Source organism: Osmia lignaria, chromosome 10 (genome assembly GCF_051020975.1).
Source record: "Osmia lignaria lignaria isolate PbOS001 chromosome 10, iyOsmLign1, whole genome shotgun sequence".
Lineage (NCBI taxonomy): Eukaryota > Metazoa > Arthropoda > Insecta > Hymenoptera > Megachilidae > Osmia > Osmia lignaria.
In genome coordinates this window covers 9,124,717-9,268,895 of record NC_135041.1, presented here as the reverse complement: position 1 = coordinate 9,268,895, position 144,179 = coordinate 9,124,717, and the positions used below count along the sequence as shown (strand labels likewise).

At 43.9% G+C, this 144,179-nt stretch overlaps 3 protein-coding genes across 11 annotated transcripts; 1 reads left to right on the top strand and 2 right to left on the bottom strand.

The window, feature by feature from the left end:
* Positions 1 to 45,948: 45,948 nt before the first annotated feature.
* LOC117610792 (ankyrin repeat and SAM domain-containing protein 1A) lies at positions 45,949 to 95,645 on the bottom strand. Of its 7 annotated transcripts, none has more exons than XM_034338611.2 (19): positions 95,506 to 95,645; positions 95,313 to 95,440; positions 87,078 to 87,158; positions 86,702 to 86,858; positions 86,164 to 86,309; positions 85,795 to 85,917; positions 81,364 to 81,590; positions 80,620 to 80,836; positions 78,485 to 78,703; positions 77,946 to 78,222; positions 76,533 to 77,216; positions 73,506 to 73,680; positions 57,868 to 58,185; positions 57,314 to 57,441; positions 56,859 to 57,236; positions 54,753 to 55,064; positions 54,029 to 54,187; positions 53,585 to 53,722; positions 45,949 to 53,421 (listed from the first exon to the last, which is right to left on the bottom strand). In XM_034338611.2, exons 2-19 carry the CDS (start codon positions 95,426 to 95,428, stop codon positions 52,813 to 52,815), a joined length of 4,464 nt encoding a protein of 1,487 aa, XP_034194502.1. In that variant the 5' UTR covers positions 95,429 to 95,440; positions 95,506 to 95,645; the 3' UTR covers positions 45,949 to 52,812. The 7 variants fall into 7 exon arrangements, with proteins under 7 accessions (XP_034194502.1, XP_034194511.1, XP_034194492.1 ...); XM_034338620.2 differs by having other exon boundaries at positions 95,325 to 95,440; XM_034338601.2 differs by having other exon boundaries at positions 95,313 to 95,579.
* Positions 95,646 to 95,663: 18 nt separating this feature from the next.
* Positions 95,664 to 101,914, top strand: LOC117610813 (transmembrane 7 superfamily member 3). Of its 2 annotated transcripts, none has more exons than XM_076690444.1 (9): positions 95,664 to 95,903; positions 96,672 to 96,995; positions 97,709 to 97,977; positions 98,162 to 98,333; positions 98,396 to 98,539; positions 98,795 to 98,935; positions 99,782 to 100,045; positions 100,131 to 100,365; positions 101,692 to 101,914. In XM_076690444.1, exons 1-9 carry the CDS (start codon positions 95,813 to 95,815, stop codon positions 101,777 to 101,779), a joined length of 1,728 nt encoding a protein of 575 aa, XP_076546559.1. In that variant the 5' UTR covers positions 95,664 to 95,812; the 3' UTR covers positions 101,780 to 101,914. The 2 variants fall into 2 exon arrangements, with proteins under 2 accessions (XP_076546559.1, XP_034194537.2); XM_034338646.2 differs by lacking the exon at positions 101,692 to 101,914 and adding an exon at positions 100,438 to 100,659 and having other exon boundaries at positions 95,665 to 95,903.
* On the bottom strand, positions 101,394 to 127,783 carry toy (paired box 6 protein twin of eyeless). Of its 2 annotated transcripts, none has more exons than XM_034338654.2 (9): positions 127,542 to 127,783; positions 119,841 to 120,093; positions 119,564 to 119,744; positions 115,808 to 116,084; positions 113,348 to 113,512; positions 112,684 to 112,766; positions 108,238 to 108,464; positions 107,455 to 107,711; positions 101,394 to 105,410 (listed from the first exon to the last, which is right to left on the bottom strand). In XM_034338654.2, the coding sequence occupies exons 1-9, from the start codon at positions 127,552 to 127,554 to the stop codon at positions 105,322 to 105,324; spliced, it is 1,545 nt and encodes a 514-aa protein (XP_034194545.1). In that variant the 5' UTR covers positions 127,555 to 127,783; the 3' UTR covers positions 101,394 to 105,321. The 2 variants fall into 2 exon arrangements, with proteins under 2 accessions (XP_034194545.1, XP_034194549.1); XM_034338658.2 differs by having other exon boundaries at positions 112,696 to 112,766.
* Between the last annotated feature and the right edge of the window lie 16,396 nt (positions 127,784 to 144,179).

The window sequence follows — 144,179 nt, the reverse complement described above, 5'->3', positions numbered from 1 at the left end:
TTTTTGAATTTCAAATCGATTGGCGCTTTTAAAATGATACTGCTAGCGTTATCTATCAATCAGCATGGGAGACGAATGAAACAGAAAATTGCTTTTCTAAAAAAAAAACAATTTATCTACAGCCCATAAACAACAGCATTTTCTTTATCACAAATTATTTAACATTGTTCATTACCAATTGTCAGTACAGTTCTTTTACTTACAGTAGGTAAAAGCACAGCAACAAAATACCTTTCAAAATGTAAACGAAACACTACTGATTATATCAAAATGATATTAAAAAAATTGTACGTTCTCTCATCATTATTTATTATGAATGAAATAATCAAGTATATTTTCAAATATCCATTGAACATCAGTTCGGTGCACAAACGCCAGATGGCAAAACGATTCAGATACGATCCTCCAATTCAAATAACATTAAATAAATCAAACAATAGTAATAATTATGTATTCATCAACCATTCGTCATTTCCTAGTATATATAAAACAATGCTATTTAAATTTCATACAAGAATAATTCACGAAAATAGCCACACTTAGCTTCTCCAATCACCGTTTCTTAGAATCGGTATTTTAAATTACATCTGATGGGATAACGTGATACGTCCAAAAACGTCGAACATTGTGTGTCCATAAATATAAATTTACGTAAATTCGTCAGTCTGTAAGTGGAGCGAGAGAAAGAGGGTCGGGTGATATTCCATATACACACACATATATATATATTATAATCATCGATATGGGGGGTTGCACGATACAGGGGGTTCGAGTTATCTATGATAATGACTTTCATTCAACGACCGGCTACGCCAACGCGTTATCATACACACACTATTATTAATACGACAGAGTGTATGATGTTTCTCCGGGGTTTGATTCACGCGCTTCCGCCTGATTTTTTTCCCCGTTATTACATTACATTAACGATTACCGCCGCGACAAGGGGAGAAAATCATCGAGCATACGATAATCGAGTCAGCCTGCCAATCTATGATAATTAAACGATCGCTCGACGATTCAATCGTGAATTTCATTGTGAACTGTCATCGACACGCCGAAAACCGATCATATAAATAATTTCATCGAGCTATTTCATTCTTTGGATATACTTTCTTTATTAATAGACTCGAAAAAAAAAAGTTTCATCTACCCCTTTTGCAAAGTTCCATGGCTGTTCGAGAACCCCCATAGATCATGGATGAACGAGTTTTTACACGCAGCTAGATTCCTAAAAATACATCGAACGACTAAAAATATTCCTCGATCGGTGCTAAATATTCATACGAAAGGAACGTGCGTTGACGCCTCTGATAACAGAATTACGCGGGTCGCGACTAATTAATTTGGAATTAAGCGGAGGTCGGTTCAAGCTCCGTTAAATTCGATTTGAATGTAACAGTAAATAATGTAATAATTGTTGTTGTTCTATTTTTTATTTTTGAATGAATTCATCTAAATTAATTACCATCTGTGCCACAAATTTTCTCACTGTACAATTATAATATGTTAATGAATTAATTCTCATTAACCGCCAAACAACATATGCGATCAATCAAATTCTCATCTCGATCAGCAGAATAGATCCTCATCGTCACCTCGGTGTCCTGTAAATATTATCATACTCTATTAAGTCCGACCACCCTTCGCCTTCATTACCGCAATCGAACGACACGATTTTTCGTCCGATCCCCCCCAGAAGTATGACTTCTTGTGATGAAACTTTCGAGGAAACGCGAAAGCAATCCCGTAAGGGACGCAGGAAGAAAAAGGACGAGCAGAAACACAGTCGATGAAACTAAGAGAACGTGGGGCGGGCAGAGGTTGAGGGGTGAGGGTAGACGCAATTAGGAGAGAACATAAATCCCGCAGTTTAGCACACTTCCTCGTCGTGCTGGCAGATCGGAGAATACAAATCAATCGACGTAACGGCCGACTGCGCATTTAATTTCCATTCGGCTTCTGATCCGCAGAAGCAGGCTGAGGGGGTGGCTGGCAGAGGGGACAAATAGGACAGACGAGAGGAAAGGAAAGATTGGTAGAGAGCATTGAACGAGAGAAAGAGGATACGTAGAAAGGATAGAGGGGTAAAAAAAGGAGGATGCGAGGCGGTGAATGGTGAAAGAGAAGCGGCAAGGGGTAGCATGAAAGTGGGTTAAGGGGAAAGGATGAGAGAGTAATTTGCGAACATCGAGGCAAAGGAGATTTAAGAGACGAAGAATGGATGATTGCACGTGAACGAGCGACGAGGAAAGAAGAAGGAAGAGCGGAATGAGAGAATGCAGAACGGACGCTGCTACTATTGGATTGAATGTGGAAAAGGAGAAATTGAGAGGAAAGAGGGTGTAAGGGTAAACGAGTAAGTGCATCGGGAGGATGATCCCAGAGATATGATGATAAAAAATTATCATGTACAAGAAAAGAGATCGAATGATAAAACGATAAACAAATTCAAGCGATCGTCGAGTGAAAATAGGATAACAAAAAAAAAGAAGATAAGAGAAATGGAGAAAGGAAGAGAATTCAATGGAACGTCGAACATTTTTCTCGACTATCTCTGCATAGCGTAGGCGTTCGATTCTCGTTGCAGATATCCCGGAATCGATGAATGACATTTTCGCAAAAAGGATTTACCGCGTTCCACGACGAATCGACGGTGATCCAATTCGCATTAAGCCCGCGACGTGCACGCTGGATCGAATTTGTACGCGTCGTTAGTCGTTCGCGTTGCTCCTCCTGCAAAATGAGCACATTCCGATAATTGCGCTTTCGGTGCATTGTTTACCAGCGCGATAACGATCGTTGCGCGATTCTTTCGATGCACGCGCTAATAAGCTTTGTAATTGTTAATACCGTTCGGAATAAGGAGAGGGTGAAGCTTGCGTTATAATTTTTATAATAATTTCAATTATATTTGTATCGTTCACCCTGTGTATTTTCGACACCGTATTCTTCGACAAGCGTTTTCAACAGCTCGTAACTACTTGATCGAGTAACGGGCAAGCAGGGCGAAGCAATTTTTGCCGGGAGAACAAGAATGTTCCGAGCGCCTGTTCCGAGTAATGGTGCTCGACAGGACTAAGGTTAGCGGTAGAGCAATAGATCGACGGCACTTTCGTCGCTAGCAACCTGGGGGACACGATTATTGCCTCCGCAGTATCCCCAACTACTTCCAACCCCGTGAGGTTCCTCCAGGCCACGGGATTTCCCTCCGACCACCCCCCCGTTCCTTCCCTTTCTCTTGCTTCTTGTCGTTGTAGTAGTCCCGGCTTCGGTCGAGCTTACCCAACTTGGTCGACGGCGACCCGCGTTCCCGTCATTGCCAACCAAGTTTATGGCCCAGACCGACGCCCATAAACTGTACAAATGGTAAATCTACCGTAAGATCATCCCAGCCGAAAATGATGTATCGTAGGTTCCGCGGGACGTACACACGAGAAATCGCTGGTCCTACCAGCTTGACCCTCTTCCTCCCTTTATGATACCTATCCTGGAAAAGAATCGACGAAAGGGCGTTTGCTAGGATACGTTGCATACTTTTCGCTCTTATTTTGTGTATAAATATTATCTTTTCTAGTCTTCTTCTTACAAAAATTGCATTCGCAATAAAGAAAAAAAAGAGGGCAGGTAGAGACATGAATGACAATAGAGAAAGGGATAGATTGTCCTAAATATTAATTAGATCCCTTTGGTATCTTTTTGTATCGAATTTTCAATGTACAAGAAATGGTTTGATAGACGAACGATGCGTACAAAAAGTGTCCGGGATTATACAGCGAAGGATTCGAAGCTGGAACACTCTTTTAGTCGAGGTGTCGTTGACAAAAATCCTTTGAAACGTGTACGAAACGCTTCGCGGAGCATGAAGCACAGAGAAGGGATCAATGTACACAACGATTGGTCGCGGGAATATAGACTGCAGCTTTTAGGAGCTTATCCTTGTTACACCGTGGTACCGTTGTGTAATACTGTCTTAACCGAGGAGAGCTATTGTGATCTTATTTCCGGCCAGTTCAGTCTAGCGAGCTAACATCTTCAACTTCGATCGCGCAACAACTCTTGCCATGCTTTACTTCTGCTTACAGTAAACACGTTTTACTGAATGCAAACTTTATGTATGGTAACATAAATTATCAAAAGTGATTGAAATCAAGACTCGAATCTGTCCACAATGAACACGTGCCTCTGAATCCTGCCGCGCTATTTAAAAAATCATTCTTCGCTTGATCGCGTTCAAATGTCAGCAAAACGCAAAACGAACCGAGGATATATTTATTCTGAACGCAACTCGATTCATTATTTCCTTGGGTCGGATTGTGAAAGCGAACGAACGCGTCCCGTTCTTGGAGGATTTAACTTCCCGATACCCACACCTGTACTTTACCTGCAGCTCGAGTGTGATCAACTGTAGGTAATGGGACAACCCTTACTAAATCCGGCATTGTAAGAAATCGGCCGGAGTTAATAATAGCGTTCGGCTTTCGGCTTTGTGCCGAGCCGGCGCATATTGTGCGCCACCGATCCCAACTCGTGTGGGATTCGAGCGGATTCATCGAACGGTGCCCTCTTCTGCACGTCGAGCCGAGAGGATATGCGAACAGGATGCTGCCTTCGCCTTTCACGCCCAACGAGACAGGATCCAAGGAAGTGGTGCAAGAGAAATTCCGGGGAAAAATACGAGGGCTTGTAGTTGAAAAGCTTCTAAGTAAGAAGTACGATACTTTGAAAATGAATTTCCTCTAATTTGTTAACAAAGTGAAAAGAAACGTGGACGCTACTTCAGATACGTCGAGTTTGCCTCTTTACGTTTATTGCTGAAATCTCGAACTGATTTCGCTAGTTGGAATATTATCATCATCCAATCCTTCAGCTGCATATCCCTGTCAGGGAGACGCGAAGACAGAAAAAGCCCTCGGAGCATCGACACGAAATGGAAGCGAAGGCACGAGCGGGAAACTGGTCGGTGGCGTAGAACGGCAGCATCTGGTGCCACCCTTCCCTTCCTTTCCTTTTTCCTTACTCCCTCTCTTTCTTCCGTATACTTTTCATCCTTGCTCGGTATCGTTTCGTCTCTCTTACACTTTTCCCGTCTCGTTTTCACCCTGTACACCTCTTTCTCTCGCATTCTCCCTGTCCTCACTCCCGTTCAGGCCGCTGCCGTTGTCCCGACGTTACTTCCGTGACGATGAGCTTCAATACGCGCCGATAGTCGCGGCGGGAAACCAACGAGCCTACCCAAAGTCGTCCATGGTTTCCACGCATCCAACCCAAGCCAAACCCAGCCTAGCTGAACCTGGGACGCGACCAATACGTACACCAACTCGAGCGAGCATCCCGGCCACATCCACTGGCCTATATGTACGTGTGTATAGGTATAAACACGCGGAACGGAGACAGAGAGGGGTTGAAAGGAGGGTTAGGGGGAGGGGGTTGAAGGGTGAGTTGCGCGGGCGCAACCATCCGCTCCTCGCTCCTCTGAAATAATAATAGAAGAATGAAAATGAAAGAAAAGGAAAAAGTAATAATCTCGGGGATCTTTTAAAATCCATCGAAGCAGACGAAGCCGCCGGATTGTGTTGTGTGTTAGGGCAATCTCACCGCCGCTGCACCGTGCCTCCTCGTATCCTTCCCGTTGCCGTAGTTCATCCTCTCTCTCCCGCCTCTTTTCCTCTTTTTCCTTCTATTCGTTCATTCTTCTCTTTGGGCTGACTCTCGTTTACTTCGTAGCAAAACGCACGCCCCTGTGAAAGAAGCTAACATCATCGACGTGCAACGGGATAACCAGAGATACGATGTATGTACCTCAATTCCGAGGCTGAAACGTATAACCACCTGACAATACCTACGTATCGAGCCGAGAGGGTAACCACGTTTATCTCTCCTCGTTGCTTTCCTCTCTATCCATCTGCCAGTAGTAGGTACCATTACCCGATTCGTCGATAGACTTTTGATATTTTCGACCGAGTGTTGTAGTATTTCATTCAGACCACGTTTTGAAGTAAGCTGTCGCTGCAATTAATATTTATATCATTATTGCCCGACGAATGTCCATGGTACTCGTTTCGAAGCAAACGCATTAAATCGTTCACTGATACAATTTTCCACCGTTCCGAGTATCTGGCGTCGCCCAGTACCCATGACGTGCGATAGATTTCGTCACCGAGAAACGCTGACCCGTTTCGGTGGCTTCTTCGACGAGCATCGAAGCAACCAGCTCAGCAAATTGGCTTGAATGGAGGCTTCCAGCTCTTTAGGACGCGAGCCACCGATTCGCGGATGCCACGCATTTGACGCATTAACACGGTCGGAACGGTGAAAAGGGGACTCGATGTTCAGCGGAAAACAGGGATGCCAGAGAATTCAGGGCCGGTTGACAGCAGCCAGATACGAGGGAATAAGACAGAGAGTTAGAGGAGGAGCGATAACGAGATAGAGAGAAACATAGCAGAAAACAGGATAGAGAAGACCGTTAGAGAGAGCAGGACGAAGAGAGGGAGAGAGTGACTGGGTTTCGTTTCGGGGTGAGCCGGGGGAGGCACAGGATTTCACGGGAGGCTGATCACGAATGGACGCGTCTCCCGCAGCTCTGCCGCTGACAGCCAGGAATTGGAATTGCATCGGCGTCGCTCGATAGCCAACCATCCCGCCAGTCAGCTAGTCAGGCAGCCAAACGGCCTAACATAGCGTGCCTGCCTGCCTGCCTACCTACCTTCCTTCCTCTATGCCTGCGTACCTGTTTGCATGTGTGTACGCCTGCTGCCGCCGCTACCTGCCTCTTCCCTGACACACGACAATGATCGCCCATACTGTGTCTGTCTACGTGCGAACCGAATCTACCGGCGCTACTGCCTCTCAGAATCCTCCAGTGATCCCCTTCTACGGATCTGCGACGCGAGAGATTCGCAGAACCATTCTAGACGGATAGATAGACGGACCAGGTGCCAATCCTATGTCCTATGAGAATACGTGTACGCTCTTAGATACGGACACGCGTGGACCACCTGTGTTTCGGCTATCGAAGATCTAACTATGAAGATAATACGTACTATAACCGTGAATGGAATTACCGGGCTTGTGCCGGGGACGTCTGCTACCGTTGATTATCTGGCTGACTCGAGAGAGATGTTAATTGAGAGTTTAGAAATTTGATTTTTTCAATCGATCAAGCTCCATTTATCAACGAGCGATATTAGCAGCCGCGATATTGCAGTCTCGCGTTTTCTGGCTGCCATAAAGGCGGCTCTATTTACCAACGGCAAATCGTCGAAAAGGATCATGGCCCGTTTGTCGCCGGTTCTCTGGGAGCTCGTTATTTGGGTTATCGAATAGTTGTAGATGTGTGTACGGGAACGGCGAACGAACGAATGGTAGGCAGATACGTTACGAGCACGTATAACCCGGATTGATGCCGGTTGCACGGTGGAGCTTCGCGGAAAAACCGGATGCCCGACTGCTCGTCAGTATTGTCAGACTCGTGATTTTGAGGGGATTGGATTTTTTGATTTAAAGGACGCGCCGATACCTATCCCACGATCCCCGATCGACTGCCGATTCCCGGCGCCTCGTTTCGCTATGCCATTCGGCTGCACGTTCGAATTTACCGCTTAAAAACAGACGTTATCTCGCGATTACGTTACCCGGCATGGAAAATCTGGAACAATTGGTACGACACGCGTTTTCGCCCCGTGTAAAACGAGAAATGGGTCTCTACTTATCTTCTACTACTCTATACCCGAAAACAAGTTAAATCACAATGATTAGCTATTTAACAGTTCTCCCTAATACGATCATTCAATACGTCGTTAAATCCCGGCAGACGAAACAGCCGAGAAGAAAAATTATTTCCGCCTCGATGTTGCGGAGGGTGTCCGCCGCAAACGTTACAAAGCTCGGATTCTTTCCGCAGGACCCCCGAAAGAGAGGATGCATTGATATTAAAAATATAGGCAACCTAGTGGAAAGGAAGGACGGGCGTTGAACGCCGCGGAGGGACAATAAATGCAAATGCGACAAAATAGAAAGGCAAGGAAGGTGGTAAATGCGGTAACGAGCGTGAGGTTATAGTCGCGGGCGAAGAAAAGGGACCCAAGGGACACAGGGTGCGTGTCGTCGTTGCTCGCCCTAACAAGGACCCCCGTAGCGCGTGGAAGCGGCCACGTTTCAGCCGCGCTAAACTGAAACCCCCGGCCCCGATCCAGGACCTCCCATGTACACCCTCTCCTTCGCCGCAACCCCTTTTACGAGGAGCCCCCTTTTTCTCTTGGCCATATCCAAGCTAGAAAACGCTCCTTTCGCCTCCATACTAATAACGCGGTGATAGCACGCGGCCGCTCCCACGCGATAGAACGCGAATAGGGTGAACGGGCTCTTTCCATGCTTCTCTATCCCATTGTCGATATTTTCAACAGTGGGGTTAATTCTACTTATTCCTTGATATTTTCTCATTGGCTTATAACACGAAGTTATTAAATTTAATTTGATTAAGAAGGGTTATAATTTAGGCAAAATTTTCAATTTTTGCCTTCATGTTTTTAGCGTAAAACGTTTCGATATTTTATAAAAAATTATTTTATATCATATTTATCATAAAGTTATGCTCGGAGTTGGAGGTTCAAGACGATGGCACGTGCGGCTAAACACCCGTGACCATTCGCATAGAAGCCAACTTCCTTTCTCACCCCTTTTTACGACACCTCTTGATGACTTATGTTCATAGACAGCGTCGTTCCGCGACATAATCGTGCCTCGCTAAAATGATCGTCCCTTTTTCGCGTAATAGCCACGGACGGCGACGAACTACCGACGATCATCGAGGACGAGGGGTTGCCTCACAAAAGGGACCACTTAATTTTCGCGAGCACAATGCGGATGTGACCCTTTTCCGCAAACGATGTTCTACTTGGGGTGAGCCCGATCGTTACGAAGCAATAAAGTTCGGTAATGAGCGTGTTTTGAAACTAAAAACGAGAAGACTACGCGAAGGAGGGTGGCTTTAGGGGAGAATCACTTTGGCTACTTGACCCGGAAGAGATCAAGTCTGAAGATGAATTAGCCAACGAACTAATTTCACTGAAGATACCGTGTAAACGAAGTTAAGTATCGAAATAGTATCTTGTATCATGCAAATCGAGGGGAATGAAAGTATCTCGTAGGTATTTAAAGGACGATCCTTTGAATCGATCGTGTGTCGTCGAAAATCAGCCAAAGAAATTGGCTAGAAACTGTATCTGCCTCGGTGCAGATAAAATATCGTATTGCCTGGCTCGGAAATAATCTCCGTGAAGCAGGATAGCGACGGAGTTAGACGATTCACGCGGAAGATAGTGATCTTTACTGGAACCTGCCATCACGTAAATGGCGTAATGCGCACCATGCTCAGACATTTGCAGTTCTATAAAGAGCCCCGGGCCATCTATAGATACCCGCACACCTACGAACGTTATATGTATACACACGTTCTCTCTGTTTCCGAAGAGATCGCGGCTTCGCCTCTTGCAGAGAAAAACGTGCACACACGTATAGACGTGCAGACTTGCCTTACAAAGTTGCACGGAAAGGAAAGAAAGGTGGATAGAACGGGCCAAAGGGCGGAGATTAAGGGTCGCCGAGGAGATGAGTTTGTTAAAAAGGCAGAAGCGGGCCAGCAGCACGCATCACGGACATCAAAGAGACAAGACGAAATGAAATCCAACCGCTGCCCCTCGCCACCCCTTCTCGAGACTCTCTTTTCTACCCTTCTCTTCTCTTTTCCGCCACCCCTTACTCCTCTTCCTTCTTTTTATCCACTCTCCTTTCTTAGCCCCGACTTCCTGCTACGCCGTCTGCGCCATTTTTTTTTTTTTTTGTTTTTTTACCTCTTCTTTGCCTTTTCTCTACAGTCTTCGGTACTCCACATCCGTTTCACCCTCGCCTCTCTCTCGGTCCTCATACTTTGACTTTTTATCTGTTTCTCTGTCGCGTTCGTTTCTCATTCCGTCGTCGAAAGAGCAAGCCGAAGGAAAATTGAGGAACAAAGAGCGGGAAAGAGAGACATAATCGCGGAAGAGGACACGAAAAACCTCTTTTTACGCGGTGCACAAGAGCATCACTGTTTCTCTCACTCGTAATTTCTGGATCGTCCCGTGCTTTGCCTTCGCAGCGTTAAACGCAATTTTTAAGAACGCGTGCAGACCGACTCGTGTAATTGCCTTGTGACTGCCTCGACCCGAGGTGTGCGCAATTTTCTCCTGAATGCTAGACGTGTCAACGGTTTTTATAATCCAACGAAAGAGCACCGGGTTTTCTGTTTTTATCTACTACATCTCCTTCTGTCGCATTTTCTACGAAAAATATTGCTTGAATCATTTGCACCGTCTTTATCTCTTTGAGTATCGGTGCTCCGTTTGGCTGTTCGAGTGATATTTAAGTAGCTGTTGAATTAATTACAATTTTCCGACGTTGCAGTAGTAAAACCTATAATAAGTCAGACTACGGAAAGAGACGAAATTGTAATTGCAACTTCTAAAGAATTTTGACAGTGTCGTTACAAAGGTAGCTACTGTATATTTTTTAATTCTGTTAGCTAACTGTAAAAGAACTTTGGAAACTTTCTTTATTCTACGCTCGTACCAATAAAACTCGAGAACAGGAACTCGAAGGAGCAAGTTGGTTTCGAATTTTCAGCGCGAGAATGATCAGATCATAAATATGTATCCGCTTGGTAGCCGTCCCCGGGATTCATGGAAATTCTTTAATTGAGTTATTTTGCTTTTCCGCCGTGCAAACCGTCGAAAGGGATCCGCAGCTTCTCTGGAAAATCCTTGTGGGAAGCGCGCAAACCTCGAAAATCTTCTTGGACGAGCGGTGGCAAGCAAAATTCTCCTGCTAACCGTACGATTACCTCGTTGAACGCGTGCGAACACTGTCTTCCGGTGTGATTCGCGGATGCCAACAGGCCATCCGGGCCGGAAGCTAAATAGCATTCTGTGAAATAAAACTGTCGTTTTGATGAGAAACCGGCTAATATGCTCGCCTTGCAAACAGACGTACTGCTTCAAGATTATGCCATAATTAAAACGCTTGCTCCTTCTTTGTGCACACGTGTGATGAAAATGTATTAGAGGCTTTGAAAAATTATCTTTGATCATGAAAGTTTTTGAATCTTCATATTTAATTGGAAATTTTCACAGTTGATATTTTTCATTAATTTTCATTTCGATATAAAAGAAATAATAGAAATAAAAGTCAGTGTTAATATCAGACGAAGTTCACTTGTACACGTGTTAAGGGTTGCGTGGTAAGTTAGGTGTATTGGTACAAGTGAAATGGTGGAATAGAGGAGGGAAGGGTGTAAAGCGAAAGGAGAGAGAGCAAGTCGGACCAGTCAGCTGTCTAATGACTCGTTACCGGGAGAGAGGACGTAACGAGGCCACCGATAAGTGACAGCAGGTATTCCGTTCCCCACGTGACCAAGCTTGAAGAGGGTTGCTCGAGGTGGCCGAGGTTACTCGTAGGGAGGATACGGGCAGAGGTTGCTTACCTACGGTTCTGCATGTCACTGGCACTTGCCCGATCTCGGTCGATGCCGTGTCGCCGTGGGGACAGGATCAAAGCTGTAATTAACGTTTCAATCTCAAGCAATTCGACGTTGAAACGACGCTTTTAAGAAACGGATACGATAATTGGACGGCAAGCGGAATTTTCGCCGGTGCAAATTGCGTGGAAAGTAGGATTTGAACGCGAACCAAGAAAGAAATAAGAAAACATTAGTCAGATGTTTTATCAAATCGAAAATTAATTCATATAGGAGGTTGATGGAAAATATTAAAAGAGATTTCCTTAGTTGTAAAAATATTAATTTTTAAATTATAATTAGTATTCGATAGATTGAATTAAAATATAACATCCGGTTGAAATTTTAAATTATTACAATTAGGTCTTTTGTAAAAGACTATAAGAAGATTATAACTATGATGGAAAGTTTAATTTGTTCCCTCAGGCAGCTTTCCATAAATACAACTCGATATATCCTGCCAGTAAGAAAGTTTACCCACCCGCGATTTTATAGGTTGCCACGCGTTAATGTATTTATATAAACCACCTTTTAAACCCTTCGATCGCTAATTGCGCGTGATAATTCAAACAGGATTTAAGTCCCTGTTATAATTAATCGGCCAGTTTGCGGACTGCACGCGTTTCATTAAATTTATACTTGCTGCACGTTGCGGCTATTTTGATCCCGTATAAAGGTATTTTTTGTAACAAATCGTGTATGAATAAAATAGATCCGAACGTCATTCGATATTAAAGAAATCAGGAGAGAACAGAGCGTAGTCAATTACATAACATCTATCAATCAATAAACATAATAAATATTTCGATTTTTAACAAACTCAGAGTAAAATTTTAGAAAAGTGATCGGTATATGTAGAAATTTATCAAGAGATGCCGATGTTGGCGTCGGCTCTAATCCCATTTGCCGGTTCTTTCACCCTCCCGTTACGTCCAACAGAGAATATCCCTCTTTCTTACCACCGAAACTCAGCCACCCCCTTCTACCTCGATTCGTCTGTTCCTCTTTCACCCTCTTCTCCTCTCACCGCCATTATGTTCCCTTTGCTGGATGGTTACGCGTCTCTATAGCAACCCGCCACCGAGGGCAGACAAGAGAACGTTGGCTATCTACGCACATATCCACCCCCAACCGCGGGGGTAGGAGCATGCGTGTACCCACGTGCTGGGCATATTGCGTGCGGAGTGACCCATTAAAAAAAAATTAAAAAAAAAAAAAATCTCAGAAAAACTCGCGAAACAGGATTTTCTCGTCGTTGTCGCGAGGAAAGAACGTCGAGAAACTCGGTTAATTGGGTTGAGTACTTAGCGGGCAGGAAGTAAGTGGATTAGCTACGAAGTGTCGCAGGAAATGCTTGATTTTTTCTCCTGTTTTTCGTAACTTCGTGCGGACACGGGAGTAGAAGGAACGAGTTTAAAAAACCGTGTCCCAGAAGTGTATATAGCGAACGGTCGCGGTAGCTCGTAATTGAATTTCGCGCGCGCGGGAAAGAAGACTCGGGGAAAAAGTAGAGCAGAACCGGGAAAGTACAATGGAAGTTGACGAATCGCGATTACTTCTATTCCTCCTTTGAGATGAATTCGTTTTTTAATGGTTATGACTTTCGTTTCAACTTTGCAATCTTGTTTATGCCAACGAATTCGGAATAAAAATTGTTTCAAATTAAGAACAGAGGTTTACCTTTTTGACATAAAGAACGGATAAAAATAAAAAGTTGCAAACGAACCCTCTAGAATAAGCACGAGGGTGAAACGTTTATATAATACTTCCTGCAGTTGGGCTATTTAAGGATACACCGGGACAAAACTAATACGCTGTCAATTGCGAAATCGGCGTGGTAATACCAGCAAGTTGGAGAAAATGCCTTGCACCCCCGTAACACCCGTAAATGACGTGGTGCGGATCGGAGCACGTTCAGGGGCAAGGCCCCTTGATGAATTGTCCGCACGTGCCTGCCCACGTACCGCACCTAATTACATGCTGATCACAACGAGTGCCTATATTGTCCTTTGAAATGCGAAATTGCCTATTGTCAACGTTTTCGCGGTCGAAACAACCGGCAGCCTATAATCGAAATTTACCTCTTGATACATTTTCAATGGATTCATTGTTGTTCGTTTTGTGACAGTCCGAACGGTTATTATACTTTCGTTCGTTAGCGATGTTCAAGGAATACATAAGATATCGGGTGAAGAAACATTTTTTCTCTTTTCTTTGATTAATTACATCGTCATTCATTCCATAATAATTCTGTTGTGTTAAATTTGTGTCACCGATTATTCCTACTGGGTTGGGGAGCGTTAAAATTGATTGCAACGTAGAAAGTTTGTTCTGCATTTGATGGCGTCGCGATTCGCGAAAGAAAACGTGGCGTTGATCGGCATTTATTTTTTTTTTTCTCACCCTTAAAATTGTCCATCGTGGCGTGAGTCGTGGATTGATGTGTTTGCTGGAGCCGTTGATAGATGGAGGCGCCCGTGTTGTCGGCGCCCTTTCTACCCCCTTAACATAGACAAATGCTTCCTACCCTCCCTAACAAATATCTCTCAGATTTATTATGCGAAACCGCTCCGACCTCGCAACGCGGCGACTACGTTCCTGAAAGTTTCGAGAGCAAAAAATTGGTGTTCTTTCATGGGCAGTCGTGCATGGCCTCTGCCGAAGGAAGACACGACGAAGAAAAGCACTCCGATTCCTTGAAACCGGGACGAGCCCTTTTTTAATAAGTTTTATTTCAAGATCAACGTCTTATGGTGTATTAAGTAGAATGAAAACGAAAGGCGGCTAAGAAACTTCTGCCCCTCTAGTTGATTTTTCAATTTCCCATTCATTACGACCTTGCCTCTTCATTTGACCACTCGTAGCTAATTATATCCGCGACTCTAATTAAAATGCCTCTTCAACGGCAACATTCAGCCGAATTACGTGAAAGATGATCACAATTTTACTTAACAATCGTAGTTCTTAAAAAGTTTATAAATAGAAGCGTTTGGAATTGACAAGTATGGCGTAGGCGACGCAACGCAAACAGAATATAATTCTTCTACAAAAATAAATATAAATAAATAAGTGTATACTTCACGATCGATTTGACAATGTATCTCTACCGATCATGCATGAAAGCTCGTAGCAGAATATGCACACTTTTTCCCACATTTTGCAAAAAACGATTAATTCAATTCGCATTAATCAACGAGCTTTCCCTTCCGCTAGAAAAAACATTGCCCCAATAAAAGCAAAACAGAGCCACAGGATAAAAAAAAAAAAGGGAACGCAGACCAAAACAACAAAGATGGAAAGAGACAGGTGTGTATAAATCACCTATCGCCGGTGGGTCGCGGTTCATTATCATTACTCGCGGTTCACGTGACACGCCATGCTGCACTCGGTGGATGACTTCGCTCCGCTGACACCCTCTGCCCTCCACCCTGCGAATTATTGTGGATATAAAAGTGCCGCAAAATCACGCTGCCAAACGGACAAACCGTCGCGTCGCGTCGGGACAGTCTGGCCAGGTTGTGTTCGCATAAGTGCAAACGTACGCGCGACCGACAAACAAAACGCGCCCGCCTATCTCGTCGCATATTTGTGGCTCCGCTATCCGGTCGTAAATAAAGTCCCTCTAAAAACAAAAACACAACGAAATAACGAACAAATGTACCCATCACTTCTGGTACATAAACCGCTGTTCTGGTGTGCGCCAAACCCCCGACACCGGCGACGCCGATCACCCTGATAGTGGTTGTGTACCCACCGACATACATTGCCGATTGCAAGTTGGGGGGGTGAGAGGAAAATTCGTAAACTGCAGTTGAATCGATCGCGGGATCGCGGCTTTGGCGATCGATTTTATTCGTCGATGATCATCGACAATTGCTTCTTCGTTATCGTGGTAGAAATGATAGGGTACTGTGAGAGGGACGAGGAATCTTTTTACTCGGCAGGAAAGAACTATGAAAATTGTTGACTCGAAAGATTTGAAATGATGGTTAGGTATATTTGAGATGAAATAGAAGAGTGATTCTTCTTCTGTTCTCTTCACGTAGCTGCTTTCTGTCAATAAAGAAACAGTGACCGTGGTGATTGTTTCGAAACAGACATACTATTTCGAAAAGTGTTCATAAACAGCCCTATACCTGTCGTGTTTAGCTCGTTTTCGAGGGAATCGGAACACAGGCTGCACAGTCGGCCAATAAAACGTGATGGTTGGGGATCGACGTAGGAAAAGATAAATTGCGGTATTCTTGGATACCGCGGACGCAATATCGGTGTATATTTACGAGGCCATAGGGTGGTACGGAGGGACGGGAAGGAGGAGGAGATGGGGTGTGGGGTAGGGAAGACGGGAATCGAGGGTGGCAGTGGGTAGTCCGGGGTGGAGGTTTCTGGCGTTTCTTGCGAGACGGAGACCCCCGGGCTGTACCGCTCAAAAAACATTCAAATTAATTCCAGCCGGGTTGCTCCAATGATGGCGGCCAATGTTGTGCAACATAAGATGAGACCTCCGGCCCCGCGTACTCTTCCACGAATACATGATATACTCTCGCGTACGTGTACACTCACACAATTTCCCGTAGATACATCGTACATCCATAAATATGTGACAAAGTGTTCCATAACGCTTCAGCGGTACACGAAGAATATGAAAACAATGAAGAAAGTTCCGATAACAATATGACGTATTAAATTTTACATATACAGTTGTCGTCATTTTCATATTTTAACGATGCACTTGCATTTTGAACAAATCTGAATATCTTAGCTGTTTAAATCATAGAAAATTAATTAAAAATTGAAATTTTTAGAATATCAGCAATGAATATAAGTAGTTCTATTCGTTGAGGACTATAGCCTACATAGTCTTAGATCCTTTTCTTTTTGAACATCCTGTACATGCATCTATATGCATGTATGTATACGTGCACGCTTATGCAGCCGCGTTTTTCCGTACATACATCGTTCGTGTGCATGTTCATGTACCTGTCGGTCTACATATCCATGGTACATGCCGAAGACCGGCCACCCTCTCCCCCCATCACGGTTTTCACGATGGCATCTCCCTTTTCTCCGTTTTTCTCCTTTTTCCTCGTATCCGTCGAGCCATCTCCCGGTATCTCGTGCGCGAGCAGAAAACTCGAGCGTGTTGGTAACAACGCTCGGAAAGAGGAAAAGAGCTTCGGAAAAAGGAACATTTCGCGGATATTCTCTGCGAGCTCTTTTCTCTCCCTCGATCCGTCTCTTTCTTTCTCTTTTTTTCGCGTTGGCCCTCTCAAACCTACCGTCGTCCATCCTGCTTTGCATGTCTTTGCAGGCTGGAAGGACGAAGAACCGTGAGGGGGGTGAGCTTTCTTACAGGATATAGCGGGAGGAAGCAGAGGGAGGGTTGAAGGAAGAAAGACAGATAATCGAAGATAAAAGAAGATGATACGAAGAAGGGTGGACAAGAGGGAGAGAGAAAGAGAGAGAGAGAGAGAGAAATGATAATCCATTCGACGGTCATAACGTAGCGCGGTACCGTAAAGCTCACCAGACAAGAAATACAGCCAACCGACCACCCTCTCCGTTTCGTCCTCCGCATCGTCTCTCTATCTGTTTTCATCTTTCTCCATCTGCCGAAAACTCGCGGCGAACTTACCCCTGGTTATATGCAAACCGCCACCGTTCCCTCAGGCTAGTCATAAACTTACTGAATTATATTACGCGGACCCACTGTCCCTCTGTCCACCTCCTTTCTCTCTTTCTACTATTCCCAACGTACCAACACTGCCACCTCTTTTTCCCCTTGTTTCTCTATCGTTGGAACGCTTTCGAGCAGATTTTTTTGAAATTATGTAACTAGAAGAATTCCCGTATTTATAGGAGCTCAGAGGCACTCGGCTTTATAAACGACAAAAAGAAGTAAGCTAGTTTATCATTTTACGAGATTCTAAGGTCGTCGTTGTTTTTTAAAGACTTGAGTTTTATTCACACGACTATTAATAACGGAGATATTTAACTTTTCTTATTTAAATAACTCATCAAAAAGATTGACAAACGTTATTTGATCCTCGCGATTCGAGCAACTGCTCGAAACATCGATCGGTTCATTTTCAATATCATCGGCGACCACGGCCGGTCACCAGCATGTCGGATCATTACTAAATGCAAATCGTAACGAATCTGGGTTCGATGAGTTTGCACGACGTCCCACGCGAGCGGCGTTTAACCGTTTAGGGGTTCGAGCCACGTTAACAGGGTGAGAATCGGTCGTCACTCGGCTCGACACGCGCCTCGTCGGCCGGCGATCAGCTTTTTTTCCTCCTCGTCGCATTTTAATAAACGAGTCGCTCCCTTTTTCGCGTGGGCGTTGCCGAGGCTTATCAAGCTCGTTACGTATCGAAAAAGTCACGCGACCCCGTTGATTTCTCAATCGCAATCCACAATGGCCACCCGATCGAAGGAGGAACGAAACGAATAGATTGACTCGTGAGAATGAGATAATTATAACTTTAGCAAAGTTGATTCAACAGATACGTATATATTGTAGAAACTGTGAATGTTATTTCATATTTTCTTCTGGACATAAATTTATGTCAGAATTATTTATTAATAGGTTGACCGACCTAAAGGAGGGTGGCTGGAAAATCTGAGCGAATTGAGTCGTCATCGCAGCAACGCGTATCAAATCGCGCATTATAATTGGAACGTCGACGTATACATACGTCCAGCACGTGCCGGCATTGAGTCGACGGCCGATCACAGTAAGACCTGCTCGTATATTATTCCTACGGAATCATAACTCTAATTCTCGATATCGAATCGAATTACACAGCGATTGTTATGGGAGACGCTCGATGAACGAGTGCACAATCTGGAAGGGTGACTGCATTCGAGAAAGGATCCATGTTATTAAAGCAGTTAGGCTTTATGTCTGACACTTGTTCTCTCTTAGATAACATTATCGAGTGTAATATTTAACGTTGCAAAATGATTTTATGTATCTAATTTGTACAATACAAGTATTGATATCAGATATACATGTATGAACAGCAGAAGGAAGGTACTTGAAAGTTTCTATCCCTCTGGATACATATGCACCCTCTTGGGTACACAGCTTAAGCAAACACCAAGTCCAAGGTCCGAAAAGGGACTTTAAAATCATATTCACCCCCTGCTTACAACTGAATCTATTAGTTTCGAGCACCGCTTATTGACGCTCATAGCTCGACAATGTATTTGGTGTACAAATTCGTAAACGGCAAACATTTCTTCTTATTATAGGGTGAAAAAATATCAAACGTTCGCATTTCAATAAAATATTACCAAGAACATAAGAGTTCGGTAAGCTGATCGTGATCCTATAAAGCGTATCATAATCACACAGCCATTGAAACTATGAAGCTCCTTTCACACCTATTGTACCCCATTGAAGGGACATATTCCGCTGTGTTAAAAGTAGTATATCTTGGATCATAATACAGGGTGAGCGCAATCAGAATTTACACTCGTCTAAATCGCGTATCAATCACCCCTCGTAGAGCGGAGCCCACCCTCAGGCTGGTGAACGTAAAGGGATGCACGCGACGTGTAGCCCCGAACGATAATGCATTTCGCGCGGACGAGCGTCGATCCTCCGGACTATCATCCGACAAGCGTCCATACGTACGTTCGTTCGCTTCTGCGTGTACGTATAAGCTCGTTCTTTTTATGGGTTGCCCTCCTGCAGCGGCACGAGCAGTCACGTGCCTGAGGCGCCCCCCTCGTGCAGCCTCCCTCGACCCTCAACCCGCCCCTCTGTCACCAAGCCGCCCACTTTAGACGCCCCTGAGAGAGAAACGGTCCCGCTACGACCTACCCTCGTCACCTCCGCAACGAGCTCGCCAGCTTTCATTTCCTCTCCGCTTTCAGACTCTCTCCCGACACCACTTTCCATCCCTTACTCGCGTGCGATCTACGATCGCGCGTTCCTCGCCGCCGCCACCACCGTCGCCGTCGCTTTAATAAAAAGCTACTTACTTTTTGGACGCCGTCAACAAGAACGCCGACGCCGACGTCGACGCCTCTCGTGCCACCCGTACCGCCCCAACAAGCTATTATTGCCGGTTGATAAGGGACGATTAACGCCACTTCACAGGCACCAGAATAGATACTTCGACGACTAGATGACTGATCGGAATTCCAGATAGGATCTCGCATTCTTAGGTTTAAATTCTTCGGCGTCAGGAATTGATATTAGCTGTACTCGCACTCACCCCGTATTTAACATTTTGATTTGGCGCGATGAGTATGAGTTTCTACAGAGATTCATGGTAACAATAAAATTCCTTGTAAAATCGTACAAATCACTCGCAATCTCGTAGACCAAAGTCGGCCAAAGTGTACTCAACGGTATCCTGTAAACTCATCCTTCAGCTCGTCTTCCGAGGCAAAAGAAGAAAAACGATCGGTCGTTTCGCGCTCGTTCGTCGACGGCATCCCAATAATTTCGTCGTTCCCTGTTGCGTAAACAACAACGAGACAACGTTTATGGAGGTGGGGCGGGTTGTACGGGAAAATATGTACAACGACAGCCGGACACGTAGAACGGCGTTGAACTTTAATATTACGAAAAGCTGTAATCCGACGGGGCGAGTTAGCTGAAGCGTTAACCCTGGCCACCCAATTTATAAAAATAACGATGAAATTACTGTTGCGTGAAGTGTAGCGTCACGCAGGACACCGATGCAACGATGCGCCGTGCCGCGCGGTGCGAAAGGACGAGCAGCGTGCAACGAACGATGGGATGGGCCACAGTCACATGGAGACCGCTGGACGAGAGTGGACCCAGCACTCGTTGGGGTTGCCAGGGTGGCACGGCTGGCACTGGGTGGACTGAATATAGGTGGACGGTACGAAGGGAGGAAGCGTGATGCGCATTTTGTCCGTCATCAGCTAGCAGACCATCGGGGGTGTTGATGTTTTAGTCTCTACTCGCGTTTTACGTTCGAAAAAATATGCGCACTGGTACGTAAGCTAATCGGTGGTAATAACGAAATCTCGGATCCGATTAATTAAAACGATGTACGAGCCCGCTCGGCGGGGCTCGAGAAAACAAGCTCTTCCAGTTCTTTCGGATACGCTCGTCGAATACCGTATCGTCTGTTGCACGTTCGTTTCCGTTCCGTTTCGCGATGCCTCGATGCCTACGCTTTTCTCTCCTTTCTTCTCACTACGGTGTTGCGTATCAAATGGTCGATTTTTAAATCTACAAACTCGCACGTGATTCGACGACAAAAGCGCACACTGCGAAATAAACCTTACGGCATATCAATTCGAAGCTTAAAATTTAACGAAAATATCTCTGCATTGATTCTAGCAAAATTTGGCAGTCTAGTTTCGTCCGAATTTTCACGAGCGAAATGAGCATGCCGAGCTTGTTCGTCCTGATATTATTAAATCACGGTAAATCACCGGGAGGATAGTGGTTCCAGCGATCCTGGAAAGATCGGAAGGGACTGTCCCTTAGTGTCCCACCTAGCCTTCCTCCTCTCGAAACTCTTCCTCCCCCTTAACCCCCACGAATCCTCATCGAGCCGATGCTAACAATGTTTGTAGATATATTGTATCTCACGCATCACTTGGCTCGCAAATTGTTTTATAAACAGATTATAGCGACAGCGGGGTCGCTACCAGCGTAACGTTGGTAATATACTTTGGCCATCCCCTCGCGACCCTCTACCCCACCGTATACAAGAACTATTCTATTGCCGGGAATGGCGACCGCGTCGTTACTCGTCCTCGAATTTTCAACGTAATAAAACGGCAGAGATCTTAACTCTTGATCCCGACGATTCGCAATGATAAAGCAATGATTTAAATTTCAACGTTCCATGCTTGAAGGGTTAATATTTTAATAACTTTTGCTGCTATTGCTCACTCGATATTTTGCACGATGAACACAGCTAAGAGTGCATCGAATTTATGTATCCGGGAATGGGAAAGATCTGGTTGAATCAGTGTCCGTGGGTCATTGGTTCGATAATAGCGGTAACCCACCGACCAGGGCAGAATAGTGTGCTTATTGTGGTAAACCTGGGACTTAATGGTCTGTGACCCAAGCACGCTGCGGGACAACTAGTCTACGTCGATGTTGGATGTTCGGAAGAAGAATCGAAAACTTAGTTATTCCTGGCAAAGCGGAAGAGCTAACGTTCCCGGTGCTTCGATGGTGCCTGCTAGACGTCTCCGGTCGCGTGGCTTTACGATTCCGTATAATCTTCTCCCTTAAATTTCAAACGATCCCACCCCCTTACCATGTCTTCCTTGAACTCTTCATTTTCGTTTCGAGCGCCAACGATTATTCACGTTGTCGCGTGTAATAATTTGTATTCCTCGAAGATTCTAATTAAGGTCATTTTCTATAATTGATCACAACGAGCCGGTATATCAAACGCTTTCAACCGTAACGTCATCCTCCAAGTTAGTCCACGTCCAATCAAGTTTCAGGAGAGTCGATCTCTCTCTCTCTCTCTTCCTCTCTCGTCTCTCACCCCGCACTTCCCGTTTCCTTTATTTACTTCAAAGCCATTTTAAAAGTGGTACTCTCCGTTCGTGCGGAGGGCTGGTGAAGTAACCAGCGCGAAAAGTTCGCGCTTGATCATCGAACACCTCCGTCGAAGGGTTAAATCGGTTGTAGAAGGGTGAGCAGAGAGGCTGTTTTCTTGCGTAGGATATTTTCGAGCCTGGCAATCGGCACTTCCACGTACAACCCTCCAGAGAATATCGAGTAATCTTCACCAGTAATCGCCTTGACGAGTTATTTCTGTAACGTTTCCCGCACAAGGGGTAAAACCTGCCGGTAAGTGGCGAGCGCGATAGAGAGGAGGGTGTACAAAAAAAGAGAAGCAACCGTGTTTGCAAGTGTGCGACCCGTGAGATGACTCGCACGATTACCTACCCAATCTTGAATATAATTTTCTTGTTAGCTGTGAAATCCAATCAACGTTGACGTTGCCTGCCCGTGCAACCTCGGGTCGACCAACCCCGTTCCGTTTTCTTCTCACCCCTTCTCTATCTTTCGCTCTCTTTCATCCCTCTACTTCTCCTTTTGCCGTCCCCTTTTGCATGTTCCGGGATACGGGGTCAGAAATATGCAGGAAAACACAACCAGGAGGTACTAGAAGAGAATGGAAGCATAGAAAAAGGGAGGAATCAAGTTACCAGAATGAGTTACTTCTCACTTATTTCGTGGGCCAAGGCTAATACGATTCTCCTGACCGTTTCTAACGTCGTTCCATAAAATTAGACCATCGAATTATACTCGTCGTCCAACAAGATAGACGAGGGCAACCACGAACTGGCCCGCCCTTTGTTTTCTCCACGGTCCTTTCAATTATTTGCAAATAAAAGGGCGAACAGAGGGGTTAGACCCTCTCCTCGTTCGTCCCTTCCTCCCTCTTCCAGTTCTTGTTCCGTTACTTTCGTACCGCGAACTTTCACCCCTTCGCCTCTGCCTTCTGAAAGATTAAAAACGCTGTACTTGGATGGGATGTCCCAGGGGCGGAGCTTGGTGGGACAAGTTACGTTTAATCGGGACCTGTATTCAGAATGGGATTGTCGATTTAAAATAGAAACAACGAAGACAGAAGAATGCGCAATAATCAAGAAACGTAAGCAAATGTATAAAAATGAAAAAGAGATAGCGGAAACGAGAAAGGGATCGAAACAAAAGGAAAGGAGATGAAACGAAAAAAAATGGGGTGAGTGTAGAAGAGAAGAAGAGCGAAAGAAGAGGAAAGGTTGACGAAGGAGCTGTGCTTCTCTCGATCTTGCTTCCGGATTAAACTTTAATTGATTCAACTCCGTGGTCTGTAGTCAGCGAGGCGCATAGAAGAAGAGGGCACTCGCTCCCTTACCAGCGAACCTGGCCAAGGTAGAAAGCACTTCTCTTTTTCCTTTCAATCTCCTGCACCAGGATGCGCCTATTATTCTGTTCCGTGATAGGCCGATAAGTCGAGACGAATCGACTTGGACTCGGGGAGGAAGAATATATAATAATTGCCAAGAAAAGAAAAGAAACGATCGAATTTATCGTCGCCGTGATTGTCGTGTTTTCATCTTCGCCGACGACAAGGGGGTAATTATTTTTAATGACGTAAATTCGGTCAGAAGGAAATCTCGTTGTATCGAGATCAATTAGTCGTGGATATCGTCATTGTTTCTACTCAGAGCTTCACTGTTCCTGAAATTCATTTGTGGTTTTTCGAATTAAAATTTCTAATTGGCCATTGCAACACTTAGCACGGTAACGATTAATACTTAAATATTGCCGGTAGCGATCATTTAGATCAAAGACGAAGAGAATCAGTAGCGAAGGAAGAAAATTAAAGAAACAGAGGCAAGGAAAAGGAAGAGCAGAAAGGGGAGAGAGTTGCTTCTATAAAACGAAGAGGGGGAAGAAAATTGGGGATCCCCAAACTGTATCGCTTACGCGAGGGGCTCCCCTCACAATAGGGACTCGCAACGAGCGGAAAGAATAGTTATCCGTAATATGGGGTGACGCGTGCTGATGAGTCGGGCCGGAAGTTTCGATCACTTTTATCCCCCTACCTTCCTCAACCCCTGTCTTCGTTAAAAACGACCAACGACTCTTCTTTGGTTACACTTTTGCTTTGCGATCTTTTGACAGCGTGACAAAACGAATTGTATAAATTTAATTTTAACTCGGCAAAGAATTGCTTCGAAATATCTCGAAGGAAATTCACCTTCAAGCTTGAAATCGCTTGCTGAAAATACTGCTGAAGCAGAAAAAAATTGTGCCGTCCACTTTCTTCCGCGTTACTGACATGTTCAATCGCAGCGGTCTGGAAAATCGCCAAGCTTTGTTGAAACGAATCTTGACCTTATCGAAACGTCAAGGATCTACTGGCAAACTTGAATCGTACAAAGGGTTGATAACAGTTGTCACCACGGATGATCCTTTATTCTTGCCATGATTTCGCGCTCGATACCCTCGAACAGGTTTTCAACGTAACGGCATAGTTGATCTGTCGAACGAGAATCGAAACGACGTAATAATTATCATGGAACGTTTTAATAGAGCACATTAATCTATTTCAGCTAATCGGCGCGTCGATGATTAAATGACGGATGTAATTAAATGATGGATTTTTACCGTACGCGATACTGGATGGTATTCAAAGTTACCAACACCGGAAAATCTAATTTAACGTATCGATTTTCGGTCATTGTCAGTATTTAATTGTCCATCGTTCGATTGGTGAACGAAAATCTGTCTACTTCTAAATGGAATTAAAATTAACACTTTGTCGATAACATTTAATAAGTTAAATAACACAAAATGAATACAATAAATTTATTAAAAATAAAATCTGGTGGCACGAGAATTCATTGTACAGATTGAAATAAATGCAAAATAAAGGAACAAGGAGGAGGAGGAGCAAAAGATTTTGTTACGGGATGAACACGGTCGAGAGTTTCGTTACAATTGCAATTAACGTGCTGGCACAGGGGCAGATCCTGTTTTTTTCCCCGTTAATCCCTCCGATGTCCCGTTGAGCGTAAACAGGATTGCGGAATAACACGGTCAGAAATTTCTCAAGAATCTTATTTATTATCCCCACAGGGATGGACGGACCGAGCGGTAGAAGAACAATCGCGAACTAATTCAGCCACCTTAATTACCGGCGTAAGAACAATAAGATTTAGCGCTCTTTTGTCCCGACAAAAATGAGAGATTACCGCTCGGGTCAGCGGCTGCGAGCAGCGCATTTGCAGGTAAACGGGCCGTGGATGCATCCTCGGAAGCCAGCCTCCATTGTTTCGGCCGATGTGCGCGAGCAAAAAATCCAAAGAGTGGATGCACTTTTCTATTTTTTTTTCTTTTTTTTTTTTTTTTCATTCAACAACCGAGACTGGAGTTTCTTCCAACGCTGTTCTTCCTCTGAATCGCGAAAACTGAATGCTAGTCTGAATAACTACTTGAAAAGATGAATTTTTAGTAACATTTTGCTAGAGAACGACAAAAAGCACTACTTCTAATTTTATCCTTGTTAAACGTTTATTCTTGTTCTTGGGCTAATTGTGAGTTTAAAACATTGAAGCGATTGTAATGTTATTAAATTGTTAAGATTATGGAACAACTCATCTTCCCAGGAAATGGTTTAAACTATAAATTATGGATCGTGTCAAACGTTGCTGCGTTCCAGGAACGCAAATGAATCATAATAAATCCAGATGAATTAACCCCGGCGGGTATAAATCAGAGGCAAGTGCCAGAGCGTTTGCCATTGCTTAATATTCGCATACTAAAACGTTATAGGTTGAACATTACATCGCGATGTCTCGGCTACGGAACCGCAGTATTTCACTTTTCTCAGGAAACGTCGTCGTTCGGTGTCTCGTTTCGCGAGTCGAGCTTGGAAAACTTGCAATTGCAAAAACTTGTCTGCTCCTCGAGACAAAAGGACGAACTTTCCTGTTCCGTAAGAGTTGCCGGCGACTTCTCCGTCCTTCTTCGAATCCGACTTTTTCAATTTGTATTCCTCCTATTCTGTCCTGTTTCTTCGTTGCACGAACTTTCGGTGACAAGGACTCCCAGTGTACTCCTTACGCCCCGCAAAAACACATTTCCGAGTAACTCGACGCAAACTTCGTTCGAGCACCCCTCGATCCGGGGATAATCACGTCTTTTTTCATTTTTTTCTTTTTGTTTAAAAAAATTCATAAATTTCACGGATCATTCAAATCGAAACGAATAGGTATCGAGTTCGACAAAGTGTTGCGTTAACAGCGCAAATATCGCTACTAGTCCCTCTCGTTTTTTTTATTTTATTTTTTTTTAATTATTCGTGCGTGTCGCTTGGACGAAAATACGCGTCAGTCATCTGCGACGCTTACATTACATTTGTTGTACATTTCCGCACAAACGCGGCAACACGACGCTTGACTTCGTTTCCCCGATGCGTTTTGTTCGAATTTAATTTCGTTTTGCTATTTCATGCGCAACAAAGGGTATTAAATTCCATTGCGTCGCGTTAAGTGAAGCATGACGAACAATTTCTGCCTCTCATTTCGCACGCACCCGCGATACTATTTACGAGCGGAACTTTTTATTCCTCTGTCGAGAGCCACGGACAATCGAATATCGTTTCGACTATTCGTAATATGTATACTTCGAAAACAAACGTATCACTGGAACGATCGAATTGCTGTTTGAAAAGCGTCACTTGTGTGTACGCAAACCATTTCTCTTTTTTTTTATTATTCTTGATTTTATAGAAACATCTATGCTGTTTTAATTGAATCCGGGTAAAAAAATATGTACCCATTCTTCTATCAACAATTATTTTTATCTTTCTTGTTGCTTTGTGATCTAAATTTATTATTCCTCGTACGCTATAAAAATTGACAATTCATATTAGAAAGATACAATATATATTTTTAGTATATAAAAATCGAAGAAGGGTTTAAATTAAAATTTCGATCACACTTTTCCAGTTTGCACGGGTTAGCAAAAATTGGCGGGTACATGCCGAGGAAAAGCAAGCACCTTTTACGAGTGTCCACGAAACAGAGGCCCCCTGTCGAAGACCATCGGCCGTTTATCAAATATCCGCAGTTAATCCAGTTACGGGCAATCCGGCAGCACGACGCTCGGAGATTGTGAAGAGGACGAGGAAAAGGGAGGCGGTGTGGCGCGGGTAGGGGCGTCCGCGCGGATAGCTAGCTGCTGATTGCAGCGGGTAATGACGGGGCCCAGGGGTGAGCAGCAGCCTGGAAGTAAGTAAAAATTTAAAATTTAGTTACTGCTAGCGTGTGTCCGACGGTTTGCGAATGCCGCGGATGTGGGACAAAGATGAGTCAGCACGCGTGCAACTAGAAACGTTGGATCGCGGTGATACGAGCACAGCGTTTCTCAAACTTTTAGGCGACACCGGTGCTCGACGCGCGACAGATTTTCCTCCGCTCGAGTTGAATCGCGACGTTGAACTTGTTACAGGAAAATTCAGAGGAATATGAAATAGAAATTTGGAAAAAATTTTGAAAAAATTAACCTGGTACTACTATATGCACGTGATAAAATTTCTCTATTCTCTTCAATCATAGTACCAGTTAATTAGATCAAGCATCACGGATCGCGAACAATGACCGCGTAAGTAGAATTAGTCCGAGTAGTCAGACTCATTTATCGTCAGACCACGGTTCGCGTGCAGCGTACACCACCGTAAACGTAGAACAGTAGGAAATCCTCATATTTGAATTATCCTACTTGGCATTCATTTTATATGGCAATTTTGAGACCATTATTAAATAATATTGTAGATTAATAACTGTGTACCCGGACTTTGAAATAATGGCAATTGAAATTTACACAAGGTAAGGTTCTTTAACATTTCCATTTTCTAATATCGGATTGAAATGAAAGAAGAAGTTGAATGTTTATCGAATTTGAGAAACGCTGGGACGAAAGCGTCTGCGGACGATCGTGACGCGGAAAGAACGGATACATCGCAAGGGTGTAAGCTTTAATAAGGGCTGCCGAATTTCACACTGACTTGGCTCGCCACGGAGCTGGGAAGGGAGGTTGGGGTCGCGGAAGGGGTGAGGATGTTGCAGAATAGAGAAGGGAGAAGAATCGGGGGACAACGAAATGGGAAGGGAGGCGTGCGGCTGATCGTCCAGAATAAAGTCTCGCGTCCTAAGCACGGCTCTAAGCACTTCTCCACGCACACGTTCGCTCGCCTAGCCGGCTACGCGATCAACAGCCAGATTATTAGAGTATTAGAACTTGTCTCATAACTCACGAACCTAATGGCCTTTGACCCGGCCGGCACGACGATATCCCGAGTTAAGTTCTGTATTGCCTTTGACGCGGCCGAGGATATATGTGCGTTCCCTTGCGAACGGGGATAGATCGTTCCTTTTCTCTTCTTTCCTTTATTTTTTATTTTTGACGTGGTAGTAAGCGTTTTCGTAATTACTTACAAAATTGTTATGATCTGGCAAATTATTTACTTTTTAAAAATGATCGACGAATTAAAGAAGTTACGTCGACCCAAATATCTCCTGAAAAATACCATCAGCTTCGACCACAAAAACGAAGAAAGCAGAATCTCCGCGATGGAAAGCGAACAGCTGCGATCGCGCGCGTGGCAGCGATGCGTTTGCGAGAGGATCTGAGGCGGTGCCGAGCCGCATTGCACGCACTCGCAACAGGATTGTTTTAATGCCATTTAAACTAATCGAATTAGAGAATGAATCAATGTGACGATACGGAACGATAAAGGGGGGGGATTGAAGAGGTGGAAAGCGGGGTGTAGAGGGTGGCGGAGGCGGAAGGTTGGATACGAGGGGGGTGGGTGGTCGGATGGATACGCAAAAGGGGGCGCATGGCTGTGCAACAACAACCCCCGTCCTGCAAACTCCGCAGCTGCCAGGCACAGCGACCGCTCGACCGGAAGTAACACGACTACTGCCTACTGTGCATCTCCTCTCTCTCTCTGATCCACCATTTCTCTCTCTTTCTCACCCTCTCTGTCTCAGTTTCTCTCTTTGTTTTTCTCCTCTCCCTCTCATCTATCATCCGTTCGGTTCTCCATCTTCATCCAACACCCGTTATCCGTGCACGCGTCTTCCTCCTATCGCTCCACTTCGTTTTACCACCCCCTTCGTCGCCGCAATTCGCACACCCTACCCTGTCATTTACATGCGTACACGTGGTGTACGCGAGCCTAGACGCGTTGCACCGCGGCATCAATCCGCGCGAGCCAAAAGCTTCCTTCCCGAACAGAAAGCCTTTCTCTTTCACCCCTTAACGCGGTCGCGAGATTCCGTGAGAATGGACAGCGACAGACGGCTCGTAGAAGGGGTTGAACAGAGGCGGAGGATATTTTTCAGCAACAACCGAGAGAACGATAATGGAAGCTCGTACTTAAGATATTGATGCGAGGGCTGATTAGGGAGGGTGGAGCAGTTGCTTGTAAGATAGCTCGTTCTAAAGGAGGAAGGGTATATAAGAGGGTGAAATGTGACTCGGTTTAAGGGAACAAGACGAAGACGCATTAAGGAATCGATGTTAAGTATGAATATTTTTGTATATTGGTATTTAATCGTTTCTTCCTTAATCATGTCTGACTATATACGTTTAATACCACTGTGGTAACATGTTAATCTCATTTGAAGGTACCAACTTCAATTGGAAAAGCTTTCAATTATGCGACACTCATACGCAATTCTATTTCCTTTGCCTATAATAAAAACAGAAAGCTTTATCGCGATTCGAACGAAATCGTTGAATTGAAATCTGCGATGAACGTGTCCCATCGACGCAACTTGTCCAGTAATGAATCAGATTGAAAGCGTACCAGAATATTCATCTCGAAGAAAGATTTTTCGCAAAAATTACATAACGCAACGTTCACGTGTAATTCAAGAGCCCAGTGTAATTTAAACATGAAAGCACTTTAACGTATTACGAATAATTGCATAGTAGGCGATCGAGTAAAGACCGCGATAAAATGTAGCCGAGGGAAGCAATCAGAAAATGAATCACCAGATGAAAGAAATTCCCTTTGGCCATTGTATTTTCTCGCGGTGTTTCGCAAGTGAACGATATTGACGATCGCGGACGAACCGTTGTCATTTACACGGCCACGTTCGGCACGCGAATTTACGCAACCATTCGGAAAGGCGTCGCGTCGTCGTGATTTGACACGCGTGGCAATGTCAGATGTTTAAAATTACGACTTTCGCCTGCTATCGACTAATCCAAAAAAACGTACTTGCGTCGAATCGCATTTTTTCTAGCTCGATAGAGTCGCACGTGTCCGCGTTACGACTCCACTGCTTCGTGTACCGTTTAAAATTGAAACATGATTTAACGTGTCGAGGGTCACCGGTGGCTGGTATCTCAAATTTTGTATAATCGAGTAATTAACGCGCGTCAAATTCAAGAAAAATATTGCCCTCTCTCGTCGAACGAAATATGAAAATAAAAAATACAGACGTGGCGCGTCACTTTCGACCCCTCTCGGAAACGTAGCTTTCTTGAGTCTCGAAAATCTCGCACTCGCTGCGCGGAATAATAATAATTACTATGGGTTCATAATGTCACTACACGCACTTAAACGTCGAATTAACCCACGCCAAGTAACCCTAGGCCATATTGAGAGTAATATCCCTATTACACGTCTTTCCTCTGTCCTCCCTCTTCGGCTGTTCTCCTCGCCAGTAAATTACGCGCGCCCCGTTTTCTCATTAACGTGTGCGTGCACCTATAACTCTGTTTGCGTGTACGAAACCTGTGAAAAAAAGTAAACGGTGACGAGCGTCCTTTCGTCGAGCGACCAGCCAGTCTCGCTCTGAACGGCGACGTAATTAAATTCCTTTGCACGATTATTTCGTCGATCACTGGAACATCGACCGTGGTACGAATTTGCATTTTCAATGAACTCCGCGTCGGTCGTTTACGGGCTGTGACTAAAAATCTTTAAAAAATTCATTTTCTTCGTTATGAAATTGATTCCAACAAATCATACCGATGTTTCCATCATGCAAATTACTTTCTAAATGGTAAATTTTCCAATTTAACTTTTCAGTTTGATATCTTATGATGTTAGCATAATTCCTAATCTTATGATATTCAGAACCATTTCTTAATTTCTTAATTATTTATTTGTATATTTAATTCATGGTGCCAGTCATTGATAAAAATTCATTTATATGTATAAAATAAACAGCCATTTGGGAAGTAAGTGAAAAGGTTTGATATAATATCAGAACGATGAAGGATCGAGAAACGATCTGGGGATGAAGAGCGCCCGTATCGCGCGGCAAGCTCGAGCTGCGCTCGACAATTCGACGCGTGCCGTCGCTCGCTCGGCGACAGCGTCTCGGCGCGCATCGAGCATCGCGCTGATCCAACCCTCCGAAAAAGCACCCCGCGAGAGGCCGGTTGCAACCCTCCTATCGGCATCGCTCCGCCCCGTGCCACCACTCTGGCTGCACCCCAATAGTGGTGCGCCGCTATAGGGTTGCACCAAGCTACGCTGCAACGCTAACGTGCGTCCCTTTTCGCTCGCAACCCTTCGCCGGTCCATCCGTCCATCTGCATCCCTCCCAACGATCTGCATTCCGCACCATCCATCTCATCTATGATACTAGCCAGCTGCGGGCTCGCCTCGAATATCGCGTTGCTGTTAACTTCTCGCGGGTATTTCTCTTCTTTCAACCAGCCCTCTTCGAGCCACCCCTTCTGTGGTTCACCCTCTCAGCTCGTCTCCTTTCCTGCCGATGTATTACGCGCGGTTCTTTTTTTTTTCTTTCTCTCTTCTTTGCTTTCTGTTTGCTACACCCTTTTCGCGTGATGTGTGGGTCTCTATTAGGAACTTCCATTTTTCTGCCACAATGGCGTTACTCGCTGCCTTGCAACCACCTCGTATCCTATTTTTGAGTATGGATAGTCGCGACGATGGGAAAGAAATCCAAGGGTCAAACGACGACGATGGGACAAGATTCCTCTGGATAGTCCTTCGTCATTACACGAGAAGCCATCACCGGGTCACGCTTACCGTGATTAAAAGTCACGCTTCTTCTGAGAATCTTTAATCAGCGACCATATCTCCCTTTGAGCTATCAAGAGGTTTTCGCTGTTGCACCTAGGAGGAACGGTTTTTAATTTGATGCGTTTCATTGATTACATTCTTCAACGCCACAGTCCTATTCTTTCATTGCAGTCTTGTAGAGTTTCATTTTTCTGGAGCACTGAATTAGGGCTGTGAAACTTGGAATTTATTCGAATGCGTCGAATATTCAGGTTTTCGTAAGAACCCTTCGAAAGTGAACATCATACCGCGCAATACATTAGGGAGTAAATAGGAATTCGTTTTGATAAGCTGAGTACGTGGCTTAACGGACGAAAATGCTGGCGAGCCATTAATTTGAATATTGCTGAAGCAAGTTTCTGCGCTCTGAGGTTTCACATTATATTCACGTTGTACCCAACGATGCAAGCAGTAGCTTTTACATCTGACATCTACTTCACCTACCAAACATACTTCTTTCCATTCAAATTTCTATGCAATCATAGTTGAAGATAAGGTTAAGCAACGTTAAGGATTCATTTCAATTGCTGCCCAGTACTCAAAATAATCTCGTCAGGGCATCAAAAGCTTGCCAACTCCAGAAGGATTATATTCAAGAATTTTCAAAGACAAGTAGCACGAGAAGGAGGAAAGTTGTCCAGGTGCCGGACATATCTTTAGAAAATTGGCATTGGGAGCGAAACAAACGGTAGCCTTAAAAGATATCTCTAGCCCGGATGAATGATCCAGAAGCATCCCCTCCATCCGGTTACCCTCGGCGGTGCTCTCGTCGTGATTCACGGTGAAGAGGACACATCGACTTTAAACCTCAGGCAGACGGGCAACCTCCAGACTCTGGCGTGCAGTCTCCTTTCATTAGTTGGAGTAGGAAACCAGCCAGTCAGCCAACCAACCAACCTACCTACCTACCAACTAACCATCCATCCAACCACCGCAACGACCTACCCACCACTACCACCGCTCCCATCATCACCGACGAGGCCAGACTTCCATGATCCACTCTCGTTTCTGGCGCCCGGTTCCTGATCTTGCGTGCGGTTGACTCGTTTTCAATGAATACAATACCGGGGCAGATCATATTGAATATGAAAACGGGAAATCAACGAGTGCCTCCCCATCTCTATTCGTCTCTGTCTCTGTTTCTTCGTCCATTCCTCTCTATCGTTCAGGAGTTTCTCTCCCAGTCTTTGACACTGCTCGTCTCTGTTCCTCCGTTGAGATCCCCATCGTCCGACACCGTCGTGCCGAGCTGGAATTTCCATGGCGCTTTGTCGAATCGAGTCAAAGAGACAGAGAACGAGGAACGGAACGAACGGGGAAAAAAATTATATCGAGCTCGTCCATCGGTATCTCGGTGAAAACCTTCGGGGATCATACCTGACTACGGATACGGCTTAATCGGTACACATTGGATTAGCAGGCGCGTCGGTTTCCGGCTAATTCAAGTGGTTAACGCTACCCTTCAACCCTTTCCATTTAGTTCGTATGTCCTTTTATCGTAGTTAAAGGTATATCGTTTGAAGTTTAATCTTGGTGAGATCTTCATTTTCGCAGCGGGTTATGGGTATCCTGTCTGATTTTGAAATATAAAAAATCTACCCTTCCTCCAGCAAACATACTTCGTTAGTCGATCCACTCTTCGTTGTTTCCGAGCGCGGGCAAACTATACACTTTACCCTCTAAACAATCACTACCTTTAACCCACTTACAACCCTAACGTGACGTAGACATATATTCATGGCCAACGTTGTTTCATTCGTGTGATGGCACCCCAGTTGTTCTATACTACCGTAAATTATCATTCTTTCTCCTTTGTTATATTTTCCAAACAAAGGAAAATCTATATCTATACAATTTTTATTATCTTTTGTCAACAATCAAAAAGTCACCCGCGCCCTGATTACATCGACCACCTAATCTGCCACATGGTGAAAGCTACCAAGTTCAGAATGAATCGAAACGAAGTTAGAGATTCGATCTACAAGATCAGATCCATCAGAAACGTTTTCGAAAGAGGGTAAACATCGGTTTGGAGGGAAAAGGGGCTTGCAAAGGCCGGCTAGCGCAACGTCATCTCCGGTAGAAGAGCGAGGAAACGTAAGATCGGCGGAGCAGAAGGGAGCGTAATTAGCTTGGCAGATTTTTCGACGGCACACGGGATCCGGGATGTTACAAGATGGGAAAGCGTTGGTAGCAAGGGTGGACTGGTTTCACGAGGAGATGCTCGATTCTTCGGGATGTTCGTCCGCGTGTATGGGCAAGCTCTCGCGATGCAAAAGCTTCTGTTGCTGCTCCTCAGCGTTGTCGCTACTGCTGCCGATGCCGCTTCTGCTTCTGCTACCTCTTCAACCCTCCATGAGAGGGATCCGACGTCGACAGTCGGCGCACAAAGCTTATTATGCCGGCTTGCCTCTCTTCAGCCCGAAGAGGATAGGCTCGTGCTCGCTGTGCCATGGTACAAGTTAAGTTGATGCCACTCGACGAACATCCTTCCTGTCTACATCCTCGATTCGGCTACGAGGCTTCTTCCCGTTCTACCTCCTTATTCCTCCCTCTCTCTCTCTCTCTTTCTCTCTCTCTCATCCCACGTACCATGGTTGCTCTATTGCTGTCTGTACGCTCCTCTCTCATTGCTAGCTTCCTTTTGCAGTTCACGTATATATGTACATCTTCGTCCCACGTGTCTTTCGGTATCTCTCGGGGCCTCGTTTCAGCGAAACCTGGCCTTTGAGCTTTTTGAATCTGAAGGTTTAGAAAGTTTCGAGTAATTTGAAAGGGTTGCAGTTTTGAAGAACCTTGTTCAGTTTCAGCGAGGATCGTTAGACAGGAAGAGATTCGCATAGAAGTACGTTAGTAAAGACCATTTGGTTTGTTGAGTTAGAAAAGTATTAGAAATTATACTGTTCGATTTATTTGTAAATTTTCAATTTTGAATTTCAGTATGAATCGGATGAAAATTGATTGCACAGAATTTTCTGTCGATCGACGATAAAGTTGAATCGGGAAATTGTATAATTTCATTTAAACAACTGTGTTAGTTGCGTTTTTGAAATAGTCACGTGTATTATTCGTGCGGAAGTTTGAAGCCGAAATTGAATGCAGCTTTTTGAAATTGGATAGAACATTGAACGTGCGACGAACAAAGTTATCCACGCTGCAAGCGTCGATCAACAAATGGGAAGTCAACAAACTTCCACCATTATTTACAAGCATTATCGCGTCGAGCGTGCGTAAACAGGGATATTTGATCTGGCCTAGGTAGAGCACGTTGAAAATCGTCCGGTGACAAATCAGCGAGGATGGCAAAACGCAAAAAAGCCTCAACTAAATTTGCTTGTCTTTTAGCGGGTAAATACTTTTACCAACGAGCTGCTCCGATGCTTTGTTTGCGCAGCACCCATACCAACCAAATGAATCACTACTCGATACACGATATCAAACACACGAAAATATGTTTACCAAATCGTACGCTTTGCAACAGAATTTCGATACGGTAATAACATATTTTTCAAGCTGAACGTACAAACATTGCTATTACTAAATAAAAATCTGTCCGTCGCTCCCTTTGATTTTTACACTTTTTAACGGGGAGAAAAAAATGCTTCGATCTAAAACTCAAATTTACTCGGAAATATGGTAGGAATTAAAAGGGTATAATGGAAATAATTTTTCATAAGTTTAAGGTGCCATCATTCTATCTTCGTTTTTTATTTAAACATACAAATGCTTCCATATAATTAATCATTCGATCTTTCAGAACAGTTCATTCAAAGTAGAATCACCTGTTGACTTTTTAAATATTATACCTTAATAATTTGAAATCCATTTAATAACAAAGTTCACTGAAACTAAAAAAAGTCCACACGATTTGTATAATCGACACCATCGGTTCTCCAATTAAATTCCCAGGAAAATCACTCTTCATGGAATCCATAGAAGCGTTGAAATGATAACGAGCAACGTTAAACGAGTTTCCTTCGGCCATGATGTCGCAGATAATTGTCCGAGTAGATGGTCGTCATGTATGAGTCACGAGGAAAAATTGAGAGGAGGGATAGGTGGATGAAAACGGGGAAACGAGAAACAATTCGTGCGCGGATGTTGTGCCGGAGAGCTCTGTGGCTCGACTGATCGCCTTCTACCTCGAAAAGCCTTATATAGGCTTCCCCGAATTTTGTGGTCCACTTAACTAGAAAACCTGGTGCTTATCCGACTCCGGAGCCGCTGCAAAATTACACGCTTCGGCTTATCAAGCCGTGAAACTGGTATTAAGCGTCAGACGAACGAACGCGCGGGCGCTCCTGCACGCGCGCGAGGAGCCTTAGCCGGAGAGCTCAGCTGAACCCGGAATGCACCAGTAAGCTCGTTTCCTAGGGTTCCTGTATAACTATATACACCGGATATCGTTCACCTGACCGACCACCCTGACTTTTCGATCGGAACGTCCCGTGCCGAATCGAACCACGTCGCGGACAACAGCCCCCAGCTTCCCCTCGGCCGCCACTCGTCCCTTCATCGAATAACTTTTTCTTTTTTTTGTTTTTTAATTCTGGTTGGATAGCAGGTTTGTTCGATAACGGGCGAACCTTGCGATGATCGATGATGTGTCTTGAAAAGGTAAAACCACTAATTTTTCCGATAAGAGTCTGGTGAAGGATTGCTCCAAGGCTGGAGAGAATTTTGGCTGTTGTAACGTTACAAGCAAGTGTAAGCGTTGCTTTTCGATCCTAACGATAAAGATGCCGAGCTGGCAAAGGGGGAGAATTTAATTGCTAGTCTACGAGCGAACAACGATTCATCGTCGAGCGAATTTTCTTAAAGCGACCCAAAGCGTGCATTTAGTTACACGCTCGGCACTCGCGTCGTTGCTTTGAAACGCCCACGCATTTCCTGGCGACGTACGCGTCGTTGAAATACCCGTGACGCGGTGTCACAGTAATTAATTTCTCTCAAATTACTCGAGAAACAGGCGGAGGAACTTCGCCGGGTGCACCGCACGCGCCACCTGCGAGTCAAATTACAATGCGAGAATGCCGGTTAAATGATGAAGCTTAATTGAATTGCACCCGCCGCGAACTAATTTGCACCCGCTAAGCTGACGAACGGAATCTATCGCGAATCGAATCCCTTTTATTCGTAAATAGGTACATGTTCCACGGATAAACAATAAGACTTCGGGCCGATATCGAACCGTGAAAGGAAAGTTTCAACCTCGTATCGAAAACAAAGGGACAAAGTGAAGAGAACGATCGAGAGGGAGGTGAGAAGGGACGGGTGGAACAGGACAGGAATGGCAATAAGGCGGATGAGAAAAACGGGAAATAGAAACAGATGCCAGAATTCTTCTTGCCTGGCTTCACCCCCTTAGACTCAAGCTCAACAATAGACTCTTCTATCGAAAGATTTTCCCTTCGCTGGTTAATCTTCTTTAGCCGACACACGATCGAGCCCCGCATCCACGCACGAAATACGTAAGAATGCAAAGGAATATAGACAGAATACTTTGGGAAATCAAATCCCGAATTGCAAGAAAATGTCGCGAGTAAATGAACGACATTTCGCCAGTTTCACGCGTCAACGATGACATATTTCTTCTCACGCGTGACGTTGCATCTCTCTGGCAACCCTCGCAGCAGGATTGTTCCGCGTTTGTCTGGCTTGCGAAATGACGCACGATATTCGCAGCGTGTGTCAAAAGCGGGGAAAACGCGGTGACTGTGGAACGTGTGAAACGACGGCTGCGAATTTCCACGAAAACAATTTGCCCCGCCTAAGACGAAGCCACCCCCTTCTTTTTACCGTGGAAATCGAACCTCGCGATGGAATCCCGTGGAAACGATTCGTTTCGGGAATATCTTTCAATTCGGTGACACCGAGAAGTCGTTGAAATGAAAAGGAAATTGTTTTCCAATTTCCTGCATTTTTATACAATATCAATCCCTTAATCATCCACGTTTTTTATCTTCGTTAAATATCGTACTGGTACACGTAGGAGTGAATACGATCCTCAAAAGATCTTTAGGCCGACACTCAGCCACAAATATAATTACTGCCGTTTAAGCTGCTTCTATTGTGCGTGGAACGCTTGACTTGACGAACACCGTGCACAACCGCCGTAGGACGTAGGAAAACCGGTGGAGAAATGGACCGGGGGTTGCGGAGGCTACGGGACGCGGCCGAAGGGGTTCCGGCCACTTCTGGTCACGTGCATCGTTTCGTCGAGTTGAAATCGATGCCAGGAGCTTGTTCTCACATCGGCCTTTCTTCTGATTCTCCAAGGATAGAGTGTTCCGTATTTGGAGCGTTAATCTACTTTTAACGGGCTAGTTATTGGAACGAGGGGGAAATGGATTAACGAGAAAAGTGATTTTTTGGAAGTCAAGTGTTTCTGCTGGTCCGTGTGAAAATCGAGGGGATATCCTAAAAACAATACACGGAATTGAGAAATACGCAGGAAAGAAAGAGTACGCGTATACCTTTTCAAGTCTCGTTACGTACACGCACGAGTAGCGACAATTCGCGCGTCCTGCCATAAGCACTCGTAACGTGGAACATTCGTCGGAAGTACGTCAAAGGTGCAGTGCGAAGCATCGTAGAACGTGGAGCATTACCTTACGACATGACGAAGCACAAGCGTGTACCGCAAACATAAGTGCCGCCTAGCAGGCGTACGTACACAGCTCGTACAACTTGTACATACACATTGTGAACAGCGTATCGTGAAGCAATTGCGAACGTAGGAGGGAACGTGGCGCACCCCCGCCTCGTTATTAATGGCAATACAAATCTCGAGAGTCATCGAGCGCTCTTCAATCTGAATGCCTTCTGCTCGTGACGTCACGCGAACTCTCTTTCTCTCTTTCTTCGTTACCTTTGCTAGCCGCCCTTCAGCGAGACGTCCTCTCTTCGTCAACCAGCGACCGAAAGCCCCGGCTCTCTCACTTTTCTCGCCAGAAGTTTGTTGTGTTTTTATTCCCGTTGAATGAGTCAATCGCTTCGGTTTTGCATCCGCGGCACAAGTACGCCCGCCGGCCCCAATGGGAACACTCGAGGCTCGCGTACCACCGCGCCGCGACGTACACACAGGGATAAGGGAAGAAGAGGGTGCAGGCAGCCAGGCAGGTCTTGCCTCTTCAATTAACTTTCCTGATTACATCTCGTGCCCACATGTGGTGGCACTTTTGAAGTCTCTTGCGTCGCGTGCGCCGTCGCTCGCCGCTGCCCCTCCAAATTGTTTAATTGCGTCGCATTACCCTTTTTTTTTTCTCTCCGACCTTCTTTCTTTTCCACCATTCGATTTCCCTCTTAACTACCCACCGTACCGGTTCGGATCTCCTCTTCGGTGGACAATGTCGACGAAGGAAGGGTGAAAAGTTCAGACGATCCGACGTGCTCCACTCTACCTCTGGTCCTCGTCGTTTTCAGCGCGGAGTAGGTCAGAACTTCTTTTTTACCATCCTCCTTCTCCAAGGGTTTCTAGGCAACGATTTAGTGGTTTACGTCGTTTACGACTCGTACAAGTTCTCCGTTGAAAATCATCCATCGCAGAACAATTCTCGACGAGAGACAATTTCATGGCCGAGTTGGACCGATGATTCGCGGCAATAAAGAGGAAACCGACATCCGATATATATATATAAGGGTTTCCCTTTGGTTCCCAGCAACCGTGTGCCTCTCTGTTACCCGTGAATCGAATGATAATGAGATTGTTTGACGGCGTCGCGTCGGTTGGTGGCCTGGTTGGTCACCGCTTGGGGCTATTCTCGACAGGCCAGCAAACGTACGTGCAGGCATTCACCGCGAACACCTCCGTCAGCGAGCACGTACACCCGCACACGTACGTTCGAAACTATGGTATCCAGTACGGACCATAATACGAGCCAGCAGTGCGTTGGGCGTTAGTAACGAGATGCAGGAAGTGCGGCTGAGCTTCTCCAGGGAGAGAGCTGCGCCGCTATCTGGACAAGGATAGAGCCTGACCAATGGAGGAGTATCGAAGGAGAATACAGAGGATCGGAACGAGAAATAGAGAGAATTAGGCGAGAGAGGATGATGCCAAGAGCAAGGCTGAGGAAGATGGATGGATGGATGGATGGATGGATGGATGGATGGACAGATGGATAGATGGATAGGCAGATAGACTGATGCGAACAGAGAAGGAGAGAAGGTGAGGGAGAGGAGTGGAATGCAGGTTGCAAGCAAGCAAGCCTGTACGCTAGGTACCCTCTTGCCCGAGGGCGAGGTCGAGGGTCGAGGGCACTGATATCCGCCCGAATGACTGCCACGTAATCACCGGCTAATTATCCGATAGATACCCGGCAGCTCTGCCGATGCCCGGCGTCAGCCACAGCCGTGCTCTCGTATGCCCGTACGGAAGAGGGTTGCCAAAGGGAGGCGAAGCGAGGAACGGGAGCAAAGCGGAGAGGAATACTGCCAATATGGCGAATATCGGCGGATTCCATGAAACGAGCAGCGTGCTTCTCTCTCTCCCTCTCTATCCGTATGCTTCCTACTTCTCTCTCCCTATTCTCTCTATCCTTCGACGACATCCCTCGTATCAATCCCAACGGCGAATGTCAATATCCAGGCTGGTATGTACGACGAGGACTCGGTTACGTCTAGCTTGCATCTCTTTAATACACTCGCTGCTTCTTTTTCCAAGGTATATGCAACATTTCTACACGATTTGAGAAGTTATTGGACCGTTTAATATGCAAAAGTTTCATTTTACTTTTAATTGTAGTCTTGATAAATTTTGAACTTTTTACTTTTATTTTTACTGGAAGGGAAGTTTTAAAACATTCGAAAAAGTTGTTTATCGAGTAGTAATCTAATAATGTTTAACGTGTGTCGGCTTCAGAGTTACAGCATCAGAAAGTAACATTCTGCAACGAGATTATTTGTCGATCGATGAGGGTGAAACGTGTGCACCGTCGACGCGAGCTAATTGAAATTCTCGTGTTTGGAATAAACAGTCCCGCGTGCGTTCCACGATGAATTTAGCATCGCTGCTGTTCAGTTTCCGCCACCAAAGTCCTCGGAAAGCGATTAATGACCTTGCCCCGGGTAATGAAGCGACATACGTAATTAGCTTCGCTATTTTCATCGATGTAAGAATCACTCTTGCCACCATTTTGATCCTTTGTATCAAACTTCGAGCTTCTCAAACTTTATAGTTTAACCTGATACACCACTAGCGCTATTTTAGGATAATTTTATGTCATCAAATAATTGAACGTCCACCCTCTTCGGGTTCCATTATCCCCTAACGCGATGAAACGGTAGTTTCTTTAGCCACCCACCACGCGTATGGAAATAAGGCATCCCATCGTGTCCCTAGTCCCATTTCGTGCACCTCTCTTCTCGACCTCGATTCAGGCCGGTTAAAAGTCAGAAGCAGTTCGACGGATGCGTCTGGCCATCGTCGAGAAGCGAGGGTCCGTGGAATAATTAGTTAACGGTATATAACAACGGAGCCGCATCGGTTGTGCCGTGTCCCATATCGAAGATAACATCTAGATCCTCCTCGTCCTAAGCCTGACTGACGTTTCTGTGCGTGCCTGACCCCGCTTCTCCTCGTCGTCGAGTGTCTCTACCAAAAACTGATCCCGTGTATCCAGCAGGGGTATTTTCTCCTCGAACGCCCCGAGCTCACCCTCCCGGGACTGTCCCCGCGCCGCGGTTCGACGAGGAAAAACACAATTCGCTCGTTTTTCGGGCCACGTGGCCCCGCGACAATGCGGAGACGCCGACACGTAACAGATCCGGCCACGCACCGTTTGTCCCGAGTTTGTACAAGCGTTTGTCACGGTTCGATGGGAGTGGACCCCGGGGGTCGCATCGGGCTGAAAACGATACACGAAAAGACCACCCCTGCACGAGCCAGAGACACTTCGGAAAAGGTAACGCGGCGTGATTTAACCCCCCGTCCCGACGGTTTCTACGATCTGTCAGAATTTTTGTATATTAATTAATCTGTCGATCAGCCCGATAGGTTATTATTTTTCCAAAAGTCAAAGCTTTATGTTATGAACAATAGAAATGCGCTTGTTCAATTTGTCGTGTTTCGAGTTCAACGAGGCCGACTTCCTGTAAACAAGAAACGTAATGGATATTTAAGGATCGTTGCCAGCGGCATACAGGATAGTCCTGGGCAAATACCGTCGCAACCATCATGCGGTAGCTCCTCCGGCGGTTTAATAGTGAGATAAACAGACGGTTCTATAGGAACACTTTGACCCAGTCGTAGGAATACAGGGCACGTATCGTTGTACGATGCCCTGGGCATATAAAGACAATTTAATGGGCCTATTTCGGTGGCAGTAGTCGGCCACCGTTCGTTCTGCAACATTAGAGGACTAAATACATAAAAGCTGTTTCGTAGGTATAGGGAAAACAAATCGAACGATTGTTACATATTTTATTTTAATTTTATCCTGTATTATGCATCTATCGTGGCCAATTTTCCTACCTATACCGTGTCTCTGTGTTCGTCCTCTTTCCACGGTTTTCTTCCCCGTCCTTCACCCATTTCTCTCACGTTCAGCGAACGGTATCTGTCCGTAGGATCGGCCACCTCGCGCACCCCTTATCGCGCGGCCGGATTCGCCGAAAGGAAGGAGAAACGAACGGGCTGAAGCAAGAGAGCGGAGCAAAGTCCTCGGCCCCGATAGAAAAATACGGCTGGTCGTTCGAGTGAAGTATTTCAATGAATATGAAAGTGACGGCCACGTAATCCAGGCCAAATTTATCTGACCTCCTGGATATATCCCCCTCGCGTTGACCTGGGTCCACGGAAACGCGCTCAGCCCCTCTCAGGGCAGATAACGTATCGGGGCTACCGGCATCGTCGAGGACCCCATTCGTTTTAACCTACGCCAGCGTATATTACGCCTTGCCACGCTTCCATGGCGATTGATATACAACCCATTCGTAATGACCGTTACGCTCGATTGAGAGAAAAGGGCCGCGACGGTGGGCGTTAATTAATTCCAAGCCCCGCACGCTTTTCCATTACCTTCACGGACCGTCTTTTCGCCGTCGCGCGACTTTCGATCACGGATAATGCAGGCTACACCGTGATTGCTAGTTTAGGCAACGCGGGATCTTAATTGCCGTTGACTCGATGCATGCTGACTCGAACGATTCGGGGAAAATTTTCGGGAAAGATTGATGGCTCGAGGGATTAAAAGGTGGAGTGATTTCTGAAATGGTAACTTTCCTCGTTTAATTAAAACTATGCTCTCGATGAATATCGTGATCCACCAGTGACCTACGCGACGTTAAATGTGCTAATAGCGGGATGATAAGATTATCAAGAAAGAGACAGAATAGGAAAAAGAGAAAAGTGGAGGACCATTCTTGCCGCGCATGTAAAACGTCGATATGATTGATGGAGCATCGTAGGAATGACGTTTCCAAGAACAAATTGGATCGGTTCGGCGCGAGATGGGGGGCGAAAGGACGACGACAGAAGGAAGCAAAGGGAGAACGTGGCACGATTTGTCGAAAGAATACGGCTGTCGACAGGGCGCAAGGAACAAATTCTCTCAACGTGGAAGTCGATGATTTTACTGTTGCCGGGCACGTCGTCGTCATCCCCCTTCTCCGTCTCGTTCGTAGCCAGGATTTTCGGGATTCTCTCGTCTTTTCCGCCTGTGGTCCCGGGAAAGCGACGCGTCATTGTTTACACGCACCTGTATGTACGTACATATATAACAATGTCACGCACACACCACGCCCTCGTTTATTTCTTTTGTTCCGCGTCGCAGCCAGGGGTGCGATACGTTCTCTCGTAGAACCAGCCTGCTCTCAACGATTGAGCAGATCAGTAGCGATCGGGCTTGCTACTGTCTCGAAAGAGGTCACTACGAAGTGTTCAGTTTTCATTTTAACAAGGCTCGATTAAATTATAAATTGAAACTTTAAGATTTCAGAGAGTCGAAGGTTTAATGAATCCAAGAAGGAAGATGACACAAAGTTCAATTTGAAAATTGCAAATTCACAAAGCGTTTTCGTATCGAATTAACGTTGTTAGCGGTCGAATCGATGGTACACGGTTGCTGTACTTTGTATAATACAATTTCTTGGCGGATGTTCCGGTTGGCGGCACGGTGGCCGCAAGGTAAGCAGCCGATACCGGTAAAGATGCTAATTAACCAAGTTTCAGTCTTAACAAAGTTTTTCGATTAGCCAGTAAATTGTTGTAGGATGCGGGCTTGGTTGTCGGGCCGAGCTCGTTATTATCTTCCCAAACAAGCCCTGAAATCGTACGGTGAAACGCGGCAAAATAATAGAAAGCTCGGCAAGTTTCGTCGTTAAAATTGCCGGCCGAGCGCCGATTGTTTCCCGTGCTCTCTGTACTTTCGGTAAACTTTCTTGAAACTCTTGGCAGGTGATAAGTCGAACGTTTTATTCGCTTTTCAATGTACCATCGTGAAATATTCGTTGACAAACAATCGGTATTGTTATAGAAATTATCGTCGCATTAATTATTAAAGTACAAGGTACAGGGTATATCATTAGGAAACTCATCAAATAAAAATCGAGAGATTTTAATAGATAAATATAGACGGGAACAGTGACGTATACAAATGAATTTATAATCAAGGAAACGATTTCTCTTTGTGTTTCTAAAGGAACTAAAATAACATACGAAAAGCGTTTATTTAAGTACCATTGTTGTTTGAAAACAAAACTTGGCTTTCAATGCGGTTGTCTCTACTTGTTGAATTTTGAACTTCTTCAATTGAAAAGCATTTAAATCGTTCTTTATATTATCGATTTTATGCACACCTACAGTGGGTGATCAAATTTTTTTGATTTTTTGATCAAGTAATTTTTTGTATATCAATAGTGGAGAATTATTGATTAAAAATTACACAATGTAAAAACCTTCAAATTGTGGCTCTATTTCTACACAAACATGAAAAACTCATTTTTCATACCTTGGCTTTAATAATTTGGTCACCCAGTGTATATTGTCTCATTGATCAGTATTCTGCTTTTTGTTTACTGTATTTTAAATTATTCAGAAAAAATTTAGTTATGAATAAAATTCAGCTCTTAAGGAGGATGATCATCCTCACCGTCTCTTTCTGGATCCTCCACTATCTACGTTGAATAAATAAGTAAATTATTTGGATAAGGGTTAAAATGATAGAACGACACCCCCATCTCCCGTAAATCATCCGTTTTATTCCTTTCAAGGCGTTTATAGATATCCAGGGAATAATCTCTTTCTCATATATATATCATTCTAATAAACATGAACAATAATAAATATCATGTGTCCAAGAACGTAGGAAGTCTGCGTCTAATCAGGCTGCTCGGTACAAAATAGCACGTTTATATACGGCATTCTCGGCAATAGCTTCGTTACGCATAATCTTTTGATTTCAAAAGACACTCATCATTCACCTCTACCCTTCTTCTCCATTTCAATTTGTACGTTCTTTTGCACAGTCTCCGTGCTTCACGAAATCCTATCCTCTCATCGTCGATGTATTCGAACTTCCGAGTAATAAATTTCCCCATTTATTTTTCATTCGAAGCGAATAACATCGACGACGATGAACAGTTTCGCGATGCCATGATTCATCAGCGAATACATTTGTATCATTTACTATCACTACCAGTCACCCTTCGAATTGCACGACGATTAAGCGCTCTTTCATATTTTTCTTATTTCTCTCTTTTTCTAGAACACAGTAACGCGAAGAAAGTTATAATGAACAATGGTTGTATTATTTTTAACCCATTAATACCCAAAGTCGCATATTCACAATATTTTGCTGTGCCATTTATTGCTACAAATTTTTCTTTTTTTTTTTATATATATATTATTTATTATTACATAATAAATACTTATTTGCCTTAACACATTCGCTGCTGGAACCAAGAAGCAATTGCTCGCTGTCTGCCGCTACGTTTAAGGGTTGAGGATGAAGCACGCGATATCGAGTGAGCAGCAGCAAATGTAGTATCATGGTTTCTAACAGAATGTATCATCTTGAAAATAATATATTTTCTACCTCTGGAAATTAATGGGTTAAAACAGCCATGGAGCGTGTGTACAGATAGAAAGAATCGATCGATTCGATAGATCAATAGATTCTTCCTCTCTGGGTTGAACAATCGGAAACGACTGTCGCGAAAAATACATGGGTCGATGATATTTAAATAGAATTGCCTGATGTACAACGTCGTGTGATTATATTATAGTATACGTTACACGGGAACAGATATCGATTAGCGAAATTCAGAGGTGTTAATCCGTTAACTGGGTCACGTTATTTTGGTCAAAAACGAATCGTCTGTGAATGTAATAAAACATTGCAATTATAAATAGAATTACGAGCAACGAAGGGTTCATTCGTTTTTCCCAGTTAACAGATCAAGAAATAGAGACTCTAGATTTGTCAGGATCGATAATTAGAGCAAAAGTTAGAGCACAGTTTACAAAGTAGCGAGGACAATCGTTTACAATCGATTCGTGAGGTAATAGGGAAACAGTGCCACGCGTATATCAATTCTTAATTCATGCTTATCCTTCTATTAAAATAAATTCGTTAGATATATACTCGTAGGAATATCTTTTCAACATAATATCACGAAAAAATGGAGTGACAGCTCGAGTTCCTATCTAAATTCGAACGAAAAGAAGTTTGAAAAAAAAAAAGGCTTCTACGTATCCTTTGGAGTTCGAAGTGTTTCTTTCACAATATCTACAATCTCTGCTCGATCAACAATTTATTGACAATCGTGTCGATTTGTGATTGGAAATTAAGTCCATTATAAACTATAATAGTTATCCTTTGGAATTTCATTTACGACGTCTACCACCTGTATCTCTAACAGCGTTTTTACGATTTCCAAATCGACAAGACGATCAATGTTTCGTTATTTTTTGCACAAGATGATAGTCGAACTTTTCGAGAACACTAACTACGATTAGAGAAATATTCGCAACGACTAGGAGAAACATCGAAAAGCCAAGTGCTCCAAAAGACAACCTTTCGTTTCCCATCTCTATTGATAGACGATCATCAAAATTATATTCACTAATCTATATTTTACACATCCGATAGCCAGCTATGTACACGTCTACATCAGCACGCGACAGAAAGTCTTTTTCTTTCGATGATTCGAATGATTGTTTCCAGGCATTCATTGCCTAGATCGCTGTTTTGAACATGCATAGTTCATGGATTTCATTCTTCATCTTTCGAGAGTTAATGATCATCGTTTGATGGTCCATCGATGGATAATCTACTTATTGTTACAATGTTACATTAAAGATCAAAGATATTTAGGAGATTATTGAAGCGTTTAGTGACAAATCTTGCGATTCGAACGAAGAGTGAATTGAAAAGGTTGCAAATATGAAACTTGAAGATTGAATATTTTCGTCTTTAGAAAATATTAAATAATAGTGCTTCAATTCACTATACGAGAATTACGCGAAGGATAGAAAACGCTGCCACCGGAATCAGTTCACAAATGCATTTTTGATCATTGAAATCAGTGTGAGGTAGACCCTAGACTGCATAATTAACTGCATTTAATTGCATTTAATGTTAAAAATTTCCAAAAAGAAATCTTGTAATATGGTAATAGCATAGTGGTGAACGATATCGGGAAGCACCTAATTACAAATTGCTAGTTAAACCGTATCGAAGTCTACGAACTAATAAAATATGTAACGTGGCGCACATAATTCCATGACACGACGTTCGCATAATTAATGCGAGGATGCTAACGAGACACGCGTTTTTCTCACGACGCGGTTCGAAACGTCGAAAGCCTCAGAGCGGAAGCGACGAAACGATCGCCCGAATTCACCTCGCAAATTGATGCGATTTGAGATAAGCGTCGCGTTAATGACATCGCGTTTCCCGGCGAAGCGGTCGCGTAATCAGAACGAACGCGATTTCACTGAATCGCGCGAATTTCCGTGCCAGGTGAACGAAAAACCTGAATATTACGTAGTATCAAGTTGTACGAACAAATTTATTATGATATTATTGTGGATCATTTTGTATACTGTTCGAAGTCTCAGGATGTAGATGAAAATCGGTGCTGTTAAAAATCGATGTTAAACACTTCGTTGTGATATTATCGTTCTTACAATTAACTAATAGCACAAATGTTGAATATACAAAGTCTGGTGAGGTTGAAAATGACCTGCTGAACACGTGGGCTAAGTTTGTTGAATATTTCACTGAAAACCTTGTATATTGCAATGACGAATATAAATAACAGTAAAAGTATAATTATTCTAGCTGTGCCTTGAGTATATTATCTGTGATGCAAAGTTAAAAATTGAAAAATTAATCGATCTTATCGTTAACCCTTCTGTTGTATAATAAAATCTCTCACAACTTAACCACCTAATATCTAAATGTACGTGTAGTATATTAATATCAATAGTAAACAGTATATTATGCATACCTAGAAAAAGGAACTCGAATCATTGTACAGCAAATTCCATCCAAGAACCTCGAACAGCATAAAAACCGCGAAGTAAATCGAGTTCACGATACCACGAAGGATCCCAAGGCGTAGGTGATTTATCAAATTTAATAAGAACAGAAAATCCACAGTAATATGATCAGCATATCAGTTTAATCACACATAGCCGTCTAATGTACAATTAGGAAGTTGCTTCGACTGCATCTTTGGTATCGTTGCACTGAACTGATTCACGGTGATTGCAGTAGAACAGCCTAAAATATTACCGTACACCTATGTACATCTACTATCGAAACTTGTATTCGATATATCGACACGACGAATCGTTAATCGGTGTTACCTCGTTTTTCACGCGAGGAACTAATCGCGTCGAGCGTTAATTCGCTCGACGACACACACCTGAACGTTTCTTTCATTTTCTCGTCGGAACTCTAATTATCTATTCGTCGCCTCCTTTTCCTTCTAGTTTCATGCTTCATCTTCTCTTGGTCCGTGAATGAGTTTCTTTTCGCGCGATAAAGCATCGCGATACCATTCGAATTGCGATCTATATCGTCTAACGTGTACAACTAACGTTTACTCGTTCTGCTGGATAATGTTTATATAAATTACTTAACTTTAACGCTATGCATATAGAGAGATATTCGTTTGTTTCGCTGGAGAACGGCGTGTTAGCGCGTAAATAAAATAAATAAATTTGTTCGTGCGAGACCAGTTGGTATAATCAGCAAAAGAGGAGAATAGATAACACGCCGAAACAGGATGTATAAGCTACCAAATAGTTGCATGTAGATTTCGATGTATGTACACCTACAGTCGGATTAATGCTTCGACGAGCTAACCTGCGGATCCTGAAATCGGATCGAACGAGCGTATCGTAGAGTATAAAACGGGGCTCCATTGTTGGCACATTTCAGATTGCATCGGCTGCAACTCTATTGTTCGTTGATGGACGAAATGCTTGTTGTTCCGAGTCGCGAGTCGTCTGCTCGAGCGAGCAACGAATTTTTAATCGATAAATACGAAAAAATACACCGAGTGATCCTATGCGAGGTTAAACGTCTAGAATTCGCACGATTTCTCCTCCTACCTTCTGTACCGTCTGTACACGAAAAATGCGCGTAATAAAATAATAACTCGATTGCATTTTGTCAGAGTATTGAAAATTTGAGCATTTCTCTTCTGAGATTTTATCTTTGACTTTGAAATTTCATTTACACGAATCACCCCGTATAATTTTCATTAAAAAAAAGGAAGAGAAACCTTATGGAAATACAATTCTATGAAAAAGCATTCGGTAAACTTTTGCTATCGTCTCTAAAACGAAGACGTTTTCTATAGAAAATCGCGAAACACGTAGTACTACGTTGTATCCGTAAGATATTGGTCAAACAAGATACGTTCTATCAATGGACAATGCAATTACGTACTACAGAGCGTCGAATAATCATTTTACTAATATTGCACTCGCGACACGTAGTACTACGTTTTCGTGGACTAACGATCAATCACGATTTCTCCCCGGCACTCTAGCAAATCCTTTCGTTCTGACTCTATCAAATCAATAGCTTCGCGTCGATACATTTTCCATCTAGTAAAATGATCTCGTTCGATCGTGTCACGTACGATAGAGCAAACGTTCGATCGACTCGTCTATTGATTTCTATCGAACAACGCGACCATTCAAGGCGTCAGTGCCATGGAGCCAGCACGTGCGACCTTTTCTAATCGGTTACACGTGTCCCCCTTCGACCATACCAACCGCCAACGAGCTTCTTTAATTTCCCTCGCTCGTATTTGCCGACACACATCGAGGAAGCATTCTACTTCGAACTATGATTTCTAAGATAGCTGCGCTATTGCGAGTATACGAAAATGCGAGGAAAGTACAGTCGCGGGCATAGATGCCTCCTTTCTATTCAGACGAATGAACGTAGCAGAGAATCACGATTTGTCCTCACGATACAAACTTCAAGCGTGAAGGAAAACATTGCTTTGATCTGAGTAAGTTAGCTCCGAAACTGAAGTGTTGGGAAGACTTGAATTAGCTCTGGATTACCTGTAAATTGCGTTCGAAACTTGGCCAAGGTCTGTGGTTAGGTCCTGAACTTGAGCATAACCCTATCCTCCCCACCACTCACGCTTCGATTATCGCTACTCTATTTATCACCCCCGCTACTTCCCCTAATCAAGAGAAGTCATCTGTACCCGCGATTGTACATATTCGATTACACACCGTGAAATCACATTGTCCTCCCGTCCTCTGTGGACCTCGTTCGCCTTCCGTTACACCTTAACACATAATCCTGCAATAGTGTATACCTATAGAACTATATACTATTGTAAACGTGATAAATATAAAGTGTGCGTATAGCCACGGTTTAATGATGGAGTGTTGTTTGGCAGTTTCTCGTGTTCCATTCGTCTGCATCTCTTCAGCTCCCCGTATCACCATGATGGATACTATCCACCTGACTCTCCTCTTTCTTCCGACATTCTTCATTAATATCGTGCTTATAACATACATACATACATACGTGCAATCTTTGGTTTCGACTATCGTGTTCGTATTCAGAATCTAGTGTACGAGGTTCTAGAGTCACGCTCTAATTTTTTTCTTCGTCGTTTTAAAGAGACGTGAATGGTGAACGGGGGCTATCAAGCGATCCCTGCTATATCTAAGTTTCGTTAACAATTAGAATCTAGTTATTAGACGATCGTTAGGCCTGCTCCATGATAGAACGGAGCTACGCGTTGTGTCAACGATACAATGGCTACTGTGACACAGCTTGAAATTCAATCGAAACAGCTGTGCTCGAAGGAAACTACCTTGGCTCGTTCTTACGTAGCAACTTGGAAATCGAATCGCGTTCTAATTTCGTGAAACATTCAAAATATACGTTAGATAGGTATTTGGTACCGTTTTCGTAGTATAACTTCGTTTTTCTAATCGCGAGGTTCGTCGAATTACCAGGCTCCACGAATACGCTAATTACACGGAGCATCCTTCGATATCTTCGTTCGTTATTTTTCTTCTTTTCTTTTTTTCTGACTATAATACGAGTGTGCGTGTGTACGCAAACGCTTAAACGTGAAATACAAAAGGAGATAAGGACTGTCAGTCTTGGGTGATGAGAACGTCGACAGAAACGATTGCGACTCGTAGATCATATCTTATTGAAAAGCGATCCACGAGTTCGAAGAGAAAATTTATTTCAGTCTCATCGGTCGTCATCGATTGATTGCACGGGATGAAAATTGAGCATTCGCGAATTCGTTAAACTCGCCTGCATCTTTGTTTTTTTGCCACGGGAATGTATATGCATGTTTCTAAATGCCATTTTTGTGCACGAAGATCTTGAATTCTTTTTTCGAAATTTTCCTTTTCTTTTTTAGTTACGTTACGTCGATGTTAGTCAGCGACGAAATGTCGTCGTGCGTTAAACCTAGAAAATATCTACATACGTGATGTCGAAGAACACTATGTTACTCGAATAATACTGTTCGCGATAGTCGCGCCTCGTACAATCGCTTAGTTTTTTAATCTCCCACGATTTGTCATTGGTGAAAGATACTCGTTGCACGAGCGCGTGAAATGTGTAAAAGATGAGCAGACGTTTGCCCTCCAGACGGGTCTTCTCGGTCTTTTTAATGCCCTCGACGTAGAAAATCACAGTGTCATCGTTTCAGGGTCGAACGCGGTTCCGGAGGTGCGTAGTTTGGCAAAGAAATACGAAATTCGCTGGTTCTTACTTACCCGAACGGTCGCCCAACTTCCTTCGGCGACACGGAAATAAGTAATCGTAAAAACGTGTAAGGCTACTAGAAAAATTCGAAAGATAAAAAAACACGGACGCCCAATCGATGTCCCCTGTGTCGTATAATTTTCACGGAGATTAATCCTGACCGAGAACCAACATCCAAGTTCGAGTCTTACTCGACACCCCAAGTCTATAGTGTCAATTTACAAAATATTCTTCCGGGTTAGTCGTACAAATTTCATGGAAATACGTTAACCATCTATCGCTGCATATTTCCAGACGTCGGTCATACGACAATTTATCCGAAAACAAAGTGTAATCGGGAGTTAAAACGATCGTCGACGACGATCGCGTATACGCGATGCGAAAAGTAGAGTCTTCAGGGGTTCCTGCAATCCAAAAAGTCCCAAATACCCGAACAAATGTCAGACAAGAACCCCAGACTCTAGAGTTCCTCGGATAGGGCGATGGGTGCTCTGGAACCGGGCTTCATGTCCTTCACGCCTATTCCGATATCGTCGATAGGTGTCGGCGCCAGTTTTAACTGGTTACCATTTATTTTGATGTCGTTCACCGAATGGGATCTACCATGGGTAACCAGAGGTTTGGCGGTTTGGTTGGTGCTGGTGTTGGAATTCGAGCTACTGACGGAATTAGTGCTAGGGCTGGTGGCGGGGTTCGAACTGGAGGTGCAGTTTGCGATGGCGCTCGATCCGGAACTCGAATTCGAGTTCATGTCATGGGCGAGACTAGGAACCACGGATTGAACGATCGGATTGGGAATGGACGACTTGGAGCGTGGTTTTAACTTTGGATTGGGACACGTCAAGTTTGCGTTCGTTACGGCCGCTGCAGGCTGATCGACCAAGTTGCCGTCCGGAGTTGAATCTGGTGAGATGGACATCTTGATGGACGCTGGAGACTTCGATAACGTTGTCAATTGGTTGGCGGACTGAGAACGAACCGTGTGACCACCTAGCTTGTCCCTTAATGCCATTTGGTAGGCCACTTCGAACGCCTGGCCTAGAGTTAGGATCACTTCCGTTGCTTGGTCCTGGAACAGGCAAACCTTCCTTCGTAGGCTTTTTGGGGTTTGATGATCAAACGAGAAGGAGTTAATGGACGATGGTGAATTCTGGATAATTTTTCAAGTAGCCACAGACAGCACATCTACCCTAATTCTAATGAAGAAGGATGGGAAGAAGAAACAGACTTACCATTGTTGGCACGCAAAAGACGTGGCAAAAATGCGTACGACTGGCGTGATCCTTGGTGATGTACGCGAAATGGGTGAGATCGTCGGCATCCTGACAGGCGCAGTGAATGTTGCGAATTTCGTGCTCGCAAATCGGCTCCTATCGATTCGCATCATCCGAAATGTACATAGGCAAATAGGATAAGCGTATTAAGGTCCAACATTAATCCTTTGGAACGTAACTCCACGTATTCCATAAACACAGGGAAATCCTGCTTTCTCTCCTTGTACCTCATTTACACCGTAGCGTGTTAATTATTTCGACGAATTAATAGATTTGGAATTAAAATAGCGATTTAGATATTTTAGAGTACAGAATTATTTGTTAAAATTCCAAATAATTTTTCGATGCGTTAGAAAGGATTAATATTGTTGAAAAGATTAGGCACATTGCGAATTCTCTTACGTTGGTCACTGTGTTGAGAAAACGAACACCGCGATAAGAAATCGCCAGGGTGATATCAGGAGTGACTCTCGGTTCACGGCACGTTTTCTTCAGCTTCTGTATAGACTTCTTGGTCGATTCGGTGCCACGCAACTCCTTCACAACAGTGGAGCCCAAATACTGTGTGATTTTAAAGCAAAAAGAACAACGCGTCCTCGTGATTAAAAGGAAAAGTAAGCGTTAAATGCTCGCTGTGAATATGTTTGAAATATTACAATGTAGAAAAGTGATGCTCGGAATGAGACGTGTTATTAGTTACACCCACGCGGTCATTATGGTAATGGGCCTTCACCTTGAGGCATTGTCAACCACTATCTGGCTGACATCACAGGACGCACTCATTATTTCAGAACGGTGTAATATTTCATACAGTACGACAGAGACAGACATCTGAATTACGGAGTACAATTACTAGGCTAATGCGACCTGTTCTTGATCGTAATTGTTTCCTCTCTAAGATTTTAAACACTGCGGTTAGACAGAATTGTTCGTTAAGAGTTGGAAGACCTGGAAAAGCTTATCAATTTTTCTACACCCAAAATCTGTAGTTTGTTATTCTATTTTTAAAAAAAGGTGGTCTATGATTACTGGTAGTAAACGCGTTAAGAATTCCCGTAAGCGTAAGTTAGGGAACACTTTCCAAAATGTCAATGAACAATAGGAAGAGGAAAGCAATTACACTTACGTTAGCAACGTATGTGACGCAGCCTGTGACTAGAGCTTTTGGCTGGTGCCTCCATTGCGTCTTGAGGGTGGATGGCACGCCGAGCAACAATTCCGACGGTGCCCTGATCTCGAGTTGTTCTGGTGCCGAGATCGCCCCATTATGCGAACTGGGTCGTTGGGGTGGCTGAGGGGCTGGCCTGTTTTTACGGTGCCTTAACGTACCCGTGGTAGTCGAATTCGTTCCGGCTATCGACGTACCGCCATTACCCTCCGTCGTTGTTTCCGGTAGTTTTTCCCGTATCTCCTCCTTCAGCTGCTGTATGTTCGTCTTCTGCGGAAACGAGATGCGACCGAGCTTGAGAATACGACCAGTGTCTTCTTCAGAAACTTTTCAACGCGTTTCGCTTTCTTCTTTTAACTTCGCGTTGCAGTTCTTTTTTTTCTCTTTTCAATTAGATCAGTGGAAACGTCAAGTTGTTGTTGTAAGTTTTTTATCAAATTTTTAGACAAATTAATTGGTGAACTCGAACCGAATTTCAATCAAGCAAACATTATCCTCCAATTAATTCAATCAACAGAATGAAAGTTTTATTCGCGAAATTGCAACCTGTTCTACTTTGTACCGTTTCCTCTGGACCATGTATTTTGCAACAAGTTCTACCGATAACGATTTAATACTCTAAACGATCCGAACATAAAGGGAGAAAAAAAAAAAATTGGTGAAGAGGAACAAGCTGCGCGGAATTTTTGCGTTCACAAAGCCAGACTCGAAAACCGAGTCGACGTTACACAACGTGCAATTACACCCGTAAAAGCGTCACGATTCAAATTGCCAGCAGCCCCGCCCCACAAAAAGGAGACTTTTTGCAATCTCTCCGGTAGAAACGCGTGATCGTTTCGCGCCGCTCCGGGAATTACGATCAAACCGGATTTAAACCACGCGAGCGTATCGCTCGCCGTTCGGATTACATCCCCGCGAATCGTTTGTTACATCTGGCTTGCCTGTATAATTTGCGTCAGTGCCATGGTCCCGGGCAGCGACGAGTCGCGGAAAAAAGTTCGCGAAAAAGGATCGTTGCTGATACATGAAGTACACGGACAGAGAAGTATCGAGTAGTGAGATACAATTAAAATTCTACTCGACGTCTATTTTATCCTCCAATCTCTTGCACCTAGAAATGTTGTTCGAAAAATAATCATAAAAATTGATCAGGCGAAGGGGTTGATCCGCAAGCGGATAGAAGGAAGGGATCGCGACGCGACTGATGAAATTCAATTAGGAGAAAAGAATGGACGTAAGGACCAGAGAAACGGAGAAGCAAAGAGAGCAATTTGGGCGTGTACGCGTCGACCGGCTGCCGTTAATCGAATTTAATTAGCTAATTAAGAGGGAGGCAGAGCCGAAAAGACGGGTGAGACAGGAGGTAACGGAGTAGCTCGTTAACGGATCCACGTATCGCGTTCGAGGCGAACGAACAAAAACTATTAACGTCCGCTCGAGCAAGCAGGCTGAAAGCGAGCAGGTTGCTCGAGTGTCGCCAGCTCGATGCGGCGCGGCGTGATACGCGGACAGGTAGCTGATGCGCGGGAGAGTGCGCCCGTTACAATAACGCCTCTCCAATTAGCCACGATATTTACATTATGACGCGATCGGCTGAAAGCCGTCGGAAGCGATCGAGCGCGAGTCGGTGTCGCAGCCACTCTCTCCAGCTCCGTTCCACCCTCTTCTGCCCAAGTGCTTGCTCCTTGTCAGACACCCTGCCTTCAACGCGATATCATCGAACCCTCCCTCTACATTTTTCGTCGCCTCCCTTAAAATCCCCTGCTTCTAGAACAGGTGACAGAATCGACGAAACAAGGAGTGTCACATGGTCCGTTCAGCGCGACGAACTTCGTTAACCCTTTCGAGTCGCTGTATCTTCATCAGATTCTTCTCGAATTTTTACATTTCATATAGCAACCGCATGAAAGACAACGTTCGAAGGAGCTTTTGAAATTTTTCGCAGACAACGGTCAATCAAGATGATTACGATTCAGGACGATACGTAGGCGTCGCGCAATAACGACTTCCACGCGACGCACGTCGAACGATTCGTATTCACCTGGAGCGAGCGATTTCACTTACCAAGGTGTTCAGATCCTTATTCAGGTCCTCCAGGTTAGGCCCGGAAGAATTTCGATTCTGCGCACGCGCACTAGATCCGCTGACCGACGCCAGGATCCTCTTACGGTGCGCTGGCTTTTGGATCTCCAACACAGCAGCTAATTCCACCTCCCACACCCGTCTCACTCGATCCATATCCGTGTACAGGTGCTTCTTGAACGTTTCCGCGTAATTCTCCAGGTGAATGATCTTCAACCATTCGTCCACCGACTGACTGTTACCGCCCGAACGTTTATCCACGCGTTTGTTCAACAAACCAGCCGCGTCCATTATCACCGCTCGCTCCTGATCGCTGCTGATCCCCATGTCTTTCAAGTCTGCCTCGTCCAGAACTCCATTCTGTGAACAAATCGGACACGATGGTTTTTCAATAAATTGCGAAGATTGATAGAAGTAGACATTCTGCTGGCACTCACTATAAAGTCGAGATCATCGAAACCGTAGTTGATGAACAGAGTCTCGTAATCAGCCAGGCCCAACGTTGACAGCCACTGACCAACGGAAGTAGAGACAATGGGGCTGCTGCTGGTGTCTGAACTCAGACCTGCGTATAAATCAAATTCGATTCTATTTCGCGACGTCTATTTTTTGTGGTTAATACAATTTAGGGTAAGAGTTCCTTTTAGCACCCTCCTCCAATTGACTCAAAAATTACCAGGCAAACTTCTCATGAGTTGTAAGTCAGAAAAACATTAATGTGGAGGCGAGGAAATTTTTTTTTTTTTGATTCCACTGATGTGATTGATTAGATGATCTCGTTGTTGTATAGAAGAGTAAGACGGTGATGATGAGAATAGCCGCAATTTTTCATGAACCAAGAATTTCCGCGCCACGTGACTCTATTATGCATAATAAGTTTGCCTGGTAATTTTGGGAGTCAATTTGAGGGGGGTGCTAAAAGGAACTTCACCCCAATTGAGAGTTGTTTAGAGGATAAAGTTTTGGAACGAGATGGAAATGTTCAATGTACCTAATCTCGTCTGGAACTCTTTCTCGAGTTCAGTGACGAACACGGATTCCCTGACGAGACCGGTGCCGAACGATGCCATGATCTCGGAGATCTTCGCCCATTCTTCTTGTTCGTCGAAGGGGCTCATTATGCTAAGGGATTTCTCGTCCCTTTCGCGGTCGCGATCCGACAGCCGGAACGGGACTTCACCGTCCTCGAGACGTTCTCCGCCTCCACCCTCGCCGCCGGATCCCATTCCGCATGCGGCTGGCCCGTAGACGTTCCGCAAGCGACGTAACGTGCGTGGCCGCTCCGCTGTCACGGATCCTTTCAACAAACCTGTTGAAAATAAATAAAAACAATTTTGAAGTGAAACGAATGGTGACGTATCGTCTGGTGACAATAGCGATTGAATTCGCAGTCACTCGTGCTTACTCCTCAACTTTTCAACACATCCTTCGACTAATTCTACATCGAAGGATCCAGGAAATGTAGCGTTCCCGAGACCCGAGCAGCTAGCAATTCCGAACGGCTTTAAACGCAAACAAGCTGAAAGGGTGTCTGGAATCAACCGGCGGATATCCATAATGGATATGCTGCACATACGAACGAATTTCACGGATACGTTGAATATTCATCACAGATTCGTCATTGTTCGATGCCTTCACGAGATTAGTTCCCAGAAGATAATCAAGACCGACTCTCGACACCGATGTCGTTCAACAATTAACGTGCTGGTGAACGTAAATTACACCGGTCGCGACCCATCGATGCGACCAATATAAATGGCGTACTACGTATAAATATTGTACGTCGACCTGGCGAGCATGATTTTGCAAATAAAAACAAGATAAAGAGAGATAGAGAAAAAAAGAGACGGAAGTACGTATGGTGGCCATGCGTTGGATATTCAAAATGCATCCGGTCGTGTACTGAACGCTGCCGCGGTAGCTGTATAACGATCGCTGGTAAATAAATTCAGGTTTCGTGTAAATAAAGAACGCGGATAAACGTTTGAGGGTCAAAGTACCATAAAAAAAAATCATTTGCGCGTGCACTTGTTGCGAACGTTACATTTACTCTGATGGAATAGAACGAACAAACAGGACCGCGTACAACGTCACGGTTGGAGGAAACGAATTTGCATCGGCAAAGACTATCGCGTAATACCTGCTTCCTGTCGCAATCAATTCGAAATATATATTGTACACTGCTAAAGAAACTGAACGATTGCTCGAAACGTTACATTAATCTGTCTCGTAACGTTGATTTTTACCTAAGGTATTTTGGAAAAAAAAATTTGATCACTAAAAGAGCGCTGTTTTAAATGGATTATTCGTAACAGATTATTCGCGATACGTCTGTACGTGGGTATTGAATATTTTCCTGAACAAAAAAAAGAGCAACGTTCCTTTCATTCAGGGTATTACAAGCAAAAAATCGAACATAGCCGACAAAACCTCGTAACGATATTAAATCTCTCAATGGGAGACGGTCGGCCACAGGCAATACCATTAAACGAAATGTGTAAACGTGGATACGACGTCGTTTGCGATACCTTTCGAGCACTTAAACGCTCGCACGGTCACGCTTCGACAGGTGCAAATAATTCCCCTATTCGTCCGGTTCTCTTCGTTCTTCGCACTTTTCACCCTGGCGGGAGCTTTCAGCCTCGTCTGAAGGGTGTTCCCGTCGTACACCAAAGACAATCGCGCGTCGTTTTCAGCGGCCGCCTCGCACAATCGACGCCTCGGAAATGGCCGTGTGGTCGCGCGTTCGCCATGGAAATTCTTTCATACGAATTTCACAAATGAGAATTCGCGTAGAAGCGGGCAACGGTCCTCGGCGAGAAAGAAGACGACGGGGTGAGACGGCTCGTCGAGGGTGAAGGGGAGAAAATGGAAGAAAAACGAAAGAAAGTAGAGAGAGAAAAAAAAGTACCACTTTAAGCAGCGGCTATGAACGCCTTTCAAAGACGCTGTGTGTATCCTCTCCGCGCAGGTACACTCGAGGAGCGTGTTGGCAAGCTTGTACGAGCGTGTACGTACGCGCGTACATCCTCGGCTCGTGAAAAGCTCATAAAAATATTAAACAGAAGAGCGAGAGGGAGGAAAGAAGGCGAAAAAGAAGACGGGCGGAAGGGTGGAGTGGTTGTTGCAAAAGAGAAAGAGAATCGAAGAGGGTAAGAGAGGGAAGAGAGGCTGGTACGCGCACGTTACAAGCAGCAAACGTACGTAATTTTAATTAAAGCTCCATGATGAAGGGCGTCGCCTGCTCGCGCGCACTCCAACCAGCAGCGTTATATTATGTAGGCAGTTATTCAAGTCATATACACAAATTACATAAATCCTCATCGTCGTCCTTTTCTCCCGTTACCATCTTCTATCTGCTTTTCCCTCTCCTACCACCTTTTCCTATGCCCTCTCTCTTCCATTTTTCATCTTTTCCTTTTTCTTTTTTTTTTAACCCTTCGTGTCTCCGTACCCGTCCATCCTACCGTTCCCTACGAAAGCTCCTCATCGTTGCCATTCTCTTCATCGTTGCACGAGCGACCGCTGGCTTTCACGGCGTAATAGTTTCCCTCACGAGGGAATCCGTTTAATCGCAGTAATTGGGAAGAGCTGCGACATTATGCGCCTTTTTCTTTCTCCTTTATTTCGTCGCCGGAGTTTGCCTGCTCCCGGCGTCACAACTGTGAGAAACTAACGTGTTTCCTTCGTGTATCTTCTTCTATTTTTTTTCCTCCGCCTTCCCCTTTGGCTTTTTCTCTTCTTTTCTTGCTACGCATTTGTTCGTTTTTCCTTCTCGTTGCTCTCGTTTGTAATGTTTTTGTGTCGCACTACTTTTGGATTGAAACTATGGCGCTCGACGGCAGCCAAGTGGAAAGAGGATTGCTATTTACGTTACTATCGGATCGCTTCTGCGTTGAACGTTTCAGCGTCGGGACGCCTCGTCTTTTAATTGATTTCAATGCGAAATACGTGGGATTTGTATAAAAGCATTTTCAAAATTTTTAAACAATAATCATGGAATTAATTGTATTATTCGGTCGGAAATGAAACAGCTTCCACGAAGAGTAGCTCACGATACAAGTAACAAACGAAACTTAAATCTGTGCTCAACGATCGTCGAGCCACAAATTAGCCAGCATTTGTCATTCAATCGTTGCTCAGCGGCTTGTTCAACTCGTTAGGCAACGGGTGCTCTTTCATGCGTGGACAATATGGGTACCGCCAATGGAATAATAATAAAAAACGATGGAAATCACGAGTTTCGAATATTATCGCGAACCGTTGGCTGAATTCGTCGCGAGTCACCAATTAAATTCAATTGATCGTAGGTGCTACTCATTCTTGGGCGAATTACCGAGAACGAGCGTGTCGTCCAATCGGTGCTCGCGATGCTCCTGCCAATTTACGGCTGATGTAATGACCCTCAATCATCGTGGAAATGGATAATTTGCTAATGACTAAGTAGGAAAAGGCACGAATTGTCTCTGCGCGAAATCACCTACTTCTCAAATGGACTGATCGAATCTATAATGTACACTTCCAAAGTATTGAATTATTCAAATTGATTCGTAATTAAGATTACTCGTTAATCAATGCGATTATGTACAAATGGCGCTGAATCGATCGATGCAAATATTTGAAACGATCAGTGGAAGTTCTTGTTACATAAGAGTCATCCTGTTCGATGTAACCGGATTCCATTAGTTTTGTAAATATTCAGATCATCTACCAAACGCAATTCTAGTGAAAATTCATTCGTTTATAACAATACAAGACAAACAAAGGTATAGTCTTCGGTTCACTAATTTCTAACAATAACTGTACAACACTGCGACGTACACGTATGTATTTGAATACGCTAATGACCCTACAGCTGACTCATAATGCCACTAATTGAACTTGATTGCAGCGCTTAACGGGTCAGAAAATAAGGTTCCATTTAGAATGTTTTCATCTGGACCGTTGAAAATGATTCAGGATAATCGAACCCCTAGTAATCAGCATTAGCAATTAATATCGCTTAGTTAAAAATCTAACGAAGACGTGGAAACTTTCGATTTTCTTTTTCAACGTGGACAGATAGCGTTTTGCGAAACAATCGTTCTCGTCGAATGAAAAGCATTTATTGTACAAAGGCATTAACGTTCCGTAAATTCACGGCCATTTACACGATAATGCGAGCAACGCGCACTTGGACCTCTCTGCGAATTGGTTGAACGCTCGCATAATTAAATACTGCCGGCATTCAAAAGCATAATCGCGAGAAATCGCTTCGACGAAGGCCACCGTCCAAGGAAACAGCAAATACGCGATTCCGCGCCGATTGCAACGGAACCTTGACCAACCTGCTTCGTCTATCACTGCTTGCATTTGTCATTTTCGTACTTGCTCGACGAAAACAATTCGTTTAGTACCTGGAATACTTCAGTGATCACGACAGACTCTTTTTCGAGACGTTAATTAGACGATATAAATATTCGCGTTAATTACAGAAATAATTTATTTAAAATTAGCAGAAAAACTTTCGCCCAGAAAAAAATACTCGATTCTAAATCATTGACCAAAGAAATATGGTTCGATGCTCGATTTCGAAAGCGAACTCTTCCCTTTTTTTCCAAGAATCCAAAATGAAACATGGCAAACGTGATCGAACGCTGATTGTTATTCATTCACACGGTCGTGAAAATCGAATTGTATATTTATCCAGATGCACGCTATATTTCGTGGCTGGATTATAACATAACACACGCGGGACAAGAGCTGTGCCGTGGCCAAACTTAGAACGGAGCCTAAAAATATCGGAATCGCGAGCCAGAAATAGCTTAGGCGGACAACACGAATTCAACGGGAAAGATGACCCCGGAGTATGTATAATGGGCATCGATTCGATCGTCGTACAGGAGAATCAATTAGTCAAGCGATTATTCGGATCGATTTGTTCGACTACTTTGAAATTATGCAGTTTCATGCAGTTCTTATCGAGATACATACACTGCCGTCCATAAGTCTCCGGGCACTGTTTAAAACAAAATACTCTTTTTAAAATTGGACCAAATGACTTGAGGTTTTTTCAGAAGCTATAAAAATTAATTTACTAAGACATATACTTTCGTGAAAAAAGATAGTGAAGGGTAATTTTTCAACTTTTTTATGCGAGTTTATTATTCAAATAAGTTATGTATATGCTGAAAATTTCATACAAAATTTCAAGTAGTCACGTTCTTAGGTGCAAGTCATTTCGTCCAATTTTAAAAAGAGTATTCTGTTTTAAAGAGTGTCCGGAGACTTATGGACGGCAGTGTACGTACACGTTTCTACGTAACTGGTGACGAATGAAATATATCTAACTTTCTTCGACGATGTTTTCTCTGAAGGAATGCGTTTCAACGAAAGAACGCAGTTCCACGAGCAAAAAAAAAGTTAATGTTACTCTCCTCGCATGAATTTAACCAATTTGCATAGAGAAAGGAGTATTCTTTTTGTACTCAACCGACCGACTATCTCTCCGATTGAAACTCACGTAAATTTGACGAGTTAGGAACGGAAAAGCGATATCTTGGCTGGTTTTCGGTGGTGACGCAACGAGAGGACGGACTATTATTGTACGCGATGCCACGCGACGAGCAACAAGTATAGAAAGCGTATCGCGGTTTTCGCCAGGCACGCGAGGAACTTTGAACACGCAGGATTCCCTTGGAGAATGCACGTGGCACTAATGCAGTCGCGCACTCGCTCGTACACGTTCGGAAACAGGACATGCAGCTCTAGGAGTAGCAGAGAAAAGTCCAACATTCCCCCCTAATGCGAACGTCTGTCATTTTTCTTCTCATTCCCGTAGCCGACCACCACCGAACAGATGTCCTTTTTCCTCGCGACAGGACACGGTGCACGCCTCTGACCTCTCTCACCTCCGTGTCCCTCCGGCAACTACGAACAATGGGGCACAGGCTGTCGCTGTTGGTCGTTACACGTTACATCGTCGGTTCGGTGACTTTTGGAAAAGCGGGCACCACGGCGCGAACACATGTGTCATTTTTGTAAAAATTTCTGCAGCTGTCGCGCGGCCCGGCCGCCTCGCTGCACTCGATTTCGCTCGCCGAAACGCGCTCGCTACCGAGATAACGCTCGCGTCAAGTGCAGCATTTAGCCAGCCGTAATTTCACCAGTGTTCCCGCATTTTATGAAATATTTCTCTCCCTTTTTTGTTTTCTATTTTTAGTTTTCGTGTACCAGCTAGAGGAATATTGTCGAGGAACCGGTGGACGTATACGATCCGTGTAATACACGTGAAAATAAAATCGACGAGCGTCAAGTGGATAGAAGTACAGTTTATCTGCAAAATTCCTGAATAATTTTGCTTGCCTTCGATTCTAAACCATGAAAATTGTATTATTTTATTTGCTCAAATTGTTACGTACGATCTAGATCTATGGTATCATTAGGTATCCTCTGTTCTTCGATCTTCTGTTCTACACTCGCTGTTACGTCAGTCAACAAAAACACGGTACGCATGAAATCTCTAATAAATAAACAGTGATAACACACGTCACTTCAGAATCGCGTAATAAACTGGAGGTTCGATATCAGATCGTCGGAGTCTAGACACTCGTGTACTCGACGCACTGCAATTTCTTTCTCGGTCTTCCCTCGACGTTTGCAGTCAGGAAAAGAGGATTGTATCGGTTTGTTGAACGCGAACGACACGCCCTGGAACGCACGAGCCGCGCGATGATCCACCTGCCTCGATCGATCCTCGTTCAACCGCGCACTGAGCCTCGATACACCTCGCTCCGATCGATCCTCCTTCGAGCACCGAACACGTGACCCACCGTTTCCTCCACCGGACAACCTGTGCGTGAGTCAACCGATGGTCTTTCGACGAATTTCCGTCGAATTTTTATTGATCGGAGATTCCCAACGAGCCTCGCGAAATGATTGCAAGTGCAACGACTTATCAGCTGTTCCAATTCAAGCGATAAGGTAATCTTTCGATCGGTACAAATGTACACTTGTACTGAATTCGTATTTTAATAGTCTTCAAAATAATGCTGATCGTGTTAACAAAGTGATCGATAGAGTTTCAATGATCAATAGCAATCGATTAGTCCCGCGATTGATCTGTTAGATCAATTCTAATAGCAAAGCCAAGTGCAGTCCAATGATCTCGAGTAAATTCTCAGCTGGTCTTACAATTAGAGTCTTCGACAAATTGTCAATCGCTTCACAACTGATTGCTCCAATATTTTTCAGCGACTTATCAACGACCTTGCGTCTTCGCATTGAAAATTCAAACTCCCGGTTCGAGTACACGTCCCGAAAAATAATCACCACTCGTATCCTTACTTCCTTTCTCCGTAACTTTCGATGGAGCTCGTAGAGGCTCGAATTCGACCCGGAGGCTCCTCCTCGTTCTCGTAACCGAACGAGATCGCGTCCAGGACTCTGGAACCGGTCTAACCGAGGTCCCCAATAAAGCAAGGTAAAGGAATCTCTCTGGTTCGGAAGATTCTTCCTCTGGTGTATCGATCTAAACGGACGAACAACCGATCGACCAGTCAACTACCGTTTGACCCGAGTGCGTTAACTTCTTATCGTCGGGTAAACGCGTAGCGGAGCTTACGCGGTCATCCGGGTAACGCGATGGACTCGTTCGTCGACGTGCCACGAGGCTGCTTAACGAGACGACTAATTCGAACGTGTTAGGTCCACGAGGAGTTAGTTGCTGCTGGTGGTGGTGGCAATGTAAGAGGAGTAGGAGGACAGATAGTGAGGAGAGGAGGAGGGAGCCGGGTCCTCGCCACCCGCACCTACCATCGGGACAATGAGACAGAAGGAGAGAGGCAAACGAGGGGAAAAGAGGAAGAGAGAAGCGTAGAAAGTCGCTCGACTCGTATAGTGGCAGGCCAGCATGTTGGGAGCAGGGAAAGATGACCCCAGAGATGGGACTAGCTAGCTGGGACCCCAGACCGAATTACACTGGCTTCTTCGTTGCTGAAGAGAGAAATGAATGTCTCGTTTCGTCATCAACGAATTGATTGTTTTTTTTTTTTCTTCCGACGTTTGAGGAGACCTAGTTTTCTGGCTAATTGTAAGAGGCGCCTAAGAGTTCGGGTGACCAAGATTTAGATCCGATCCACTCGTGGTCCATTTTCGATTAGATCAAATGTTACACTTACATTTGGGTATACTTATAAATGGGTGCACTTACATTTTATAAATTTTAAATAATATGGAAGTTTTAGGTTGAAAACCTCGAGTGTTTAAGATAATTCTTAGAGGAAGAGGCATGTCCTCCAGGTTTCGAAGCCACTGAAGTTTCAGGTACCTGGAAACACGCAGACGAGCCTGAGGAAGAATTGAATGGCAGAGGAACGGACAATGAATCCACACTCACGTGGATCGCGCTTGCATATGGTGAAGGTCCGTTCTTGCTGACCAGACACGGCCATTGTGATGTTAATGAGCAGAAGACACGTTTCCCTGAAACTTGCGTTTTGTTCACGAATTGCGTGCCCAGTGAAACCTTGCACAGAAACGGCTCCAAGTTGACGTAAAAATTATCACCCAGCTGAAGAAAATTAATTCTAATGCTCTCCTTGGATCTAAATTATAAAGATTTATATTTCAAAGCTTCCGATTATATCGACTCAATGGTTTCGTAACGAACGGGTGTCATTCTTGCAAATCGAACCGAATTATTGCCATTTCGATCGCTGAATAGGTCGCCGCGATATCGCGCGATGCCGGACGGTGCAGTAAACAGATCTTACAGAGAGCATGACTCGTCGTACACGTCAGTGTCGTTGCGAAGCCGTCGGCAAGTTCGTTAGTCTGGCATTCTGGGAAACTTCTTAGAGGTCATGACTAATCCATTCTGCAACGGAGGAAACGGTACGTGATCCATTAAAATGCAACCCGCGCGCGGCTGAACACGACGAAAGCTCCGTTGCTTCCGTTCAAGATCAGTAGACGCGAGTGAACAACCACGGGTAATTACGGCTAATAAAAAAAAGAAATAAACGAGCGCGAAACTGAGAAACCATCGTCGTGTTTCGTTTCAGTTTAATTCTTTCACCATTTCACAACCAGATTCGAGCGTAATCGCTGCGTCTCAGGCGTTGATGTCTCTGGAGGAAACGATCCTCCGACTTGGAATATTTTTTTCTTTTTTATCGGGTCACCAGTGACAAACGCGTTAAATCATCATCTCTAAAAGTTACGTATCACAGTGTGGATGTTCCACTTTTGACGATGTAAAAACAGTTCTTACTTCGGCAAGTGAATTCAAAGAACACGCACTGCTTCGTTTATTTGCAAAATCGAGACGAGATTAATGGAACGGAACAAACGCGAACAGAAAACGAGAAGGAACATTTTCCCGCGGCTGGAAGAAGCTCGACAACGAGATTATGACATCGAGGAAGAATGCATAAGCCACGGAACATGAGTCACGTTAAACTGTCGCGCTGTTCTTTCAGCGGCCGTTTCGTACGACCGTTTCCCTCAACTTTTTCTCGCGTTCGACGAAGCACCAGCTCATAGATAATTCAAGCATTCCTGTAATTGAGGCGATAAGTGGGCCGCCACGCGATTACCACTCGCTGGGAACACTGGCACGTTATCGTAGCTGCTCACAATTAATTTCGCAACAATGTTCATTCGTTAATTGAAGGGGAAAAAAAAGAATTTTCAACGCTGATCCATTTTTATCTTTTAGATATTTTCAATTTCCGAGGTCTCAGATCACTTTGAATCTTTCATCACTTACGCTTTTTCTTCAATTTTTTTATTAATTAGATATTTTAATTGCAAATTACATCGTTGGAGGATAAAAACATCTTGATAACCTTCGCACAATTAACACTTTACTGACCGGAAACGTAATTACGCTCCGGTCAAAATGGCAATCACGAGCACTTCGTTTAAATTTACATTCTCGGCTGAAGGAAATTGTCACTGACGGTTACAAAGTGCTAAGAATTCGGCTTTCGAATGGAACATATATCTAAGCTCGTTTAGTGGAAACAAAATGACTTTGGCCCTTAGTTACTATATTTAGATTTTGAAACACATCGTATATTATCTGTGGAGCAATCTGGTGATTCATATCGAACAGGCGACCGATCATCCGACGTTGTTTTCGAAATGGCAAAGTTGAATAAAAATAGGAAATATAATTATCGGAGGAATGTTGAAACTGAAAATTGCAAGTCAATGGAGATTGCAATTTAACGTAGATTTCGAGCATGAATTTCCGCGTTCTTCCGCTCAAGAACAAAGAGGCGTGCACTTTCCGTCACGGTCATAAACGAGGCACAATGAGAAGTTAACCAGTCCCTCTGAAAATAAATTCCGGTTCCCTTTCGTTGTTCGAGTTTATGTTGCTCTCTGAATAAGATCGTTGGATGTACACGACCACCCTTTTGTTGATTCTCAGTCAACAATGTTCGACTGATAACTTCGTTCTAACAGTTGTTACCGTGATATTATTCATCCAGACTTTCTATTTTAGACACCAGATTTTGTGAAACGATCAGTCTTCTATTAAGGAACCTTCAGACCATATAAATTGTCAGTTCAATAACGTCAATATTGTCGATATTTATTGACAAAGTGTATTTGCTTGGTGCGTTCAATATTCAATTGTAGTTGGCATTCAAGAATTGTCAATATTTTAAATAATTGCAATACGTCAATCTCTCCTTTTACATACAAAAATACTGAATTTTTTTTCGAGATGAAGAAACGAAGACTGAATTCTGATTTATTTGAAGATGGTGAGAGATTGCCGAGCGCTCGAACAGATAAACAGCGATAAGATATAGCATATCATTTGTCAGACGAGACATTGTACTGCTCCCTGCTTGTACGTTTTATTTTCTCTTGTGACAGCCTTCCATTGAAACGTGTTCCAATTCTTTACGTATCGAAGATGTTAATTTCCTTTTACTGGTGTACTTGTAACCATTAATCAGTTCTTGAATTGATGAGAAGAAACAATTTTCTTCTTTCAATTTAATTTTCTAAAATTGTATTCATTTTTTTTATCAAAAATCCTCATAAAACTATGTTCGCTATCCAACGTCAGTCACTTCAAACAGACCACCGAAAATTCTCCAGAGGGCAGAGATTCTGTGAGCAGAGCTGGGTTCAGATAAAGTCGGTGGGTCGTATTATCGAAAATTCACAACCTACGACAAGCAGGGCTTTCCAGAGTTTCGATAGCGCTGAGAAAAGCGTAGATGCTCGTTTATCAGTAAAAACGAGCGTCCGCGTAACTTACGACGAGCTTGATAAGACTGTTGATTTAACGAGACGCGTTGTTATCTACACAGATATCACGGTAATGTACAAAACCGGTAGTGTTGCGTAGTGCACGGACACAGAATAATCGGGATCCTTTTTTTTTTTTAATTTTCGATTCCATTTGTTGACATTGTGGCGAGGTTTTAGATTACGCAACCCGTGAACGGGTACACGGCGCGGATGAAAATAATTAAGCTGCTAATGATATAAAAGGACGCGTGTCGTTGCTCGAATCTCACCTTGCTCCACTTTTCACTCGCTCGGAAAGTCAAGCGTGCAATTGCAGCATTGTGCTAGCGATAGAACCGCGTTACGTAACTGCGGAAGGGAGCTGTTGAAAGGTTTAGCCGATTTTTTCCCTTCGCGTGGATACAGATTTCAAGAGTCACGAAATAGAGGATTTAAGAACCTTTCAAATATTCCATTATTCTAAAACACATTTAAAAGTATACGGGAAATAGATATGAAACGAACAAGTGATACGGTTTTCGATAAACCGAAACACGAGTCGAATGTAACAATTATCGTGGCGTATTAATGAATCAATGATAGAAACCGCATCAACGAGCATGCATGCAGTCAAGTGCAGCGATAAACCATTTTGCTGCTCGGATAAATCCAACGTTCCCAAACTCGTTAGCATGAATCTTTGCAGTGAAAAATCTCAATCTGAACATGTTGCAATATTTACAAAGTATGTACAATGATTACGAATACATAAGATGTGAGAGTGAAGATGATAAATCGAAGCGGTTGCATGTAATCAAAATGAAACGTGTATAATCGTATATGTACAAACAGGATGATAACTTACCGTGATGCGATAAAAAATGCAGTTAAGAATCATAATCCTGGCGATCATATTAGTTCATCCTTTATAAAACATATCTTATAATATAAAGAAAAACCAAGGGGCACAGTCGTAATATCGACGATTTGTTTCACTCGCATGCAATTTCACTCAAACAATATTGTATCAACAATATGTCACAGCAAAAGAACGCAGCATACTGGAAAATTTATTTATACAAGTCTCGAGAGGCTTGCGTTTAATTAAAACTAAAACTAGTCGCTATTCGTCTTCTAAAATCAGGAGAAAAATGGAGATTACTTATGCTCGTTTCTCTTTTTCGTTGGAAAATGAAAATTGGAAATCTTTTAATTGCAACATTGTTTTGAGATCCAATTAATATTAAGAATGAAATATTTTTGTTATGAAAGTCATAACGAATTGGAAAAACGAGTTCATTAACGAGATTGCAATTGAAACAAAAAAATAGAAAAATGTTTTAGAGGAGCAAGAAATAATGAGAAAAGCCCGATGGACGAACGAAAGCGACAAAATAATTCAAGACATTGCATACACAGCAGCAAATAACGTTTATTAGCACACCAACGATATAATCGCAGTTAACTGTAACGTCTAACTGTACTATCTAACGTTTATCCAGCTATATATGTATATATATATACTCTTTTAATACGTGTGGCTCGTCGAGCGATTACAATAACCAGACGAAGCGTTTAACATAAAATAAAATATAAAAATCAATCACAAAATAAACTATGTAAATACCAGGAAGGAATGGAGAATTCAATGTAACAAACCAAAATGCTTAATCTACTAAATGCTTAATCTAAATATCGTGGACAGGTTCCATTCTTGAAAATGTTACAATATTGATCAATTTTTTTATACACTGGCAGTATTTTAATACTGTATACCAAAAATATAATATTTAAATATATGAATATTGTAGATGGAGTTTAAAAAAGAAACTATTAATCCTTGGAAAATTTCCAAACGAAATGTTTATTTATTGCCAAAATAACAGCTAAAGAAATAGTAGAAAATTTAGAGAATTATTTTACGATTAAATTGAAGCAATTCAAGAATCTATCCACGACTTTTTGATAAAAGTGATGTTCCCACTGTTACAATAACCATTCGTCGAAGAATACTTTCACTTAGGTATAGTTTTCTTTACGATCTACAACGATGATATCTTTATCGTAATCTAAAGTTAAAATTCCTTTCAATACTAGATTCTCTTTTATCGTTATTGCACACTTGACAACTTCTCTAGCTCTACATCTTTCAAGATACGTAATACAATATGTAATCAGAAGAAAAAAAATTGACAAACAGCAACTACATAAAGAATATATGTATATGATTTTATATATAACAAACAATTAAACTATGTTTTAATGAATACGATTAAAAAATTATAGTATTTTACAGTACATCGAGGATTCGTTTAAACGGGACAGTATATTTACACAACAGAATCATCGATGTATCTGGTTATCGACAAATGTGTAGAAAATATAGCGTATACTCTATTCAAAAAGAAAATAAACATTTGATATAATAATCTTCGATAAACTTTTATACAGATATACATAATACGCATAACGAAGCACATACACAGGGTGTCGATGGAGAGGAAAATTTGGATAACTTGGAAAAATGAAATATTCACCGAAATAATCAGAAAATCATATTTTCATTTTAACGTAGTGCTACGTTTTCTACAATCTGGAGTACTGAAGCTGAAAATTAAATAAGCTTGATTAAAATAGCACTGTATTTCGAACAGTACTAACATCACGATTGATTTCTTCATTTTATTTTAACGTAATATTTCTTTAATAGAATGACGTAGTAATACGTTTTTATCCCTCTTGCTCACATTCTGACATGCAGTCACTGAGAACTAAGAGAAAATCTTTAATTTTTTCGACAAACTGCTAAATTTTCAATCTTTTCCTCTAATACCCTGTATATGCAAACATGATATGTACATCACAGTTAACTATACAGGGTGTATCTAATCAAGATAATCTCCATAAGGGAGATAAAATGGAGTAAAAAAATATCCTATCAATACAGGGTCGAAAATATATCTATTCCATTTTATCTTCCTTATGAAGTCCATCTTCTTCAAACATCCCTGTATAGGTGGTCGATAACCTAAGGAACCATTCGAACTCTAATTTTAACATATTGGCAAAGTATCTAGCTCTATAGTATCGTTTGCGCCACCCTTACCCCTAACGAGCGTCTGATGGTGTTTCTCGCCGGAAAGGGCGACAACTTCCGGTATTATTTCGTTCGACCCGCGAAAACCCTCGGCCGCACTGACCGCGTGCAATCACGACAGCGATAATCGGCGTTTAACGTGAAATAGAATGGTGTAACGAGCAACGATCGTTAGTTCTTTCCGCAAACAGGATTCCGCTTGCACCGCACGTCTTTCGTTTCGCGTGCGCAAAGATTGAAATCCAACGTCGACGGATTTTATCATCGACGTGTCGACGAGGCGGTTTTCTTCCACGCGTTTCGTCCTCGCCGAAAAATGAATAGGATACTCGCGAATCGAGTATCCACTCTTTCGGTTTTTTCCTTTTAGATTGAATTTTTGACGCGGTGTTAGTGACGGTCCAAATACGAGAAACAATGTATTCATGAATATACAAAAAAGAGCTAAACCCGTACAATGGTTGTCCCGCAGAAAAAAAATAGCAAAAATCAAATCTTCCCGATCATCGCGTAAAAATTACCGTGAAGCTCGAAAACTCCCGTTGTTACAATTCGCAGAAGATCGTAAATCGTGAAAAAAATATATATATATATAACGCGACGTAAATAAATAACCATCGGTGTGGAACAAAAAACTAAAACAGACTGATCTAATTCGTAGCGCGTGTAGAAAGAAGCTGTCGCCGGAAGTGAGATTTTTTCAATCATTAAGCAACATCCTTCGAAATTATCGAACGCAGTGTGCTGTCCACGGATGGGACCCCTTGCATGTTTCAGTCTCCCTAACGTAGACACCACTCATGGAGCACCCATGGGTCTCATTCGTAGATTTACGATTTGTGCGTATCAGCACGTATCCATAAATAACACCTTATCGACGCGCGACACTGTTTTATCCTCAAACTTAACATGTGTTAATTGCACGCAAAATGAATCATGCATATTCAACCTTGATTCGTCGATAAGGCGTTAGAAACGAGGAACGTACTGTTTCTCGTGAATGATTTTTATTCTTCGAAGATTTGTTATATTTTTCAAAGTAGATTTGTATTATCCGTTCCATGACCAAAAATTATTTTAACTTCCATTGTCAACGTGTGTATCCAAATACTGATTAAGTGTCCGGACGAATAATATAAATCAACGTTAATCCGTTCCACCGGGGACAAACGATCGTCACCGTCAGGCACACGACGAAAATAAGAAGAAACAAAGACGTAACACAACGATTATGCATGTACACGTGGGCAGAAAGAAGCGTCATGCGGTGCAGCCAAGCGTGCGTTGCTGTTTACCTGCGAACGGCACATCCCCGAAGTATTCCTCGACGTTGTCCGTCGACATGCTCTTGTCGGACAGAGACACGCTCGATAACGATCCGCTGGACGCGTCCAGAGAACCACCGGCCGGAAACTGCAATAAATCCTCGTCGGTTTCCGTTTCCATGTCGCGGGACCTCCGCTTGTATACCTGCCGACACGTAAACCCGGGTATATTTTTATTTTCCTAAAGGCTCATTCCTGATGAGCTGCATTGTGCACTCCGATTGGTTGCATTGTATCCTTTTATTTCTTGTTTTTCGTTTTATTTTTAATAATTATTCGAAACTAAAGATTATAAAGCCTCCCTCATCGAAATCATTAGAGTTGATATTGTTTATGGTTTTCAGTATTAATTTTTTTGTAGGAGGTTGATTGGACTAAATGATTTTGCGAGGCAACGATATGAAACGATATCGAACGATGAGAATACGATCGGAGAGGAAAAATAAAAGCGATTTCCATCCGTGGAAATCTATTCGAATAGATCACCAGATAGGATTATATCAAATAAACTTGGTGAAATATGGGTCGTACAAATGGTATTTCGCGAAAAAATATCTGTTCCAATGTTCGATTCGGTATTCGAAATGTATGACATGCAAAAATATTAAAATTTTTATTCGACAATCTGTATCCTCGTCGAATGCTGACTGAGAGGATAGATACAACCGCAAAGTGTTGAATCGTTCTTTTCAACTTCCAAATCTTACTTTACGCCTTTTGAAGAAAAACATTCGTCAGACCCTTAAAAAGACTGTCTACAATCCAAGCTGAAAAGCTGCTGAAGAAAAGAAGTGTTTCTTCCAAAGAGAGTGGTGCACATCACCGATACAGGTTTAAATGAAGAACCGCGACGTTTAAACGCGAGGAGAGACAAGATTTCGTCGCGGTGCAAATCGTCGTAACGCAATTAAAATTTGACGCCAGAGACTGGAGAGACGGACGCGGTTTCTCGCATCTCGTGTACCGTATAGCCGGAAAGCGTCTCTAGAAATTCGTAGATCCGTGTGTCGGCGCGCGAGGGAATGGTAAGGCAAGGTAAAAGCAAGACAAGGCAAAGGAAGGCAAGGCAAGGCAAGGCAAGGCAAGGTAAGGAGAAGGAGCGTTCACGAGGAGAAGTCAGACAGGCATAGAAGCCGAGGGCTTCATTATTCAAAGGGTGTCGGCGTCTTGCATTCTGCCGCTCTGCTGGATCCGCGGAAGTTGACGGGTGTGAAGCAACCATCCGTGAGCGGGTACCACCATCCTCCGCGTCCTCCCTCTCACGGCTTCTCGCTGCCGCGCTTTCCTCTTTTCCTCCTTCAAGCGCGATACCCGCTTGAATCCGTCCTCGAATCGCATCTGGCAGCTTCGTCTTTCGCGATTTGCGCACCGATGCCAGCTGAACGATCGCTGAAACGACGCCTCGTTTCGTTTATCGACCGACGCGCTTCCTCCATCGGTTCAACAGTCTACGATTTTTCATTCGAATTTCTTCGATTAATTTACCTTTGAATTTTTATATTCGCTCTCCTGTCAAACTAAATTTTCGAATCATCCGAAATTTCTACATCAAATCGTCGAATGTTCCTCTGGTTTAGGAATTAAAAACGCCTGCAAGTGTGAAGCGTTGCGGACGAGCAAATTGTGCCGAAACAGGCTCGGCTCTTGTGTCTCGTGCACGTTGACGAGATTTCCAAGCGTCAATCGAAATCGGGCTACACTCGTTATCCCCCAGTCGCGACCCCGTGCCACTTGCCAATTACCGTCCGGCTAGATTGCCACTTCTACACACATGCACGGGCATCCGGTCCAACGAAATTGCACGTTCCTTTCTCGATTAGCTGAAAACGTGTGTAGTAACATCTTCCTCTTACAACTTCCTTCCGTTTGCGCGTAACCATTTCGTTTCATCCTTCAATCGTCGATTCGTGTGCATCGATCCGCGGAAGGTTCGCCAGGATACACAGAGGTCTTTCGGCGTCTGCCAAAAAGCAAGCTTGAACCTCGTATCCGGCATCCGTGAATCTGTAGGCACTAACTACTCGACGCGATGTATCCTGCAAAGCGGAGCCACCCAACCACACGCACGCGTCTTCCAAAGCGTCTTGTCGTCATTCGTGTCTTCTCGTTCAATGATATACACACCGGCTGTACGATATTCCCCGAAGCGTGCATAACCGCTGAAAGACACGGATTGGGAACGCGTATTGCGGAGCGAACGGGAAAGGAAGTAGCAAGAGGAGAAGAGCAGAAGGACGCGCGAAAAGGGTAGGAGATTGAGAGGGTTAGGGAGTGGAATAGAAGGTAGCAAACGGTGTATGTTATGGATATCTATTCGGCAACGGATGAGAAGCGAGAGCGTAGTCGGTCTCACAGCAGAACGATCACAGGATGACGCCGGCAAACGGCGGGAAACGAGCGATACACGGCTCGCAGCCAGTAGCAACCGAGAGGTCGACCTCCTTGCAAATCGCATCACAGATCAAACATCGCTTGTATATTAAACGTAACCTGCTAAGACTGTCTGTCGACTGCTTATCTACTGTCCAAGCTTACAGCGTACAGCGGCCAGCTACGACGATGCCTTTTCCACGGTTCTTGCCGCGCGATTCTTTTACCAGAAGCGCACGTATATACCCGCGAACTCAACGCGTTTCGTCGATCTCCATTAACGATAAACCATCCACGGTGTAATATCCTCCTTTGATACGAACATTCCGGAGCGATACTTTCACAAGCGGATGCGTTAGCTACCGTTTGACGTCTCGACGCGTCACGCAACACGCACGCGTCGTGATTCGAAGAAGCAGCCGAGGGTGGAAGATTGAACGCCCGCGAATTTACGCTTCGACGAATAACGTGTGACGAATCACGTATGCTCTTAAGATCAACCGATGGGACTCTAATGGCATACTCGGAATGCGACTGACTGGTTAATCGTTGGTAGAATAATTAGAGCGAATCGTGAGATGAGTTTACCTTTTATTTGATATTTTCATAGCAATGGAATGAGCTTACCTGGCTCAACGGACGAATCCGTTCGTGGATAGACTTCTCCGCCTGCATCGCGGACGGCGGAGGGTGATCAGGCGTGGGTGGTTGAGCGTAATGCGTGGGACTGGTGGGTAACATCATTTGTACTCGTTTCAGGCGCTTGTCGGTCGCCTCGCGTCCCTCTGGGACCGATTGCTCGTCAACGGTGTCGCGTTTCTCGTCTAACAGACTCTCCTGGGAAGACTTGAGCGTAAGGAAGGCGTTCGAAACGAACGTCTGTTCTTGGGCGAACATATCCGTCTCGCTGCAGGGCGACTTGTCAGCGCAAGGGCTGCTCTCAGCCTCGTAGTTGTCGAACGCGTGCCTCCGTAACTTTCGTCTAGGATTCAACGTTTTGATCGGTCTGTTCTCGTAGATCGAGGTAATGGCAACAGGTTCCACGTTTGCGTCCCGTCTCTCTTCCCCATCCGGCACGCGCGACTTCATCTCCACGTATTGGTCCACGCTTCTCGTTACGTGACGCAATTGTTCCCGACGTTTTTGCAGCTGCTCCAGATCGATGTGACTGCGTGCTCCGCTCCGTGCCATGAACAAGTACTCGTAGTTGCTTGGACCCAGGGTGCAATCGGCCGACAAGGACATCTGGGTCTGCAAGTGCGTCGGCGAGACGGACAGGTTGCGTCTGGGCGGCTTTTTCGGCGGCGTTGGCTGAAACCCGCACCAACGATAGCCAATTTTATCAGTACAACATTGGGTGAAAACTGAAGCGATTCGTTTGTTTGACGAAAAATAATTGCATCTAAAACTATAAAGATCCAATGAAAAAGTTAAAAGAATCTTTTGCGCGAGAGGTAAACTAAAGTTCAACGAATAACATCGTCCGATCACTGTTATCTTTAGAACTTAATGCTGAACAACATCGCGCTAGTTTCCGGAAGCCGTCTCGTTCGAAGGAAAAATTTCGCCGACGTCGAGCTGTCGGGCCAATTAACCACGCGATCAATTTGTCCACGTTAACGAACTGTAAGGCGCAGAGATGATTCATTGCCACGTTATACGCTAGAATTCTTCGCGCTGAAAAAGAATCAATCTACAGCAGTAGCGAAGAGAGAGAAAAGGACGAAAAGCGTAAGGAAAAACGATTCACCAAATAAATCTCACCGGCGATTTTCGAGATTGGAAATCCAATTCTTTAATTCCTTTGATTTTTAAAAAACTCAATCTGGACGTAAATGAAAAAAAAAATAAATAAATAAATAAAAATTGGATAGTATGCCAAAATTTTTCTTCGAACAAACGTATTTTCGCGAGTAGAAATGGAATTCAAGTGTGTTACAAGTATTACTCGCAAAGTACTTGATCCCATCAGTAATGACAATCCTTTGCGAAATCAACGAGAGTCAATGACTCGTTGGCGATAAAGGGACTCGTTCTTACCGAGACTTTACTGTTGGAGGCAGGGCTATGAAGAGAACTGGACAAGGGTGCCATTGGCAAGTATATCCCGGCGGCGCTGGAATCGTTGGGCAAACAACGCCGGTCCCGAGGGCTCGGTCCACCGACGCTCGAGGACGAGGAAACGCTCAATTGGTCCGACTCCCTGCCACCCCCGTATCCCGTGGGTAATGTCAAGGACAGATCCTCCGACACGAAGCTACCCTCCATTGTTCCTCGGGGTACCGGTGGCGTTTGGTACAGTCCGCTGTCGGAACCCCTGTGCAACCAAACTGAACGTCTCAACGGGACCAATTCACGATTAACTTGGAATTTCTAATGCTTTGCTTAGTTTTCTATTCTGGCTTCTCTCTACACCCACTACGTTTAATTAGCGCGTCAGTTTTAGTAGCGCTTTGGACGATAAACATCATTCAATGTAATTTAAAACTTTCTTAACGAGTTAAGGAAGGTAAAGGAATTATCACCGCAAAAATCTAAAGCGCTACCATTTCTATCGGGCAATGGTTTCGTGTTATTACCGTGTCGTGTCGCGTTGTGCTAATGGTATTCTGTTGGTGGTAGTGTTTTGTGGTTTGTCGTCGGGAGTTTGATCGGAACTTTCAAAAGTATTTATCGAGTTCAGAGTGTCGGACATGGACATAAAGACGCTGTCGAAGAGGGAACTGGGGTCGGAGTCCTCTGTCTGCTGGAGGGTCCTCCGTACTCCGTTCACTGGTCCCCCGTTCCGTTCGTCTTCACTGAAATTTTCAATCCGGCGTCTACCGTCAGATACCATATCTAATTTATCTAGCATATCGAAAGCAAAACCGAAGCCAACATAGCGCGGAACAATCTGCCATCCAGCGTTCCCGTCTAACCTATTTTCATTATTTTTTAACATTAACGACAAAGCGTTCGAAGTTGTCGTTTTTTCAACCCCCGCCCCCCCGGCATCTCTTCACCGATTATTTATTTCAGAAAATATCTTACGCGGTACTTAAGAAACATGGATTCCCAAGGGAACAAACAAAGAGGTCGTTCATCGGTCGGACAACGGGCGAAGAATGGTACTCGAGCATCGTCGTTCCTTTTTCGACAATACGTAAGTTTAACCAGAGATGCCCTGCACGACGAGCGGCGACTTTTTAACGAGGTCACGTAGACCTCGGGTCCCGAAGGCGTACAGCAGAGGAACCGAAAGAGAGAAGAGCCGAAGGAAGAGGAAGGTGGGAGTTAGAAAGAAGCGAAAGCAGAGGTGAATGAGGAGGCAGCGAACCGCGGCTGGAGGCCATGCCTGTAGGACGAGGGAGAGAGCAATGGTTATTAGTTTTATGCTGAGACGGGCTAACATTTACATTGTTTAACGTGATGGATTCATCTCGAGGCGGCCGAGCTACGGCTACCGACGTCAAACATTGACGGTGGAGGTGAGGAGAGCCTGGTACCATTCTCGCTTCCCTTTCTATCTTTCTCTTCCTACCTCTTTCTTTCCACCATTCAACATCTATCTTTTTCCTTCTGTCAGTCTCTTGCTCGGCCGAGTTACTCTTTCTCCGTCTGTCCGAGCCAACCCAGCCGCGTTTAGCTGCCACATACACCCAAAGAGAGAGAGAGAAAGAGAGAATGTACCAATGGGGTGATACGACGAGGGGGTGACCCAGGGGTGAACGAGGCGGTCGGACCCACCATCGCCTGCCTACATCAGGAAAATTAAACCAAGCCAAGCGGTGCTTAACGCGCTGGGGCTACACGCGGCCGCGCCACCTCCTCCAACCTCTTCCTCCACCTCCACTTTCAGCTTCCCTTTTCGGTCGACGGTCGAGAAGCTTCCCTCCTATGCCTCCTCTGGCCATTCCCGTCCTGGTGCAACCAGCATCGGTACTAACGCTACCACCGACGTCCCTGTTAACCATCATCAGCGGAGGGCACTCGCGCTCGCCATCGCTCGCTCATTCACTCTCCCTGTGCCCCGGTCCACGTCTATGCTTTTGTTTACCCCAACATCTCCTATATTAAAGCCGTTCCATACTCCTCTATACGTATATCCGGTCTTTCTAGAAAATATTACCGACCTCAGCTCTTATCCGATGCACCGACGCGATATTCTTTTCTCCTCGACCAAGATGACGCCGAGATGAGCATAAATACGGGAGGAACAGCTAGCTGGCTCAGCTCGATTGTTGGTTCTTGTTTTTTTTTCCTTTTCTTTCTTCTTTCGTGATGCGGTGTACGGTAGACGGAATGGGAAACGCGAATGAACGTGTATCGATGCGTGTAGCTTGTCGGGGAGGGTTGTGTTTGCCGAACGTGGATATTTCATGACCCGTATCTTCGTTATTAACACGTTGAATATCGGGTGAATTTTATAAAACTTTCATACAGTTTCTTATGCGATGCATAAGGTTACATTGGTGACCCTCTTCAACGTGTTAGTATCATCCCCTTGATTGATTTGTTCATGCTATCTACCATTTGTATTATTCAAGTTTGTCGAAACCTATCGTTACTTCTGCTTTTCTAATTTTATTATTTACACAAAATATATGACACACTGAACGCAGTTGCAAGCACGATAACGCGCAAGTAAAAGAATTGATGAGCAGCGATTGAAAGGAGAACTGCAAGCAAGACAGACACGAGCTAAAGTGAGAAGAGGGTAAAAAACGATACTCACAAAGACATAACGGAAGTGCCGGAAACACGGCGATCGTCGTCTCGAGGCTTATGATAGAACTGCCATTGAGTGGGTGACGTCCCTTCCGCCGGAGAGAGATCATCCCCCGGGCGAACGTTTTCGTAAGGGCTGCCCAATGAATCGCCTCCCTGCACCGGAATAGGTGGCAAGTTTTCACTGTCGGCGTCGCTCTCCACCCCAGAGGAAGACCTATGCCCTGTTCAATGCACGTTGTTCACCATTATAATTTAGTGTCAACGAATTTTGGATACAGGGCGTAACCCTCGCATAACGTTACTTATATTTGTCATTGTTTGCCAACCATCTTGAGCTGATCGCAATATAGATGAATGTGCAGACTCGAATCGTTGATTTTAATATAGCATTTCTGAATTCAATTACACTTTATTTTCAAGATACACCACTTTGCATTCAATTAATTCTATTCAACATACGAATAATATAAAAATAATGACGAAGGAAAGAAATGAAAAAAAAATACCAACGTGTGGTCACGCATTGTGCCGTGAAATTAGATCGTGTCAAAAAGCGATCATGCAAATTCGTCGAGGACGTTTAACGAGGCGAAAATTGGATGGAAAGTAGCGTCGAACACAAGGCATCGTCACCTACTTGCATGTAACGATTGACGGTAATGAAACCCGTCGTTTTTTCGCCTGGTTAATTGCACAACTTGTTTACGCGTTATCGAGATACGAGGTTGGCAAGGAGAACGACACGCACTTTTTATCACCGCGGTAATGTCCTGAGTGACGTGCGGCGGGAACTGTCCTAGAAGATCGAGCACCGTGTTCTGTCGCGAGTCCCGGATACCAAGATCGACCCCACGGTCCAAAAGAGCTCGCACCACTTCCATTTTGCCGCATAGAGCCGCCTCGTGCATCGCCGTACCAGCAGACGTCCTCGTGTTCACGTCTACACCCGCTGCTAGCAATACCTCCACGACAGCTCTGTAACAAAAATACAGGTTCCATGAATTCGACCTGTGTTCCCAATACCGAGATCTAAAAATCAATAATTTGTTAAATTAAATCATTTATCAACCGCGCGAGAATTAAGTAAATCTATCAAAGTCATCGTGAAAATTTCAAATCTGTGCCATTACGATTTCTCTTTCAGTCTTTCAAGCTTTTTGAAAAACACCCTGGAGGATCAATCTCTTACACGACTCGGCCAAAAGCGATTAATAAATCGAATGTAAATGACCATTACTCGATTTCCTTTCGCCATACATACGTAACATTTCCATTGGCATAGTGGAACGAAAGCTATCCAAGAACCGTACGCGGATGGGTGTGGATGATGGAACCACGGCTGAAAGTGGCCCACGTGTACGCGTTTCCCATTTCGAGCGTGCACGTAGAGCAGCAGAAAACCCAGATTTCGTTTTGTATCTGTCGGAGTGGCGTGCAGCAACTGCAGTGACCGCAGCCATCCGTCGCATATAGGATTCGTGGCTGGGAATCGGATTCACGTGCACCTATGTTGTTATTACCCTGCCATAGGGGTATTTGTATACTGGCTTACCAAGAGCACCGATATTGAATCCGATAATAGACATTACTCCCAGCCCCATTCCACCCATTCCCTTCGTCCCTTCCCTCGCTCTATCATTCTCTGCTCGTCTCTCTGTCCGGGGGGAATCTCTTTCTCTATCTCTATCTCGCTCTCTGACCGCCCACGCATTCAGCAGATCCGCCAAATATCGTGGCGAGCGCGTGAAACGCGTGCGTGAACGCAATCATCTCAGTGTGCATCGGTACACAAGCGAATCCCCGTTGCGTTTCGACGTGGCCGGCTACGTGTGTACAGTTGGACCGGTGCGGTGGCCGCGAACGTACACAGCCAGAGGAAACGCCGAAAACGAGCGTAGACGATGAAGCTTGGTCGTGCAACGCCACCGGCACCATAGTTTCGCGCCTGTCCAAACACTCAAAATGCTCGTACACACGCGGGCAAACCGTACGCTGTTTGACCGTGGAGATTGTCCATAAAGGACGCCGGAGATTTTGCAATCTAATCAACGGGATGAGGGTTGGCCGGTATTGCTCGAAATTCATCGAAACAAGTAGTACAGGATCCCCGGTTATGGACAGGATTTCCGCTTCGGCGAATGATTTCAAGATAAATATTCTAACAGCACTGCTGCATCGAATTGTCAGAGGATTGAAAGACGCTTCAATGGTATATAATTATTTATAATTACAAAAATCACATGGTACGACACGCTTCGACAATAATTACGCCATTTATTTTTCCGTATTGTAATTACTTGATTGAATTAAATCCATGAAAGCGATCAGCGGTGAGCACCGCACCGGGGGTAGTCAACGTGTCAACGAAAACAAGCAGAGCAAGTCCGCGCCGCGAGTCGCGGCGAGCGGAGAACGCGCGTCCGCGTGCTGGCAAATATATCCGGTGTACACAAGCGAGGAACACAAGCGTACTCAAAGCACCGCATTTCTGCTGTGTATCAACGACAGAGGGACACGGTTCACGCGCGAGCCACGCTTTTCGACCAAAATTCGTCCGATAAAACGAGTCCCGCTCCTCTGGGAGCCGTGGTTTCCCGTCACGAAATCGGCGACGATTCGAAGCCCGAACAGAGAGGGATGGAGATTCGAACGGGTCGACGCGTCACCGACGACAGAAAATGCATACATCGGACAGTGTATCGCGACGCGATCGCATTATAAGCGGCGAGCGCCAGTTAAAGCGATTACCGGCTGCGAGGCTGCATAGAAAAACCGACGTTATACCCGATTACAATGTGACTGCCGTTTCGTGGCGATTCACGATCGGCAAACGATTTTCGATCGTGCCCTGTTCAACCCTCTGCCGCCACCCCGTTCTACCCGCTCCCACGCTCGGTCCCAACAACGTCGATTATTTTAAAGGCTTACCAGCCGGATTATGGACGTGACGCCGCGATGTTAAATGAGAATGAATTGGTCGAGCAAAGCGTTAAATACAATTCCCATTCCACGAGCTCGAAACGAACCCCGCTGATTTCTTTCGCTTCTGCGAATTTGCGCTTTTTCAATCTAAATCTAATTTCGGCGAAATGATTTTCTGATCGTTAACTAAACGATAAATTAAAATCAACGTGTTTGAAAAGATACGTATCTACAAATATTCGTCCAAAGAATTGTTTCAAATCCGAGCCGATATTCATTTTCGTTATTTAATTACACACAGCACCTCTCGTCCGATTATTCGGTTAATCTTGTATCATCCGATTGAACGGTACGATTAATCGAATAACAAACACCCGCGCTTACAATATCGTTTATTTAACTGAACATTTTTGCCGCGCGATGTAACAATCGCCAATTATTTGTGCAAATACTAGCAAATCGATCGAACGCGACGAGACTTTTGCCGACATTTGCCAGCCAATTTTTGATCATAACGCATTCTTCTCGATTGCAAAATAACCTTTCACTCTATTACACCGTTTCACCTATTATTCATCTATTTTCTCCGCAATTGATATTTCCAAAATCGACGTTACACTTAAGGCATTCTCTTACTTACCTAATTAAAAACGCTCATATTAATTGTTTTGAATTACAGATGATACTGATAGACAAAATTGTCAATAGAGCAGCTATGATTATTCTCAGTTATGTACAGCAGGCAGTGATGAGTGACTGCAGTCACCCTTGGCGCATATTAGCTTTCAACGATGGGTGGCCATAGCTACCCCCCATAACGAAAGGATCAAACGTCCTGGGCGTTTTGGTCGAGCAATCGCGATTATTCGCAGGGTGACCAATGAACATCGAGCGATCTAGGTCGATACGTTTCGAAGGTAATGATTAATAGGATCGCCGTAATCGAGAGGTAGCTAGCAAAGCGCGCACCGATGGACAAGAGCTGTCGGTGATCGAACGCAAGAGGAACGAGAGGGCAATCGGTAGGTAGTAGGATGATGGTTATAGAGCGTGTAACCAGGAGAGGGTTGCGACGCTTCCCAGTTACCAGTTGGAGGACGTACGTATCGTATTCGACGGGATTACGCAACGCGGTGCTCTCTGATTGGCTCTAATGGGTAACGCTGCAAATGGCTCGACATCGTTATGGTTAGCTGAAACGAGTCCATTGTTGTGCCGGAATACAATGCGCGAGCCGCATTACTCGGTAATTAGCGTGAACGGTTCAAGGGAAAAAAAGATCTGTACGCGGTTCTCAGACGCGAACTTGAAGAACCGCTCGTAAATCCATCTGAGAAACGGTTTGGATCAACATTTCTAATTTCTTTTTCAATTCAATTATAGTTTACTATAAATCATATACAAAGTGATCCATTTCATACGTGTTTTTGATCGCAGTCGAACGGAATTGATTTCCTAATTACATAATCGAGTCCGTTTGACCACGGTATAATTGTTTGAGAATGAATATCACAGAGTCGGAATATTATTTACGAATGTAATGTTTCAATCCCGAAATGTCAAACAGAAATTAATCGTGCGACGCGTGTACCCGTTCGCTAAGTCGAAGTGTGTACACGAGTTCGCCACGGTTCCGCGAGTCATGAATAATCCAGCAACGATCCTGATCTGCAATGCAATATAAAATAGATTTCATGGACACCGGCGGTAAACGCGCGAGCCGCCACCCTCGCGTGTTGATCAAACGCCGTGCGATCATCGGCTCAGCTTGATTAAATAAAGAGAGCGTGGAACTGCTGAACGAATGGTTATTGGACACGTTACAATCCGAATCACAACTTGAGACAGAGAATATCAAATGGAATTTTCAACAATCGTATGTTCCACGCGTAACTCGTTAAATGAAGCAACATACCTACAGTGGGTGATCAAATTATTAAAGCCATTTGCATAAATTAACGATTTTACATAAAAATGATTAATTCTTAAATGAAAACCGAGTTAAACAGAGTTCTCGTTATTTTTATATTATGTATTGATGCTTGTAAAATTATGATACACAGGTGAAAAAAGTTCGTGACTGTCCTGGAAATTCTCCGGACCTCAACCTCATCGAAAATTTATAGGAACATTTATTATTAGCAATAAATGTCAACTGATTGAACGTTTGATAGAAGTATGTAATTTATCGAAGCTTTTAAACTGTTCGAAAAGAAATCAAATTTTACAAAGAGAATACACATTTAGAAAGACTTACCTGTGACCGTTTCGCGAGGCCAAATGCAGCGGAGTATGAGGGAAAATCACCGATGAGGAAGAATTTCGCAGGGGCACGATCAGCTCTGGATACGTACTAACGAGTAATTGCACGGTTTCCAATCTATAAAAGATAATTAATTTTACAGAAGAAGCACAAAGCCAATTAGCAGGCTCATCGATTATTCAATGTGTACGGTCGATTATACGAACGGTTTCAGTGGCAGAGGTCGACACAAGTCTGAAGCCGTTCGAATTTCAAATTACTCGTCGGGCTAAACAGCCACGAAATTATTATGCATAGTTTAAAATGCGAGCAGAAAGAAAAATAATGAGAAAAAAAAAGGGAAAAATCGTAGGTGAAATTTACCTGCCATATTGCGCGGCGAGATCGAGCGCAGATTCTCCCCGGCTGTTGCGGATGCTGGGGTCGCATCCGTACTGCAACAGCTGTGCCACCACTTCCGTGTGCCCATACTGTGCTGCACAGTGCAACGCTGTTTCGTTGTCCTTCGTCTGCGATCATACAAAGCCGGTATTTCGGGTTTAACAGATACTTCGTTTCGATTCGCAACCTCATATTATATGTATATTCGATGAGAAAAAAACAACCAAGACTATAGAAAAATGTAATTATCTAGCAAAGTGACGAGCAAAAAGGTTACTCATCATTAATTTAATAGATAGAAAAATAAGAAAACGAATTTTCATGACAGATACAATAAACCTCACGCGTTACTAAAAATATTCAAAGAAAATATATAAAAAATAAAAGTTACTTTTTAAAATAAATAAACGGTGCAATTAACGAATTTGTTATTAACGTTAACGTTACCACGCAACTACTATTTTTTTTTTTTTTTATAAACAAAGAAGAAAAAAAGATGAAGAGGAACAAGTTTACTGACCGTAAGATTCACTTTAGGTACCGAAGGTCCTTGGGTAAGAATTAACCGCACGATTTCAGCGTTGCCCGCCCAAGCTGCCAAATGAAGCGGCGAAGAGCCTTTAGCGTCGACGACGTTAGTGGAAGCCTCATATTGGAGCAATAACTTTACCACCTCCCTGGGGATAAAAGCGTTTCCCCAAATTATCGTCAGAATGTGCGCGACATCGATTAATCGCCGATCGAAAGGAATATTAATGAGAAACTCGAGCTAAGAAAGTTTCGTCGTTATCGATTAGAATTTCACGAACATGGAACGACGGTATGGAAATAACGTAGGAACCTAGTTCTTTTTTTTCTTTTAATCAAACGATGAAATTTGATTATTTGAAACGTACTTGTGACCGTTCAAAGCTGCGTGATGAAGGGCAGAATATCCACTAGCATCCTGCACGTTAGCCCCCGGACCCCGCCGTAAGCTGTAAAGAAAAGAGATATTTATAATAATCGAAGAAATTTAATTTAATTGTATCATTGAATAGCAATTTATTTCGTAAGATGCTATAAGGCGCAGGGGGTTGAAGCGTGCAAACAATTCCTCGATAGTGAAAACGGCCCTCGATGCACGGCGTCGACGCATTTATTCGGCGCGGCTTTCGAAGCAGCCTGATTGTCGGGTCGCCAGCGCGTCCATTTCCGCAATTAGGAATTCATGTTTACTGGCGGTAACTAATACCCGGCGGCAATATGAGCTCAGAGGCAAAGAATCACGCGAAACGCAACGCAACGCATCAGAGTATCGGCAGAGACAGTTAGGTCACACAATGGAGCTCGCGGACAGGAACAGGTTCGCTAATGAAGCTTCCTGCATCCAACACATGTTCTCATTACGTGCCTTTGTTGCGTCCGTGGCGAGATAAACGCTCGTCTCTCCCTGCTTCGAATACAATGTAAACGTGCCCCCGAAAGTTCATCCCCTTTGGGACAAACGCGACACCTTCTTCTTCCATCTCGATCGAAGTGACCTTTTCTTCGTTCGATCGAACAGCTACAGATACCAAGAATCACGTTATCTTCTTAACTGTATTCGAGTTAAGTCGTTCAACCACCCTCGATGAGTCGAGTGTTCTCGATCAAAGAACCGATCGATTCTAACAGAGTTGATAATCAGAACACCTCTGCAAATGAATACTGAGGATTAAGAATAAGATAATTGCGCAGTTAGTTGCCAAATTAATACGTTTCAAAATATGAGCACGAGCTAATTACGTCACCCCAATTAGAATAGCTGTACAAGTCAAGCAATTAGAACGTATTCTCGCCCTAACGAATCAATCGGGTTATCGAAAGGACGAAAACGGATACAATTATATCAACTGAAATATCAACGACGAAAGCAACTCTGTAGATTTAGCGAAAGTTGCAAAAGCACGTTATTTTCGCCGTTCGACGAATAGGGAAAACAACGCAAGGGAAAGCAATATTTATCTTGCTCTATTAATACACATCATAACGGTGAGCAGGAAGGTACGGTATTTACTTAGTTCTCGTACGATTCCGATATAAAGATAGACTCATAAAAATATGAATGTTTACCCTCGTTCTTCAAACTGTCACACGCTATACCTCTCGTATCAATATTAAAAATGAAGCTGCTCTATATTGATACTATACATTGTCCTCATTATTCATTGTACGAATTACAAATAAAATTTGTAACAGCGGAAAACGATCGGTTACATGGAACTTGTTCAATCAGCTGATTGTGTAATTAGCAAAGATACTACTCGGGAACGCCAACACTTTTTGGTGAATGACGTTTACCAATACCGAGTGTTCATCGGAAATTGTTCTATGCAAACAAATATTTGGAAAGGCCGGTGTTTGTCAAAACAATACATCATCGATATACGCGTGCTGTAAACATGGTAAATATCGTACGGAATAAATGCAGAAAAATATCGAACACTGACGACGATTTCAAAAGCAATTGCATCGAACAATGAAACAAACAAAAATGGAAAGTACTGCACCCTGCGTTGCTTCAATATTATGGATACAATTTTGTTGATTCTTGCCCGACTATTTTGCAGACGTTTCCCTTAAATGAACACAAGATTTTTCAACTTCACATTTGAAAAAAAAAAGCGATCAAGATGAAGTGCATACGTTCAACATCGTCAAACGATCATTCACGCGAGAGCGGAGCCAGACAAAGGTGTTCGAACCGGATCCAAGTCATTATTGTCATCGTTTACCTCGGTTCCGAACAATTTCGTACTCATTCCCAGACGAGGACCCGTGGAAAGCAGAAAACTGCTGGATTTACCTCGTTAACGGGACGCGTTCTGAATCGACGCTTACGTCGGTGCCGGCATCAAAGCATCGCATTCAGTTTACCCAAAACAATTATGAGAACCGAAGGCCTTTCTCCGCGCAACGGGGCAGATCAAAGAACCTTCCTGCCGGTCGTCGTCGTCGTCGTCGTCGTAGACGTCGACGTGGTCGTCATTAAGCAACGACGTCATTAAGCTTTCAGATACCGCCACTTAAAATCATCGGCTAGCGGTAACGGCACGCGTGCACTCGCTTATAACACCGGTATACAGGATCGTTCAAGGCCCTGTAACCGCTCTGATCCCCTCTAATCCATTGTAACTAAGATCAAAAACGAGAGAAACTGTCGATTTCACGAAAGCAAACTCGGCAGCCGCTCGGTGTAGGAGCCGCAACGACGTCAAGTGGCGGGGTTGGCCGGGTCTGGCAAGCGAGGGGCAGCAAGAAAAAGAAACGAACACTCGAGGGTTCCGCGGAGTGCTCGCAACGCTTGGAAGTTCGAGGAGCTTTCGGCCAGAGGAAGAATAGGAAAGAGCTAACGCGAAGAGGAGGACGGCACGTGTTGAATTTTCCTCTTTCTCTTATTTCCTTTACTTCTCCAAGCATGTCGCGCTGTCTTTACGCAGCTATCCTGCTGCGCCTTTCTCCTTCTCTTCATGGACCGGATCAAAACCGCGCGTATTTGTTTTCCGCACCCCACGCGACAGGGATAGGGATGGAGTGCCAGTTGACTCTCTTTTAACACTTTGACGTTCGGTTTCACGTATCCAGTGATTTTGGTGTTTAACATTTTTACGTTTCACTGAGGGTATTATACAAGTTACAATCTAAATGTCAGTAGGAGAATTCGTGAAAAATAGCGAATCCCCCGAGACTCGAATCCGAGCCCTCAGAGGGGTACGCAGTCGGCTACATTACCCACTACACCAATATTGTCCGCCAATATCCCCCATTTCCACGATTCTTCTCATTGGATCTGGAGGTCTCGATAACACATCGGTAATATTGCAATGCAACTCAAATGAAACGATAAAGCATAATTTTATGAATTTTTGAAAATCGATACGGACTAAAATATCGCGGGATGACCATATTCTTCTTCGTGTGACTCCTCTGCTGTACCAGTCGGGAAAGTTTGACTCTTTCTTTCTTTCGTCAAAACTTCTCGTTTGCCCCTTTGCGCCCTGTCCCGTTGCTTTCGCAGTTTCTGCTCCGTCTTTCTCCGTCTGTCGCACCCTCGACTCCGACTCGTTCCTCGCTTGCCCCATTCATCGAGTTTATCCGCTTGCCCAAGTTCCTTAATTAAAGCTCGAAGATTGTCTGCAAAAAGGACATCGCCCAGTGCCCTCGACGTCTACGGACATTACGAATTGGACGATGAGGGGACGCGAAAGATACAGATAGCTGGCCGAACTGAAGGGGCGGCGGGGAAGACCGAACGAAAGCACGAACAACGTCTGTCAGAGATCCATAATGGCGATTTCTTGCCGGTTTTAATCAAGAATACCGAACGATCAACGGCAAAAATGCTCGGCCACTGAGGAGGAGGATAATTGTACAGACTGTTTTTGTTCCGGATGACGAGGAGAATTGAACAAGCGCTGGAGAACGTTTACATTGATCGACATTCGCGGAACTTTCTCGTCCTTTTTTTATTTTATTTAAACATGTTAAATTTTGCGGTAAAAATTAGCCAAAGCGAATGCCGTGTATCGCTGAGAATCGCGGAACGTCGATAAACAATAAGAGTAACGTTTAAAATGAAATTTACAGGCGAGACCACCCCTCTCGTCATTGAATTACGCGGTTTCCCCGGCCACTCGACGATCAGAGGCGCAATAAAATGCCGAGGGTAAGAGAACCTCTATCCAGCCCCTTCCGGTTCCACAGACGCGAGTGTTTAGTGCGAACGCACCCTTATGCCGGAGGGGGGTGGATGATGGAGGAAAACTAGGAAGATCGAGGGTGGCTCGAAGAAGGAGAAAGAAAGTGAAACAGTCGCGGATCGAACGAGAGGGAGGCGAAGAAGGAAAGAGAATAAATAGATGAGTACAAATTGAAAGGGGAAGAGAAGCGGGGCTAACGGAAAGAGCAGAAAAACAAGGAAATGGCAGGTTGAAATAAGAAATCATTCTAGAAATCAGAAAATAATATTTTATTTTAATAATAAATCAAAGGACAAAGTGGAAGAGAAGAAAAAAATTCAGAAGATGGTAAAGAATCAAAATCAATATCGTAACTCTTTCCAACCCCTGAGTGTACGTAATGTACGGTGTTCGAGAGAATAAAAAAAGGGAAAAGAAAACAAGAATAAATGGAAAGAAAGAGTGCTGTGCGCGTGACAAAAAGAAGAAACAGGAGGAATACAGTGAAAGAGACAGACAGGGACCAAAAGCAACGAGGGTGCACGCACGCGAGGGATGTTAGGGCATCAATCGATAAATTCCTCCAACGAAGAGAGGGCACGATACGTGCTGATGTCGTGAAAAACTGCTACCTCGCAAACACTCCAAGTGTCAGTTCGAAAAAAAAAAAGAAAGAAAAAAGTTGAGAGAGAAAAGCGAAGACTCTCTTATAGTTGCACTTTATGCAGTTTCGCGCCCCCTCGAGGAAAAAAGGGCGGTGCTCGAAGGGAGGATCGTCCATCGATCCGTATAGAAACGAACTCGGTGAACGCGAACGTTCCTCGTCGTGGCAGAATGCCTTGCTTGTCGGCTAATTATCCCCTCGTTGATCGTTTAACGCATCGATTCCTTCTTCCGGAAGAACGGAGAACGAACAAAACATTACAACGATATCGGTCGAGTGTAATGGAATCGTTGCGGAGGGATGGAATGCTCGTAATGCTCAAATTTAATGCCATTTCGGTAACGACAACCGACAGAGAAATACAGAAGGCAGAGAAACGATGCTGGTAATCATTTCTAAATTTGAATTAACGCGGTTAATTTCGTTTCTCATTAAATAAAGGAGAAAAATTGTTGGTAGGTAGAGTAAAGAAAATGTAGGCGTTAAGTGGAGGAGGAGAGGAGGATTTCGTCTCCTCGGGCGCCTTCAGTTCGAGCCGGGGACCGCTAGGTGGCGGCGAGATGATCGGTGACAGTGTTCTCGCAAGCGGTCGCCCGGCATGCAGTTCAAATATACATATAGAAGTTCCGAATTGCGGTGTGATAGGTGTCTGGGACAGGGATCGTCTGTTGTCAGCCCCACCGACGAGTCTGACAGACGATCCCGAGACCGAAACACCTTTTTCTCCCCTCTCCTACAAAAAAATACATAGTATATCCAGATAAATTATTAATCTGCATAGGACAAAAATTAGAATAACAAAAAAGGGGAAAGAATTATTAGCCGAGTAGTGTCGACCGTGAACTTCGACGAATGCTGGAGTTTAAATTAAAAAATGAATTCTTCTTTTTCAGGGAGATTGGTACGGGCCCGCCGGTACCCAGGGGACATCAAAGAGAGAGGACGAAGTTATCATAGTGAGCCGATGACGTTAAAAGTTCTGGTCCACGGGAGCACGGAACGCCGTAGGCGACGTTTTCAGATGAGAGGGGCCCTTTCTCGTAACCCCGCGAGGATCGTGATTAAAATTATTGCCCGACCGAAAGTCAACACGTCGCGCAAACAAAGGATAAACGCATTCGCGGGCAATGGTACACGAAAAGTGGCGAGCATCCAGTTCGCGATTAGCATCGCAAAATATTTCTTCCCTCCGCTGGCTGCTGTGGTCGTTTTATATTGCTTCCCTGTGATCTCTCGACGAGAACAGAGCAAGAGTTTTGACGCTGGTGGAAGAGGACGAAACGAGCCGATCTCGAGGCCTCGGTGACGAGAGACGAGCAGGAGAGCAGAAGAGAGTAAAGAGCATCGGTGGTTGAAAGTTGCCGCGGGCATGCTTTTGTAGTTATGGACAAGTTGCACGGTTGGTGACGAGTAAAAGAGGCAATTTGTTAGAAGAGGAGCTGGTTACTCGTGATACATTTAGGATCTGTCGTGTGCTCAAACCCGACTCGCTCGCACCGAAAGGGATGGGGAGAAAAACGCTTCTTGCCACCTCTCTTCATTTCTGCAGGCTGCGGTTCAAGTAATTAACCGATCTGTCTCCTTGATAATTACAAGAAAGAACAAAAGCCATTATTCGATATCAATAGAAGCTGAAATTTGCCTTACTGCAAACAGAAATCATTTGATATTATTACAGATACAATTCGCATAATTACATCTGTTGCACCCTATGCCTCGAACACCCTTTCGCTTATTCTTTCCCTCTCTCTTTATTCGACAGTTTTTACTGGTGAACGATAATCAGTGTTAAAATGCGTGAATGCACTCGATGCACGGGCACACAAGCATCAAACCCTCTCGAAAACAAACGGCGCAGCTATTCGTCCCGTTCCGAACCGACTCGATCCGACCCGGTGTGACTTAATTAATGGAAGCGTGAGAGGCGTCGACAAAGTCGTCTTTGTCGACAAGTTCGCGGGACTGGGTCAATAAAGAAGCCACCGGACGATCGAGCGTTTCCATCAATCGCCTACCGTACCGCATTATCGATCCGTTTCGAACGGTCAACACGATTATCGATCGAGTCGAGACGCGCGTTCGTTTAAATTCGATGCGCGCAGATTCCTCGAGTTACTCTATCAAGCAATCATCTTCTCTGAGAATTGATCCACAAGTTACGTGGAATAGATTCAAGCTGTTACCGCGCACATGCGTGCATGCAAATGATACTTTTTTAGACAGAACCACGCTAACTCGGAAGGATGACTCAGTTATTAGGCTGATAGTTTTTACGCTCTGGAACTGGAGTTGAAACACGGAAGTCTCTGTTCTCGCACGCTGTAGATAATGATTAAATTATCAGTTTAAGTACTATGTTTTTTATACAAAACGTTGTAACAGAATGTTACGTAAATTTTAATTTCACGTTTTACAGGGATATCTTCTTTGAGAGAATAGATTGGAATTAAAAAAAAAAAAAGTATCACAGTCTCGGTTGTAAGTCGTCTTCGACGATTTATCAGGTCCAAGAGTGGTTTATCGTTGACCCTTGAAAATAAATAGCTACCCACCAAATAAGCCTCTTTATCTGCTTCCATAAATAGAAAATAGCAGGACCCGATAAGTCGTGAAGACGTTACGTGCCTCTACCAGAGACCCGTTCATTTTTCATCGGTTATCAGAGGGAATTCAATTAAACGGCTGCTGCGTTAAAACGCGTCTAAAAGAGACACGTAAAACACGACACGGCTACGAGACGTGCATCGAACACGGGTTAAACGTGTCCCGCTGAAACGTTGAGCAGAAATTTCAATAATTGATAGTGGGATCGTTGCGTGTCCATATCAACGCATCTTCGTCATATATCGTATGCAAGGCAGGGTGATTCATGGTCACGGTAAAATCATGAATAATCGCTCGACAATAATGCGCATACACATGTACGGACGTGTTCCCTATAGATATTCAGAGTAAAACTGATTACGCTCGGAAAATTACGCTCGGCGAGCTTTATTTTCACGCAAAAATTATGCAATGTATATTAACAAAAAATGAGATTGCTGATTATAATAGGCAAACTAAGTTGAAGAACACATCGGTTGGTAAGTTTTATGAAACGGGTATCGTGAATCCAATTATGTACCCGGTTAGAGAAGGTGGAATTGAGTGTCTATTAAAAATGGTTCATGAATAAAAAATATATATTTACGTACAGGCAAAATATAGGAGAATTGAATAACATTGAATGATTTATCATGCTTAAAACAACATTCTTTTGCTTAATTAATATGAAAACTATTCAATGGAACGATTCGTGCTATTAACGGTACAAACGGCGAACACGCATCCAGTATCTCGGAAACTGGCAAACTGACGGAATTAATTGCAAAAATGTAGCGATCAATCGAGCGTAGGTAATTTAACGCAGGTACCGGTACGCGTAATGACTCGTTCGATTCGGTTTATGCTTAAAACACGGTTATCCGTAGCCAGTTAATCAAGCCAACGCGGAAGTGCTCGGAAACGAGATGAAAGGGACCAATCTGAACGGCAGTCAATACCGTATAAACACTTTTATCAACGAAACAGAAATCGGCTGCCCTCGCGATTCAAGAACGAACGTGGACAACCTATGTAACTGGACCAATCGACGAATTGACAGACAACCAGTTCGTTTTTCGTATAATCGAAAGGAGACAAAGGTTATGAAATCATAGCTATCGAAACGAGCGTGAAATAGGATGCGAGAAAGGGAAAAGAAACGGGGAAATGCAAAGTCTGCTTACGGTGACACCCACCTTGCCAGTGGACCACTCCTCTTCGCTCGTTGACCCAAAATCTTCTCGACCACGGTGACATTTCCGCTTCTCGCTGCCTCTAGCAGCTCCTGATCCTTCCCCATGGTCCATTTACACTGTAATCAAAGTCTGGTGTTCACTTGCACACTTGTCAATTTCTGTTTTTACTATGATTACTCGCGTTTCATTGATCCAGCGTGGCCATCTTGGCCCGACTGCGCCTCCACCTCGCGATCATTTCGCGAAGCACGGGCTAAACACGGCAGCGAGATAGAGAAGGGGAATGACCAGGATAGTGACGTTTCGATGCTCCCAAGCAGGATAGAGCACAACGCGGTCGAGACTCGAAGTATAGCGTGCTCAGGCATGTAGCCGACTGTTAACTACCAGCTGTTGCGCCGTACTGATTTTCCGTAGCTTCACGCCGACTCGGCTTTGCGGCAATTTAATCGAATAAGTGTGTCACGCGGCTCGTAACTCTGATCAGCATGAACCGCAGTTTTGTCAGAAAGCTACTAATTTTTCTATTACTACTGGCTAACTGCGTAGCTGCGGTGAAAAAATTAGAAGTTTACGATGGTAAGCACATAACCTCAAACACCGATACGCGTTCTGACGATATTTATTTTCCTGTAAACGTATACTGTGGTAGTTTAATTTTAAACGCAACCGATTTCTGTTATGGAACAAGCCAATCTGAATAGTGTTATGTACCTATCGTTTTGTATTTGTTTCAAATTATTCAGAAATGGAATTTTATTCGCGTTGCTTTTGTTTATTTATCTATTGTAATCATTTGTATTTGATATGAACTATTTTAAGTTTCATGTGAATTTGAATTCTATTCACTCTAATATATTATATAATGATATTTTATGATAAATTGTGTTAAAATTTTATTGCAAAGGTTTTTACATCAATTTCTAACTTATGAACTTTGAATTTATCAGGTATGAATTTATTTAATTCTAAAGGTCACCTTGTGGTATGTGTACCATACATTTGAAATTTTGTATCTTGTTAGGAATAAGGTCAAACATAAGATAAATATATAACTGTATAAATATGAAGAAGGATGGTTATAAATATAAATTAATTTATAAAAATGTATTATATATGTCTCCTTAAATATTTTCAAGTCACATTTCATACTTATTATATCATTTTCATATACTTAATGTCTATTACTAATCAATATAATATCTTAATTGTTTCATTATTAATTGGTTAATGGTATAGTACTTCTGATTTGCACATCTTGTAACATTATCTAAATGTTATAGAATGTATCATTGCCAACACTAATTTTATGACATATTTGAAAGTAATGTACAATACATTTTACAGATGACAGTGTGTTAGAGATAAATCTACGTAATCTACGTGACAGTATACCATACATCAAACAAATATACATTTCACCCAGTAGTAATGTAACTTTGAGTATAACAAACATTTCTTCCAATATTGCATTTTACATTGTTCAAATTCATGCTCACCTGCATCCAGTTACATTATCTTATGATGCAAATTATAAAACAAGCATATATGGATCAAACATTGGCCTTTACGTCAAGTCCACTTTTAATAAAGTATCAACATTGTTCTTCAAAAATGAGGAAAGTTATGCTATAAAGGCCATGCTTGTTATTATGGGTTACAATGATAAAGGTGAGTACTAATTATTTTTACGTAAATCATATATTTTAAATATAATTAATGAATACAATTCGGAAATATAGGCAAAATGAATGACTATTTATTGAATTTTAATAGAAATTAAATTAATTTATTGAATTACTATTTAATGTGCGAGTATTCACTCCGGTACGTTTATATTTTTTGTCAGAATTTCACTTTAAAATAAAGTCTTACGATTTTCTCCTTTGACTTTACGAACTTTCGAATTAGACGCTTAATATTTGTTTCGATGACATCTCTGGATGATTCTTGTCTGTTAATTTTCATTCATAAAGAAGGTCGATATTTAGATAATTTCATATCAGCGATAAAAATAAACTCATCTTATCATGCAACAATCACCCCCGCATCCTGTAACTTATCAAACTTCAGTGTTTATCTACCACTTAAGATTTCGAAAATATTTAATCGATGTAATTCCTATAATCAACTTCCAAAGTTATCCTATTTAGGATAAAGATCGTACGAATACATTCTCGCTGTCAAACGAAATAGAAAATCTATGAATGAACGTATGAACAAGAGCGCGGATAATTTCGAATAAATATCACCTGAACGTCCACTTAAATGTTACCTCCAAAATACCTTATATATCCTGGATAAATTCCAAACCCGTGTGAATAAATTTCCTATCAGTAGAGAACAGAGCAACCTCGTCCATTAGTTAATTGTTCTCACTATAGCACCCATACCGGGTGGATGCAACATGGAGTTCGAAACCGAAATTGCACCATACGCAAAAGTGCTTACATCGGACACTATGATAGTAGTCGACGTGCAAGCAGCCTCCTTACCCTTAATCAATGGCACGGCACAAACCTGTGAGAAAAGTCCAGTCACACTTGAAATGTATCAGGTATTTTTACCTGAGCAGGACAGATCTGTTGAAACTTATTTCTCGTACATCACGAGTATGTTGACCGCAAGCAGCATTAAGGAACATGGTCAGGAGGTATACTTCACCATTTTTCCTCTATTCGCAAATTGTACTTATGATCATAAAAAAAAAAAAAGACAATGAAAGTTCAAATAAATCAAGTAGGCTTTGTTTTTGTATATTGCGATCAATTACCATTTTGTAATATTTTTTTTATATCTATACATTTGTATAATCAACGAAGAATATTTCGCAATAGATAACGAGTTCGGTTCTTTCTAATCCGATGAGACGAATTTTCAACGCGTACACCGGAACTGGCTCGGTTTACGTCGCAGTGGCCAATTATGGTAAATATTCCGCCGCTTACGTTCCAGCATTATCGTACGGCTGCAATCCTGTAGGAGATCCAGAATCGTGCCAAGTTCTGAGTATGTTTCACGTTACATAAGTATCGAAACGATCGTTAAACTGACGGATAAAATTCTTTCAGATGATTCGTACTCGAAATTCGTCTGCGCCTGCTGTTTCTTCATAGGGCTGTTTTCGGTTTTCTGCGGGCACAAATGTCCTATAGTCGACAAAACAGTACCGGTATTCTTTACTGCAACGATAATCGGTTACATCGCCGCAGGACGTAAGCGCGTAATCTTCGTTTTCATTACTCTTTTGTTGTTAACACATTACAGGCAATGTCATATTTTATTATAAAACACATTATATAAATTATTTTTTTAGCATACTTTTATTATAAAATGATAGCGCATAAGGTAATGCGTTAAGAACAAGAGTCAGATTCGTAAAAGAAAAATAAGATACTTAATCCCGGGCATGTTAAACAGTACCGTAAAGGTAATACGTTCATCTTATGAATATGTATCATTTGTTTCAGAAAGCATTACGGCCGGTTGGGTGATAGGCTTGGTGATAGCAGCGGTGTATGGATTGTGCCAACACTTTCTAGTCTTCAGACTATTGCTTGTGCTCACATTGGGATCGTTTTTCGGTTGTGTCGCCTATTTCCATTTCCCAGGTACATCCGTGTAAGACGGAAGAAAGAAACGTTAGCGAACGCGTGTCTGGAAATAAAGCAATTCTATATGCGTGACCGGGGAAAGAGAGAGGGGCTGTAGTAAATTATAGGAAAATAATGAAAGCCGGCTTAAAAGCGGAGAGAGGAGTAACGCGAAAAGAAAAGGGAGACAGAGCCGACCGCCCCCGAAGTTAGTTCGAGTTTGGCGAAGGGATGAAGCACGGTCAGAGAGTCCCCCTGTAGCTTTTATCAATGTTGTTCGCTCATGTGGAAAGTTCGCTTGCCGAATCCCCCCATGCAGTAGAGCACAGCAACGGGCATTCGCGTTGCCTCCTACCTTTCTCACCATAACGCGGCAACCACCCTCACACGTATATGTCACGCACACGAAAAGAAACTCCTCGTTTGTATACTGTTCCCAACCCCAACCCCTGCACGAACTCCCACGAAGCGATCTAACCAGCTTGGAAGATTCACATTTACCTAATTGTGTCCCCGTATTTATTTAGCTTCGGGACCTATTTAGATTACATGGTCTATGCATGCGTAACTGCACAGAGTATCGGCCCGATCTACCCTGTCGACAGATGATCGACTTGGTCACCCTCTACTCGCTGTCTGTCGCGTCTTTCGCATAGTTTGATTACGTTCTCGTGGTTTATGTAACCTGGTGCGCTCAACAGAGGCACGAGGGCTCGTACATACGCGGGGTAACTCTTAACGATAAATTAATTTTCGATGAAACTACATCGGCTAAGCTTGTTTCTTTCTTTTGTTATTTAATGGCAAATTTATTTAGCAACAAAAGATACGCGACATGATATTTTCTTAAAATTTTTTTTTCAGAATCCTTTATAATCACGCAAAGCGATGGAGCCTTTTGGGCATTGTTTGCGACTATTGCTGTTAGCGTTTCTATAATCAAACTAATATTATACTCGTGCACCCGTGGCCTTCTGAGCTGTGCCATAATTGGATCCTATATGATAATCTTACCGTTCGATTATTATACTGGATCTGCTCTGAAATACATCATCATAAATATTGCGCGAAGATGTACCGTTTCTGACTTCAGATTTGCCATTATCCAGCCTCCGGTTCAATCCAAAGGTACCGCTTGTGATAATTCACTAGTTATGATATTTAAATAATTTTATGACCGTTCACGGTTTCTGAAACATCATTATATTTTCAGACATAACATTAATTGTATTATGGACTTTACTAGCGATTTGGCGTTGTTTAAAGGGTTTCTCAGTGCCTATTTTATGTCAGCCTTCAAATGTGGAATCAGAGGAAACAACACATTTACTTGGCGAGCCTACCGCGCCTAGTGCACCTAGCATACCAACTTTAAATAGTTTTAGTCAGAGTTATCATGGCTATCGTGGCAGCCATAGAGGCAGAAAACATTCAACATATTTACATATGTAAATATTACATTTACCTTAACCAATCTCTGTTTTATATAAGTTTAAAATAAATGTATGCACCACATATAGATAAAGGAACTACGAGGGTGTTTTTATTATGAACGAATCCAGATATCTTGCATTGTCATTAAAATGAAATAACATTTATTGAATCGAGACAGTGACACCTAACAGTGGTTCTATATCCTACTACTTACAATCTTAAAGATAATCACAGCAACAATATTATCTTCATTATTCACAACACTTACGTAGATTACTATCGCAATAATATATTATTTTCATTAATAAATTTGTTAATACTCATACACTGTATTCGTTATTAGTATTATTATTACAGATAATAAGAAAACTTGCGTAACCACTTCCGCGTCACGGGTCGATATGGAAAATTGTCAACAATTTTAAAGCATAAAGTCATCAAATGATATCTGAAAAATATTGCAAAACCTGGATAGATACCCGGACTGAATTGTGCGCAAATGAAGTCGATAGAAATGAAACGATTGTTTGCAAAGAAAGAAAAAAAATTAGTAAGCGAATTTTGAAGCATGCCTTGAAAGGAGAATTATTTTTGGTTCTCGACGATGGTGTCAACGCGGAAGTGGCACGTTATGCGGATTCGACCTCGATGTCGAGACCCTCTCGACAACGGAGAGTCAAAATGGTGGCAAGCCAAAATGGTGTGCTCGTATGGATCCGCGAAAGATTTCTTCTTCTAATTGCGGTACGTTCGTCCACGTGGTTGCATTGTTCTTTTTTTTTCCCATGTTCATCCAAAAATATAAATTTACTAATGTACAAGTACAATTCTCCTGTTCGTCGTAGAAAACGTTCAGACGAATTGGTACACCAGCTGTCGGGTGTCGACGTCGCAAGGAAACGTTGTCGTGTCAGGGGACAACGGTTCGCGAAAGAGGCGAGCATCGTTTATTAACGCATCGTTCTTTCTTCCATGCATCCGTCTTGTCTCCGGGAAACCAGGACTCCGCGCAATCGTTCGTTAATTACCCTATCGATTGCGGACAAATCGTTATGGTTTGTTTATCTACACTGCGACCTTACGCGATTGGTCAGCATTCATTCGCGAAAACTCATTCCGAACTGTGTACCGGCGATCGAATCGCGAAATCTAATTAAACGGTTGCTTGGCTGTCTGTAACACTCATATACGTTATGGCTGTGACTGGATGTGTACGCATGGCGTAAGAGGGGAAAGAAGCGTGATCTAAAACCGCGTACAGACACCTATTAACGTAAATTTCATTTCATCCACTTATGCTTCATTTACGAACAGTCGAAACAATCAATTATATGTTACAGTATGCGGCATATGTTACAATGTAAGGTAACACGTGTCTGTACGCGTCCAAAGAGTCCTGGGACGACAAAGCTGTTGAATGACGGATAGACAGGTTGCTACAGAGGAGAGGGAGATTCAGTGGATCGGAGTCACCGATTTAAACGCCGTGTTTCTCGAATCAGGTACGAATCAGCGACCGAGTTTAATCGACTACAACAGCGGGCACGAGTCGCGCGCGAGTAGTCAAACGAAACAAACCGAGGGAAAAACAGAGGGAGAAGCACGCGTCGCTTTTCATACAGGGGTCGTTATCGCGCGAAGAACTGCGTCAAACGGACGAGTCGACCCAACTTTGTGTGTATGTGTTTGCGTTACATGCAACTCGACCGACGAAAATCTCGAGTGGTTTTCGCGGTCGCGCTTGCGTTCTTCCGTCACCTCCGTTTTTCCCTTTCCTTTTAACGCTAATGCGATTAATTAGAAATTTTATATCGCGTAAAAAGCCTTGTCTGAGGTAGTGCATATATATATATATATATATCAAATTACCCTGTACCATAATTTTTTCCACCTTCGCGATACTCGGTGTACGTGTATTTGTGGTCGGATGCCGTGGAAATTCATTTTCCTGAAAACTTTGAACCCTCGTTTCGTCACCGTGCTAAACTGGATTCACACCGTAGAAAAAGATATTTCGAACGATTTTTTTTGTTTTCAATCCTTTAAGTATCGTGAAATTGTTGATACAATTTCCGTGGAGCGAATCAAACCAGCTTCAGTGGATTTCGTTTCAAAATTCATGTTTCGAATTTGTTCGTTGTGATTGGTCGTTTAAAAATTCGTTTCGAAACTACGCGCGAAACGTGCGATATATTTGCGGCATACAGTGACTCCGTGTTGGAAAGAACGAGCGAATAAATGTATCAACTTTCGAGCCACACGTTTAACACGTTCACTGCGAAATGATTCGTACGAAAGAAAATAAATTAGATTCGTTAAAAAATAAAATTGATTGTACTGAAGTTTCTGTAAATCTCCGTCGTAACAGTCGAAGTGTTAAACGTCGTGTGAAAGTTGTTCGTAAGTACGTTGTTCAAGGGAGAACATCGAATATACAGGCAAAGAGAGTTTGCAAGTGTACGATCTCTATGAAATGATACGATCGAACGGTGCCGAAATTACCGTCTTCGCTTATTACCTACACGTATATACACCAGCGTGTCGACGATATTCTTTCTAATGTACAATACAAGCTAAGGAGAGTAACAAATGCTATTTTACAATCGTCTTTATACAAAGGATCGAAGGAACGTGGTTCGATCGTTAGTCACGAGGCTGTTACAGAGGCACAGCCTGCGTGTTACCAAATTATTTATTTTTGGCAATCATTGTCGCGACGTAATCGAAACTGTTCCTCGATTTGAATCAACGATTACATTGTTCCGTAAGACGCGAACGGCAGTCTGACGCTTTTAATTCTCAACGTCTCGGATGAGAAACGCGGAAACGTCGCGTTCCACGGAAATTTCTCGTCAAACGACGATCGACGCGAGAGTATTTCCTTTCGTTACCAGCTACGGTTTGGATTGTCTTAATCTAGAATCGCGCGGGTTGGACCAAAGGATGTTACGATCGTCTGTGTGCCGGGGAAAATGTACAACGTGCGAGTGTGTTTACGAGAGTAGCTGATGGAAAATCAGTTCCGAGGCGAAGCTCGAGAGAAACACGCTTTTCTAAAAAGCCATGCTATCTTTGAACCGTTCGTGAAGTCTGGGAGAAAGAGGGTCGACTTTTAATGGGATTACGCGAGGATTCATCAGCCTCTTGAACACCGTTCGTAAGACGATCCAACTGGATAACGATTAACACTTCATTTTTCTTTCATGATTGTTCAAAATTTATTAGAATGAATTTTCATTTTCTCAGTAGCTGGAAATAAATAATTAGGAGTTAAATCTAGAGTGATATCGAAGCAAACAGTTATGGCAAATTTGTCATTCTTAAACAGAGGAAAGAAAAGTTCAGAGCACTCAGGAAGAGCGAAGTTTCAGGTTCGAAGAAGGTTGTCAGTCGACGCCATATCTGCGAATAAGCGTGATGGCCGGCCAGCGAAAAAAGCCACCCTCCAGGCAGCTATCAATCCCCGCGCTTCCCTCTCTTACAAAGGCTGCCAGCCACCCCAAAGTCTCGCGAGAATATTTGCAGCGGGAACCCGCCTACCCTGTCTTCGAATCCCTCGAAATTTCCACGCGATTCACGGCTGTCATGCGTATAGGAAAGCGCCGAGGAGAGAGCTCGATAAAGCGTTACAAATTGTCGATTCGAAAAGGAAAACAATTTATTAGCCATTTATTAGTCATTTATTTCCTTTTTACATAGAGTGAGAATCACATGTTGGATCGTCTAACGAACGTTTTAGGTGATCTTGATTTTTGTACACTGTCGTGAGCAGATGGATAATATACCCTGTGTGACCCGGGTCATGCGTATACGTCTATGACATCCACATAATTAGCGAGTCGAAGATTCGTTGAGATTCGCGGAGATGTTTGTTTTCCGTCACGTCGAACGACGACAGAACTTGCGATTATCGTCGATGAAAAGCACCAAGGGTGGAGAAAATTAAAGTTCCATTCGGATTTGTTTCGGTCGAATCAAGGGAACGATAATCGTAAATTCTGAGCGCAGGTGTGCTGTTGTTTTTCGGTCAGCGAAAGTAGCGATCAGTGGTGTCAGCTCGTTTCGTGAGATTTGGCGAACTTCCAGAGAGTAATTAATCGAATTAAAGCAGGCTCGTTAACGCTTCTTCCTTTCTCTTTTTTCTTTTTTTTTTAAACTCCTGTTGCATCGTTTCTTTAACAGGTTTCTGAACTCCATTCGTTTAATCTTCCCGCTATCGACAACAACTTTTAGTAGTCGGAAACACCTTTAATAAGAAATTTGATTCGATAAAGCAATCTTATATTCAGGAAATATTTTTCTCTGCTGCGGCAACAGGAATAAACAAATGAAATAAAGTAGAAAGCAAAATAATCGCTCAATTTTGTTTCTTTGCTGAAGAATCTAAATAAAACTAATAATTCGAACCAAATCATCGAACAAGCGACACAACTGATACCATCTTACCTTTTTCCATAATATTAACCCTCGGATGACGGAGCCGAATCCTTGATGATTTGCTAAATTTTCCTTTTTACACGTTTCGAAGGTGCGGGTCACGTTGGCCCTGTCACCGTCGTTCGAAAGTTAAGCACTAGAATGACGAATCTCGTGTCTCACTCCTAGGTTCACCATCGGACGCGTGTCTTCGTTGTCGCAGTGATCGAGGTGAACGATTCGTCGGACGGCGACGAACCGATGGTACGCGACGCGACGTCGTCGTCGAGTAACCGTACGCGCGAGAACCATCATCTCCGAAATTTAGAGAAAGAGAGCGTTCAGAGAGATTGATCGGTGGTTCACTCACTGGTGTCGGAGTTGTGCACGGGAGTGGTAGCCGGCGTGTTCGATGGTTGGTGCGGTGGTGGCTGCGTTGGTATGCCAAGGGACGCGAGAAGCGGCCGGGGCACTGCACCAGGGGTGGCTGTCGGTGGTGGCGGGCTCTCCTGCCCGACGAGCAAGCTCGCGGGCGGGAACCCGAAGAGCTGGGATCACTGGAGCCTCGGCCAATAATTGCCGGTCAAGTCTGGGGTTTGCGATGGGATCTGTACCGGCACCGAGACGCCAGCTGATATCACACCTGAAACAGATTCAACATAATTTCTTCAATATTAAAGGAAATATTAATTAATAAACCAATGGTTGTACATGCTATCCTTATAGCAGATCGCCGAACAAATTACCGAGTCAATGAAACCGACAAGCCGTGTTTCCTCACCGGTACAGCTCGGTATAATCGAGCAGATGAAGCGCGTCTACCTCGAAAGCGATACGTCAGTGGTAGATAGGGCAACGAGCAGACGGGACAGCAAAACGTCGAAAGCGGCGACGGTAACGAGAGGAGCACGGTGAAAGTTGGCCGCGCTCATGCACGTAAAACGATTATGATGGATAAGTTGCGGTTCGTTCCGCACGTAAGAAGCGAGAAGGAGGAAGAGAGGAAATCGGAGCGGATGAGAGCGAATGGAATAGCGGAAAGAAGGCAACCGGTTACGGTTTAGGGAAAAAGAGAGAAAGAAAGACAAGAAGAATGCCGCGCGTGTTCCGCAGTATTCCACCATTCTACGGCGTTCCACTCCATTCCTGTAGATACGCCGCGCACCCCCGTATTTCCTCCCCTTTGGGTTCGCACGTTATTGAGCGCTCGCCCAGCCGAGGCGAGACCCAACCCATCCACATCCTCTGTTCACCCTCCTGTATACCCTGAAGAGAGGAAGAGCCGCCGCGACAGAGACGGTGCGAACCGATTCGACAAAGATAGAGAAAGATCGAAAGCTGGATGAAGAAAGAAGAGAAGAACGAGCCAGGGAAAGGAGGAGGGTCCAGCCTCCACAGTTTTCGTTAAACGAGAATGAAGAGGGTGAGAGAACAGCGAGCGGAGAAGGAGAAGGAAAAGTTGACGTAGAAAGAAACGAGAAGGGCGAGCAAGAAAGAAGTAGAAAAGGTTGGACTACTGGAAACAAGGAGAAAGTGAGAATCGAGAAAATGGAAAATTCAGCAGCTACGTTGTTGAGAAGGGACGGGAAACCACCGAACACCCCCATTCTTCGATTCAGCCTGCTGGCGCCATACGAGATTTGTTTTAAAATCCTTTTTACAATTCCGTGGACGAACGACCCAGCGTGCTGTACCGTGTCTCGACCATCCTGAACCGCGCAACCCTCGCCAGATACGCTCGCTATGTAGATTGCGTGTAAAGAGCTTCCTAAGTAATCCCCGACGCTTTATTTCGTTCTCGACACCGCGGAAGAAACGACCACCGAGGGGGATGAAAAATATTAACCCTAGCTGCAGAATAAAATCCTGTACCAAGAGAATCACGTTGGGGACAAACATCGGGGAACAATGAAAAGAACAAACTAAAGCGAGGAACACGAACGTGCGAAAATTTATTTTCTGTTTTTCCGCGTCAATCGTATCTCCGGCCGGAACAAACTTCCTTGCGCCAACTAAACGTATTTTCCACTCGTGTCGTTTGCTGCACGGTAACTAGTTTCTCGCAATGACGCGCGTACTTCTCCTTGTTTTTTTTTTTTCCATCTGTTCACAGTTGCGCGTTCAGAATTCTCGAGTGTGTGTAATCAAGCGACAGTTTCAATGGTACAGAACGAGTATGTTTCAACGGGAGGCCTGTGTTCCGCAAACTCGACACGCGTTGAGTGGCGCGAGCACGCGATACGAATCGAAATTTTCTACTCCTTTCCTCGCCTTCCACGACTTTATCTGCGTAAAGCTCGCAAGTGAAGCATCGCTCTCCAAGCCTTTTACCAGCTAAGAACCATTGTTTACAGCACTTGCCCGCCAAGAGTATATCGAAGTTAATAAAACTTGATGATTCGCAATAAAAGGACACGATGGTTTTCCATGAAAAATCGAAGCGGAAAAATATTGTCATTTGACTTTCTTACGTAATTAACCGCCACCCATAGAGAAATGCGTAATCAAAAATCAGTATCCATCTCGGTAGAGCCTGGAAAAGGGCGCACGACACGATTCTGCTGGCAGAGTTAGCTACGAGCGACCTTGATTAACGCGTAAAGCAGAGGTGGCGACGAAGCGGGTACCGGTAGACGGCCTTGAAGATTCAGCAAGAACAAACAAACAATCCTTAAGCGGAAACTCACCAGTAGCGGTCGAGGTCGTCGGCTGGTAGGGCGCACCACCTGGTCCTGCAGGCTGTCCTCCGGGTGTAGTGGGGGTTCCACCATGAGAGGTCGGTATACCACGATGGGGTTGCGAGTGCGCAGCAGTGCTGTGTGCGTGGGAGTAAGACTGCGTCAACGAGTGAAGTGGTTCGTGGAACACGTACGCTGGATATCCCTCGGCGCGTTGCTGAAGACAGCTTCCACCCATTGACCCGCCCAAGCTGCTTGACATCGAGCTGCGAGAAAACGGATCCGCGTCAGAGGAAAATGTTAACCGGAGCAGGCCAATCTCCGCGATTCCACGGGATCTCGAAACGACTTCCGTCAAACCATCTCGCGAGCTATACCAGCCGAGCTTTTTCTGTCTTCTTCCAAGAAAAAGAAGAAGAAGAAGAAGAAGAAGAAGAAGCGGCTTCTTCGTGGCTAATGATCTTTTAGTCTGACAAGTCGCGACCTATTACGGTTTTAAGTACCACTAGTCGATAATAGTTGACGAGACTTTACGCGGCAACCTTTTCTCGGGAAATTAGGTAATTCCTCGTACAAAAAGTAATTGAACGTGCGCTATAAATGTTTCGTATACGTGTCCGACGATTCGTGACGATTGTTTCTCTTATCTGACAATCTCTACGATTCTAGTTCAATCGGCAAATCCGTTAAACAATAAATCTCGGCCATCGCGCTATATCGCACACGAATAAAAGTCGTTGAAAGCAGTGGTACGGGTGGCGAAAGAAAATACAGCGGTGAGAGAATAATTACCTGTAAGTGTCGGGCATCGTAGCGATCGGCTGCGGTATCGACGAGTACATGGCGTTGAATCCAGCATTTAAGGGTAACCGTGGTGTTGCAGGGGTTGCAGCCGGGGGTGCGGTACTGCTGCTACCACCGCTGCTGCCGCCACCGACTACCTGATCGACGGCTGCTCTCCTTTGGTTCCGTAATTTCTCCTCTCGACGCCACTTCGCCCTGCGATTACTGAACCACACCTGCAACCGACGCAATGACGGTGCTTTTGTCACGATAAGGGCGTCACTCCGCGCGATGTATTCGCATTATCCGCACCTATCCATCCTCGCCCTCTCCCGCGTTCATTCTGCATTCACACTCGTCGCGTGCTCGCGTTTCTTTCAATTCTCTCCTCCTCCAATCATCCATTTTTACTCCCATTCTCTCCTCCTCCACCCTTTCTGCTCCACCCTTCGTCTCCCTTTTCCCCTTTTCTCGTTTGCTCTTCACTTTTCATCCCTATTCTCTCTCTTTCCGTTCTCAACCACCCAGCCACGCAGTAGCAGCGTGAAATCTAGATACTTTTTTTCTACCCCGTAGGAAAACCCAGGCCCGCAGTCAAGTTTACACGAGACTCTGCTGCAGTTTGTTAATTGCGATCGAGCAGTTGTCGGATGGGAAATTGAGTTACTCTCGCTGCACACCCTGTCCCTTTCTCTTACTCTCTCTTTCCTTTCGTCCTCTTTATCGCGGATTTTCTTTACGAACGCTCGTTTTCGGCGATCGAGAATAGGGTACGTCCGGCAGCGAGAAAAAGGGGTATAATTGTGTCGGTGTAGTTTGATTCTTAACAAACGGAAACGGGGTTTTCCTCGCTCTTTCGCTCGATTTTGCTTTCAGGATATTGCTATTGAATTTAATAGAATAATACTACGTCAGAATTATTCCATGGAAGAAATGCGAGGGAACACAAATATTCATTTGCGATAAATGACAATATCGATGTGAAAATGAAAATCAGGAACGTGACATAGATGACAGATTTTCTTGAAGATTTCCTACACGAACTTCCGAGATGACGACTATAATAATCCGTAATCTGGAACATCGAATCGGAGCTTAAGTTCTTTGTCGCGCTTCCACAGATTTCCTGATTTCGAAGATACCTCGTCGCTATAAGAGGATTCTCTCTCCCTTCGATATGTCGATTTTCCCCGATCCCCAACCACTCGTCGCATAAACACGCTCCAGATTACATCGTAATTTTTCCCTCTGATGCGTTTCGTCATTCTTCCTACCCTCGAAATTTATCCTGCAATCGCGCTTACCAAATATTCTTCCCTCCGCAAAAGAAAAGGAGAGAAAATCGAATAATCAAGCGAAAACAGCAACGCCATTTCATAATTCAACGAATCGATTGCTCGGCTCATTTACACGAAGGAAGAGAAGAAAAAAAAAATGCAACGAGCACGTTTTGATTCGCAACCAGCGCTTTTATTAATAACCGACAATCGCTACGTCGGCTATTTCGTTCGCGAAAAGCGCTTAACGTTTGCACGATAATGAGAATAACGATATAAAAATTCGATGGCCAACAATGAGCGCAACTTTCTCAATTACCATACGCCAGCGAGGACGCTAACAATGCGCGAGTGGAACGCAGCCAACGGCATTATTTCCCTCGATTCTGCTGCTAATTTGTATGCATTCGGTCGAGTTATTGATGAAACGAAAAATATAATCAGAAAAAGGTAGGCAGAAAAAATTGAGCGATGAAGGGAGCAACGATTTGCTTGGCATTTAACAAATGATGTCATGGTGTACATGGTATTTCAAACTACGAGTTTCTACATATTGCAGCACACATAAATTTTTCGATTCTGATTGAATAACAGGACGAATCAAAATGGGTTTTCAATTCGTGAAGTATTAAATGGATGTTCTATATAAATGTACAAAATGCATGAGAAAGGAAAGGATTTTCAGATCGATGCGCTTTTGGTTCCCATTTGTATTCTATGGTCAAAAATGTTCACGAATAAAGCCGAATCAAAGTGAATCTAACGTAATCACAAGTTTCATTTGAAGGATATTAATTTGTACGCAGAATGATCGCGGGACCACCGTGGTCGACGAAGAAAATTCAGGATTATTTAGTCCCTGACGAAACTTGATCTTGAACACTGCACACCCGGCGGCCTTCAATTGAATCACGAAGAAAAACAAATAAAATAAATTTCATCCTGCCAGCGACGTAGCAAATCGTGTTCTAGCACCCCACCGGCAAATATTCCACCATTCGCCGGCAGCGAGCTCCTTTCGCCCAATACCGTCGTTCCTCGTAAACTCGTCCTACCACGTCCCGAAAACTCGTTTGAATCGATCCATTCGGAATTCCACGAACCCGGTTCACCACCGTTCCCGTCCTTCACGGCGAACGGGTACCTTCTACTTTGATTGGCAATGTTTAGAAGATGGCGTCGCACGCGAATTTTAAGGAGATTCTACCAAGAAATGTACCCGTCTCGATCCTCAGCGTTCCTTTCCTTTCTTCCTCTATCGACGATCGATTCTCGTTTCCTCCCTTATTTGCGAGATACTTTTCGATATTCCAAAGTCCCGAGGAGGCGATTCAAAGGGATCCTAGTTTCCTCAAATTCTTCTTTGATATTTTCAAGAATCTTTGTTACAATGGACCTGTATTAATTTTTTGATTATCCTTTTTGTACTCGTGATGAGATCTATCGTATTTACCAATCTCGTTAGGCAATAAGAGATGGATAATTTAAAAAAATATATCTTCTTGAATTTCTGTAGAAGGAAGAATGGCCAGCGAGACAAGATGAGATTTCCTAATGTAAAGGTGTGAAGTTTGTCGGATCGCGGTGGTTCGGCCATCGCGCACATGGGGGATTCGTCCACCGCCATAGATGATAATCGGGCAACGGTAGTATTGCGTGGCATGGCGAAACTCGTGCGAGTATTCAAGGTATAGGTGGAAAAGCGAGGAACAACCAATCAGAGGGCAACCTCCCTGGGGACTCGACGTTGCCATGGTTGCGTTCGAACCCTCTTAGGCCGTCTGCTGGATCCCTCACAACTGGCTCGGGATATACCGCACCGCGATGTGGCGTTTCGTAACGTTCCATGCCATGACTTGCCTAGCCGTGCCGTGTCGACGAGAGTCCGTGCCACGCCATGCCGTGTCCTACCACGCCAAGCTTTGTTTTACCCCATAGATTCAGCGTCTCTCTGCTACTCGTCTGTTCGTTCTTCTCTCTTTCCTCCTCCGTTTGTTCGTTTGTCCGACGACGCTCGAGTCCGGTGGTGGAACGATTCCTTTCTACCCCCTTTACCTCTCTGTCTTTCATTCCGTTTATCTCACAGTCTCTCTCGCACACTGTCCCTTTCTCTTACTCTCTCTCTATCCCTCTTTTTCACTCGTTGATCCTCCTTCTCTGTTTCTCCGTCGCTCTCTCTGCCTTTGCCTCTCGCACCGGCACTCCCGGTTTCCTGCACTTAGCAAGATCAATACCAGCCAACGAGGCTTGAAAACATGCGTCAACATGGTCTTGCACTGTTTGTACGTCCACATAACGCTCAGCGCCCGGTTACTACCATCGACGCGAAAGCCCGCCGGCCACTTCACCACCCCCTATGTCCCAGGGTGAGCCAGGTGAGGGAGGGCGGTCGGATAGCAAGAGGGTCGAACACAGGCCGAGCCAACGGCACCGCGCGGCCAAACAATGTTCGATAAGGCTGCGTACATATTAGCTCGTACACGTCACCCCAATGGCTCGAGCAACCGTTGATGTTATATTAATTAATTGCGATACACTGTGAGCGTTGCTCTACCACTAGCCATATCAACGTTACGTATAATCGAAATTCTACAAAGATCAACTACGAGAAAAATTTCGAAAAATCTATGTATAGAGCTGAAAGGAAAGATTGAAAGAACCAAAGTTTCATCTACGACAGAGAATTTCGAAGAGATCCCTGGGTTAAGAAGCAACGAGGAAGCCGGGTGTCGCGCAAAGACGTTAAAGAGGCCAATAGAAAAGAAAGACCGGTGTGCAGTGGGAAGATAAAATCCCTGAGGCGGTCGGTGCTCACGGATTTCCACTCGTCGAAGGTGTCTGACGTCCCCACGTACCGTGGTCACGCGTTTAAAGCGTTTAAGCGAAAGGGCGTCGTCGCACTTACCAGCCGCCCTCTTCAGGAGCAGCAGCACCAGCAGTAGCGGAGTTTGCAACCACGAGTGAAGACGTGGAAAGCGGGATAGAAGAGATAGGAACGAGTCGAAAGAGTCGTGAAGAAAAAGCTGAAGCGAAAGGTGAAAAAGTGTAGAGAAAAGTAGGGGCGACATCGAAAGGAGAAAGAAAGAAAGAAACAAAAAAATAGAGGAGAGAGAGAGAAAGGTGGGTGGAGCAAACGAGAAAGAGGAGGCACACGCCGCATTCGCACATTCACACTCACCTGGATACGTGCCTCAGGCAATCCAATCTTCTCGGCGAGACGCTCCCGTGCAAACACGTCCGGGTAATGTGTCCGCTCGAATTCTAAAACGAAACCCGTTTGCAACAAGTGCTCGTTATTAAACGTGCCTCCGCTAGGTCGGCTGCTGTGTATCGCGCACCGGATATATACGCGCACACGTGTACTACGTGTACGGGCAACGCGTACATGGTACACTCGTGTGTATAATTCTGCATTAATCGCGCATAATTTCGATTCACCGCGGGACAAGATTAAAAGGATAATTATCGACGATACTCGAACGTCGGCCGACTTGAATGGTCGCGGATCCAATTAAAGCATTTCTACCGGCCGCTCGTGTTTCCGGGAGAGACCGATATTTCGAGGAAAAGCAGCAATTTATTTCGTCCGTCTGAATACGCGCGCGTGTATTGGAATTACACGATTACTCGATCGTGAAAAGTTGAAGATGAACGTATTTTTCTTTTATTCTTTTATAAGTCATGAAAAATATCGCGTTGAACGAGATCTATAATCGAAAAGAGTAGAAAGCTAGAAGAGTTTACGATGAAAATTTCGAGAATTCTCTTCGAAAGTTTTAGCGTAATCTTTGTATTCGAGAGAATTTCAATGAAATTATATACAAAAACGGTGCGATACTAACCTTTCTCCAGGCTGTCGATCTGTTCGTTGGAGAACGACGTTCGGTTGCGTTGCAGCTTCCGTTTTAGCCTCAGCCGAACTTGCGAATCTTCGTCGCCGGACGAATTGTGCTCCGAATTACCATCCGACGTTGTTTCCTGCTGATGCGACAACAAAGAACCGGTGTCTGAAAGCACACGTGAACAAAAACACTGTCAAACAAATTACCAGCTGTCTCAAAGCGTAGCATCGGGTTTAGGGATTATAGACAACCGATTCGATTTCGTTCAGGCATTCCCATTCCCAAGAAAGCAATAACAACGTTCATCGAATTAAAGTCAGCGAAAGTTTTCGCGAATACCCATGGAACATGGTAATTGACATCGAAGGAACAAGCGTGACCCGCCTGTTCGGGCTTATTCTCTCGTTAACCCTGGAACGCGCGGCTAATTTAGCGAGGCGGCAAGCGGAGGATGTTCCGCGCGGAAAATTCGGAATAGGCGGGAAGCGAGGGCGATTCGACGATCGGTGCCATTCGAACTTTCCGCCGCTTGGCTCGAGGAGTGCGATCCAATTAAGGGGGACCTGGGGTCCCGTGGTATCCAGTTCCAGTGATTTCGCAGCGAGCGACGCGGACTAACGGTCCTCGGGATTCCTAGACACACGGAGAGACAAACCGAGGACTAGGCATCCGCATAGCCTTCGTCTGATAGTAACTCGTGTTGGCGCGTACGCACACAGCCGCCCTCGGCTCCCGGTGAGCCGCGATTACTTTCCGCCTCTGCGCACCGAACCCTCGCCATAGCCCTCTTTCCATCCCTCCCGATACCTTCCTGCCATTTCCCTTTCCCTCTGTCCCTGTGTCCGTCCCTCCGTCCTCTACGTCTACCTATATATTTGCCCTTACGCGGTATATATGTATTTCTAGATGTACCTATATATCGTTCGCTCGTCAGCTGCTCGCTTTCTCGTTCGCTCATCTCCCGCGCATCGCATCCCTCCCCTTCCTCAGCCTGCTACGCCTAGACCCTACGAAATCTCTCACCCCATCCCCGTTCCACCACCTACCGCCTCTCGCGTACCCTTCTGCCGATTCGAAATACCGTCACCCTCAAACATACACTACCCGCAACCTCTTCCTCGCTCGGAATCATCTCCCTCTCTTTCACGGAACCCTCACAGAATATTCCCTTTTCTCTTCTCGCTGACACCCCTCCCGGCCGCGTAACGACCGACGATTTTCGGCTAGAGTCCGTTTCGCTGGCCGGATCGTTGGCTTTAATTTTCTAGGTGACGACGCATCAACGCTCGATCTTCGATGAACCCTTGTTCGGATTAGACACAGACGAAATTTCATTTCGTGATTGTAATTATAGGAATTCGAAGGATATCACAGCCAGATATTTTCCACCCGGTTTAATAGATCGTATCGAAGAGCTGTTGGCCGTTGACGAAAATAATCTACCGTTCATAATTTCCGTAATCTGCTTATCGAGCGCGGTTACACACGGAATTGTCGTCGGTGGAACAATTTCGGACGCGATCCGCACCGCAGGGTCCGATTACGGTGATCCTATTAGGAGAGACGTTTCGATTCAACGACACCAGGTATCCCTTTCTTCGGAAGTCGCAACTAGCTGCGACGGTGAGGATGCGCGAGGAGGGTATCGTGGAATTATAGCCTCGGCACAATGCTGGGGTTCGTTCGCTGAAGAATCGTAAAAACGAGAAAGGCGAGGGTGTCGCGCGCGTACCACCAGATTATAATACCCTCGAGGGTGCTCCCTTGACTTTTACCTTCCTTCGACCATTGTGGATCTGCCAACGCTCGAGAAGAAGTGGATCAACTATTGAGACCGAATTCCTCTGAACGTTTGTCTGATTCTATAGCTTCTCGAACACGTGAAAGGAAGAAAGAAAATACCCAGAAGCACGTAGACATTGAACAGCGACAAAAATTTCATTTACGTACAATGATCTGTTGAAACGTTTCAAATGATATCTTTAAACACACTCGTAACCGTGTCAATTTATTTACAATAAAACCTAGTAACCTAGTAATGATGAAACAAGGCACGTGAAAATTGCCAATTCAACGAAGTTGATAATTTCAGTGTTCAAATGCGTATACCGTATATGTAACAATGGTATTATTAACAAGTTACTCAACTATCCGTTTATAACTGAATCCATGCAAAACCGTAAATTATGCGTCAATAATTTCATGTAAGAAACTAATAATACTTCCGCTAGCGAACCCCCGCCCTCTTTATACATATAACCCTGAATAAACGGGGACAATTAAGAATATTTCGTAACGTTCGAATCGTGTCTATTTATGCAACAACCGTCTCCTTATTTAGAATGACGAAGATGTAACAATAAACGTTCGTTGTTAATACGAATGTCAATAGCAAAATAATAAATTTCTTAAGCGAGTAGTGCGTAAGACCTGACAATTAAAAGTATAATTAGAACTTACCGCTTCGTTTCAGCAAGGAATCGTCGCGACCGTGAAGTTGGCTGCCTGGTAGCAAGGACTGGCCAGAACCGGGGGTTGCCGCCGTTGGAATTCCCGTGGCCAAGGGATGATGAGAGGGCGTAGCGGAATACCATGCCGGGGGCCAACCTGCAGCCTGGCCATTGAACATCCGAAGCTTATCGTAGACACTCTCGGCACCCTGATGCGCTTGTACCGCTGCCGCCTGTTGCTCCTTTTGCGAGGCCAGGTTCCTCAGCACCCTGTTAATGGACGATACCTACGGACCAACGACCAATCTCTATTACAAAACTCTACAAAGATCTCAGTGATGTCAACAACGACCATGCTGTCGATCGTTTAATTAATTAACACGTTGACTGCCATTGGGGGGCCACCGGTTTCTACCACCCAACATAACAAAAGACCGTAGAGAGAAAAAGAGAGAGGGGAAAAAAAGCCGTTTAATCGATTACCGTGAATTTCGAACGTCATTCGCGCTTAATTAAAAGTGGAAGAGCGAAGAAAAATTGTGAATCGCGGAGTAAGGAAGGAGAGAGGAGACTTTGAAAAGTTTCGTCCGACTTCTTTGCTCGTCGCGCGACAATCATTTCCATAGTTACATCGGTTGTCTCTCGCTCATCCCTCCCGCCACCAGGATTTCTTCTTTTCTCTTTCTCTTTAGCGACCTTCACGTTGAGGGAGAGACTACCCAGATGAAAGGACACCGCCATCCAATTATTATTACATAAAACGGTTTCCATGGCTCTTCGCTCCCCTAACCAACGGCAGCGCGGTCTTCTTCACCTTGTACCGCGACCGAACCACTGGCTAACTCTAAAGTTATAACGAGCCACGGGAGCGAGCCTTGTGCTCTCGACTCGTACATAATAGTCTCGCTGTTCTACGCTGCACCAACCCACAACCACCCTCTCCTTCTACTCTCTTTTCCTCTCTCTCTCTCTCTCTTCTCAACCCCCAACATCGACTTGTCGACGGTGCAGCAGCAAGTCGAACATAACCCGAACTGCACTGCTCCCATGGATCCCTGCGGATGGAGGATATCGAGCGAAGCTTCTTAATTACGGGCTTCTCGTTGAAAGGTTCGACGAGAGAGGTACGACGAGTGCAAAGCCGATCCTTCTCGCGTGGCTCGACTTAAGACCCACGGAATAATGGTTGTATGCCGTCGGGTGCCAACGACGTTGTTGCTTCGAGTGCTGCGTACGTTCGAGGCTGGGTCAAGTGGGGCCCGCGTTATTACGCCGAATGAAAGCCGATAAATTCAATCGCGCTTTTTGTTTGCGACTCGATGGGATCGATCGAGTCGAGTGCCGGAGTTCTATATATCTCGAGTAACGCTTTATAATAAGCGAAACACCCATTATATTAAGTTCAATGGTAAACAGAGTCTCTAAGGATACGAACGTTTTGCCTGCTAACTTTGTTTGTCGCGAATAATCGACGCGAAGAGATCGTTCGAACAATGGGCATCAATTACGGGAATAATGCAACATTATCTAATGTTTCTTAAAAATTCCTTTAAGGTGCGAGTACGTACATTTAATATTTGTTTAAAAGTCTTTTTACACCGCAGTGAAAATATTAATTTTCAAATTGCAACTGATAATAGCTAGATTACATAGAAACGGTGTAAAGGATGATAACGTATCAAAGTTCGATACCGCGCCGTTTGCATTTAATTTCCAAAATCAAAGTGAAAGGGAAGTAACAAAGGGTAAGAGAAAGTTGGATGAGAGGGTTACCGTCGCGAGCAAATCGATGCTTGTATCTTCGATCGGTCCGTCGATGACGACAATTGTCTCGGCGGCAATGACAACGACGTTAACTGTAATGATAGCAATGACGACGATGGCAGTGGTAGTGGCGTTGGCTGTTGCGGTGGGTACATATCGTACGGCAATGGGGTGCGACGGGGTTAGTCGCCGACGAGCGGATGGAAGCGGGTAGAATCAGGGTGAATGGGATCAGTTAAGCGTGTTGCACAATTATTCGTGTCCGGTCGCGCGTGTAATGGTCTGCATCGGTGCTGCGGCTGTTGTGCGGCGGGAGCCGAGTGGAGCGGAGCGTAGAGCGGCTAGGTTGCTTGGTTTGATGATGGAAAGCCTAGGCTGCAGCTAGCTAGCTACCTACCTACGCTGCTACGTGCAGTTAGTCTGGAAACGTCCTTTTCGTTCTCCCGCAGCCATTATTCCGCGGGATTGAGGCGAATCTTGCGATACGAACTTTCCATCCCCAAACCACCTACCCCCAACCCACGGTGGATTGATTCCGGTTAAGGAACGTAGCTTGGTCTGCCGCGGGATCGCTTTTCGTTTGTTTGCAACTGCTTTACGCTGCTTCTCAATAGCTTCGCGCAATTTCCTAGAACCGGCAGTGAATTTGCGAGCGACGAGGGTTGATCGTTTAAGATTAATTTACTAGAAAAGATCGATTACGATTTATCAATTACAAATCGACGCTTTTAATCTGAACAGAATTGATGAAAAGTCAATTGTAGATAAGCCAATACGTATAACTGTACTTTATTCTTCGCGAACACGAGCTTTCAAACGCACGACCATTTTCATGGTACCGATTTCAAAAGACCGCTATACAATCGACAACCTAGAAGCCGGTATCTCTCTCTCTCTATCAATTCTACAAGCAACGGACAATTCTATCGCGATCCTCACCGCTGTTACTCGTGTGCCTCGGCTACACTTACAAGCCTGGCCACGGTGATCATTATAAAGACTCCGAGTTAAAAGCTGAAACGTACCGTGCCATCGAAACGAGCTCGACGTTTCTTTACGAACGACGTAGGATATCTATCGATAGAGAGGGATGCGCTCGTTTCTGTGCACATAGCCAAGCTGATTGATCACCCTCACCGGTTCCGTTCTTCCTCTGTTCCGAACAGCGACGACGTAACCGGCAAAAGCGAGTGGTTCCTTCAGCAACCGACGGATAACGACTCGTACGCGTGCCATCATCCCCTTCGGTATGCGTGACAGACACCCGGAATCACGAGGGTACGCGGGGATGGTGGCCGATGGTGAGAGGAACGCTTTCGAAGAAACTCGGAGCCGAAAGCGACCTGGCGACCTTTTCGGAATATGTCTCGGATCGAAGGCAACAGCCAAGGGGTCGTCGAGGAATATCGATGCCTACGAGGGTGGAAAGGATGTTTGGAAGACGGACGTTCGTTCGGCAGAGAGGATTCTTATGGATCGCAGAAGGGCGATCAGCGAAGCGAGGGTGGACAATGCCGAGGTCCGCGTAATGGACCGATTACCCCTCCCAAGCGATCGTATTGACGAGACTTTGATTAGGGTCGAGTGGCCAGATCCGACGGGTAAGTACCGACCGTCAGGGTGCGCACCCTGATAAACCACCGTCACATACAAAGCAACTACGTGTCTAGCGAATGAGCATCCCCTGGACGAGAACGCGTCGCCGAAACGGCTTCGTCTCCCGCGGAGTCATTGCGCTTTTCTTTTGTCGGTTAAGCCCGGGTTGAGCAGGGTCATTTGCTAATTACGCTCGTGCAACGATTGGAACTCGTTCTTGCTCAGTTTCTCCCGCGGTTTGTTAGAGTTTCTCTGTGTCGATTAACAGCGAAGAATTTTAAGTCTCATTAATGACAGATAATTAACTCTCTGGCTTGCAATATTTTGCAAGTCAACGATATAACTTCGGCAGTTTGATATCGAACGGCAGTCAACGTGTTTAGAAATAAATTGTACTTGCACTTACGCTCGGTATGTTGTCATTATTGCAAACACCCTCTTGCAGAAGTCGATCACGAATCTCCCAAGCAAAAATCGACGGACATTCTCGTTTGTAGTCGGCGATTTTGTTAACTACCGGTGTGGTCGCCACGCGTGGTTTGCTGCCCCCAATTGCGCGTGGTTTGATCGAGCCTGTCTCGTAATACCTGAAAAGGAAAATCAATTTTTGAATCGTTTCTACGATATAGAAACATTCCGATGGATCTGATGAAAAACAAAAAAATTTAACAACGATCACTGACCTGCCGAGTATCTTGGAAACACATCCATTGCTGACTTGCAGTATTCGCGAGATGTCGCATGGTCTAGCACCACTGTGGGCCAATTCGACGATCTTCTGCCTTGTAGAGTCTGGCAATGGTCGGCCATTGACGTAAACACCGCCAAGTTGGTTAACCCCGCTATGTCCTGCAGCCGAGCACCCAAATATTGAGTTCTGTCCGACCATAGAACCCCCGCCAATACCCGCACCACCCCCGTGCATCAAGTCCTCCTCTGTGAATCAAAACGCGTGCAACGTGTATCCTGTCGCTTAGCCAGGGTGTCTGGTTGGCCTAACAGCAGCCATGCGTGTTCCTGTCCATGCGACGTTCTTATTAATCTAATTATACCGCGTGTACACTATCCTCATCAGGATAGGGATGCGTAGACTGTGTCGAACTTGTGCCATTCAACTGCTAAATGCCATCGATGCGGTTCAACTCATAGAATTAACACCTCGAAGTGAAACGATAAGTAATGCATAAGTAATTAGCTGCATTTCCGAATTTGTTAAACAGACATATAAAAAAAACATGTTTGTTAATACTTATATTGTTTCAATCCGACGGGAAATTTGGAAATCTAGATACACAAACGTTAAAAAAAAGTACTGCAACAATATTTGCATTCGCTGAACGAAGCAAACAGACGAGACTGCAATAAGCTTCGTTAAAAATCAATGAACTTTTTTTTTATTGAATGCAACGAGAAAAATTACAGGAACCCTGTTCTCGAATGACAGAACATACCCACTGACAAAGAATGAACTGTTTGCCAACAGGTACGAAGAAACAACTGTGCGGACGTGCAAAGTGGGCCTTTTAATATTTTGTCCCTGGCTATTCTAAATTTACGTGTTAACGCCGACAGCGTGCAAAGAATAAGGGTGAAACGAAACGCGTGCTGACTGGCTGTATGTTCTACACCCAGCTGGCCACGGAGAAGGCTGCACGCGCTAAATGCATCTTGCAATTAACGAATTTAATTAATCTGCCGCTTTTGCGTCGCGTAAAACGACAAGAAATAGTTGGAAACGCAATTTGAATGGTCTCGCCTGGTACGGCCGTGTATGAAACCACTTTGTGTGTTACGTGGCGCCACGGGTTTTCATCAGCCTTTACCGGCGACACGAGAGGGCCGAGATTCCACGCGTTTCGTGCTTATTTCACGCTCAAAGGGGATGCGCGTTTCCGCGTCTGCAACTGTCTGTCGCCTTTCCTTGCTTCCGTCGCTCGAACACCCTCGCGACCTCGTACACCCTGACGAGGCGAATTTTACAATTTCTACATTTTCAACTGTGACGTTTTTCAACTGTTTTTAATTATCAACGGATAAATATCGCAGGTGGAATACAAGAAATAATAACCTTCGAAAATGACATTCGACAGGATGCAATTAAGTGCATTAATTTGAACGAAGGATACCTCCGACTAAGTGACGCGCAAGGGAAAATAATGATATAAACAAGAATTTTGCATTAAACGTGTACGTTTAATAAAAGAGCTTTTTACAGAGTAATTTTACGATCACACCAAAGACCTCGATGATCGTCGAGCGAAAGTAAAAGTCCGTTCGATTATGCATAACGAAAAAGGACGACAACGGTGCCAACGTTAAGACATTTTCCTTGATCCGATTAAAACGGCGGCTACCCTTCGAAAAATTCACATCGCCTCGCGGACACCCCATGAATATTCATTGGACCGGGGCCAGTTCAATAAACGCGTATGTAAATGTACTAACGAGACACGGAGGTATGTTTTCGATGCATTCAAGGGCCCGGTACGAATCAGGGAACGGCTTTGAGCGTATTACGCGTCATCTTTGAAGATAAAGTTGGATTGAACATTCGTGTCGGCTACTGACGATCTAAAATTACATAGTACATCCTTTCACCGGACCAAAGATTATCTCGAAGCGAACAGATTTTGCTCTGTACCCTAGGACGCTACACTGTGACGAGATCGCCGTGTATCCAACAGCATTTACAACGTTCGCGATGAATTAGCTTTTAATCGGAAACACTCTAACCGTCCAAGAGAATCCATTTTTCTTTTTTATGCGTTCCACCCGATAATCGTACATTTATTTTTTCACCCCCGTATTGGCGTAAGTAGGTAGTGCCTATCAGGGCATTGAAATCTCGACCTCTCTTCTTTATGGGTCAACACAGTCATTCGGTCTAGTTTTTCACGAGTTTAATTCATTATAAAGAAGGTGTGACTTGGACACGAGGTACAGGTAGAAAAAGACGGTCGAAGGAAGGCGCAAAGTATAAGCCTTTCTTTATTCCACCAACGGGTCGGTTCTATCTCTGTTTCTCTCTAGGAGCTGAGCGAATCGTCCGTAGCGACACCGACGACCCGTGCACACGCCGTCCGCACACATTCTTTATATATAATTTCGCGTTAATCTACGCGACGACCAGCGCAAAAGCGAGTCATGCCGCAAAGTGAGGCAAAAAGGTTCCACTTGGCTGAGCGTGAAACGGGACACAGATTAAATCCCATCCTGCCGTCGCACGACGACGACGACGACGACGACGTCGCGGCACCCTTCCTCTTCTTCCCAACCACCCCGCTGAACCCCTGCCACCCTCGTTCAGAGTCCACGTCGCCTCGCTCTGCCTCGCAGAGCAACCCCTCTCGCCATCCCGCGACCAGCCTCCCTCACCAAACAACCCCTGAACCTACCCGTTCTTAACGCTACGCCGTAGACAAGAGGGGCAGCAGAAGAGCGGGAAAATTCTGCCATTTCGTTCTCTTTAAGCGCGGAAATACTTGTCTGCTATTTAAGGCATATAAATACATTCCGTGCCGATTAATGCCCAATCTTTCTTCCTTTTTTCTTTCTTCTCTTTCAAACGTGTTTCCCGGGGATACTTTACTACGGATGACATTTGTTCACCGTTCTGCTTCAAATGAATACCTGTGCATTAACGTTCGTAAGGGTACGGTTTCACGTAACAGTTTTTCTTGACGAATTATATCGTTTCACAGTTTCATAGTCTGGTTTCATACGAATATGTACGTTTTTCTTTCTTTTCAATGAAATTTCTATTCAAAATACTCTTGTTTGTATGTTACAACGCAACCAGGAATAACTGCGGGGCATTTTCTTCAAAATACGCGGTACTTGCAACTTTATTCACGATATCTGCGTTCTGTTTATAGAGTTCTTTATTTCGGCTGCAATTTCTGTCGACAAATGAAACACGTGAGATTAACTGTTCCTCGTAAATCGTTGGATGTGGTTCTCCCTCGTTGGAAGTATGTAGAATGTTTAAAAAATTTTGGGAGGAATTATTCCCTGCTTTTATCGTACTTTATTCTTCTGTTTTACAGAGGCCTCAGGCAACGAGTATACGTAATTCGTTAAACATTCGTAGGTTTGAAATAAGATGAATCTGAAATAAAACGAAGCAGCAACGGATCTTTGGAAAGGAAGCATTGATCGTTTATCCAATAATAGAAACAAAACAGCGCGACGCAAATACACCGCTTCAGTTCCCATCGATGACGAAAAAGTTTGCGTCAGGATGTTTAATCGAACGCAATAATATTATACCTGTAATTAGCTGGTAATTTTCCAGCGGCATTCAGTCGAAAATAACGAGTCCCGTGACTCGTTTCACGTGTAGGGCACCGTACACAAAGTTCAATCGAGATACTTCAATTCCAACATATAGTGTTATTTTCGTTTAAAAACATATTAGGTAAACGCTCGATTTTCAAAGCTTGCCAAAAAATATGATTTTTTACGAAACCAACGTCAAAACATGACAAAATTAATAGGTATTCAGGTTGAATGTTTTGAAATCGTGATAAAAATGATAAAGAAATGTCAAAATTGACGATTTGAAAGAATAGTTTTGAATCGTTTAATACTACTTGCTGTACAATTACTCATAGTGAAAGAATAAGGGGTTAAGTCTGCCATTTGTCGTACGGAAAGAATATCCACCATTTTTATTCTGTTAGAAGATACACCCTCGAAACAACAAACTTCCGGCTCGACGAAGCACTCGAGATTAAATACAATTTTTCCTGTCGCGTAGATTCACAGGGTGCTCGAAATCTGCCCCACGGTTTCAGGATGATCGTTCGGTGGCTCGATAGCGTTCAAAGACGTAACAAGCGGAATCCTATTAAGCGAAGAGTCGCGCGTGAATAATATACTCGTGGAAAATATTTTCCTTTCATTCGTACGGGTCCGAGCCGCGTCGCGTCGGTGTTGGAGCGGGAAAACTCACGGCGCGTTTTATTTATTCTCTACGGAGAAGTAACTCTCGTTAAACGTTATTATCACGTCGTTGGTGAGGGTTGAAAAGGAGTGGAGAGGAAGAGATTCAGTGGCAAACTAAATTCACGCCATCCAGGAAGCAAGAGTTTCATCTGTGAACGCGACATCAAAGATGGCGTGCGAAGCATACATTCTGTAATGAGTTGAATCGCGGCAAGAGCGAGGATTCTCTATCCGTCTTTCACCCTTCTCGCACCCTTGCCACCGGATTTCTCTCTTGCTTCCTCGTTTCTTCCTCTGACGAATTCATTACGGCCAGTGTTAAGAAGCGGCGTTGAATTAGCGGAAGCAACGCCATACTAACGGCGTATATACTCGTTACCGCGCCTCTTATTATTAAAGCCGCAAGGCATCGCGTGTCTTCGTCGCTTTTCACCCTACAAACCACGGGACCATCGCATCGAAGTTAGTTGTCGGGTGATTACACTTAGCGCGTTCCTTAATTATAATTGCGAAGTCACTGGTGGTTACGTAATTGGTATTTAAATGTGCACAGGGCAATTTGAAGTGACGCGGGCTTCTCTGCTATTCTCGTCTAGCTCTTTACTTTCTCCAAAATTTCTCGATCCATCGATTTGTATTGATATTCTTCACGAAATATTAAGTATCGGACGAGGCATCTAAAGAATTTTCCGAATAGATTTTGTAGAAGGATTCGGGGCAAGATAAGTCATATATCGCTTAACCAATCTTATCTCGAATCATCGATATTTTTACGATATCATCGATAACAGCATTCAGGTTTGAATTATATAGTTGTATCAGGAGTGTGACTGGATATTATAAAGCAAAGGAAATTAGCTACGCCAGTCGTTCCACCCTGCGACGGCATAAATTATGAAACGAACGGAAAATCTCGAGATGTATTACCAACGATATCCTATTGCCTAGCCGCGGATAATCCTGCACCCTCGACATTTATTACCCCTTGAAAGCCGGCGCAGGTAATCTCCGCAGCCTCGGTTGGCACGCGAGCCGAACGGCACGAGCTAACCCATAACCATTAACAAATCTTGTAGCCTAGCACGAAATAAAGTGCTCTCATGAATCGGCAGTTTGATTCGAATGGCTACGGGGCTTTTATAGAGCAGACAGAGGTGCAGGAAGGAAAACTAGAGGGGGTCAGACAGCGAACCGAACGAACGGAGTCGAGAAAAGCGTGGAAAGAAAGAAAAGGGGGCACCCTATGCCGCAAGGGTATTTCGTCGGTCTCCGTCGCAACTATACGCGATGCTCGAACACTGCACACGCTCCAAGGGGAAAACTCTTCTGTCCCCGGAACACGGGTATTACGATCGTGCCTACAACCGTAATACGATCCGACCCAAACTTCGGATAAACATACACGCCCCTCTTGCACAACAGTCTGAACCTGCTGGTGTTCCAAGTATTTTAACAGACCACCAATATTAAGAATTATTAGATCGCTAGATGAAGCCGACTTGGAGCGATTCTAGGAGAACCTATATTTGGAAAACATTTATTATTCAGCATCACAGATTTAACCCCTTTTGAATTTTCAATTTTAATTCCATAGATGATTTTCTAAGGTCATTAATAGAATTTCTATATTGTCCTAACGAATAGGATACGAGCCAAGGAATTAATTCAATAGTGTCACGTGTACGATTTATAAAATACGAGGCATCAATGAAGCTAATACAAAGGAGAGACAAATTGGCGGTGTAGGTGATCCCGCTTATTAAAGCCAACGTCTGATCCAGGTCTGACCCGAGGCAATAGAGCCGATTGTGCCGAGTGTTGTATAGTACGGGGTTGGTAGCACCGAATCGACGGAGGCTTTTTCGGTAAAAGGCGCCACCCTTCGGCCGTCGAGTCTTCGGTGAAGGGGCTGTTGGCTCGACAGAAGCCAAGGAAAGGCGTGTCGGGTTACCGGCTAACCCCGGGGGTAACCGCGAGCCCCACCTAAGCCCATAAGCGTACACGTATTTGCTCGCCCCTCGTATAACTCATTGCGAAGGTCACAAATTTAGCCGAAGGCTGCGGTGTGATCCGAACCACCTATGATCCTAGAGGAGCAGCACGCTAACGGAAAGGTAACAAGATGTAAATTGAGACGCGTTTAGAAAGGATACACTGTTACAGCCACGAATACTCGATCTTACCACCAGTTCGCTATACCCTTATTGCAGTTTTTGTGGTTGCCAAGGTGTTACAACCCGGGTTTCCTTGATCATTTAACAACTGACGAAGGGAAGAATTTAAAGTATATTTTTATACCTCTAATAGTCTTTGGAAGGGTGATTTCATCCCTTAAATTTAAGTATTCGTAACTAATAAAAAAAAAAAAGATGCGAGCTGAAACACTGAACATCGAGCTAAACCGAGGTTCCGGTCAATTCATGGAACTTTCGGACCTTTTTCGTCCCATTTAGAGACAACTCGAAATCCATCCCGGGGATAGGACGCATCGTCGGTTCTGAACATATTGATAAAAAAAAAAAATCCATGGGGCTCGGATTTCACGGCACACTGTTCACAAAGTTGACGTTAACGATTGGTGACAATACGAAAGGCGACCGACGACCGACCATATTGTAACGGCCTTCTATTAGCACAGTCGACGAGATATAAAAGCCGGATCGAGCAGATACAGTATCTGAATGACAGATAATCGGGCATCCTTCGGTGTCTCAGGCTTCATGATTAAAGATTCAATTCCATTTTGTCTTTCATGAACAACCTGTCTCTATGGCAAAGAGACAGCCTCCGAAAGAAACACCGCCGTTCTTAATTTGCAACTTTCTTTTTCTTATTACTATTATGCGTTATTATTCCGTGATAAATTACTCTCGATAACGTACCTCCTTTTTTTACGCGAATTAGGTAAAAGGCGAATAGACCAAGTTACTACTTCCACGAGATAAATTTGTTTACATGATGCAAGGCCTATATACAGGTAAATGGTACACGTGATAAAACGCCAAGGAAAAAAAAAACGATAAAACCGCTATGCTTGATACAACACAACGGCTGTACTCCTTTGAAACCGCTTCGTAGGCGATAAGTGAACTAGTACTAGAATAATCTATTCGCGGGAGCGGTGTTCGAACAAAAACCGGTCGATAGGACGTGCATATAAATCTTACGCTGACACAAAAAACAGCGTAGCGAGATAAAAATACTTTATACACACCAGTTTCATATTTTAATCACTTCAAAATACATAAAGTGCTCGTAACTTTTAATTAATGAAAGAACGTAAATCGACGGAAAATTGTTTAATGAATAAAAATAATAACAAAATACAGATATGGATAACCGAGTACAGAGATTGCTGATAGAAGGGTTAAGAAAGACAAGATTGTAAATTTCATTGGTTCCAAGCGAAGGTAAACAAAGAAAGCAGTTTGACCAACCTTTATGTGGCATCTTCCAGAAGGGCGGTTCGGGGGTGGGCGAGCAAGGGTTGGCCACCCCCGCCCCCAACAGGGTTCTTGCCGCGTGCAGCGCCGCCGCCGCCGCTTCCCTGCTCCTTGCTGCCGCAGCACTTGGCGGGTAATCCGAAGCGCTGTCACTTCCGGCGATGCTGCCGCCGCCACCGCCGCCTCCGCAAGGACGAAGGTGCAGGTTCAGACGACCGCCGCCGACCGTGCCACCGCTTCCACCGCCACCTCCTCCGCCGCCGCCGCCGCTGCCTCCGCCTCCGCCGCCGCCGCCACCTCCGGCCACGCTAACACAGTGCTGAAAACCGAACAACGCGATCGACAGTTAATACACTTCCTCGCATTAATCGTCCTCAAGAAATTGGAGAATTTGTCTTCTTTGAAAATCCTGCAACACTTGTCATACGAGTACATGGTTGATACATGTGACAATTTTGAAATATACAAAATCTGGCATCATTCGATGACATAAAAGTGTCGCAAAATGTCACATATGATATATCAATTTAAAGAACAAAGTGTAATGAACACTATTGTATGAACGTCTCAGAAATATTCTTCATACAAAATTGTTGGTTCTCAATCTTTTATAGTGGCATGTCTTCACGGGGTTACATCAAATAAACTTGGTTACATCATTTAACGAAGGAGTTCGCTAGGAAAGATCTTTGACTCTGCTTAATTAAGTTTACAGACAAGTTGCTGGTAGTGGCACACAATAAGGTAATATTATCCATGAAACGGTGACAACGATGAAAGTCGTAGAACATAGGAAAATTATAATTGCAACGCAATCACAATGCAATACATTATAACAAAACAATGACAGCAGGAAGTCACGAGGACGCAAGCCTAATGCATAAGATTTACAAGCGAAAGCTTGCTTAGTTCCACGGCAACGGCCGGGGTGTTTATTCATGCCAAACGAAGCACGTGCTTTTGCTTCCGTTTCAAAGCGAATACATTGCCTCTCTTATATGTATCCTCTGTCACACACAAAAGGTGTTGTTCACTTTTATCGCTTATATTACCTACGTTATTTCGCCGAATTATATTTTCGCGTACTTTTGAAACATTGAAGAATGATTTTTATCTTTCAGCATTTCTAGTAAGAACGAATAGATTCGCTAAAATAAACGAAAATTTATTTCGCCAAGTGTTTAGCAAACTCGTGCATTTTGTCGACGTCTTCCGTTAAAGCTTAATTTGAACTTGAATCTTCCGGTTAATGGGGTTGTTGAAACACAAGAATTACGCACCGAGTGGCGCGATGAGTTAAACTTGGATGGAAAATATTACGTTTGTGTAATTGTTTTATCACCGAACCTTGATTTCAAACGAACTTTCATAATTTACCGCTTGAAAGGAATTACAGAAGAAGCATTCTACCGACTGTATACAAACTCTGAACAGTCTGATCATTAAGAATGCTCAGTTAGAAGGCGAACGCGAGCGTGTCGACACAGCTAGTGAGAAGGTGAAATAATTTCCTTAGCGTTACGATGGTTCACGAACAATAGCGGTTGTTAGCCAAGCGAAGTAACATCGTGGAGTGTTGTTGTTGTTGTTGCAAAACGCACGGTTATACAATTTCCAACTCTCGTGTCGTCAGATTATCACGAGCATAAATTAATTAAAAACAGGATGTGTTGCATACCGATAAGCAAGCCGTGATTCGGAGCGGTCTCGAAAGGTGAAGGTGCTGTACTTGTGTAAACTATAATGAAACCACGATTCTACGATAAATTAGAATCAGTAATATTAATTACTAATTGATCCATTAATAGCACCCATATGAAAGCAACCCCCTTTTAAAGGGTTGAACATTTCTCTATGTTCAGAGAAACATTGGAAATACGTCGGATTAATAATGGAAATATGTTGAATATACGCGTGAAGCGTACAAAAGGGAAGCAACATCGAATATCTCGGTGTCCGACGGATTTGGAGCCGCGCGTAAAGGTAGATCAATGTTTCCGCGTGAAACGTCGAAAACCGCCTATCGAAATGACTCTCGATATTGTTGCAACGATTTCATAAGCCGACGGTAAATCATGAAAACTCGATTGATTTCTGTACTTGTGCACGCTCTTTCACGCGCCCTTCCACGCGTACAAACGGCGGCCGCTTCAAAGAACATAATTCAGGGGATTATATCGCGTGCGAAACGGGGCAAATATTGGCTACGTCGAAATTGGTTCGCCAAAAGCAAATTTCAAAATGCAGCCAGAAAATAAATAACACTGCGGCGGGAATAATAAACATAGCTGTGTCGACGGTAAATTATTCCATTTTTCCAAGCTTGATTACGTCCCGTATAAATTTATCCCTCGTTCGTCGTCACGCGACGCGCAAAGTTTCCCCCCTTCAAATTGCGATCGCAAAATCGATCATGCAATTTTTTCTTCGATTAGCGTATGCTATTTCAAAATTTTTTACTAATCTTATGATTTTTTTATTTTAGGGAAGATCCAGTCATATTACACACAGAAGAAAATCATTTCCTTCATCGATGATAATAAGCGTTTACTATAAACCATGTAATTCAACTCTTGTACCTATCCGTGGATACTTTGTGGTCAGGCTGATGTTTACACCGGTAGTCATATGGTGTTTAGCGATCGAGATACCATTGAAGGCGAATTTACAACGACGCTCACCTACGCGCATTCCAGCGTCGTTTTCGTTCATCACGGTTAATCACGCGGCAGTTACGGCGAGTGTTAATTATCATTCGGCTCGCTTCGTAGATCGTTAGCTCCTTTCATTCTCGTAGGAACATCTCGACGAAGAGGGTCAGCGGATGCCTATGGACGATCTGTCTCGATCAAAATGTGCAAGCTGTATCGTTGTCGACTGATTATATACGCTACTACCCTAACGATCACGCGATCGCCATTGTATCGTGATAAAAAGTACAGGCCGTTTACCTTGCGAGTATCTACGAGACTATTGCAATGGAGGATAAATGGAATGCTGTTGTAAGATTATACGTATTTTTATATTGAGATCGTTTCAAAACAAGATTTTCTTGAAAGTATACCACACTAAAATTAATATATCTCAGGATGTTCGCCGAAAATCAATTGGCACCGAAATAAATGTATTATCCATTCGAGTTTCGCGAAACATAAGGAAGTTTAAACTCTCGTAGAAATTAAACGAGCCCGTGCAAAGTTTACCAATTACTCAGCTTCTTCGTTCTCCACTGCCGACGCGTGCTTAGAAGTCGTGGCACATTAACCCTTTGAGTTCGTTTCACCCGTATCTGCACCAGTTTTAAAAATTAGATTTCAAAGTATTGTTTTATTTATTTGTCTGCTGTAGAAAAAGAAATACTAATTGTTCCATCGATGGTTAGCTGAAAATTATTTTATCGCGTTAGCGGTGCGAAGTAAGTAATTCTCTCATGAATTAATTTTTTCAAGACTATATACATACGTCGTTTTACTTTAAACTATATTACTGGTGCAAACTTCAAGAACGTACATGTCCTACCGCAGCAGGTTGGTTAAGGTAACACGTAAATCCACGTTCGTACTTTTCAAAGGGTTAAATTACTTAATTCTGCCGACTGCGCGAGATACGTACGTTTCACGTGAAAAAAAAAATTACGTTCTCGTTCTTGGTTGAACCGAAAAACAGTTTCAAAGTGACGAAGGGGTTGGTCCATGCTTTAACGATATCCTTGACGCTCGATTTGCAATCAGAGACGCGGAAGCACTTTTCCTCTCAATGAAAACGCTTTCGTGGAAAATCTTGCGAATTCGCGACCTCATTAACGAACATCGTTAAACGAGTCGGGAATTTTTCTGCATTAACCTAATGCCTGACAATTTTCGATCGACTCTGTACGGTAAATACAAACAGAACCGCTGTCTATTTACCTGCGAATACGAAATGCAAATTTGTCCTCTTGCTTTTTATAGTACTTTCTTTCCAAATAACTATCTGTATTTTAGTTTTGAATTTATAATATGAAAATTACACATCTATGTAAGATTTCTCAACCAGGATACGCATCGTTAGTGAATGAAACAACGTTGAAACAGCACACGATGTAAAAACATGACCGGAAACATTTTTAATGCTAACAAGAACGATATTTAATCGAAGCTCATATGTGTAACAACATAATGAATGGTTGTTACTTGAATTTCAATATCTTCTTATGCTGCAGAATATTTCATTACCCAAATGTTTGATCAACACATTGGCTGTCACGATCAGATAATTAAGAAATACATACTAGATGGCGTGTCGTACTAATCGTGGCTATTTCTACTGTGATGGCCGACTGTTACAGTGATAATTGCCGTACGTGGTAAGACACATTATGATCCAAGTAACGCGTCGACTGCCATAGTAGAAACGGACGTGTGTAATAACGATAAAACGTGTTAAAACGGTAATTGTTATAACACTCAATATGAAAATTTTGATCGTTCGATCATCCGGTCATCTTGTAACCAATTAGTTCGAATAATCACGGTCCTACCGTATTTTCTAAAGCATCAAAAAGGAGCACGTAAGGGATCGTGCACGCAGGGGCAGGATTTCGGCTCGTGACTTTGTGGCGACTTCCCGTTCACGTTTGAACCGATGAAATCGTGCCTAATTCGTCACACGTCATTCAGTCCGACGCGCATGATATATTACCTTCCTCCTCTGACCATTAATTCGTTTAAATTGCTCGTTTCTTTTTGTTTTTTTTTCGTTTGTCACGCGAAATCCTTCGTGGCCCGCGATTCATCGAGAAAGGTGAACAGAATTAGTAAATAATTTGTGACCGGTGAATCTTTCTGCGAGAAAGGCCGGTTGGTTCGTTGTCTCTTCACCCTCGAGCGCTTCAAGTACAACAAAGGGCTTTCCATGAAATCTCCGAGGTACGCGAAAGCTTTCTTTGTCGAGCACTCGAGAGCAACGAGGGGACATCTGTTATTTTCCGAGATTGTATCACTTTCAATGAGCGCGCGATGTTTCTTTTTTTTCATCTTCTTCTTTTTCTCGTGCCCGGTCTTCTTTTTCGGCTTCGTGTAAAAATAATAAAGACGGACAGGTGTGTTCCGCTGTGTCTGCGCCATTGTTGGACCGACCGATCCCTAATTCGTGCGGCGAATCGTATAAATTATTCATAAAGGGGAAAATTTTGTTTTATTCCCGTTCGAAATAATACTCGTAGTTTCGAAAGTTTGAAAGTATAATGAGATGAAAATATCGCCGACGGAGAGCTCGATCAGCGCGAAACGTGGAAACGACGGGACGCGCGGGAAACTATTCGAAAATTGACTTATCTACACCCTTTTCCTTCAAATATAGATAGATTGCACAATGGAAAATTTACTTGTATCATCGATAAATATTCACGCGAACGGCAACTCAAATTCTATTGATTTTTTATCACCCTTTGACTTTTTAATCAGCATCCAATCATCAATTCTACTTTATTTCTTATAAGTTAATTATTTTAATTGGTGAACTAAAATAACTATTTTCCCATGAAGTGTAAGCAAGAAAAACAGTAGTATACGATGAAAAATGTAACAGTAACTTGATTGTGATCTGAAGTTTATAATCTAGTTTCGTCCTCAACGAATTACCCGTAAATAACCCTCGTTTCCTCTGCGGTGCATAAAGTAATTGGCATCCTCGACAGATTTTCGTTGGTAAATAACAAAGCGTTGTAGCAGCGTTATTTAATCACGTCCCTCCACGAAATAAATCCGATGCAATTCACTTTCAGTTGACAGCTTTTACTCCTGATCACAATAAGCCACTGTAGTGTTAACAGCACTATTGTGGCGAGCGCAATTTGCGTCTATTTTCGTTTATCGCCATTTTCCCCGACCATCAGTCGACAAATTTACGGAAAAAATTGTTCCGTCGATTAAAAAAGAATAAAACAGTTCGTTACACTAAACTATAAAATTACATTCATTGATAGAATCGATTCCGAAGCAATTCTTTCAAATTTTTAGTAGATTACTGTAGTTAAAATTAAAAGCATTTTAAGTTGCACTTTTGTAACACTTAACGATGCGTCGGTAACCGTGAGCAACAAATTTTAAAATGTTAATTATGCAAATTTTTTATAATTTTGTGTGATAGAGCGATAAGAAAAAGTTGTAGCATACGATGGCTGCACAATTTTATGCCACAATATTTGTCCAAGTAGGAAACCTTACAACGAAACTACAACCCCGCCGGGATCAGACACGCGGCAGACTTTAAATCCTATTTTTCGCGGTAACTTTCATTTGCCGTGAATACTCCAAATCTCGAAGCATTATAGCTCTCTATTTTTAATTAGATCGCATCTTTAATTAAGCGAAGAAGGAGTGTTCTTCGGATAAACTTTGAAATAACACGAGGAAAAGCAAAATGAACATGGTATAATCAGAATTTTACATAATTAAGCATTGAAATTCAATGTGTCGACCAGTTCTTTAACTTTTATCGTAAGCCTTAAATCTTGCGTGCCACTCAACATGTCGAAAACACAATTGTAAGATATGAATCCTAACAAGATTTTTACAAGAACCACCAGCATAAATTCTCTATCTTCTACAAAATTATTATCCAAACTTACTGATCGAATCTCATCGTCTACAAAGTTTCTCCTCGCGATTGACACTTGAATTAACAAAAAGTAATAAACATACCGTGTCGAGAATGGCCGTGGTCAGGCCGGATCCGGTCACCAGCTAAAAGCACAATCCGCAGCTACGTGTCTCCGCGGCTTGTTCACAGCACTTTTCAAACGAAGCTCGACCTCGTGTTACGCCACGACTCCGAAACTAGACGGATCTTCGTGTTGGTGAACGCTCTCACTGATCACTGAGAATGCACAGTGGGTTTAAAACGAAAGTGGCGCGTGTTGGTTAACGGAATCCAGCACAGGTAGCGTCGGCAGATAGATCTCTAAAACGGAGGATCTTGGTCCTCTCGATTGAATCGGCACAACAACGAAGAAGACCACGATTTTATTCGTTCACAATTTATATTTTAGACCCGTGGTCGGCGATGTAACAACGACGTCGGTAAGAAGAAATACGCGTTCCTCCTACCATCGACGATACGTGCACGATTTTTCGTTCAGGATGTCCGGCGTGCACGATGTTGATTATAATTTATTCGTACACGTTGCGTGGTCGCGGGCCAAGCTGACCAAGGGAAAAACGGGAGAGGTGAATTTGAACGTGATCGTCGGTGAAGAGGAAAGAAACACGTGCAACTCGAAAACAGGGGTGCAGTGACGCGTCACTGCTGCGGTGCGCGGCGCCCGATTGACCACCAGAGTCTGCCTTCCTTCATGCGAAGATCCCTGCCGCACGATTTCGGCACCCCCACCCCTTGCTGTTACACTCTCTCTGCTATACGATCTCTCCCTCTATCCGCTTTCTTTCTCGTCCCTTCTTCGTCTCTCCCTCTCTTTTAGTCAGCTCGGGGATAGCCGGCTGTCGAGGTTGCCTTGCCTCCGGGCAAAGTCGCCGAAGCTGAGGTGGCTCGAGTACGGCGAGCGTCCCGTTTCGCGTAGCGCCTATATCTGGGTGGAGCCAACGGCACCCCGACGGGGACGCCTCGCTTTGCTGTTTCACCGAACCTGGCCAAAGGTGGGGATGAAATCCCGACGAACAGTACAGTAGAGAGAAGAGCGTCGTGCTTTTCAGAGCCGGCGTTTCGTGGCGACGAGCGAGCGACGAGCGAGGACGGTGAAAATGGGCGGCGCTTATGGAAGGCGGCACCCTTTGTCGTTGGACCGCTCTGTAGGACGCCATTGTCTTGGCGGCGCGGCAGCACGCGACGTGCGCGACGCACGCCGACGCCCGGCGTCGCGACGCCACTCTCGCACGCAACGCCGTCGCGGCCGTCGTCATCCGACTGCCTCTTTTCTCTCTGCCTTCGGCTGCCCGCTCGAACTTCTGCGCCAAGAGGTAAGTCGACGATCTTGTACGTATGCGTGTCTCGCTATATGTGCGTCGCGCGTGTGTGCGTGTGTATAAGAGTGTGCATGCTCCAGCAAAGAGTGTACGTATGCGTGTAAGAGATTCTTGCATGGAACGTGTGTCGTATTTCGCCTCTTTATCGCGCTACCTATTTCTACCCTTCTTTCTCACCCTGTCCTTTTTCTGCCGTGCTTCCACTTCCCTCCCTGTCCCGCCTCAAACCACCCCTCATTGTTTTCTACACATTTTCTTTCCTCCTTTTCGCTGCTGTACACAAAGACGCCTGGTTTAGGATTCGAGCAACTATGATTAGGAAAGATTGATGAGTGAAAAATATTCGTCGTCGAATCATGCCTCGTGTTTGACAGCTTCGTGCAATGAAGTGTATGTGGAACGATTTCGATCAATGGGTTACGATTCTATTTTTACATCGCATCGGTTGATTGCAATTATTAGAATTTAGCGTAAACACTTTGCTGTCATGGAGGATAAGAAATCAGAACACTAGTAAAACAATTGTTCAAACTTCTTTGCCGACGATGTTTTGCTTCGTTTCACGAAACAGGTGGCTCCAATTATGTTCCAATTACCTGTGCATTTAATTCCCGTTTGAAGCTGTTGCCAAAGCGCTAATTCAGTAGCGCGACGGAGGCCAGAAAACAAGGGGAAAAAAGTAGCATTTCACCAACGTCGGTCGCGAAACACCGATACGCGAGTATAATAATGGATCGCGACAAACTGTCACGCACGTATTTCGGCTATAAATTTCCCGCGATTGTTCCTTTTCATTCGGCGATGCTCGCGGCGCGAAAAAAAATTCACTCCACGGTCGTTAATTATTTTAGAGTGCGAAATGCAACGAACGTGGTCCGATTTTTCCTACCGATCGTTGCTTTTTTCATTCGAGCTTTATTCAGCAACACCGAAGTCTGATGAATAGCCGATTTAATATCAATTACCGTTTATAATGAACAAGCTTTTTTCCTTCCCTTTTGCCTGTTGATCGTATTGAATATTCGTAATTGTTTTCCTACCGACGGCCTCGCTTTTCGTCCATCAGCTGAAAAATTAAAACGTTCTAATTCATTATTTTGTATTTAAAAAAAAGAAAGGAGACAACCTTGATAACATCGAGTAAAAAATGAAAAGGGTGTATTGTACGATTTCCAGACAAACAGCAGAGCAGTATATTCGTGAGAAGCAGTTACCACTTCATTGGTATTTACACCCCTTTTTCTCCCTTAAACAGAGTCGCGCGGCGTCGCGACGCGACGTCCCGTTCTTTTTTTACTTAAACGGCGTAGTTTAGTTAAAAAGGCAGCAACCTGTGCACGGCTGGTTTCGCCACACGTGAATGGTCACACGACACCCGAACTTCCCGAGGGAAGAACATCGAAGATTCACCGCCAAGGACGGCCGATCTCGCTACCGACGCCGCTAAATACGTGTACTCGACCGAGTGTGCAATTAATCAACGATCCGTGGGTAATTGGTGGCGGTGTACGAGAATCGATCAGGTCGGAGCATCGACATGTGCTACGGGCCATTCAACGAAAGTTCCGTCACACCGAGACATCCGGTAAAAGGCGTATTTTCAGAGGTTTCTGGAGGAAAATAACACCAAGTTTCGAGTAAATCGAAACGCAAGGTGATAAAACTGTATCCCTAAAATCAACCCTAAACAATAGACATACCTTCTGCAAAGAAAATAAAAAAAATAATAAATAAAATATTAAAAAATTAAAGATTTCACTTTGCTTCGCACAATTTTTCTAGCGTGCTAAATGATATTCCTCATAAATTTTTGACATGAATTTACGACAACGGAAAGATTTTCAAAGGAGCGGAATGTTTCATGTCGAGTTCGTTTTAGAGGGAGCTTTTAAGGAGGGAAAACGAGGGAAAGAAGGAAAGGTGAAAGAGATAGTCGGACGATTACTAGAAAACCAAATTATAGTATAACGGGTAGGTGAGTACCGGATAGATGTACCTGTATAATTATGTACCGACGTTTGAGTGATATTTTTCATTTATTTCGGTCGTTGACCACGTAACTGAACACCCGCTTTTTTTTTGCTATCAACAATGACCGTAGGAAAATTCTAATTTTGTGACAATATAAAATGAATCTTGTTTTTGCTTTCCGCCTTATGAAAGTAATTTATTTACGAGCATTCTTATATTGGAGCCACTCAATCGTGCGAACAAAATATCTTCCTTTAACAAAATATATTTTTCAACCAAAGTGTTTACCATTCGATTCAAAGAATTTTTGTCAATGAATTTTAAGGATTTAGAGTACAAAGTTAGAGTTTTTGGCCTTGAGAATTTTAAATAGATATTTTTCATGGTTATTTGGTTTGAAAAAGGATCCTTTTAGAAAATTATATGTTGACCTATTTTAAGAATTTTTTTAAGCTTTTAAATTGCATTATATTTGAGACGTCGATCACCGGTAACTCCATAGCGTTAACTTATACAGGGTTTCGTTCGAAACACGGTAACGAATTGGTAGAATTGAATAGCTTCCGTGAAACGAGTAGCAGTCATATCGTTGTCAGAATTTCGGAGTGATCCTTTCGTCACGCCCCTCGTGTACCTTTCAGCTTATCCACCGCGTACAATTGGATTTATCAAGTTGAAGTCGAAACCGACGAGTGGCATGTGTTCGATGCACGACCATTCGAACGTCGACCGATCCTCGCGAATCACAAATGTCGAACATCGATTTTGTTCAACGATTTCCTCGTAAAACTGCCATGTGTCATCCGGCTCTGTTGGCAGTTCAGGAAATCATTTCAACTCCAATTCGAATAATTTTCACAATTTCTCTTTTAATTTCGAACGAATTTCACGTTGATCGTATCGTTGCATTGTTATAATGCAAATTAAAAAAAAGAAGTCTGCCCGTGCATTTAGAAAACAATTGTTTAAATCAACCCAACCACCGTGTACATTGATAATTTCCAGCGTTCCAGAGAGAACGGGACAATTCAGCCACGACGAGCCGTATCCTAATAATTAGGGGGAACAAGCCTGCAGGATTCGAAACGAGAGTCGAAAAGATATATATATTTTTTTTCCCCCGTGGATCTGTTGCACGGTCGCGTAATCGCGAATAAAACGATGCCGCGTATCAGCGTTTCCGACTAGACGAATTTCATATTCACCGGTATTATTTGAACGATTAACGCGAATGGAAGAGACGAGGGCCGCTCGTGGCCGGCTTGTATTGTTGGCAACATTTTCAACCGAAGCATTTACAATTCCCTCTTTATTGCCTTTCGGCTTATCCGGATTGCTCGCGAGCCGCGTTTCATTCTAATAATAACCATTAAGTTAACGAACTGCGACACGGCTGTTTGAACGCCGCTGGACACGGAGATTAACGTACCGTTAATAAGATTATCCGCGTAAACAATAGATTGTCCATTTCCAGGCTCTGACCATCCGATTCCCGGATATAATACCGGGGCCAGCTGAATCGCGTTTATTGAAAAACTCGATACAGAGGAGCTTGAAAATTTGTTACATAATCTTCAAAAATCTTTGATACCTATATTATTTTTTTTTTTTAACGAAATCATTTGCGCTGAATAGAAATTATGATAAAATTGATGTGAAAAAGAAAAGATGGATCTAGGTTCGTGGAGTTTGGCGCCAACCACAAAGAAACTGCAAAGTGGGCCGGCTTGACGTAGGGAAAAAATGTATCGAGTTACCGAAAGGCGTGTTTCCAGAAGAGAATCGATGGCAACGAAGAGAACGACGACATCGGGATGGGAAGGATTCGCGGTAAGTTAGGTGAGTCGGGGGCTGAAGATGAAGCACGGGACTGACGCGGCGGCATCGAAAACGGCAAGTGCAGTTTGTGGCAACCAAGGCTCCCGACATCTCGGTGTAATCAGACACCGATGCTAGGGAGTGCTGTAAATGTAATTGAAAACATCCGTCATGCTTCTGATCCGTGCCGCACCCTCAGCATTTCCTCTTTCTTTCTTTCGCCGCCCCGAATAACGCTCTTCCCCCTCTGTTCCGTAATTAAAACTCATTTCCCCGTGATTTCTGCTCGTCCCGTTCCCGTTTTTACCTGTTCGCTCGCCCCTCGTTTTTCAATGCTCTTTTCACGATTGTGTTATCGTTCGTGTAGCTGGGAACTCGTTATATTTTCTACGCTTCTCTTTTTTATTTTATTTTAATTGATATTGCTACAGAAAAAGATGTGCCGTTGAAAGGATTGAAGATTGTGTTACGGTTAAAGGATTTGAAATGTGAAGAATACAATGTACAGTAAAAATTGTATAGATATGAATGGTAACGAGTTAGAGCGTTGAAGAAATGATAAACTGTGAATAATTAAGAAAAGAAAGAGGAATGTAACTTTGTTTTATTTAATCTTGTTCCTTTATTTCATACATTTTTCATATATTGCAGACAAGGACAAGTGACTATAATTACCTCTAATAGTAAGAGGGTTAAGAATTTTCCAATTAATCAAGAGTTGCCACAGAAATTTGTATATTCCTATATTGAACAAACATACTTGAACGAAACAATAACGATCAAACATCCCTTATCTCCTGTAGCGTAGCAATGCACCGCCCACGCGAGTATCTGTTAAATCGTGAAACTTTTCAGAAAAGCACGTAGACCGTGCGGCCCGAATGGAGCGCGATAATGCGTTTCCAAGTAGCCGAAAGTAGGTGTAAATACAAGCGGACGATTTTTTCCCCTCTCCAGCAACGAGCAACATCCGATGAAAGGAGCCGACGAAGGCGGCCCCTTTTATTGCGAATATTTTCAATGGAAACTTTTTTTCTCACAATCCTCGCTCTGTACTGTGCGCACACGTGAACGATGCGATGCGGCGAAAAAAAGGAAAAAAAAGAAAGAAAGAAAGAAAGGAGAGAGAGTAGATCTCAAAAGGTACGCAGAGTACCGCCTCTGATGAATGCCGCAACCAGTGGCCACCATGTTTTCCCTTCACTGGTCCGCCCTACTCCGAAACATCCCCCTTCGCATCCCTCGGCCCGATTTTCCAACCCCTTGTCAAACCGCGATTGAACCCTTGTACATGTTGGTATGCGCATCAGAGGAGGAATACATTTTGCAAGCAGGCCGTACACGATATCGATAATAATTACGATGCAGTATCATTTGTCGATACTAACCGGCAATACACGCTTGCTAATAGTGTACTCGTTTAATCGAATTTTTTGCGAGCATTGATTTCATTCACGAAAGAATCGTTTAATCTCTTTCCTTTCGTTTATCGATTTTTACTAATGCGATACAAAAAAAAAAATGTTCAATAAATGATTATAAATATGTATATTAACCCCTTCCCCTTAATAAAATTCAATAACAGCAAAAAATCGTTCGATCAACGCCCCCTGTACTCGACGCAAGCAAAAAAGAGATATAGAAAAGCAGAATAAGAGGAGATTGTAAAAAGAAGAGAAGATCTCGCGTCAAAAGGACGTTGCAACAAAAAAGTAGCGGCGTTCTCCTCGCGATCAGCTCAACGTGCGTGCGCCGCTCGAGGAGGAAGCCGCGAGGAACCGGTAGAAAAAGAAAACGAGCGATAAACAAACTGACGTGCATCGCGGCACTTTAATCTTTCTTTCGAGGCATTGGCCGCCTTTCGCGGCGTTCAATGAAAAGAAGCAACTGGATGGGGGTGCTCTTTCACCCCTCTTAGCCCGGTCCCACCGCTCATTATGGCAACATGCGGTAAGTATCCTGGTGTTTAAGTCTCGACGTACCCTTCGAGCCAGGGGTGCCCGCAATAGGGTAGGTATTAGTTATATGTATATTCGTCTACCGGCGCACTATAAAAAGTGGTAGTCCAGGAGAGGCCGGAGGGACAAGGACAGGATGGAAGAACATCCCTTAGTTCGTGGCGGCTCGTTGTACGGCTCGACGCATCCGAATGCCCTCACTCCCCTGATCCCGTAGATTCCAGCTGGTTTCTTACCCCCCGTCCGCCCTCTCGAAAATTAGGTAGCCTGAATCCGATGCACACAGCTGCGATCCGTAACAGCATCATCCAACGAAGATGCTACCGCTGGATATCCCTGGCACCGCGGTTCTTTCACTTTGATATAACATAAATTCAAAGTGAAATGCAAAGCGAAAAATAAATTATAAGCCATCTTCGACGCTCGTGTGAAGATAGTCAAATCAAAAGGGTTAATATTAATATTGGGCTGAATATTTCAGCCCAAAATCGAAAGAATTTCGAAAAGTGTTTCAGCCAACGTAACTTCGGCGCATGATCGTTTCGAAAAGCGTCCGGTGTTCGTTTCAAAGTACTCATTGTCAGAAGAGTCTAAGTAAAAGGAAGGAAACAGCCCATTCTCGAGAAATTTCAGCCATTGTCGCGTCCGGCGGGGAACCGAACCAGGTAACGCTGGCATCACCCAAACTTGGTCGTCCAGGTAGCGAGGAAAAAAAAAAGCTGGTGTCCGTACCGCCCAGAGATAATCCGAGTAGCGACGGTGGTGGGACTTACTTACCCCCTCCATCTATGCAACGGCTAGGACCAACCCCTATAAGAGGCAACGATACCGCGCGGTTGAAAAGCCGCTACGAATAACGTGCTTACGCGCGATCATCCGACCGCGATCCTCAATGCCCGTGACAGATCAAGCTGCGCGTTCTGTGAATCGAACTTAAGCCAGCCGCGTTAAACGGCGCGGCGAGAAGATCCAACGTGCTGCTAAGTCCTCGTGGATGAGCCGTGGACGAGCAGGGCAACCTTCTATTTTTCCACGGGCCGACAATGCGGTGTAGATTACTTTTCAGAATGAGCGGCCTGACGTAAACCTGGGCTATTCCCCCCCCCCCTACTGGCGAACAATCGTTCTGTTTGCCGACACAATTTCCACGGATTAAAGACGTGAAAGCAACCAGGGTTAACCCTTAGAGTGCTAAACAACCGTTGATGTGCTCTGCGGTCTTATTATATCCGCTAAGAGTGATAGAAAATCAATTCTTTTGATGCGATAGAAAATTCAATCTCCTTTTACTGAAAATTTGTCATAGTTTCTCCTCTTATAATATGCCTCTCACGGTTCGAGTTAGTAAAAGAATCTTTTGAATCTCCGAAAAGTCGAAGGGACGTGGTCGAGTGTGATCGAGTCAAATGTGTATTCGATACGTTGTCGACGGGGTAACGTTGGCCAGCGAGCTCCATTCGATATCGGGGTCCTGATGAAGGCTTCTCGGATGTCGTGTCAGACTGGAGTAGAGAAAAACCGAGAGAGAATAAAATAGAAAGGGAGATGGAGCGAAGAGGCCGCATTCCTAGACGGCTTACCGGTCGGTTATCGCAGCGGCCATCGCTCGTCTTCTCATATCCGAAAGGTGGCGGATTTGTTTCTTCTTCTTATCCGAACCCTTAAGCAGAGGCTTTCGCGCGGGGGTGGCGGAGCGCCGGTACAAAGGCACCCTAGGGACACCAACAACGGTATCATCTTCGGGCAACGGTAAGCTACCGAATTTTCGAATCGTTCGAACGCGTCGCTTCGAATTTTTTCCGCACTCGTGCGTTCCCCTTGCTGATACGAAATCTTCATTTCTCACGATCTTAACAGCTTTCCTTTTTTAATTGAACAGCATCCACTTGCGTTCGAAGATCGATTCCCATTAACCGCGATTCCGCATAAGGTACTCCTGTTAGGTAAACGTTCGACAAGAGAAAAGTCAATTCGCAGATATTTATGAAGCAGCGATTACAACGAATAATAGCAAAGCGAATCAATGAACGCTCCCCCAACCAATGTTCCCCTCTGCCATTGTAGGGAACCATCGATGCATGGAGTATTATCATACAAATATAATCCCTGCACGCCCTTCTGCGAAATAATATTTGTCCTGATCGTCGTACGACCAATTATCTTAACTTGCGCGATATGTCAACCCCCATATACTTGTGTACATATACTCAAATGCACGTACTGTGCGCATATACGATATATGTACATTTTTCAAGATCAAGAAAACAGTAGAAATATTGACCGACATTCGGATATATATTATGGAAAAGGTGAATGCGATCGAAGGGTGCAAACGAAAATGTACGAGGTGCCATAAAACGCAACTCTGAAACAGACGAATCCAGAGAGAACGATCATTCGAAGGGTAGGACGTATAGGCAGCACAGTGGTCCATTCTTCGTTTTCTGACTCCTGGCAAACGATTTGCCTCTGATTGGTCATCTGCGTGTGATCGACCACAGAACGTCGAATCGACCAACGGTACGTGTTCTCCGTTTCTTTTGCCACGAGGCCACCAGCAAACGGACCGTGAAAATCTTCTAAATCAATTTCTGCGACGGCGTTTATCGAGTCGTATCCCTCAATCTCGTTGGATTTAGGATGAAAACGAATGTCCTTCGTTGGTAGGATCGATAGGTTCTCCTACGTGAATATCGAGCCCCTGCATTTGTCTCGATAGGGGAAAAAGGAGCATCGTTCCTGTAATTTTCCTGATGGTCTCCCCGTTATCGCTCTTTGTAACAAAAGACTTGAAAAATATTTTCAACTGTCTCTAGTACCCGAATCTCCGTCACGTTTCCAACAGCTGACATAATATTCTCCCGATGAAAAATAAAACAACATTCCGGTACACAATATGCCAACAACAAGACATCCGCTAATAG

What these genes read in the sequence shown, in the direction of transcription:
- LOC117610792 (XM_034338611.2), bottom strand. Translation starts at nt 95,428, where the DNA reads ATGGGGAAGGATCAGGAGCTGCTAGAGGCAGCGAGAAGCGGAAATGTC. An exon ending in TCGATGATCTCGACTTTATA is followed by an intron (nt 57,237 to 57,313) that starts GTGAGTGCCAGC and finishes ATTTGTTCACAG; the next exon opens with AATGGAGTTCTGGACGAGGC. An exon ending in ATAAGGATCTGAACACCTTG is followed by an intron (nt 55,065 to 56,858) that starts GTAAGTGAAATC and finishes TCGTTTCCGCAG; the next exon opens with AAGACGAACATACAGCAGCT.
- LOC117610813 (XM_076690444.1), top strand. Translation starts at nt 95,813, where the DNA reads ATGAACCGCAGTTTTGTCAGAAAGCTACTAATTTTTCTATTACTACTG. An exon ending in CGGTTACATCGCCGCAGGAC is followed by an intron (nt 98,540 to 98,794) that starts GTAAGCGCGTAA and finishes CATTTGTTTCAG; the next exon opens with AAAGCATTACGGCCGGTTGG. An exon ending in GCCTCCGGTTCAATCCAAAG is followed by an intron (nt 100,046 to 100,130) that starts GTACCGCTTGTG and finishes TTATATTTTCAG; the next exon opens with ACATAACATTAATTGTATTA.
- toy (XM_034338654.2), bottom strand. An exon ending in GATCGACAGCCTGGAGAAAG is followed by an intron (nt 112,767 to 113,347) that starts GTTAGTATCGCA and finishes GTTTCGTTTTAG; the next exon opens with AATTCGAGCGGACACATTAC. An exon ending in TGCCTGAGGCACGTATCCAG is followed by an intron (nt 108,465 to 112,683) that starts GTGAGTGTGAAT and finishes CGTCGGTTGCAG; the next exon opens with GTGTGGTTCAGTAATCGCAG.